Below are 144,179 nucleotides of genomic sequence, written 5' to 3'. Positions count from 1 at the left end.
GGCTGGAAAAGGACCTGGGGTTGCTGGTTGACAGTGGCTGAACATGAGCCCAGGTGTGCCCAGAGGGACAAGAAGGTCTTCAGTGAGGGTGATCTTACTCTCTGCATATGCAGTTTTATTCCAATCGCTGCAGGTCCTCGTTGTGCCTTTCTCTTTTTCCTTTAAAATGGGAGATTTCATTTTTCAAAGAAATCCTGTGCAAAGGATTGGACTAGATGATCATTGTAGGTCTCTTCCAACTGAAAGTATTTTATTCTACAGAAAGGGGGGTGTTTTCTCTGATGCATTGACCAGCAGCAGTCAGAGCACTGCATTTTGGCAGAGTACTGCCAAGTGAAAAAAGGGATTTAGTTTCTGAAAGAGGAGACAAAAGACCAAGAACACCTGCACATCATCTGAAAAAATGCATATAAATGCTGTAAGTTGAATGCCCAGCAGTGGCAAACTCCAGCCACATTGGCAAGTTCATTAGATGTAGTGTTTCACTGATACAACACACTTACCTGTCAGATCTGGGTAACTGGTGGCTTGGCCCCTGACCTGACAGAAGCCACTGGTCTGCCTCACATTTGCCTTATTTCTTTTTTTGGCAATGATAATTTTTAATACCTTTGAATAATTCTTAGCTGCAACTGCACAGTCATTGTGGGGGGGAAATGATCATCAAAACGTCTCTGATTCGAACGCCCTGTGCTTTTTCCCTTTTCCAGAAATACTCGTGCAGACTGACACCTGCTATTGTGCTGATGCTCTTTTTGCTTCTTCAAACTTCTCTGGTGATATTTAATCTACTCTTTTTTTCTTTTTGTGGTTGCAGTTACAAAAGGCACTGACTCAAGTCTTTCACAGTTGTCACTTCAAAAATGGATTCAGAATAACAACAAAAAAATGTAGGGTTTTTTTTTTTTGGGGGGGGGGGAAGGCAAGAGAACACGAAAAGTACCAAATAGAATAAAGTTAAGCAAAGTTAAGCATAACTTCTTAGCAGGTGCTGGAAGAGCAGATCAGCACATTTATCACCCCTTTGGAATCCACATTACAGGATGTTTTATGCAAGGGTGAGACACAGGCAGTGTTTGGGAAGAGCTGGTGTCGACAGTGTGCTGCGCTCCGGCCAAAACTGCGCTTTGGAATGGTCCCATCAATAATGGAATGGCAGTGAGGACGGAGAGCTGGGATGAGCAGGAGAGGTCCCAGAGGAGAAGCAGTGGGTCCTTGCTGGGTGCTGGCTCTGGAGGGTGCACAGAGCCGAGCGTGGCCGTGGCAGGACATGCCGTGGCACCCTGCCCATCCCAGCGTCTGCCAGCTTATCTCCCGGTGAAATGTAATGTGCTGTTTGCCATCTGCACAGCATTAAGTGACCTACCCCCTTTTAAATCAGAGACTGGCTTGACAACTGCTGTCTGCAGCAAGGCTTTGGCTGGCTCCCCTCCAGGGGAGGCTGGAGCAGAGCAAAGTGCCTTCGTGAGGGAGATCCACTGGTAAAAATGGGTGAGGGTTTTTTAAATTATGTCCAGAACTATTAACATCATTTATGTGCTAAAAATCCAAGCTGCAGTTTTTTGTTTTGTTTTCTACGTTTTATTAAAAGCTTTGGAAAACACTTAGTGAAAGTGACTGTGAAGTATTTTGAACCCCAGGGGATGGGAAGTGTTTGAAGACACGAGGACTGAAGGTCGGCTGCTGGGACAAGGTAAGGTCCCTACGTCACTTGGCTCGTGTCTCATCAAAGATATGTGCACATTTGTTTTCAGAATGTGACCTGACAGTCTCTGATTTCATAACTGGAAGGACAAGTGAGCTACTGAGTCCTTGGGCAACTTCACTCAATCTCTTTTTGGAGCTCCTTATTTTTAATAGACTGACCCAAACCATCCCATTGCAGATGGAGTAGATGATGGTTGTATCCTGACATCAGGGGTTTGGCTTTACTGGGCTGCCAAATAAGCACAGCACTTCTATTAAGACAGGCTGAGCTCATTGGGGTAGTTCATCCTGGAGAAGAGAAGGTTCCAGGGAGACCTTAGAGCCCCTTCCAGTGCCTAAAGGGGATCCAAGAGAGCTGGAGAGGGACCTAGGACAAGGAATGGAGGGACAGGACAAGGGGCAATGGCTTCCCACTGTCAGAGGGCAGGGTTAGATGGGACATTGGGAGGAATTCTTCCTGGTGAGAGTGGTGAGGCCCTGGCACAGGTTGGCCAGAGAAGCTGTGGCTGCCCCATCCCTGGAAGTGTCCAAGGCCAGGCTGGACGGGGCTTGGAGCAACCTGGGCTAGTGGAAGGTGTCCTTGTCCATGGCAGGGGGTAGAACAAGGTGGTCTTGAAGGTCCCTTCCAAACCAAACTGACTCTATGAAATGCAGTGCCCAGGCATCTTGTACAGGTCCATACCAGCCCCTGTGGCTTCCAGGGAGCTCCAGCCACATACCTGGGGAAAAAAGAAGGACTGACTGTGAAGTCCAGAGCCTTTGCTGATGTGCCATGTGCAGCAGGACTAGGGCCAAGGAAACAGTTAAAGCAAAGGGGAGAGAGAGCTTCAAACAGGTGAAAGACTCATTGTTGCTACTGGCAACATCTCTGGATTGCAGAGTGTTTGATAAGATGTGGGAAGTCAGGGAGGAGGTTGCTTCATCCATCTAAGGGTACCGTAGGATGGGAGTGCGTCTACCACCCATTTTAAGCTGAGCTCATTATAGAATCTAAACTGGCTATTGATCACAAATTTCCTATTTAAACCATTTTGAAAGAAAAGCCTTTTCAGTCCACAGTGAATCTTTCCTGCTATATTTTCAGGTTAATCCACAGTTTTCATCCTTTATGAAAAATCATGAAGCACGTTTTCTCTCTCTTAACGCAGTTCTCTCTCACTTGGAAACCTTCTCCATCCCTTCTATTTTCCAAAGCAAAATAATTAAAATCAGAGGTTGTTTTGCATCCCAATGTAGCTATTTTTTAATGTTAACTGAAAAAACCAGCACAGATGATTTTACCATGAGAATATTTTAACACACATGCTATTTCTCCCCAAGCAGGGTAGACATTACAGTAAAAGCTTTCCTTTCTTCTAATGGGTTTTCTGAGCTTCCTGTGCTCTGGGGTGGTACCATCCCTCTGGATTTTCCCTGGGAGCCAAGCACTGAGCTCAGTACTGCCCCAGCCCCTTGCTCTGCCCAGCACATCATTTCTCCCATCCTGCTTTCCCCTCTTTCACTGCAGCACCAGCAGCTCATCCCATCTCCCTGCTGAGTGTTCCCCAGCCCCAGCAAGGGGATAATAATGCTGTGCCATGCATAAGGATTAATATTTTAAAGTGGGTTGAGGTTAAAGGGTGTTACATGGATCTGATCTGTGCTGTTGGAGGTCAGCAGAAGCTTTAGGATAAGGATGGCGTCATAGCACTTTAAAAAATAATTATGGTTTATTCTTTTCAAATCCAATTATTTTCCAGAAGAACAGCGAGTAGTTTTAGTGTAATGGCCATGGAAGTCGATCACAAGGCATGCAAGCCCTGGTGCCTCACAACACGTGGATTAGCTCTAATGCCTTCTCTCCTCAGCACTGAAATGTCTGCTTGCAGAGTAGTTTATAGTAAGCTCCGCGCTGCATAAATATTAAAACGTATAATCAGATGATTTCCCCACACATTATATTTTCCTTTCCAGGGATGATTTTTACTGGCAGCAGCGGCACAGCATGCCATGCAGCCAAACCCAGCCCACGCAGCCCCGGATTTGTCCCGTGTAACTCATGTCATGTGCTCCTGTGGCTTGGACATCACCTCCTGCGTGGGCACCCCATTTTTGTTTGCAGATGAATTCCCAGGCACAGACCAAAGCAGCTGCCTCTTTGCTGCTCCTTAAGCCACACAGAGAGACTGCCCATCTGTAGGGTGTGCCCTAAGGTTGGGTGGCAGTAATTTAGTGCTCTTTCTCCTGCTCAGTGCTGTCCAGCAGGGATCTGCACCATTGCCTGTGTGAGGATTGACATCCAGGTCACGCCACACAGCTGCAGGTGGGCACCAGATGCTGCCTGCCTGGAGTTCCAGGTGCTGCACATGTGCAGCCCAGAGCACCCTGGTGTGCAAGTCCAACTCAGGTTAAGTGGATCCATTCCTGCTTTTATCCTCTAAATGAACAGGCAGCCCCAGCCCTGCTGGTGTTCGGTGTCATTTTGTTGGAACATGTTGCCTATCACCTTATGGAATGTGCTGCATTATTCATCAGGGAGGTTAAAAACTGGAGGAGCCATTGTTGGTCCTGTTTAAACTCTCTGTTCCTGTGACATTGAAAGGAGTGGTCATTACCTGTCTCCTCTTTCAGGGTAGATCCAGCTTGCTGGGATGCACATTTCCCAGGAAGCTCCGCAGGACTCCTCAGGGCCAGGATGATTTATTTATAGGAATGACCTCACTGCCACTTTGAAGACCGTCTGCTGACATCTGTGCACTGTAGAGTATTTGTGGCAAGAAATTCCCTGTATTTCTAGTTCCCTTTCCAATTTGAAAAAGTTTTTGCAGTGTGCTGTGCTGTTTGTTCAACTCCAGAGTAAACCACTGGCCGGTCACAGCTGAGATCTGTTCCTGGCTCACTCGGACCACTTGCTTGTTTTCCATGCCCGTATTTTCCTGTTCCTTCTCCAGATCCAAAGCCCAGCACTGCTGACCTGCTGCATGGAGCAGCACTGCTGTGTTTTCCTGCAGGCTGCTGTGGGATGCAGCTCCACAGAATCCCACAAACCCCCCCAAAGACACACCCCTTGTGCTGCTGCCCGGCTGCATTCCAAGTATTTTCACCAATTAGGCTGGAAATGTCCCCAGGGTCACCCAGCATTGCTCAAACCTGCTCTGATTGAGGCACATCACTAAAGTGGAGGCGCCTGATCCACGATCCATGGGCTTGGCCACGCAAACCTCCGGGCACGTTCTTGATGAGCAGGAATCCCTGCGCTTTCCCGGGGCAATGTGACTGTCCCTTTTGTGTCCTGTTTGTAAACAGCCAGGCTGGGCTCGCCCAGAAGGGTTTTGTTTGTACCCGCGGTGCGCCGGGCTGTGAAGGGCTTTAAATAGCTACTGACAATTATTTTAGGATTTTGAACAGGGAAAGAGCGAGTAGATGTCTTTGGAAAAGGTCTGATTGATGCAGAGGGAGAGGAAGGAGGCGTGGATGCAGCGGGATGCACGGCTGCCCGTGAACGGTGGATGTGCAGCGAAATGACTTTTCTGACCACTAGTGTGTGTTTGGGAAAGACAAAACGCTGAAGCCGTTGAGCTATTTCTCCAGTTTGGGATCTTTGTTAGTTGTCACATTATGTGGGTAAGAGCAGAGAGAAAAATAAATTACCCTAAAACCCATCACTGAGTTTTTACCCCGGCAGGGATTACAATTTGGCAGCCGATGCTCACCTTCCTTCTCGGGAACCTCAGCGGTACCAGAAGTCCCCAGGCATCTGACAGACACGGCACATCTCCCTGAGACCCTGCACTGACCCCTTCTGTCCAGGCTGAGTCTCCCAAATTCCACAGGCAGCCCCTGAACAGTCCTTGCACTAAGCCTGCCCCACACTGGGCAGAGCAGAAATCCAGCCCAGCGCTGCTTTAGCACGGCACCACAACAAAATATTAAAATCCCCCACGGAAGGATGGGAGATCCAAGCAGATGCCACGTTTCAAGCTTCAGCTTGATGTGGCTGCAGAGAAACACCGAGCACGAGGCAGGGGATGGTGGATCCCGTCGGTTGCATATGGGAATAAATACACTCCTGCCTGGCACAGCCAACCTCTTAACAAGCTTCTGGCTTCATGCAGGGAAAATGGTGATCTCAGCAAAGCAAAAGCCTTAAAAATGTTCCAGGAAACAACTGTTTGTTATTCATAGGGGGAGAAAATGGGACAGCTGAGGGAGAGCAAAGCAGGAGGATGTCGGGTGGCAGGAAGGCTTTGGGGATGTGATGGCAGGTGGCACGGACACCACATGGAGCTGCAGGGAGGGCTGGAGTCTGACCTGGAAATCATGTGGCCTGTGCTGATGCTGGCAGTCACTCGGGCTGCCAGCCAGGGGAACATGGAGCTCCAGCCTTCACTGGTTTATGGGGTGTTTATTTACAGCCCTCCTCTGAGCCAGGTTGTTTTCCAGCCTGATTTCCCAAGGAAATCCCGCTGCCTGCGGGTCACTGGGCTCACTGCTCTGGCTGTGGGGTGTGTTGCCCACCTCACGTGGCTGGTGGACAGGGAGATGCTCAAACCACGTGCAGTTCCCAGAGGTTTTGTGAACACCAGTGGTGGGTGAAGTGACTGTCACTGCTCTCCCAGGGATGGATCCATCCCAAGCAGCAGGCTCTCCCAGCTCCAGAGCAGAGCATGTGGAAGAGCAACCAATGGCATTTGTGTGACCACCACCAGCACTGCCTGTAAGCCAAGCCCCAGCTGTTGCCCCTTTGTGTGAGCACCACTGATCCCTCTTGAGCACAGACCCCAAAAATCCAGGAGGAACATGCAGTCACTCATCACTGCAGCTGCCTGGTTAGGGGTTAGCAGGTCTGGATCATGCTTACTTGGAAACTGGCTGCTGTCTGAGGGACAAAATATCTTGCAGCCAGACCCAAATTTTGTGAAGTGACAAGGACTTGTCCCGGTTTTGTCCCCCATCTCCCCACTCTCTTCCTTCAGGACTGTGTTGGTCACCTGAGCCATTTAATGCTGTTTAATCTGCTTTGGAACACGGGCTCTGATGAATACTTCATCCCATCCACAGGTTTCCAAATGATAAAGGATCTGTCTCAGAGAGGTCCCTTTGATTTATTTCCAGGTACTACGTATTCTGCAGCAGACGCTGAGATGGTCCATGACCTCTAAGACATTTGAGTAAGAAATGACAGCAATGTTCCATTTAGATGAGGCAGATATTGGCAGCTGGGCTGGAAACTTTCTGAGAATGAGGTGAACTAAACAGTTAATAACTTTTAAAGTGTCATAATGATGAAAGGACTATTAAATCCTGAAGAGATGGGACCGGGTCTTTGACCTTATCTTGGGTTAATTGTCTTCTCTGGAGATAGTCCAGGACCTGATGTTTTTCACAGGGCTGTTCAAATGGTTTGTACTTGAGCAAAGAGAGAAAAACTACTGAGCTGCAGTTTGGACCAGGGGTAGGAGTTATCTGACAACCTATAATTTGGAATCTCTGAAGCCTAGGAGAGAGCAGTCCTTTTAAAGTATCAAACTGGTGGCAATTCCAAGCTGGGACATCATGTGCAGTTAGGGAATGGAAATTCAGTCATGCAAAACAGCTAAACATATCAACTGCTAAAAGAGAGCCTGTTTTGTGGAAGAAAATAGGGAGGCCGAGCCTACAAATGTGTCCTCTCATGTTCTGCATGAAGTTTTTGGAAATTCCCATTTACACAAAGCAAAGGTTAACCCCTGGTTGGAAGAATCCCTAAAATGCTACCCTGTTCCAGTTCTTCCCAATGTGTCTGTGTGGTTAAGGGTTAAACCCTGAAACCCTTTGTCAAGTGTCTCCTTTGAATCAGGTAAGTTGGACTTGGAACCTGCCTTTAAGCTCTTCATCCAGCCTGTTTCTGACAATTTGTGCTAAAATATGTGACTTAGGAAAATTTTTATTATAAAAAATCCGAAAGCAGATTTTTTCCCCTCAGTTTGATTTACAGAAAATATCAAAGTGTTAAGTGTGGCCTTGACCACACATGTTAACTGATGGGGTAAACAAGGGAAGATAATCTGACTTACCAGGGGTTGTCATGACCTACCACAAGGTTTGTTTGAGCATTTTGCTTTTCACACTTCGTAATTTTTGGTTTTTCCTTGCAAAGCCATATCTGTACTTAAGAAAACAGAAGCACAAAGGCGCCCAAACACAAATGTGAGTGTACCACAGAACCCCCCTCACCAAACCACAGTTCCCAGCTTCACACAGCTTTATAAGCTCTGCTCATTTCAAGCCCTACGTGGGGTTTCCATAGGGTTTCCCCATCTATAAACAGAAGAGAGGAGAATTTTCATCCTTGTGACAAATATTCATTATTTTAGCTTCTGGTCCTCACAAGCACTTATCTAACATTTTTTAATAAATCCTGATTTTTATTTTTTTTTTTTTTGTGCCAGGCCTCATGTTTCTTCCCCTGTGCTGATTTTTCATGCCTATGCATGATTCATTTAATCTTTCCCTAAAGAGCCTAGGGAATTAGATGAACGAGGCAAATTAATAAACTACTGTAGCCATGAGACCTCTTACACTTTACTTACCAAGTACAGTACATCATCCTTAACTCAGATTTTTGCCATTCTTGTGGCTGGGTGGCAACTGCCCACCAGGATGCTGCCAGCTGGAGCAGGGATGGCTGTGAAATGCCACAGGGATTTGGTGAATTTGGAGGCTGTGCCCAGGGTGCTGAGGCAGTGGATGGCCACGGGGGTGCTCTGCTATGGCTCAGGCATCGAGGTGTGTCAGCTGCTCTGAATCCCTGCCAGGGAAATGCACTGTAGAGCTGGAGATTTTATCACAGACCATTGTAACTCGACAACAATGAAGCAATTAGAGCTTGGACCTGAGCCTGCAGCTCTTGGAAGTGTGACTATGACAGGCCTCACCTTTATGGGGACTAACAGCAAGGTTTGGTTCCTTCTGCTGTGGCTTTATCCATCAGTCTCAAAGTGACTTACCTCCCCACAGACTTGGTATAAGGTTACTTTGGGGCTGTGCACCCTTCTCTGAGGTTCTGAGGTCTTTCCCATCACCAGGCAGATGGAGATCAGAAGATTACCCCACCCATTTCCACGTCTAGGTCAGTAAAAAGCACGCCCAGACTTTGCAGAGGGTCAGTTTAGGAGCAGTATTTATGTGTTCCCTCAGCACTTCCAGCCCTTTGGCTGGGGTGAGGTGGAGAATGACCAGCTCAGGACTGTGGGATCTGCCTCCAGGAGATGAGACCATGCACTTGTGACCGTGCCTGGGCTGTGGTGGGATGGATTCTGTGTGCTCTGGACAAGCTCACACTCCAAGGCAGGGCTGCAGACCACGATTCTGGTATCGATCTTTGTTTAATATAATATATTAAAGCAATTTGAACAGTGAGCACCTGGCAGTGCTCTTTGGCAGGCAGCCCACACTCTGGGGAGCATCATTTGCTGACTTCTGCTGTGCCCAGCCCCTGCCTGCCCCCCCCAGCAGCTTTGGGAGAGGGACAGAAAGTGGGAGGGACTGGCAGGGCAGGCAGCAGGGACCCTCTGGCTGAGCCCACCCCCAGACAAGTCTTCTCTGAGCAGTACTATTTTATCAGTACTATTGCCTTTTCTAGTGAGCTTTTTCCTCTGTGGTGGCCCACAGATGGGGTGCAGAGGGAACACCAGGGAAGGCTGTGTTCTGGCAGGCAGCTGCTTTTGCAGCTGCAAGGAAAGGAAAGCTAAGAGACAAGGGAATGCACAAATCCAGATGAGATTTGTCTTTTACTGGTGGCCTCCTTTGTAAGTGCACCTGTGTCTGCCTGGAACAGTTTTAAGAGACACAGTTCTGGGAGCACAGGGAGGTGGGACAGAGCAGGGGCTCCCCTCTGCCCCTTTCAGGGTGATCTCAGAGAACCTGAAGGCTCCTGACCATGGCAGTGATGATGTCCTGACTCCCTCAGTTCTCTGCTGGCACAGGATGTGGAGGTGGACCCCTTGGAAACCTGGAGATGGCAATGCCATGGAGCATCTGCTGGGAATTGGTGACCTTGACTGTGGTTTAGTCAGACCCTAAAGCTTCACCCATCCAGGTTGGAGACAGAAGCATTTGTCTCACCAGGGAGGGTAATTTCTGTGCATCCTTTAATCTGGGAACCCCACCTTTGTTAGGGAGAACAGATCCAAGCACCTATGAGCATCCTGAAAAGGGAGCAGACTGGATCACTGTCTGGAGCTCTGGCAGGTTTGGGAGTGAACGCCTTCCCGAATTCCTTTATAAGCAGAATTTTCTAGTTGTTTGTGTCAGTTTTGCCATGTGTAATCTGTTTGGCTTGCCTGGAGGAGCAGCAGGACACTAGTTAATTAATGATCACAGGAATGACTCACTTTCCTTGTGCCCTCCTGTGGCACCTTCTTTGTCACAGTAGGAAGCAGGAGCATAGATCCTGTTCCAGGCTGCTCTGGCCTGTCTCCTAGGGAAGCAGGTCAGCAAAATAGGAATTTACAAAGGCCATGCAGCGTCTGTCACTTGCCCAGTGTCACCACAGAAGAAGCAGCGTGGTGTGAGTATGCTGAACACTCAGTGTTCCTGAGGAAAGCTGGGAATGTTGAGGTTTTCATAGCATGGGGACTAATGCTGCCTGTTTAAATGAAGAAGGCAATGGCTCTGTAATTAGTGTGATGTGACTTCCCAAAAAAAAAGGAAGCTGTTTGCCCTGGTCCCAGGGCAGGCTGGGCAGTAGGGCTCCTACACCAAGGAGGATCCTACATCACCACTGCTTCCCCCAAAAGTCCTGTAGAAGCTCCATTGCTTGTACAACTCTGCATGCAGGAATCCCTAAGGGTGAGAAATCCTACCAGGGTTAAAATTCTCCCCCCACCCACAAGCTGTGGTGTAGTGAGAACACAGAACTTACATATCATTTAGGACAAAATAAAATCAATCCAGATTTGGCCACCTGGTCTGGAACAGGAGAGAGAAGGGATGCTGGAGAGGGGGGAGAAGCTGCAACATCACCATGCAGGGGGCAGTTTTATTTGCAGATGGGCAACAAGCTATTTGTCGTGGGCAGATCCCTTCCCTCTGAGATTATCCCAAGCTGCCTGTCATCAGATGGGGCTGAATTCCCCATTCCCAGACAAGGCTTGGTCATATCCTCTTATGACAGCTTAGAGTCTGTCATTACTGTTCATTACCACACTGACAGAGGATGGCAGGGCCCGTCCCTGCTGCCCTGCCTGCAGCTGACACAATGGATGATGGATTGTCAGGAAACCCTGCTGCCATTAGAAATCTTTAGAAATCCTATAGGAAAAAAGCCTCTGAACCTCAAATCCACCACCATCACCAATGTCACTGTGCCAAAATAAAACACACATATATATATGTATATAAATATATTTTTTTAACTGAAGGGGCAGATTTCCACATAATTTAGCATTCTATTACAAATCTTGCAGAAAAAACCCCTCTGAACCCCAAACTCAATGTCATTGTGCCAAAATAAAGCATATACATAGATATTATTTTTTCAAATGTTTTTAATTCTGTGTTTGGATTTTTTTTTAACTGAAGGGAGTGATTTCCATGTTTTAAAGAGAGTGTTATAGGAAAAAAGTCTCTGCACCCCAAACCCACAACCCATAATGTCACTGTGCCAAAATAAAACATATATACATACATACATACATATATACATATATATACACATATACACACATATTTTTGACTGAAGGGGAAGATTTTCATGTTACAGCATTGAAAACAGACCAAGGAGGGGCTGACTGAGCCCCTTAATGCTCCCCTGTATATTTTTTGTTCATGCTACACTACGTGAATGTAAGATAAAACATCACACAGCTTCCTTTGGCCTCTGGCCAGGCAAAGGTTGGAAAATAATCCCCTTTTTAATGGATGCCTTTATCCATCTAGCATATACAAGTTTAGCCAAGAAGGATGTGAGCACTTCAGGGAAATTGATGTCCAGTAAAAGAAAAGCCCCCCTACATCCTCTCTTATTTTCCTAAGGATATTATGGAGAAACTTCAGCTGAACTGGAAGCAGGTAATGCAACACGGATCTCAGCAACACATCGAGGTGAAAGCTAAACTGGATGTTTACTTTCCTCCCACTTCCACCTGTGATCCATAGCTAGGAACAGAGAGTCAGTTCCCTATTTATTTAATGGGAGATGATAGAATATCTCAGGATACAGCAGCCTATGTTCTGCCAATTCGCAGAATAAACAGACAAAATATTTCCTGGGGTTGATTTGTAAGGAACAGCTGCTCTTTAGGACGTGGTAGGTATCTTTCCCTCAAACTAATTCGATCAGGACTTGAAAAGCCCTCCACAATGTAAATACTCAACAGGTCAAGCAGACACTGCAGCTGCTCTCTGAGGAAGGCTTGAGTTATGGAAAGAGGGAAATTGCTGCTCCACAGGAAGATGGAGTTGAATGTTTCCTCTGGCTTGGGAAGTGTTGTCACGAGGATGGAGAAAAACAGAGCACCCAAGGAAATGGGGACCACAAGGAAGGGCAATTAGTGACTGGCTCTAAGTGCTTGGTATAGAGGCTTAAGGACAATTACACAGGAGCAGGACTCACCTTTTAAAAATATTCTGTATAAGGAGACAATGTGCCTAAACAACACAACACCTTCCTTCAATATTGCTTTCCCATTTTTTCCCTTCGTCTCTTCTTAGTCATCATTTTTGTGGCCGAATGTTTTAATTTGTCACCAAATGCAGGTTTCCATCCATAACAGGTAACTTCTGTTGTCTTTTCAGTCTTAAAACTATGCAGTGTTTTTGAGACCACTTATTTAAAAAAAGCATTTAAAATGAAGGTGGTTCACTGCATGTAACCCCTGAGAGAGCTGTCAGGAGTGCAGCATAAATTACAGTCTCTTCTACTGACCATTTGCTGCAAGGAAGATGGAAAAAACCAGCATGCAGATGATGATGAAAGCCAAGAGCATTTTTCAAAACTCAAGGTCTTCACGCTAATAATAAAAAATTTCTTGTCTCTGCTGGGGGTGACCTTGCAAAAACCAGCTTGCCTGTGTATCTCAAAACATCAGGACTAAATTAGGCCTTCATAATGTGAGTGTAGTCTGAAGTAGACTGTTTGTATTCCCTGGAGGGGTCAGTGTGCCTGGGATGTAGCTTGTTTAGCCTAGTTTAGATGCAGTGAAACGTGCTCAGATGTGTTCAAGTGTGGTGAGCTGCACATGTTGCTTTCTCCTTGCGTTTAGAAGAGAGGACAGCTCAGAGCAGCTCGTAGGCAAAGTGGCTGAGGGAGAGATGGCTGCTGGGTGATGGGTGAAACACTTCCTTTTAGATGGGAACTGCTGCTCTCAGGACAGTTTCCAAAAATGCAGATGTTGTGGTAAACGACAGCTGATTTGCACAAGCTCATGAGTTTCAGCATATTTTTGAGCTACACTGAAAGTGCTTCCAGGTTTTCCAGGATGATGAGGAGATGACCTGGACCTGATGGAATGTAAGCCCTGTATTATGACGAGGCGTCCTCATCTCTTCAGGGTCCATCTCTGAGCCAGCCATGCTGGGCTCCCTGGCTTGGACCCTGGCGACCTTAGGAGATCCCACAGAAATTTAGAGAGCAAATTCCAGAGCTTCTGGATGAATTAGAAAAGCCCCAAATTCTGTGATAATTTTAATTTTTGTCTTAAATAATAGTTTTCTTTTTCTGGCAAGTCTTCAATACTTCTTCTTTCATAGAATTAAGTATTCTGAACTTTGGCAATTGAAGCAGAAAAGAAATAGTGGCCCTTAATCAGCTCTAGTTATAAACTTGGATAAGAAATATCAATTAGATTTTTGTCATGGCCCTTCCAGTTTTAGGCTGGAAGAAAAGGAAGCCAAAACTGTTCTAGGTTAATAGCTTGTGTTTCTAATCCATAATCTCTTTTATTTCACAAAGGCTCACCAGACTTGGGACTTCATGATCTCTACTCTGTTATCTCTCAAGGAAAAACAATTAAATGAAACTTTATTTGGGTTTACAACACTGAAAAGAGGCAGAGTGTACATGTTTTGAACACAACTAGTGCAAAATCGGACTACTTATTAGAAAAAGAATAATCAGTGTCAGTCAGACCCTGATCTCCATCCTTGGAGGGACTCAGGATCAACACTACAAGGCCCTGAGCAATATGATCTGAGCAGGCCTTGTCTAGACCGTGCTTTGGCCAAGAAAGGCTGGACCAGGTGATCCTTGAGGTCGCTTCCAACCCGGTATTCTGTGATTCTGTGACATTATCTGGTACACATCTAACACCAAAACTGTGTAAATCTGTAGAAAACACCCACAAGTACATAAAAATATTGTAGCCAGAGCTATGGCACACTCACCTCTGGGATGGGCTACTGCAGCCACTCATGCAGCTGCAATGCCTGATGGCATGGAAAGAAAAGGAATATTTAGGTATTCTGCTATAGGAGAAAATTAGCTAAACAGAACATAACTACCCAACATGTAACCCAGAACACAGATGCCAATATTCCTTATTTTTCCTGGCCTGTTTTAGGAAGACTGTGATTACTACTAGAGGTAAGGATGGTCTGAGTGAGCTTAGTGAGAGCAAATCTACTCATTCCCCTGTACTAAGCTGGGATATTGATCCAGCACTGGCCCAGAAAGAAGTGCCTTCTGCATTGTGGAACTGGCAGTCAAAAACATCAGGACAAAAACGTAACCAGTTTGTTTATTTTTAAATAAGAACTTATAGAAAACTATATTTGTGGTTAATTTTTTGTCTTCACTTCTAGTTTCTGAACCTTCAGCTTGCACTGAGGTTATATTTAGTCCATATTTTATGCTTTTCTGTGGTGTCTTGAGGATCAGAAATCTATTTTGAAAATAAGACCTCAGAGTCTAACTTAATCACTTGACTCTGGAGGCAGAAGGTCTAGGACTGGAAGCAAATATTCCAAGACAAACATAAAAATAGTGACAGCTGACAGAACTGTGATGTAACAGTGTTTAACTGAGAAAGTCTAACAGGACCATATGCCGAGGCAGCCAACAGCTCTAAGGGGAAGTTAAAGTCCAAGGACTTTTCTCAAGGGGTTCTCAAACTTAAAGAAGATGAAGCTATTTTGACTTTGAGCAACACACCAGCGAGGCCTTATTTGCAATGTTCTCTGAGGTGAGAGGAAGACAGCCAAGAAATGAACATGGTTCAGCTTCAGCGCCGTGTGCTCCGAGGGAAGCCCAGCTCCACTTGACCCCTTCCCTGAGTGCCCAAGGACAAAGTGAAACCTCTTGAACACTAAACAATCCAGGCAAGACATGCACTTGGAATAAGAGAGTGAAAATTCAAAGCCAGCATGACAAGATAAGAGAAACAGCAGCAAAATGAAAGGGCAGAACTTCTGTTTCTTCGGCAGAGTGGTTGGAAAGCGCTAATCCAAACATGTATCTTGCTCCATTTTAAAAACAGTCTTCCTAACATGATGCAAGTGATCAGCCTCATTCATCTGAACAGCCGCCTTCTGCTTCTGACATGTGTGGCCTGGACTCTTAAATACTTCATATCTACTCATCATACTCTGCTTCAGGCCAGCTCTAATCTACATCATCCAGGCCAGTTTGGACAGAGCTTGGAGCAACCTGGTCTAGTGGAAGGTGTCCCTGCCCATGGAAGATGTTGGAAGGAGATGATTTTTAAGGTCCCTTCCAACCCAAACCTCTCTGTGACTACATCATCAGTTGTGTAATAACTATCACTAATATAGTCAGTGTAATGTGATTTTTCTATACTGATCAAATCTGGCGTGTGGTCAAAGGTCCAAATCTGGACTTTCTCCCTTTAAGGGGCCTTGGGTGTCTGCCCAGGCCCCTTGACTGTAGCAGTTGACTTGGCAAAGGCACGTACTGTGGGAAATCTTGGGGAACTGGGCTATGTGGAAGCCATATCCAGGAAGAAAAGCACATGAATCCTCCTGTGTCAAGGATTTCAAAGGTTCCAACCCCAGCAGGGGAACGTGACCTTTGTGAGACCGAGCAGCTTCACCAACTTCCAATTATTCCAGCAGGAGCTCAACATTTTGCATAATTTTGTAAAATTGGTTTTATTGATTAAGCTGAATTGCATTGGGCAAACATAAGTCAGCGGCTCACCCTGTCTGCTGCTGTTGTGCTTGGCCAGTAATGAGATGTACAGACAAATGATTACACATGGATCTGGCTGGCTTATGACATCAATCGTTTACTCCTCAGTTAAATACACTTCTGAATTCTCTAATGCTCAGTCCTTACTCTGACCTCTGCAGAAGATCTAATTCCCCGTAACATTTAAGCAATTTCAGCTGTATAAAACCCAAACATACAGTCTAAACTGTCCTTTTATGTTAAAGCCCTGTAAATTCAAAGCTGTCCCTGGACACGGGCAGCTCCAGAGCTGCCTCCCCTATAGAAGTGGAGGCTTTTGAAGCTCAAACTTTTTTTGGAGATGTTAGGCAAGATGCAGTTGAGACGTGGTTGGAAAAATGAAGCAACACGTTTCTGTATTTCTCAGGGTGGCAAGGATTATTTGGGAGACAACAAATGTATTTTTCATATAAAAGCAGAAATATGAGTTACAAAAAGCCTGTTTATAAGGCTGTTTACCTACCAGATAGCCACGTCAGAGCTGTCAACGGAGAGAGGAAAGACAACAAATTAATGACCTCCTGCTGCTCAGTGAATGTCTCAGCTTTGCTTCAGCATCTTTTTGTGCAGTGGGAGGGACACAGTGATCCCAGACAATGTTCTAGTGCAATTATTTTATTCTGCTTCTACCCATCACTTTAACATAACACACAAGAAAGGAGGCACAGCAGCTTTTGTGAGGCCTGACACAAGTAAACAATAGTTGCTCAAGGTGCAGTTACTAAATTATTTTCTTTTAATGTTGGAATAAAAGCAATCAAAGAACTGTCCTTACAGAAAAGTAATCTAGTTTGAAAATGATTTATTTTTTCTATTCCCCTCATTGTATCTGTAAACAAGGCAAAGCACTGTGAGGTATTCTGCTAGATGGATTTTTGCAAGATTAAAAGTAGATATATGATTGAAAGCCACTTTTTATGCAGTAGTTGAAGCTGCCTACTTGTGATGAGGAATGCTGGGAGAAGGTATAGACTTTTTACAGAACACACCTCTAAAATATATTAAATTATATTAACAATAAATTATTAAATTATATTAAATTATATTAAAGTAAAAAGAATTAATGGCCCAGGCTAGGCCTGAATTGGAATAAAAATCTATTATCTTCCAAAATTCATGACTTCCGAGAAAAACATCCTTTCCACATTTTAATTCCAGACTTGTGTATCCCTTATCTTCCTGAGTTACCATCCGAGGTGTGCACTAATGGCTTTAAACTGTCCCTAATATTCTTTCACCATCCTGCTGAACCAGGACTGTGGCAATTGGCACCACTCCACGGAGTCTCACTCTCACCTGGTTTGTTTTCTGGTTTTTATTTGAGCCGTCTGTGTTTAATCCCAGATCTGCTCATAAAAGGGATAAGTCTCGATGAATAGGTAGAGGGAAAGGCTTCCGAGACACAGAATGAAAATATCCAGAATCCTTAAGCAGTCTGTCGGTGGATTACGTCAACTCGAAGATAGATTTTGCTCCCTCTGGCTCATCAAATAATCAGATTAGCTGGTACTGATTATGCTCTGCACGATGGGCTGTGTTCTGTAAACCAAACACAGAATGTCCCTTCTCTGTTGCCTCGTGTGCTCCTGGGGAGCCTTATTTATAACAAATCCCATTTTCACTTTCGCCGACCACTAGTGGCTTTGGCTCAGAGTTGGGGCATATTAATGCCACCTGATAGTGCTGTCCTGCTGCCCCTGAAGCAGAAAAATGCCTGAGTTTTTGCCTCTCAGCTCCACAGCCACTGTGTTCAGCATCTGTGACTTTTATACGATGTTTCGGGAGGGGCGATGCCATCGAGGGGCTCACAAAAGCCGGTAGCCAGAGGAGGAGGCTACCCAACCCAGCATCAAAACCAGTGGCTGTTCAATGAATGGGGTATTTTCATCTCTTCCAGCCTCAGCTGGCAGTGTTGTAGCAGTCAGTGTTACGCTGACCCCACACTTCATTTCCTGCTGGCAGAAGCACTTCAGGGAGGTCCTGGGGCTTGGTAGCAGTTAAATCTGTCAGCGTTGAGGACAAGAGAGATGTTGGTCATTGCATGGAGGAATCCAGCCTCTGTAGGCCTGACATTTCCATAGAGAAAATAGTTAATGGATTTTACTGCATTTTTGTAATGGATTTTTGTCTCAAGTCCTCAAAAATGTCTCATATGTCCCTGAAGGGACTCAGGCTTCTGCATCCTTTTATAGTTGTGTTGTGACTTGTCACTGTCGTCCCTCATGACTTTCTTTAGGAGCGTATTCAAAGACCTCTCTGCATTTTCCCGTTTTATTTTTCTTTTCCCTTTGTTTTTCCCTGTCTCAAATTTTCCTTAGTTCCCTCTCTCCTTTTCTCCTTTCTGTCCTCCCCCCTGCATTCTTTTGCTGTGACAAACCTGCTGATGCATGTTTAGAGCGGCGGCAGCAGCCATGCTGTGCTCACCATCTGGGACAGGCAGATCCTGCAGCCTTGTGGAGCCTCCAGATCCATACTGAATGCACATGATGGATTACAGCCACCTCATCTTCTCCCAGTTTCCCGTTTTTCTCCATGTGTGTTGCCTTTCTGTTGGCCACAGACTCCTTCCCCTGCTCAGTGTCTGCTCAGCTGAGGCAAGTTTCTAAGATTCCCTGATCATATGGCTCAAACTCTTCAGCTGGAAAGGCCTATCCTGATGGATTTACTCTGTCATCCCCCTCCTCTGATCCATGTGGAACCAGAGAGAAAGCAAGAAAAGTATGGAGCATGTGGAAGCTTTCAATCCAAGTGCTCCCCACTTAGAACTTTTTTCTTTTTTGCTGTTGATGTACATTTCAAGGTGAGGAGATAACAACTCAGAAGAGGCTTCTGGCATGTTTCCAGGTAGTTTTCCTGAGCTGTATTTATTTATTCTCTATCTCTCCTAGCTATTTTGTCCCTAAACAATCACACACACAGTATCACTGTTTGGAGAGCTGTGAGAGGACTCTTGCTGGACCCATGCACAGACAGCACTTTTGCTGTAGAACAACAGAATTGTTTAGGCTGGAAAAGCCCTCCGAAATCATGGAGTTCAACTGTTCCCCCAGCACTGCCAAGGCCACCACTAACCCATGTCACCAATGCCACATCCACATGGCTTTTAAATCCCTTAAGGAATGTGACTCCACCACTGCCCTGGGCAGCTGTGCCAGGGCTTGACAACCCTTTCCATGCAGAAATTTTTCCTCATATCCAACCTAAACCTCCCCTGGAGCAACTTGAGGCCATTTCCTCTTGTCCTGTCACTTGTTATATGGAAAAAGACTGCCGCCTGTCTGGCTCCAACCTCTTTTCAGGGAGTTGCAGAGAATGAGAAGGTCCCCCCAAGCCTCCTTTTCTCCATGCTGAGCCCCCACAGCTGCCCATTGCAGGGGTTGGGAATAGATGGTCTTTCAGATCCTTTCCAACCCAAACCATTCAGTGGTTCCACGATTATGCCTTCTCTGACCTCATCCTTGCCTGGAGAGAGGGGATAGTGATCTAGCTATAGCTGGATATTTTTTACATTTCAAACTAACATGGGAAAAGGAGCCACAAGTATGAGATTTACTGGGTGTGAAGGCTGAGGCTGACTCAGAGAGAGGATGGGGAAATCAGTCAGCCATTTAAAATATCCTGTTCTCAATATCTCCAAAACATGTGCTTCCTTTGGATTTTTGTGCATGTCTATTCTTCACCCTTCATCTAAGTGTCTCACTTCAGCTGCAAACCTTTCTTGCTCATAAAGAGCCTGAAAACACAGAATAAAGCAGGGTTTGAGGAGGGAGTTCTGCATATTCAAAGTTCAGCTAGTGAGAAATAACCATCTGGTGAGCACGTACATCCCTGCTCCTGGATAAGCTGAGGATGAATCTCCTAATGGGAGCCGGCGCTCTGTCTGAGAGCGAGGAGTTACCAGGGTAAAGAGAATTACATAAGAGCGAGATCTGCACTTAGACATCACTAACTAGATGTAATCTTTGCACTCAGGCTGAGGTAATTCTGCTGCAGCACAAAAACCACTCCATGCCAGCAGAAAATAATTCGCTGTTTGGCTTTTTGCTTACCTGAAGCACAATTTTGTCTCACAGAGTCCCCCCAGCTATTGCTCACAAAACGCTCCCGTGAAACGTTTCGACGCCTGCTTTCTAATTATAGCTTTGGGTATCATTTGCTTGGATATAACCAGGGTGAATCAGAACAGAAACATCAGGGAGGGTTGAGGGGAAAAGCCTTTTACCAACAGTGAGCAGCAGGACAGAAGAAAACAGGGTGTCTCGTGAGGCAGCGCAGTGCAAAGGGCTCGTGTTTAGCAGGAGACGGCGGCAATTTGCGACCGGATTATTCCGAAAAAATCCTAAACTCATAAATTCTCTGCAGAAAAGGAAGGGAATTTTCCAGCCATCTGCCAGCGAGGCTCACACCTTGGAGGCACAAAGGGTTCCAGCGCTGGTGGGGCAGCTCCAGGCTGACAAGGAGCGGGAACAAGGGGAGTTTCTTAGCTGGGGTCCATGGATATTCCTGCAAAATCACATCCTGTCTGCACGTTGCTTGGTTTTCATCAAACCTGTGAGGTCTGACAGGGAAACTTACTATCAGTTCTTTCTTGTTCTAGAGGAACCAGGAGAAAGGAGATCAGACTCAGGGTGGCTGAGGAAGGTGGGCAGTTAGAGGAACAGGGATTTATGATGTTTGAGAAGTGGGGAAAAAAGAAAGCTGGAACACATGCATGTGCAAATGATATTTTTAGATGTGAGTGAAGGCTCATAGTTCCGCTGTGGGTTTATTCTGAGGTGCACAGGGCAGTTGCACAACTCTGTGTGAAGGCACACGATCTTCAAGGCCTGAGCGAATCCAGCTCTGCAAAGGAAAAGTTCCCAAAATAACACATTTAGCTGTCAAATGAGTATGACTGTTCCAAATCCCTCACCAGGGAGTTAAAATTTCTCCTGAAACTGGTGGAATGAAAGGAAAATTTGGGGTGGAATATAGGAAATTAGTACTTGCCTACAACTTTCGCTGCCTCTAATAAAAATAGAATTATCTTTCTGACATTTAAAAACCAAAAAGATGATCAAGCACCTAGTCTATGGAGAACTTAGTTATCAAGTCATGTAGATTTTGATTTGTCTCCAAATTAGAAGTCTGAAAGCTCTTATTGGATAAAATACATGTGTAAATATCAATGTTCTAAACTGCTGAAAGGTCATTCCTATTGTATTTTATTGTTTAAGTCTAGAACAAATGGCAAACTCCTGCAAGTTAAACCTGGAGGGAGATGCCAGCAGCAGACATAAAATCTTTGGCTTAAAGGAATAAAGTCACCAACATCAAAAAGGCCTGGTAATTTGGAGATGCAGCCAGGATTCACTTTTAAAAGTGACAATGGTAAATATTTTCAAATTCAATTTCACCACATGTTCACCTTTGAATACTATCCAGGGACCTGTTTCACTACTCTGCTTCTGTTCTTCAGGACAATGATGCAGAAATTAAAATCACTTGCAATCATAGAATTCTCTGAAAATATTTTTTCAGTTGGTGATGTTTTTGTCTTACCTATACAACAAAAATCTCTGAAATAATATGAGCCAAGCTTCATTAAAGCTCTTTTCTGTGTTGTGAAGGTACATCACACAGCTCCTAATGTGCTGCAGTGCACTGTGTGTTGTCTAAAATATGTTTCCATGATCACCAAATGGTTTTCTAGCAGTTCCAGGAAATATTCTGGAAGAATTTGAAGGGATATTTTCCTTCAAATTACATACTCCCGCCCATAGCAAGGGGGTTGAACTAGATGATCTTTAAGATCCCTTCCAACCCAACCCACTCTGTGAATCTGTGATATTCCTTGTATTTTCATATCTTGTTATGCAGTCTAATCTATAACAATTATTTCTGGAAATTTCTCACTGTTGTACAGTTGTGGCAGCATTTAGGATTTATCCCAACAGCTCTTCCATCACCTTGCCTGGTTGTCAAGAGCAAGGGATACATTTTCTGAAAGATTTCTAAGCATAGAGATGGCACAATTCCTTCAGATAAAGAATAATTAATATTTATGACTTATCCAAGAAAAAAAAAATAAAGTTGTCTCCCTGTTTTCCATAGCTGCATTTTGAGAAATGCACCAACTTTTTTCAGTGGAGTTGGAAAGAGAACTTAGTAAATAACTAGTCTGAGAGAGACAAATCACATTACCCTCCTCCTGCAATGATTCTTGATGTTCATAGGGAACTAATTTAATTGCAAATGAAGACAAATTTCTATTTCAGTCTCCATAAGTAATTACATTTTACTTGTCCTGACTCCAGTTCTAGTTGTTTGTCTGCTGGACAAAGGGATTTTTTCTAGCACTGCTCTTCTGGAACATCTCAGGTGCTTTTCTTTTATGCTGATTGAGCAAGAAGGCATGGATCCAGCTGGTCCAGGATGAGTTTCCCCCGTGCAACACCAAGCCTGAGGCATTAGCTAACAGAGTCCCCTGTCACCATGTCTGGGAACGGGGAATGAAAGCATGGAAATAAAAAAGTGGTAAAACATCTCAGAAAGCCTGAAATAAAAAGTGGGAACTGCAGTGGGGAAAAAAAAATTCAGGTACCACAAGGGAAAAGCAAGGATGTGGGCAAATACACTTTTCCTGTCAGTGAGCCTGCAAGAGCAGCTTGAGGAAGATGCAGACTTGCAGTTTTTGAGTAGAAAGCAAAAAAAAAAAACAAACAAACAAAAAAACCCCAACAAAATTGCATAGCCCTCACGAGGACTGAACCCAAAGGCTGGAGGAGCAGTTCCAGGAGAAGAATGGGCTTGTACTGTGTGACTGCTGCTTGGATGAGTCCACCAGGCCAGGGTGGATGGACATCCTGAATTTCAGACCCCACACACTCAACACTCAACATGCCGAGTCAGGAATTGACACGTAGAGGAAATATTGACAGTTTATTTCAAAGAATCACAGAATCAATTCAGTTGGAAAAGACCTCTGAGGTCATTGAATACGACACCATCTTATCAACAAGACAGTGGCAGTGAGTGCCACATCCAGTCTTTCCTTAAACATCTCCAGGGGTGGTGACTCTACCAGGGCAGCCCCTTCCAATGTCTAATTACCCTCTCTGTACCCTCTAATTACCCTCTCCTAATGCCCAACCTAAACCAACCCTGGCACAGCTAAAGATTATGTCCTCTATTTCTTATCAGTGCTCAGGGAAATATTTTGCTATGGAAGAACTGAAGGAATTAATGGGAATCCAGCAAGGGTTGGGTGTGAAACCTTCTGTCATGATTTTCACTTTATTTCTCTTTATTCTCTGTATTTATTGTACGTGGGAAAAGTTTCCCATCAGGACACTGGATCCCAGGCTACTAGCAACAGGACAGGGGGGACATTGTCTTAAGCTATGCCAGGGGAGGTTTAGGTTGGACATGAGGAGGAATTTCTTCACAGAAAGGGTAATGAGGCTTTGGAAGGGGCTGTCCATGGAAGTGTTGGAGTCACCGTCCCTGGCAGTGCTTGAGGATTGAAGACTGGACGTGGCATTTGGTGCCATGGAGGTGCTGGGTCATAGGATGGACTCGATGATCCCAGAGGTCTTTCACAACCGAACTGATTCTGTTCTGTGACGAGCTGCCACAAAGCAGTGTTCTCCACGGCTGCCGCCCGGCCGCGTGCCATCACAAGGGGCTTTTTGAGGGATTATTCCCACGGGAAGCGTTTATGTCAATACACCACCCACTGTGATGGACGGGGGAGCCAAGCGGGGGGATGCCCTCGTTTCCTCTACTAACACGTTCTGCGCGTTACCGCGCGTGGCCTGGGCACATGTTTGGCTCGGGGAGGGCCGTGTGGTGCCGGGTGGCGCCGAGGGAAGCGGCGGGATGTGCAGGAAGGGATCGGGAATGTCCGGGAACAGCCGGACAGGGGCACCCCTGGATCGCCCCCTGAGGGTCCCCGGGGGACCCGCCCTGACGGGGCCGGGTTCGGGCAACCGCCCACCTGGCGCCGGCACCGTGCCCGGCGCCCCGCGGCTAGCGGATGACACACCGCTGCTGGCAAAGAGCCGCCCGCCGTTTTTTGCGGAAGGGCGGCGCGGCCCGGTCCAATGTTGCTGTTGCGTCAGGGCGGCAAGGCGGGCCGCTGACGTGCGGCCTCGGCTCGTGCTGGGGGTTTATTTTTGCTTTGGGCGCTCCGGCCGCGCCATTAGAGCAAGCAGGGCACGGCCCTCCCCCCCTCCCCGCCCGCGCCGAGTGGGAGCGCCCGCCTGGCCCCTGCGGCAGCGCGCGTCTCGGAGAGAACCATGTCGTGAGCGGGTGGGGGAAGCCGAGGGCGTGGGGGGGGGGGGCGCCGCCGGGCGCAGGCGCTGCCCAAGTGGCTGGCGAGCGGTTCTGAGGGACTGAGGGAACGGATCCAGCCGGAGAGGTAAAGCCCTGTGCACGCTCCCGCCTTCTCGGGCAGCGCTGCGGGAGAGGGCGCTGGGGGGGGATGGGGGCGAGCGGAGCCGGCCCGGCGGGGACACCCCCCAGGGGAGGCTGGTGGGGAGGCGGCCGCCGCATCCCGCTGGGAGCCGTGTCCCGCCTGGTACAAAGGCAGGAAACTCGATTTTTCTCCCCGTGGCCGGTGCTCCAGACCCCGGGCAGCGGAGCCTCGGGGTGCCCGGTGAGATCAAGCCTGTGCCGCCGCTCTCCCGCTGCCTCCCGCCCCCCTCCTGACTGGCTTTTATTCCTTTCGGGATGTGCCCGTGTGGATCTGCACGCGCCGTGGCGGAGTAGGTGATGGGAGCGATGGGTTGTGGACTTTGGGCAGCAGAACTTCCATGGTATTGCTTGTCCCTGGAAGTGTCCAAGGCCAGGTTGGAGCAACCTGGTCTAGTGGAAGGTGTCCCTGCCCGTGGCAGGGGTGGGACTGGATGGGCTTTAAGGTCTCTTTGAACCCAGACCAATCCGTGATTCATTCTGTGGTTCTGTGATCGCGTATTGTCGAGGCTTTTATCAGGAGTAAAGAACGGTGCGGGAAGTATTTCAAAATTGAGCTTGTCTTTGTGAACCGAAGTTAAAACAAAAATCGGAAAAGTTGGATTAAGGAGCGAGGCAAAGCTCGGTAATCCGTGCCCCCAGCGCCTTTCCGTCTGCCCTCACAGCCCCAGCCTGCAGCAGCTTCCCGGCAGGAGGAGATAAACTTGTCTGCGGAGGTCAGGGAAGTGTCTGTGAGCCCTCTGGATGTGTCTGTGAATCCTTCCTCGGCAGTGACAGGGGTCATTCCTCCCAGCCCTCAGTCACCCGTCCCCACAGCGGACACCACTCCCTCGGGAGCGGCGGGGGGTGGGAGAAGGGATGGGATACGATCCATCCCGGTGTCCTGCATGGCCGGCTCAGCCCGGCTGCTGAGAACTTTCTGCTGCCACGGGACTTTCAGTCACGGCAATAATGACAACTTTTTCTGGAATTCTTGGAGGTTGGTGTAGTAAACAAACGTTGTTTTTTAGCCGGGCTTTGTGCTGTGCCTGAACAGTCTTCTGCTCACCAGCTGCTGCTGTGTCACAAGTGGTGGGGCTGCCATGTGAGTCCAGGCATTGATACCTTTGCTGATGCAAAAATTGAAAGGTGAGATGTCTTCTGTGTGGTAACTCCCTCCTTTCTCTTCTTAAAGCTCATTCTGGTATGAGCAGAACCTTTTAGCAGTAGTTCAGGAGAGATCTGTTGTACTTAGCTTTGTTTTTCCTTCTGCTTGTCTGGTCTTTGGTGGCTGCAGAAGAGCTTTGTGAAGCTCATTTCTCTCCCCTCCATCCCTTTTTTCAGTGGTTACTCAGAGAGGGGGAAACAGGTGAGAGCAGCAGGAGGTGTTCTGGAACTCTTTTATTGGCCTCCTTCCGAAGGCCAGGCTGAGTTGGTGTCTCAGCATGTGGAGTCTGGCATGGCCCATATAAAAGATCACCTCTGGTTTAAGTCTGTCACAGCATTAAAAGGCAATAGAGCTTTTAGATGCGTTGTGTTTCATGGGATTTGTGAAACTCTAATTATGTGGTGCAATTCTCTTGAAGGAAAAAGAAATGACTACCTTTACTTTTCCTTACGCTCCTTAAGCAAGGACAGGCAGGTGGGGGTGACCGGTGAGGCCATAATCTGATCTTGTGGAGTTGTGTCCATTTGCATTTTCTCAGAAGTATAATTGCAAATATTAATTTAATTGGAATGCTGAGTGGCATAAAAGCATCAGCGGGATTCATCACAGAAGCATGACTTATATTGGAGACTAGTTAGAGTGCAGAATTGGTCAAGGGAATGTTTTCAGTCTTATTTAGCCTTGTGTAAGACCACTAATTTGTGTTGTTGGACATGTGAATTCCTCAGGGACGGGAATTCCCACCCATCTTTGGTGCCCTTTGGAAGAAGGACCTGTAAATAAGTAGGAAATACTTTACTGATTGAATGGTTGGTTATTTTTAATACAGTCAATCAAATAATCAAATGTTCTCTGAGGCATTTTAAAGTGAGATTTACTGGCTCCTTCATGTGGTATTAACTGGGTGTCAACGTTTCTCTTTCCAGCTTCTCTTTGCCTTATCAGTTCTGCAGTCAGACTATGCACAACTCCAGATCAATACATTCTTTCTCATGATGTGCTCTCTACTAATCACAGCAAAGCATTTAAACTGCCTCTGCCAGTTCTCTCAGTAATCTCATTCCCCTTCCTCCCCCCAAAATTTGAAGACTGGATTATTTTGGGCTGTTCAAAATTGATGTCAACAAGTAATCCTCATTTTAACTGCATGAGTTATGATCCACAGTCTCCTGGTACTAAAATGGAACTAAACTTTAGTTTGGCAGCTGAAAATGGCTGGCTTAGCTGTAACAGAGTTCTTAATTTTTTGTGTTGTTTTTTTTTTTTTTTTCAAGTAGTACTGCAAATGAAGGGGGAAACAATGCAAAATTGGAAAGAGAATTTTCTTTCAACACACCTGACGAAGAGTTCACCACTTGTCAAATGGCAGAGCTTGGCAAAATCAGTGAAATAACAGAGCTAATTATAACTTTGTAATGTCAATTGAATGGAAGTTGTTATACCTTAAAAAGGAAATGTCTGTCTTCAAATTAAGATCTCAAACACTCAGAATTCAGACACTTTTCTGGTACCTTCTCATAGCATTTCTGTCATAGCTGCCATTTTTCATCTTGCACAGAGTTGTGACTGTGCTCATTTTTGCACCATCAGTGACTGGGATGCAGCTTCTCACACCTCTGTCGTTATTTCTGTTGGGATTTTCTTGACATGCAAGATTAATAATTATCTCTGTAGGGTTTACCAGTTAATGTACTTTAAAAGAAGAACTGTAGCACTTCAGTACTACATTAATCTATAACAATATGGATGATTTTGTATTTCCTTCTTTCCTGGAATGGGCAAGTGTTCAGAAGCTCTGTGGTCCAACTGGGGTCGTATCCACCTGGTGTTTTTAATAACAACTTTTTTTTCCTGTGCCTCTGTACTATTTATGCAGAAACTCATTTTGCTGAAGAGTAGAGAAAGGAGAAAGTGTGGAGGGAGTGGAGCAGGGAATGAGCAAAGTGATGTTTGAAGAGGGAACTGTCTTCAAGAGGGGGCTGACATGGAGACTTTGATTCAATAAAGAAGGAAAATTAGATTTTTAAAAGGAACATGGGAGGGAAATGTATTGGAAAGAGTGGTAGTGGCTGGTATGTGCGGAACATCTTGCCTATGAAGCAGCCAAATTTGCAGCCCTTTTGCATTTTCTACTATACAGGAGATATAATTAAGTTGGCATTTTTCCCTTTGGTTATTTGAATTTGTCCTGATATAATCTGTTCTGCTTGTTCTTGAAACAAGGATACTACTGCATGGTTTTGTTTTTTTTTTGTTATTTCTAGTAAGTGATGTTTTATTTGGGTTATATTTGCCTTTACTTCTGTAATCAAATGTTAAGGTTTAAAAATCCTCCCTGTAATTCTTTTGACTTTGATTTGACTCAGCATCTAGTTCTGAGTAGCTGTTTTTGATAAAACAGTAAAAGTTGTGGGTTACTGAGGAGTTTACAGGCACTAAGAAACTTCTGTAAGTTATGATAATTTGAGGAGTTGATGTTCCTGAACTGAAGAAAACTCAGAACCATGATTTATGTGACCCTGGAAAGAAAAATAAACTTGAGTGGTCTGGTTTGGTTTTTTTTTTTTTTTTAGTGGATTAGAACTATTTTGATCAAATAATCTTTTAGTGGGTTTAAAGTTGCACGCACTCCTTTGAAAACCATGTGGCTCTTGGTGCAGAGGCAGGTGAATATCTGGGAGGAAAAACAACTGTCATAAACCTCTCAAATGTGTATCATTTCAGCAAGAAAGTAGGGAATTTGCTTTGTGATGGTGATTGTTGGTTTATGAGAGAATCCTGATTCTTGTGGCAGTGAGGACTGTGAGTGCATTGTGTGAGCCCTGACTTGCACTTCTCTCAGGCTAATGGGCTTGAAAGTATTCCTTGTGTCCCCATTCATCTTCCCAGTGTCTAAGCAGGGATTGAGTAGAGACAGCTGGCATATTTATTCCTTGCTTTATCTGAATAGTCCCCTGGAACAGCTTCACTCTGCAGGTCTTAGCTTCAAGAAGTGTTGAGTATATACTCATGTTTTTTAATAGTTCAACTGCCCTTGTAAGTCAGGAGTACTTTGAATTGTCATTTACACCTTCTGACAGATGGGCCTGTGGTTTAGCTTTTACCTGCAAAGGCTTCCCCTTACTGGGTGCCTGCTGAGAGGCTCATTTTTATCTTACTGAAGGGCTGGGATGGTCCACTGGACTATTTGCTTTTATTTTTTGACCTCTTCATTACTGTTTAGCTTGGCAGGGACAAAAATAATTGTCACCTCCTGGCTTTTAAAGGGTTTATTTAAAGAAGGTTGTTCAGTGTTGCCTCTAGTAGAAAGTTACTCCCACCCCCAGAAACTATTTTTACTGTTTTACTCTGAAACTTTCTAGCAGTGCAGAGTATCTTGCAGTGCTTAACGTAGGGTTGTTGAATATGTATTATGAACAAAATAGAAATTACTAATCATAAGGTTTAAAAAAAAGTGATTTAAAAAAAAAAAGAACTGATATCTCTCTGTCTCTAGAAGGAGTTTGAATTTGTTTTTCTTGTGGTATTTGGCAATAGTTCTTTGCACTGTTAAGCAGCAACGTACACAGTAGGGGATTTTCTGTGCTGTAATAATAGCGTTGTTGCTCCTCTTTTTAACTTTTCCCCTCTTTTTGGTATCTTATCTAGTGGCCAGTATCTTAGGAAGAGCTGGATAAAATGAGTGTGGCTTGTTCTGCTCACTGGAACTGGAATTAGTCTTTTAAGTGTATGCCAAATGCATGTACCAAAGACAGTCCTTAACTGTACCTGAACATGGCTTGCCATTAATTAGGAGTAAACTCCCCAGCAGTGGATGCTGAGTGTGTGTTTCCATATTTCCTTTGGAGGCAGGTGGTTTCCCTCCACCAAATGGTGACTCCGTGTGTGTTGTAGCCACGCTCTAATTTATGGTCAGCCAGCACTGAGGAGGTCCAGGGGATAATTACTGGAAAATGGACAAGTCTCAGTGTAATGTTCCTGTTGTTGGACAGGTTTAAGTGTTTTAAAGTTTTGATGTCTGACTCCACAGTGTGGTTCCAGTCAGAGCGTGACATCTGGTTTTCCTCCCCTCGTGTGTGAGGACGGCTGAGAGCTAAACAAAAACGGGTCTCCTGTTTTAGGCACAGTCTAAACACAGATAAACTGTTTTTGTGTTTGACCTCACTTTTTATAAAGAAACATCTTGTTCAACTTCTGTACTTTGTCCAAGGCTAATGTCTTTCTAAAAATGAAGTTTCACCAGTTCTGTTGTGTTTTATTATATGTTTGTTACTGTAGATCTTGAGTCAGTGTTCATCTGTTGCTGACTGTTCATGGTCAGAGTCATTAAATGCTGCTGGCTGTAGTTATGCAAATGTTCTATCATAGCTCATTATTTTAAGTCACTTTGCTTGGTTTTTGATTAGTATTGTGTGGGAGATGTTGTGTATTATGTAACTGTTGATCTGCTTACCCGTGTTTGCCCAAATGGTATTGGTTTCTAAGCAGTCAGTCGTATTTAGTCAGTCCTAATGTGTAGTAATGTATTATCTGGATAGTTATTCACTTCTAATTGAGTTAAAAACAAAAAAAAAACAACCCTGAAAAGGAAAGAAGACTGAACTGCGAGTTGCTGCTACTGGGTTTTTATAGACTGTTTTCAGCAGTTAAGATTTTTGTAGGTTTTAGTCACAAATTTAATAGAGCTGTATGGGGTTTGACCCATTTGAGATGAGTAACAGATAAAATGGAAACATGTACTGTGCAGTTTACACAGCAGGGTTAACTCTAGTGGGTAAGAGCACAAAAATGCTTCAAGGGGTAAACATTAAAATAAAAGAAGACAGCAGAAAGAGCGAATGTTTACTGCTCTCAGATATCTCTTAATTCTGTGTTGCGTTTTCAGCTTTTACTAAAGAGTCTGTTTACATTAAATTTCAGACTGAATTGTAAAAATTCATTGTCAGTCTTGTATTTCAGATGTCTCCAAAGATCTGTAGCCTCCTGACTGTTTGGCTTCTTTCTGCATAGAACATTTGCAAAATTGGGCATCCTCTGGCATTAAAACTGCATATAAATTCTCTTGCTTATGAAAAGTCAGCAGTTGAATTGGAAGTGTGAGGAGAATATGGAAAAGAAAACTGATGCCAAATCAGCGTAATTTTTCTGAATACCATAAATACCTAATAAAGTAGACTTTAAGATGAGATATGACTCCATAAATCAAAATGAAAACAATCTGTTATTAATTGTATGTAAATGAAGCCCGTCAGAATTCACCCAATGAACAGACTTCTGAATGTTTTCAAAAGTTAATACTTACTGTGTTGTGATTTACATGGCAACGGTTTGGTCTTTAAGAGAATTGAGAACAGGATGATGCTTCTCTCAAGACAGCAGCATTCTCCCTGTTATCCCTGTTAGCAGGAGTGGAGGAGCAACTCTAGTGCTCAGAGGAGCAGAGGTGATCCCTGTGTGTTTGGAGCAGTGCAGTTGGTGGGATGAGGATGGGCAGGATAATGCAGTTTGACAGAAGCCTCCATCTCCCATCATAGCTCTTGTGTCTGTGTTTGGTAGCAAAGGGGTTTCTGCATTTTGTGACTGCTGCAGTCTGAGAGCAGTTCCTCTGCCTGCTCTGCAAACAGCCAGCTGGTGTTCTGTGGAGAAAAGCAAAATTTCCCAAGCAAAAACCCCACCTCGTAGAGCAGCTTGCAGAAAATTACTTAAGTGCTCTTTTCCTGAGATAACAGAGTACTTTCTCCTTTTTGCTGATCTGTTTGGGGCAGAATCCTTTCATTTTTGAAGAACTGTCCTAATAAGCAAAGCTAACTATGCTTGCTTGTTAAATTCCTTGTTGCAGTGTATTCAGGCTAATACAGAAAATGCTTCTACATTTGTTACTTTGCAGTAATCTTTCCAATCTTTGCTGTAATATATAGATATTGCCCCTACTGCAAAGCTTCCAGATTCAGTACTGATCTGCTTTGGTTGTCTCGTTGACAAGGTCAGTGTTCTTAATTTTATTAAAATTAATTTGCAGAGACGACAATGGAGCTTATTGTTAGTTCCCTTCAAATTATAGAAGCCCAGGCTTTTCTGTTTTTAATATAGTGATCTGTTGAGGCTTATACTGAATTCTGGAGAAAGCCATCATCCAAGAAGAGTGAGTGGTTGAAGGTAGAGTAACTAAGTTTAGTAAGTTAAGGGAACAAAAGGTAAAATTCCACCTTGGAAAATTAGGCAGGGATGTGAGAAAGGTGTTACACTCATGCTTATGAACTGATGAATTAATTGATTCTGCATTTGGTTATAGAGATCTCTCTCTTTCAGAGCAAGATGCTTCTGCTTATTTTGTTCCTCTGAAAAGTTGCTTCAGTGTTTTTAAAATAAATAAACCAGCCAGGCTTTCTTTTTGGAGCAGCCTAAGAGAGGCAGCTGCATGTGGGGAAGTAGGATGGATCTTCTTGCCTTTCAAGTGTTGCTGAAGGGTGAAGTTGGCACCTGAGCTTCCTTTTCCCTGTAAATACAGAAGCGTTTGCTTTGGTCCAGAATTTGTACACGGGAACAAAAGGAGTTTAAGGTGGGAACACTGATTTGATGGGTGTAATTACATAAGGTTTCAGCCAGCACAGATGCCAGCACCATCCCAGCAAAAAATCCGTAGTGTAGACCAGTCTAAATCAGCATCTGGCTTGTTTACAGGGAAGGGTTTGACCATTTAATGAAGTGGAGCTCCATATTGTTCCTTGTTGGAGCCAAAGGAAAACATTTTCTGGACACAGTGAATAATTAAATTGAGGGGAGTGCAAAATATCCTGTTGTAAAAGTGATATTTGAGAACTTCATTATTTCTTTCCAATTTCTGTGAGCCCTTTTGCATTTTCCCATGCACCTACAAAGAAGAATAGTCTTAAAAGTTGAAACAAAGCAAAAGACAAATTTCTAATCGTTCTGGGTGACCTTTTCCCACTTAGTTTATTTAGTAAAAGGGTGGCCTGATAAGGTTTTGATTTTTTTTTTTGTTTGTTCTTCATTTATCAGCACTTAACATATTTGTCTCTTCAGTGTAGTGAGTTATCATACTGGTCTGTCCAGAAGGTATTTAGTGCACTGTCTAAACTGATCAATTGGAACTTGTTTGAAGTTCTGTGGGTTTTAATTTCTTGTCAGCTCATGCTTTTTGGACTTTAAAACATGCACCTGCACTTCACAGTCACTGTGTTGCTATTTCTTTGTCAGAGAGGTTACTCCATGATTCAGCTTCTCCTCTGTGAAGAATCTAAAATAACAAGTTAACTTGAAAACAGAGTCAAAGAAGTAATTGGGAAAAAATGTAATAAGCTTCAAACTGCTCAGTGGCTGGATGGTGGTGCTGTATCAGCAGGAAATCACAAGATGGTAAAATCACAGAATGGTTTGGGTTGGAATGGACCTTAAAGCTCATCTTGTTCCACACCCTGCCACGGGCAGGGACAACTTTCACCAGCCCAGGTTGCTCCAAGCCCCGTCCAACCAGGGATGGGGCAGCCACAGCTTCTCTGGGCAACCTGTGCCAGGGCCTCACCACCTTCACAGGGAAAAATTGCTTCCTAACATCTAATCTAAACCTACTCTCTATAAGTGTGAAGCCATTTTGCCGTGTCCTGTCACTACAGTTCCTGATGAAAACAAATTTGGATGGGTCTGTGGGATGCAGTTGGGGATCAGACCGAGACCTAATAGTAAAAAAAACAAAACAAAAAAACCCAATACATGAAAGTGCTGAATTTCCTTGCCATAGTGGGTGTTGGCAGAGCTGTCAAGGAAGAGAAATTGCATTGCTCCATTGAGCCTTTTTATATTCTTTACTTCATAATAACCCGAGGCCTCCTGTTAGGAGGTGGTGAGCTCATATCTCAGAGGCTTTCAAAGCTGCAGAGACTCAGCCTCTCTAAGAATTATATCTGAAAGCATCTGCTCTTTAATGGGCACAGAGGATAATTGCAGCTAAAAACCTAATCTTCTGATATATATGAAAGCTTTTCGGTAGCGCGGGATGTCCTGAGCTATTTAGTTTCCTAAGTGGTATCTCAGTACTTGTCTAGATGGTTTTTGTAGCCAGCTGCTTTCCAACTTGAGCTACAGTCTCCTTTCTCAGTCTTAATATCACTTAAACAGATGATGCCTCGTTTTCTTACCCCATCCCAAGTGTGTGTTGGGATTTGTCTGAAGTGGGAACTAATTTAAGACTTCACAAACTAGGGCAGGTAAGAGACTACATTTACAGTTACAGGTACCTGTCACACATTGCATACGGGTCTCTTTGGAAGCATCACCTGCTCAAACCATACCAGCTTCAGTAGGAATTATTCTCAAGCATTGGAATTTTGGGACAACCACTTTCTGGTGGTCCTCAGTGGCATAATTTTCGGTGGCAGTGGGCAGGTGCACGGGCAGTGTGTTGTACCTTGTCTTTAATGGAAAGCACGTTCAACTCCCTTATGTTTCTAACTTTAATTCCTCAGAAAACTCTACTCTTTCTAGAGAGAATAAGCTTATTAAGAAAGTAATTAAAAACCCTATTTTGGGAGTTGGGGGAAAAAGCCTTCACCAAATTGAATAGATAAACCTAGTGTCTACTATGCTCATATAGGAGGTGTTTGGTAAAGCTTTAATTTATCTGTGGAGTAGAGAACCCTTTTTTCCTTGAAGTTCCTGAAGAGCCTTCTTTATGAAGTCACCTTTAGTAAAATCAAGTTGACTTTGTATTCTCCTGTATATATGTATGTATTTTCCCCCTTACTTTTATTACAGATACAGGGATCCTTGTATGATCCTGCTCCTTTTTCTCATGCTGCATGGGAGTGGCCACCTCTGAGGCACGGTGGAGGGGAAGCAGTAGGAACTGTAATTGCCTTCTCAGCACATTCCTCAGCCTGGCACACTTCTATAACGTATAGGTGGGAGTGAAGTGCTCTGCAGGCTGTTCAAACAAGTGATGTTGGAACCCGAGCTTTATGGGAAAGCTTTCTGTGTTCCTGATTGCTCATCTTCGTGGAGCATAAATATGGATCACTCAGAAAGGGATAGTCCAGCCCTGCCCCCTGGTCCGGCCATGCGATAGCCCCTCATTCATGCAGCCACCTGATCTGGTGAATAGATCAGCAGAGCTGCTGGAAAAATCCCGTGTGTTCCTGGAGTCCTCAGCAGGAGACAGTAGGAATAAGGGTGACAAATTGAAGTGGACGTTTAGCTATGCCTTGTAGGGCAAGGTGTGTGTGAAGGTGTTGCAGTGACGAATGTACTAACTCGTAAAACATTTAATGATCGGGGAATAACTAATTTTTAGTTTGATGTGTCCAGTTTTGAACTGAATCCTGTTGTGTAACTTCTGAGTTTTTGTTTACTGGGCTCTTGGTGTTTTGTAGACAACAGAGAGAGTTGGAATATGATGAATAAGAAATGACAGTCTGATGTAACAAATTAGTATTTTAATCAGTTTTGCATGCTTAAAACAGCACATTGTTGAGCCTTATATGTTGGGTAACTATTCTGTGGTAAGGGAGGAAATACTGTATGCATTTGTCCTTTATCTACCTGCCTCACCCTTTCCCTCTATTCTACTCTCTACACAAAGCTTTTTTTTGCCTTCCCCATCCTAAGTTGCAGATTGCAGTAGGAGTGTTTGTGGATATTTGGTTGTGAACTTGATGTTGCTTGGATGTACTTCTTTTACTTCAGCAGACTGGTCACTTGTGTGGCGACTGGTTCTTTATAAATACTGGTTTATTTTAACCAATCTCTCTTAGTCTCAACAGGTCATGACTGGGTTTAACCAACTAAATTGGGATCAGAATAGGTGTGGCATTTAATAATTAACTTTCTGGTTACTCAGGTCCAGTAGGAAACCTATAATGAGTCTGTTTTTATTTTGTTTACAGGAATACTTATCTGCTTAGTCTCATCCTTCACATTTGGCAATCTGAGGAAAAGGTCTGAGCCAGCATGAAGACAGAATCCCCTCTTCATTAGAGAAAAAGTGAGTTGGAATTGGGTTGAAATCTGAATTTGTAGAATAAAAATACCACATTAGCCTGCCAACACACACAGTTTGTGCTTGCTTTCGAGTGGTATTTTCACTTCCTCACACCACTGTTATAGGTGATGTCCAGGCCTAGTCTTGCTTAAGTATGTGTTTTCAATTTTCAAATACAGGCATTTTATGTAAATTCCTACACCTTCCTTTTCCGAAAGAACTGATATGCCCATCTGATACTCTCCTTCCTTCCAGATCTAGTGAGGTCTATTGCAAGACCTTACAGAATCTCTGAACTTTGTGTTCCTTTTCTTGTACTGCTATATTCGTACTGAGTTTGATTTTAATAATTTAATATTTAGGGCTTGTTTGTGTAGCTGTACTGGTCTCTTCTCTGGTGTTCTCAGTGCTTAATGCATATCTGTTTCCTGACTTTGTTTGGAAGCCTCTGTGCAAATTTGAGGAATCCCACAAATGCAAGACTGAGGTTTTTTTCTCATTTCTGCACTGGGAAATCCTGAATTCTGCTTGCAAAATGCCGTTAAGTCAAGTCTTACCCTTTTCATAGCGGTTGTAATAGTATCAATAACAAAGATTGCCTGTTTGCCCAGCCTGATTTTTGCATCAGCTGGGTTAAATCTCATTTATTTTTGGTTTGAAGCAGCTCCTGTGCAGGCAGTGTGTACTAACGGTGTGTTGTGACTCCTCAGCTTTCTGCCCGACGCCGCTCAGTTCAAGAAGTGCACGATGACAGAGCGTGGAATTAAATGGGCTTGTGAGTATTGTACATATGAAAACTGGCCCTCTGCAATCAAATGCACCATGTGTCGTGCTCAGAGGCCCAGTGGAACAATTATCACAGAAGATCCGTTCAAAAGTGGTTCCAGTGACATCGGCAGAGACTGGGATCCCACGAGCACCGAGGGAGGGAGCAGTCCTTTGATATGTCCGGATTCTAGTGCAAGACCGAGGGTTAAATCATCCTACAGCATGGAAAGCGCAAATAAATGGTCGTGCCACATGTGCACGTACTTGAACTGGCCCAGGGCCATCAGGTGCACTCAGTGCTTGTCTCAGCGTAGGACCAGGAGTCCCACGGAGTCCCCTCAGTCCTCGGGGTCTGGGTCCCGGCCGGTCCCCTTTGCCGTTGATCCGTGCGAGGAGTACAATGACAGAAATAAACTGAACACAAGGGCTCAGCACTGGACTTGTTCTGTTTGTACGTACGAAAACTGGGCGAAGGCCAGGAAATGTGTTGTGTGTGACCACCCCAGGCCCAACAACATCGAAGCAATAGAACTGGCAGACACAGAAGAGGCTTCTTCCATCATAAACGAGCAGGACAGGGCTCGGTGGAGGGGGAGCTGTAGTAGTGGAAATAGCCAAAGAAGATCTCCACCCACAACCAAACGTGAATCCGATGTGAAAATGGACTTCCAAAGAATTGAATTGGCTGGAGCTGTTGGCAGCAAGGAGGAACTTGAAGTTGACTTCAAAAAACTAAAGCAAATAAAAAATAGAATGAAAAAGACAGACTGGCTGTTCCTAAATGCGTGTGTCGGTAAGTTGTTTTCCTGCTGCCTTCTACTGTTATGCCTGTGGTTAAGTATTTTTGGGAGAATGAAGTATTAAAACAGAAGCTTGGCATTTGATTTCAAACCAGTTTTTTTTTTATCTCTGCATTTCCATTTTAAAAAGTAAGCCAAATGTAGAAGTTCCTGAAATAGCACCTGCTGAGAGAGGCTGTGGAGTTCATCCATAATCTGAACGGGGTTACACGTGTTTCCCAAGTGTGCTTGGACTTTTTTGACCTTTCATAGAAATGGATATCCTTGTAACCAAATCTTGGTTTTCCGTGTAATCATTAAAAGGGGGAAAAATTACAAAGACCAGTCTACAGACCACTGATGTATATATAGTACTGTAAAAAATGCCATTACTGGGTAATTAAAATAACTCTTTTTTTTTTTCTATGGCAAGCTATGCTTGTAGAGTCAGCAGCTGCAGCTTGGGAGTATTTGTAAACAGTGTAGAGCTTGCAACAGTACAAGATGCTCTGTCAGATGTTAAAAATAACACCAAAATATGTAGCTCCAAGAAACTGCATGTGTAATACTGACCTTGAAAGTAATAATGTTGTATTAATACAGCTACTGTGTTGTAAATGTTTACAGGCTTTCTGAAAGTATTTCAGCAGTCAACTGCTTCAAAAACATTCAAATACCGGTTTTGTTCTGTATTTTAGTGCTTTCCTAAGGAAATTCTGGGTGATTCACCCAGTGCTGTTAAAGAACAGAGACCTTGTGAGTTAACTTTTGTGCTGTAGCTTCCCAGAAGCAGATATCCTGTGCCCCAGCACACGAGCAGGTTCAACACTTGAAATACTCAACTATTTTTAGAGTAAAACACTTCATATGAAACTATGGCTCTACTAGTATGTCTCATGCTGTTCCTTAATGTTTCACAAAGTCACTGCATGGTGGTTGTAATTGAAAAGCTAATTCGTGGAGCTGCTTTACTTAATATCTTAGATCAGGTCTAAATGTTTTTATGGGTATCCTGTGTTTGGTTTCTCTGAGATTATAAACCAGTTTATTTTTGTGTTGTGTGAATAGTTAGACAAGAACATTTCCTTTTGAAAGTAGATGTCTCATATCTTTAGATCCTTATATGCTTTTTTTTTTTATTTCTGAAATTCTCTGTGGTATTTTTGAAGTTATAAAATACCAAGGATGAGTTGTTGTAGGTCATCCCTGTGCCTGACAATAGTCTGTATCTTGCATTCTGATACCAATTGTAACAAATATTAGGGGATTTTTTTCCTCTGATTTTTGAGAAGTGATTTCTTTTTTCACTATTGCAGTGTTACTTAAAATGTTTCACGCTTCCATGTTTAATCTGTGGGAAGGGTTGTGTTTATGTTTAAGAACATGGTTTTGTGAGTATTTAACGTTGCTTGTGACTGTGTAGTCACACGTGAAACTCAGAACTGTGTTCATCAAGTTTTGTAAGGCAGTAATGGTTTGGCTCTTGGAAAAGAGTTTAAAGGAATCTTGGTGAGAAAACCAGAATGCAGGTGGAGTTGTGTGCTGATTGTTGCTGTTCTGCTGAAAGATTTCATGGATTCCTTTCTCTAACTTAAACAGTTACTATACTTTTTAACTGAGGGGGTAAAAAACCAGCAGCTAAAGCTGTTAATTCTGAAATGAAAGGTGGGTAATTTCATTTGGTATATCCCAGATGTCACGTTTTTCCAAATACCCCTTGTAATAGGAATAACCTTAGGAAGATTGATGGAAGCAGATTCTTTTGTGGTTTTATCTGGTTGTTTTGCAGAGTATATTGGAAAGGTCCACCAATTTAAACAGTAACTTTTAAAGAAATAAACCAAATTTATGTTTGTGACCTTACTGTGACATACTTCAAACAGTTTAACTGTCAGTTGGACAATTTTGCCCAAAGTATCTGTTCTTACATTGAAATCAGCTGCATTATTGTGACTCATTGAGTTCTGTTCTGTTTGTTTGCCAGCTGGAGCTCTTGGGAACTTTTAGCTTGAACACTTGTCAGTCCTTAGCCAAGCAAAACTATAAAATAGGACAAGTTTGTGTTAAATGTCAAGTCAGTTTGTGAACATTGATGGCCAAGAGTTTGTGTGTTACCCTACTCCAGCTGACAGATTGTGCCTCCTTAGGATTTGGGAACTTCAGACCACACACTTCCAAGTTTGAGCTGAGTCAGTTGTGGAGGGTCTGTTTGCTTTGAGTCTATCTCATGTAGGAGAGATGTTAACTTTTTAACTTTTAAGGTTAACCCTGAAGTTAAAAATAAAGATTGGAGGAGCAGGAGTAGGAGGAATTCTTGGCAGAGTGGTTATTTTCTTTTCTCTTAGAAGATATTATCTGTCAGAAGATACCAAGGAAAATGTCTGATATTTTAGGACAGCTGTTGGGTTGAACTCCCTCTTCACATCTTGACTGTAGTACAAATTCTTTTTACTAGATTTTATATTTAATGTCAAGTTTCATTAGAAACATGTATCAGACTGCTCTTTTCCACATCTGTTCCTTTCAGCTGAAACATGGGGATAGATGTGTATCATTTGTAGATTTAAGAAGGTGCCTATGTGTGTGTTTGTATTTTATTTTGTGTTCTGTTTGAAGACACCCATTATTGCTTTACCCACCTCAGTAAATAAACATGTCATCAAGGCTTCTATTCGTTGCAAATCCAGGCTGTACAAAATATGATGAGTGCAACTCAGCATGAATAGTTTCCTTGATGGTCAGTTTTCTTTCCAAATCAGAAGGGTTAGTGGCATTCCCCCGTTCAAACTCTGCCAGTAAATGTACTTGAACTTGTTCTCCTTTTAATTGACTTGTCTTTGAAGCAGTGGATGTATCTGTCAAGTGATTCTTTATCAAAAGAATGAGATTTTGAACTGATTCATTTGGTTAAAATTTATTAAAATCCAAGCAGAAGGGGTAGGATCTGCTGGATAACAGGGCCTCCTGCAAATGCCAGTTTGAATTACAGTGAGGAATTACAAGTGGTTTCTACAGGAACACCAATGTTTTCTACCATAGTGACCTAGAACAAGGTTAGCATGAAGTCCAAGGTGACTGATTTCTTGGGGAAAGAGATAACTAATGTATATTTAAAATTAAGCTCTGTTGTCTTTTGAGTGTTGGAGAGTCCTGGTGGCCTGTGGGGCTTAAGGGAATGTGATGTGCAAGAACCAAGTGTTGCTGTGGGCCTGGTGAAGCTGGTTCCAGCTGGCTGTGGATTTAAGGAGTACAAGTGGATGAGAATGATTGTCACTATGAAACCTGTCTAGAAGAGTTAGTTCACTTGGGGCTTACACTTCAGAACTTGCTGGAGCTTCCACTCTCCTGGCACTCAGGGCTGGGTTTTACAGTGGTGCTGGCAGAGTGTGTTTGCTGCAGGGCACTGCTGGGGATTCTTGGGTTGTGAGTTCAACTGCTGTGCTTGAACTGTAGCCCAGAGATGAAAAGTAAACAGCATTTCTTCTCCTTTTCCTTTTTCCTCCACCTGTTTATTGCCTGATACAAGAAGAGTGTGCTCTTCTCCTTCAGGTCAGTAAGGTGGGTTCTGCTGTCACAGGCCAGACTTCCCTGCAGGGATGGTGCCTCCCAAATCGAGTAGGCACACATTCTTCTTAGCTCTGTGAAAGAAACAACTGAGAGTGTGTTTCTTAAACAAATCCAAAGTATTTAGAGCAATCTGTAATGAATCTTGTTCCACGGTACATCCTTAAAAGGGCTGTTGGTTCATTCCTAGTATTCCTACATCTGTCTGCTTAGTTTTTCCTTTGTCGACTGCTTTGTCTCTCTCACAGGGTTTCTTTTTTCCCCATCAGTTCTCTGAAATTGTGCCAGATGTGTTACCCACGCCTTCAGAAACCCTGCCCTGTCCAGACTTTGGTATGGAGTTGGCTGGGAAATGTCTGGGAGAGGTGGAGACACCTCCTGCTCTCTTCACTGCTTGTAACTCCTCACTGAGTATTATTGATAAAGGCAGCCTGAAGGCAGTGACATAATCAAGGTGCTTTCAGCAGGCACTGCCACCTGAAGTTGTCCTAGGTGCCCATTTCTGTCCTACTGAGATGTTGGAAAGTGAAGCTTGATTAGGGGATGTTTTTGTGGGGGCCGGGGGGGTTTCATTTGTTGATTTTGCTGGCTTAGTCAGCCCAGACTGGCTTCCTCATCACATCCATGGTGGAGCTAAACCTTGATGGGGCTGTTTATGCTGTGATAACGGAGTGGGAAGTGTTAGGGGTGGGAACAAGGTGCTGGAGGAGGGGAAGGGTCATGCACCTTTCCTTGCTGGTGTCAGTCTAGGCTTGAAGTGTTTGGGGAAGTACAGCATGAATTACTCACTGAGAGGTGATGAACTGCCAGGCTGGCCTTGGCTGGATATGGCAGACAGGGCCTGTTGGGATGGTTTGGAGGGGAAGGGTCCCTGCTGTGAGCTGTACAGCCTGGTCTCCTTCCCCTGTTCCTTTCACCTGGGTGAGAAATCTTGTTGTATATGTCATCTGTGCCTTATAAATCTGTTCTGTCACAAATGCTCAACATTTGTGTATGTATCTTTCAGAGCAGGTAAAACTCTGCATGCCTTACTCCTTGGCAGAAAATCTTAATTCCTGAACCACACTTTATTTTGGTCTCTTGACTACTTTTTTTAAACACTCCGTGGTATTTTATGCTAAACATAATTGATTAAATGATAAAGTTAGAACCGGTTGTTTAAATCTGTCTTAGAAGCACTGATGGTTAACTTCAATAATGAAATGATTTTCTCCTGTCCAGCCTCCCTTCAGGGTGTAACCCTGCAAGCAGCAAGGGTTGTGGGTATCTCTGACAGATTGGAGAGGGGATAAGGACATCTTTAAGCAGCTGTTTTTACATATGTGCTGCTTTGTCTTGTAATGTTACATTCAAAACATACTGCATGGACTGTATGTAGGGTAAGAGCTGTTTGCATGGAAAAAAGAATAGGCAGTAGTCATCCTCTGCATTGGATGGCTTCAAGTTTAAGGTGCATGTCTCCTTGTAAGTATTTGCTTCTTTTTTTAAGAGGATGCAAGTTGCTGAGCACGAAGAATTATATAAATCTAGTATAGAGAAGGTTCTGTCTCACAGTGTCATTACCTGAAGAGTGATCTGCAGTTGATTGTGTGCTGGTACTAACAAGGGAGGCCCTGGAAATGAAGAAAGAGAAGGAACAGAAGGATGTGGTTGGAGGCCCATAAAGGTTTTTCTGACAACCTCTCTCTTTTGACTTGATGTGTCATATTTTCTTGCAAAGCAGTTCCTCCTCTGGGAGGAGAAATTCTTTTCAGGCTGAAATTGTGGGGCACTTCTTATCAGTAAAACTTTCTTTATGGCCACCTGATGTGCCCCTGGTGAAGAGCTGGAAGAGACTGAGGGCTGACAGCTCCAAAGAATGCCACAGCTGGTGTGCTCAAACCACTGCTCTTCTGTATTCTGCATTTAAAGGAGCACTAAGATTCTCAGCAGGTGTCAGAATTGTGTTTTAGTGGGTCAGTTGATCAACCTCTCACTTTCTGGTGCTTAAACCAATCTCAGGATCAGTCTGTAGAGGAGTAAATCAGAGCGTATATAGGATACAGATCACTTGCAATTGTATCTGTAGCAGAAGAGAAGCAGCACAGGCCTCTGTTTCTGCACTGGTGTATGTGACAGAGGCATCTATCTGGATTTCTGACTTCTAAAATGTATCATTTGGTTGTTTGAGAGATTTGCCTTCCATTACCAAGCAGCTCAAGGAATTGTCCCACATAGAGGCACAATGACCTCCTTAAGATGAAGTGTTTCCTTTTGCAGTCTACTCAGATGTGAGAACACATTTTTTACTGTGGCAGTGCTGCCTCCTCAAATCAGAGAAATCCCTGATCCAGGAGGTTGTTCTCCAGATAGGCAGAACTGCATCAGTCTGCTCGAAAGAATTTCCCTGCTTCATTTTGCAGGTTGTGCCAGCCAGTGCCCCAGAACTATCAGAAAGATAGTGAAGTAAATAAAGGCTGCTGCTGTAGTATTTTCCTTGGAAACTTTTATATCTGGCTGTTCTGAAGTCACTGGGGCTGTGTGATTAGGACAAATGGGAATTGGTTTTCTAGATATGTTTGTAAGCTGCATGTTTTCCAAGTTTGTTTAACTGCATTAAACCCTCTAAATATTTACATGTTCTAAAGAATAAACTTAATAGCACCTTAAGCTGAATTCTGGGCTTATTTAATATGAGCAAAGGTAATATTGGTAAGTAAAGAAGGTAGTTTAACAGATTTAGTAGGATCAAGATGGCACAAGTAGTTGTTCTTGGGTGATTCATATCTTTAAAATTTAACCTTTTTTAATTGCCTTCTTAATCTCTATCATCATGTAATGTATGCTGAGATTGCAAGTTCCTGGTCTGTGCTATTTGTAAGTGGCAGGGCTTTACTAGAAGAAGAAAAAACCTCAGCTGCTGGTGCTGTGGAAGTCTTCCAATAAGAAGAAATGCCTGGATTGCAAAATGGAAACACAGTTGAACCTGTAGAAGCAGAATTCTGACTTACAGTTGTATTTTCTCATGACTTGGGTGCAGCACTTGGCGTTCTGTCCTCTCATCATCGGGATGTGTTTGCATTTGTGTAGCTCTTGTAGCTGCCCAGAGCTGTGCCCTCACAAGGCTTGAGCTGCTGGAAGCTCCTGGGTGCTCTGGGAACAATCTTAAGGCAAATGCCACTCTTCCTTTTGACATTTTAACAGTCTGGGGAATGCAGTGGGTGTTGGGGGGAATAATCCAGCTGGCACGGCACTGGATCAGAGGCTGCTTGTGAAAGTAATCAGGCACTTCTGCGTTGGGAAATGTAGTGAATTATAACATCAGTAAATGTTTCTGTGATATTTCTTGTAAATAGTGTTTTGTTAAGCCCTGTTTAAATAGACTTAATGAATTGGAGGCTCTCACTCATCCCACAGAAATCAAAGCCTTTGTAGGAATGTGCCTCCTGCTGTCAATAAATGCATATTCAGGTCTCATTTTGGAGTGATGGTACTGAAGTTAGGAATTACAGGCAGTTCTTAGGAGTATTTCATGTGTGCAAGTTTACTCCATAGTTTTGGGGCAAGATTTGTGTTTTCTAGTTCAGATTTCTGACAATCTACCTGTTATGAGTATATTTTGTGTTCAGTGCAGCCTTGGATTGTAGGGACTGCACTCTAAGCAGGGTGGCACCTGATCAGCTGTGGGGAATTTTCCCTGTTCTTTTGAAGTGGCTACAAATGAAGTAGATATTTGATACAACAAATAAAGAGAAATGTTGAATTTTTTTGCTGCGGCTCAGAGGGGCCAGAGAGGTTTGTAATGCCCATAGAATATCAGCCCTGCAGCAGTGATGCTCTGGGTGCTTTGGGTCAGTGTTTCAGTGCAGGGAAGTACCAGACATCAGCACCATACATTTATTATCTCCTTTTTTTTAAATAAGGCCTAGAAAACATACACAGTTTGCCTCTTTTGATGTAATAATTGTTTTTTAGCTTAAAATTCATCGGCAGAGTTTAGAAATGTACTTTTAAGCTGGCAGCTTGTATAACAATTTTAGTAATTAATTCTAGGACATGGGGTTTTTAGGAATGTCAAGTATTGCAAGACGTGGGAATAAACGTCGAGAACTGGCAGTGCTGCACTGAGCACACGGCTCTGATTTGGATCCTTGTTGCAGCTTGTAGTAGTTAGTACTTGACAGAGCCAAACCTCACATGACCACCTCTGCATCAGCCTTAGACCTCAGTTGTTGCTGAGATTTGATGAAGAGTGGGATGATAATAAGCAGCTGAGGGTGGGGGACTGGAAGAATAATTACAATTATGAATTTCTCAGGCACTGACTTAAGGCTGTAGTACTTAAGCAAGTACTATAGTGTAGTGTGTACTTGCATGCTGGCTGGAACTGTTATGATTTGGGTCATTAAAAGATTATTTTGGGGATATTTGTTTGAATTTTGAAATCAGTTGGGGATATTTGGATGCTTAGAAGGGCCACCTACGAGTCTTGGGTGGTCTTTGGTGTGTTTTATTGAGTGGAGTGGTGGAAGGTGCAGATGTGGTCACAGGAATCTCTCCTGTGTCAACAGAAGTGGTTAAAATACAAAAGGGTTTGAAGTGGTTATTAGTCTTTAACAAGATGTCTTTCCTAAATTAATACGATTATAAAAGATTAAGAGTGTCATAAGATAGCAGAGAATCTGTTCTTCTGTCAAGATTCTTCTTTCCCTGTGCATTCCTGAGCTGTAGTATAACTTGTTTTAAGAGGGCAGGTCCCTTTGTTATCTGTGTACACATACATATCTGCACACACACAAAAAGCCAGTTTGCAGCATTTGGTTGGAATGAAGTATTGCAACAACCATGGAATTGCTTTATCAGTGGAAAAAATGTGATTGCATGGAAATAAACTTCTAATAAAGTTCCACTTGGCACTTCTAACTCTTGAAGAACAAGAGCTAAAATAGGACAGACATAAACTCATCTGGGGGGAATACAGGGGCAGGCACTTACAGGATGAGACAGTAGTGCTGGAGTGGGACAGGAGTGTCTTCCTTATAGGAGACAGAAACAAGCATCAGAAAACTAAGAAATTGTATTGTTTTCCTTCTGCCATAACCTATTTGGACTTTGGGGTCCTTGGTGAATGGGCAGATGTTGTATGACTGAAATTTGCAGTTGAATTGTTATTCAGGAACTTCTCTGCTTTAGACCACTGTCGAATGAATAATCTACCTTTTTATCTGTAGAGCCTTTCTGAGCACATCTGATAACTTTATAGAGAAATGTCTTGCACTGAAAATCCATTTCCCTCCCCCCACGTTTCTTCTGAAAGCTTTATAATCTCAGCATTCAAAATGATAGACTTTTTTGGCTGAGCTAAGAATGATTTTCTAAATCCTGGATTAACCAGCAATCCAGCAGTTTGTGTGCTTCTCTGGTAGTAGGTGCTTCAGTTTGTTGGTTTTGGGTTTTACTGGTTTGGGGTTTTTGTGTTCTGTTTGTTTGTTTTGTGGAGGCTTTTGTTTGTTTTTTGATCTGTCTCTTTTTTAGTCCTGAGTTGGGAGTGAGTGCCCCGATTTGAGACAGCTCCTTCCCTTCTGATCAATTTTTGAGTCTTGGTGGGCAGATAGGGTGAAGGAAGACTTGGGTCTCAATTTCCAGCCTTATGGCCTGCACTCAGCTGCTAACTCTTTGGAGTTGGGAAGGAAATTTAGCTGGAAAAAACAGGGGAGAGGGTTTTCTCCTTTGCCTACTGTGCTCTTACTATGCTGTTCTTGAGCTGCTCCAACATTCAGCATGAGTGGTCTTGATATCGAGCATGGTACGGAAGCCAGAGATTCCCAGGGACTCTAGAAGACATTAGGGTCATTCTTTGTGTGTGTGTGTCCCATCTTTATTTAGAAAGTACACACAGCGTATTTAATTTCTCTTTAATTCAGTTTTAGTAGACTACCCTGAGTGGTAACTGTAAGTTCTATTAGTAGCAGAGATGATGAACTGAAGAGAAAAGCTTGTGCTCTGTACCCTCTTCCAGCACTGTTTTAAACCATATTTGGAAAAAACCAAGACTTTTATTCCAAAAACCTGTTAACAAGTCTGTTTATTAGATCCAGTAGTTTGTTTTTAAAATAAAATGGAAGATAAAGTAATCAAACTAATCTCTTGTGCTGTGAAGGAATGACTTTCCCTCAGTACTGCTGCTCAGAGGAAATGCTAGTGAGTATATTATTGCTTATGTTTCATCATGGGTTATCAGCACCACTTCTGAGCTGGCTTTTGATATGCTTTATCTTCCAGCTAGTAAGGATAATAGAAATGGTCTAGGAGATGAAGTGAGTATAAATATTTTGTAGCTGCCTGTTTAAAATAAATAAAAATTGGCAAGTTTCTTGGTACGCAGTTGATCTTCGCCTGTAACAGAACAGGTAGAGGTAAAATGTGTTAAATGAGGTAGCATGATGCAGATTGGCTCAGTCACCAGCTAAAACGAATTGTGTTTTGTTTTGTGTGCCCTCAGGAGTTGTGGAGGGTGATTTATCTGCTGTGGAAGCCTACAAGTCCTCAGGGGGGGATATTGCCCGGCAGCTCTCGGCGGATGAGGTGCGGCTGCTGAACCGCCCGTCTGCCTTCGACGTGGGATACACGCTGGTCCACCTGGCCATCCGCTTCCAGAGGCAGGACATGCTGGCCATCCTCCTCACAGAGGTGAGTCCCCTTGGCCTCTGAACACCTGGAACAGGCACTTTGTAACTTATTCTTTGTGTGCAGCCAGTGACATGTAGCTTTTACTTGTGATACTGTTAAAATACACAAGTTCTGTGGCTTGGATTTCTCCTTAAGAAGTGAGTTTACTTGAAGGCTGTATGCTGTGCTGGTGCTGAGGATGTTCAGTGTGCTCATTAATGAGCAATCTTGGCACAGGCTCTGACCTTACTGGCAGTGGAAGTGAGCTATTGTGAGGCTTCCTGAGCTCTGGGTGGGGGAGAGGAAATGCTCGGAAAGCAAAACACTGACATCAATGACAGTGTAGTTTTTCTGAGTTTGTTAATGAGTAAGTCTACCTGGTCTCCCTTTCCTGGTTTTCATGGGAGCTTCTCTTCCAGAGAAAGGCAAATTTCTTGCTTTGCAAAATGGCTGCATTTTTTTGCATTTTTTCCCATTCTTTGCCCATTTCATAGGCAGTTTGGTTCCTCCCTGTGGTCTTGCTCTTTGTAAATTTTTGTACAATCCACCTCAAAGTGGTCTCTCCATCTTTGCCCTCTTAGTTGGCTTCTAAATAATTATCTTTTATGATCTGTTTTCTTCAACTCAGACTTTTGGTTCCTCACCTGATCATAGCCAGATTTTTATTCTGCCTCCTTTCCTGATGCTTAATGCAGTTCTGAAAGCTGATGTTCCTGAGAAAAGTAGCATGCCCACATAATGATGATGGAATGCTCAGCACTGAGTAATTAAAAAGAGCAGATGAAGCAAGACAAATGTAGCTAAAGCCTTGAGTATATATTTATATACAGCTAATATCAGTGGTTTTGTGCTGCTTACATAACTCTGTATGGATGGAGTTATATGTTTAAAGCCAAATTAATTTGCTGAAACACTGTCTTACAGATTTTTCTGTTTGGTTTTGTTTCAGTGCCTAGACATACTGACTCAAAATACCATTTGTGAGAATGCTTAGTAGACTTTGAGCCTCAGGGATACTTTCCTTTGCTAGGATGTGAACGAGTGAAAATGGGGGTCTTAGAGGTGGTTTTTTAATATGCATCTGGTGGCATCTCTGTATCACTTGCCCTGTATCATTGAATGTGTTTCTGCTGCAAGTGGTAACTAGAATCTGGAGAAATTTAAGTGTCTTAACTTGATAGTTTTGGGGGAGATTCTTTGTAGGAAACTGTCTTCTGCTGTGGTGGTGAAGTTCTTTGTTAAAGGTAGACAAGGCTCATGCATGAGATTTGAGATTTATATTATTACGAGCTCTGGAAGGTCACCCGTTAATTCACTTCTTTGATTTAAAGATGTTTTTAACCAGCCTTATGTTATCAGCTACACGACAAACCAGACATTTCATTAAGAATCACTAAACTTTTAATCCTTCAGGATGCCAGTGTTTATACTTCTCTGGCATTCCTTGCTGACCAAACGCTGCCTGCTGGTGCTCGTCACTGCAAAGCCTTCATATTTACCCGGAGATAATCCTGAGTGCAGTAACTGTGTTGCTTTACAGGTATCCCAGCATGCAGCCAAGTGCATTCCTGCCATGGTGTGTCCAGAGGTCACGGAACAAATCCGCCGTGAAATTGCTGCATCTCTTCACCAGCGAAAGGGAGACTTTGCTTGCTATTTCCTGACCGACCTCGTGACGTTTACGTTACCTGCAGGTACTTACAGAATTCCTCTTCCTGGTGGGACAGGTTACTGCTTTGTCACACTGCTTGTTCTGGATGTATATTCTGACTTTTTGGTGGTGGGTTGTGTGTGTTTTATTTACTAAGTTTTAATAGCTTAGGTCAGATTTTTAGTGGTTGAATTTGCTTATTCAGTATTTGCACACTTCAATCCATACGTTGTTCCTGTGAACTGAGCATCTGTTGTCCTATTTAGACATGAGGAAATGGAAAGAAAGTGGTGTATTCTAAGGAAAGGCTGTCTTTAAAGTGAAGATTGGAGCCCAGACATTTCTGGTCCCTAATACAACTTTTCCCATAGCTATTTTAGCTTTCAGTCCTTTCTGTCGAGGCCCAGAGCTATTCTTTGTATTTGTACTTGGTTGTAGCAGTGCTACTTTTTGAATACTTTTGAGATATTCTACACTCAAGAGAATGTTTGTGTATTAACAAAAAGCTTTTAGAAAACTTTTAATCTTCAGTAGCTGTTTCCTTTAATAGAAATGCTACCAGCAGTAAGAAAACGTGCAGGTGGAAACTGCTAATCAGCAGATTTGTTTGTCTTTTTATAAAGCATTGTAAGGATTGTATTTGGAGCCTCCTTGGCTGAGTGTTACCTCATCTCCTCTTCAGAAAGTCTGGATAGTATTTACCACTTGTGTACCACCTACCTGTTTGAGGTGCTGTATTCAACTGTACTCTGTGGGTCACCTGTGAGAGGAAGATGGTGTGTTTATTAAGTGTCTGGAGACTAAACCTTCATTACAGTTTAGGGGAGAGAAGGAAAAGGGGCAACAGAATGATTTTGTAAAACATGAGAAATATTGTTCTTACCAGAACAGGAGTTTGCTCAGTATTTTTGAGAGACCAGTCTTAAAGCTCTGTGCAGCTTTTCAACATGTGTAATAGCCATTAAATAATTAAGGAATAAGAATGTTCTAAAGCTTTTGTACATCAGGACTGTCAGTGTATTTCCACCTTCATCACACTTTGTCAACTGAAGATCTTCTGTAGTCAGCAGTTGGGCTCAAGAGAGCACTTCCAAGGGTGGAGGGATAAATCACACAAGTTTAGGAACTGGTTTCCACTCGACCTTTCAGATAAACAGATCAGATCCTCCCAAAAAGCCAGTGCATGGATGTCAAAGTGCAAAGCTTTTAAATGGATTGCTGGCCACTGTAAGGCAGTTTTAGTTTAAAAAGCCTCAATCAATCATACAAAAAAAAAAAAAAGACCACCCCAAATCACCCTACCTGCACCAAACAATAATGTGCTTCAGTAACAACTCATGTACCTAAATGTGGACTTTCAGAAGCCCTGGGGTATTGGACATCTGAGCAGGACTGGCAAATACTACACTGCAATTAAGAGAGACCTTTGTGCCCTTGACACACCACTTAGATCCCAGTCCTTATCCCCTAGAGTGCCTGAAGGGATGCTAGGTGTTCCTATTTGACTATTTTATTTACTTTCTTAACTTTCATGTATTTAAGTTTCATGATTATGCTGAAGCCAGCAAAGTTTCTTTAGTTGCTGCTCTGCCTGACAACCCTTTACTGCTTATCCTTACTCAGGCCAGGAGCAAATCTTTATGATGGAGCATGTGTTTGAGTTTTAGAGTGTGTGACAGTGTTTGTTTTAAAGGATACAGAAATCACAAGGGAGTTTTGCCTATTATACAACTTTTTACCCCTTTTTTCCCCCTGTTGTTTTTTAAGAAGTAGATCCATAGTTGCAGATTCTGTCTGTAAAGCTCTTGTAAGAGTTGTCAGTACTGGCATTTTCCATGTCATAGCTCAGTAGTTTTCCCACTTCTTGTTTTTTGGCTTGCGAACTGTGACCTGCAAACCATTGGGGTTCTCTGAACTATTTGATTGAAATCTGCATGAAATGACTAAGGAAGTGGATGTTCTGGACAAGAACAAGTCTCTTGGCAAACTGTACCTGGGATAGACTGGAGGGGGGAAACCATTCAGATGAGTATAAAGCTGTTGCTTAGGAGTGAAGCTGTGCTAAATACAGTAAGGGTTGAAGATAGAAGTAACTCTTTTTTTTTTAATTTCTCACGTCAAAGTGATTGTAGTCTTTCCCCTTCAGAGAAATCCATTCTTCCCCTACGTGTGCTGGGATGATCCTTTCTGCATCAAAGGTATGACAGGGAGGCTGAGATGAAAACCTGCCTCAGCAGCTCTGGGAAGCCTTCGGTCAGAAATGACAGATCTGAAAGGAACAGCAGCTTTTCAGAGGAGATGTCAGGGCTGATAGGGGGAAAGCTGTTGTGTGAGTTGTGTAAGTTCTCCTGAGCAGCAGCCAGTGTTGTGTCTCTTTTACAGTAACATCAAGGGACTCTTGTGTTTGCTTTCTGTTTTTCCAGATATTGAAGACTTACCACCCACAGTCCAGGAGAAGTTATTTGATGAAGTACTTGATAGAGATGTTCAGAAAGGTAAATGCACCGAGAATGGCTGGAATCTCTCCTTGCTTTTCATTAGAGAATGTTTCTGTTATCCAAAATAAAGTACATGTGTGTGTATATATGTGGCTTTATCCATCAGTGTGTTTTAAATATAGGTTAGATGCTTTCAAATTAATCTTCACCCTGGAATTCATAGAATCACAGAGTGGTTTGGGTTGAAAGGGACCTTAAAGATCATCTCATCCATGGGCAGGGAAACATTCCACTATCCCAGGTTGCTCCAAGCCCTGTCCAACCTGGCCTTGGACACTTCCAGGGATGGGACAGCCACAGCTTCTCTGGGCAGCCTGTGCCAGGGCCTCCCCACCCTCAGAGGGAAGAATTTCTTCCCAATATCCCATCTAACCCTGTCCTCTGGCAGTGGGAAGCCATTCCCCCTTTTCCTGTCACTGCATGCCCATGTGAAAGTAATTTAAATTTAACATTTCCAGTCTATTTATGAGGCAGAGGGAAAATGGAGTCTGTAGAAATCATGTTTGGAGTGTATCTTTGTAGAGCTTTAAAAAAATGTAAAATTCAGTGTTAAGTCACAAGCTTTTTAGAGAAAACTGAACAAATCTTTCCATTTCAATAACAATCCTCAAACAGATGATGTGATTTGTTTAAGCCTATGGTCTGGTTTGGGTTTTTTTTTGTGACACTATTTCACTTCATCCAGTGTAGTTCACCTGTTTACTGTAGTGTGAAGAAAACCTCAGTTTTATTCATGCAAATAGATAAATTATTGAGTATGCCACTGCTGTGCTGTTGGGGTACTCTGAGACATCCAGTTAAAGGTTTTAAGAACTGACTGCCGTGTTGCAGAGCTGGAAGAGGAGTCTCCCATCATTAACTGGTCCCTGGAGCTGGGCACGCGCTTGGACAGCCGGTTATACGCACTTTGGAATCGCACTGCCGGGGATTGCCTGCTCGACTCGGTGCTCCAGGCCACCTGGGGCATCTATGACAAGGACTCTGTGCTGCGCAAGGCTCTGCACGACAGTTTGCACGACTGCTCCCACTGGTGAGTTGGTTTGATGGCAGCTTTTTTTTCCCCCCATCTTTTTTCCCGTTTTTTAAAAAGCAGCACAACCGCCGCTCCCGGATTCCCTGCGGTTCCAGTTCCCTTTTGCACCTCGAAGATGTCAAGTCACTGGGAGTCCAGTTCTACTCCAGATCCCGTATCTTAAATAAGAGCACTGGGAACTGGGACATTCTGAACTCAGTGATGGTATGTGATACTCAGCAAGTGGCATTTAGAGCAGTAAAATAATTTTATACTGTCAGGCGTGCGCTGACCACAGTTATTACAGCTGGAATTTCTGTGTACTTGCAATGTAAATCATGCACATGCCATGCCTGGCTGCTTGGTGGGAGCTTCGCAGAAGATTGTTAGTAGAAGATAGCCTTTTATTCCTTGTAAACTTTGCAGTATTTTCATTCCATCTGCTTAGTTACAGCTTGATTTGGGATTGCTCTTTTTGTCCCTGTTCTGTCTGCTAAAAGAGTGGCAGTAAAGCACACAGTGTTGAAATTTAACTAGGGCTGTCATTTGGCCATAAAATTTAATTTATCATTCTGTAAAACAACTTTTTTGGTTTACACTGGCAACCTTCTTTAGTCTGATGTAGTTTGCCTCTCCTAGAGGGAGAATCCTTCCACTTGGGCAACTGGTGGTGTGTCATGGACTGAGGGAAGAGCTGATAGAGACTGATAACACCAGTCACAGGGAGTCATTTCTTTTATATTCTTGTAATCAAGGACAAGAGAAACTGTCAGCACGTCCTAGAGAAAGAGCTTGACCCTTCCTCTATGTGCTGTACAGGAAGTCAACAACAAAGGTTAATTTTACTGGTACCTATAAGTAGCTTTTGTGATCACTGTCCCCAGCTGCTATTTGGAGAAAACTCCCCAAATTAGCATCCAGAGCTGGATTCAGTAAAGTCGTACTTCAGCAGCAATTCTCCCAAGAACCTCCCTCTGAAAGGATCTGTCACTGCTTTAGAGTTGTTTATAGTGGACTCTGCATCTCGACCATGCAGGAATGTCCCTGGCATCACAAGTAGTTCCCTTGAGGCCAGAACAGAAATTTATGATACATCAGGTTTTGTTCTTTATGGTAACAAAACCAGGCATGGTATCCAGAAACGTGCTGCAAACTACTGAGCTTCGAACCAGATCTCTCAAAATGTTGGTGCTAACTGTGGCTGACTTACTGCTGTATCTAACATAACACTTGTTATTTAGGGGCTGCTAAATCTTGCTAAGCTTTTTAGTTAATGTTCTAGATAGAATTTGCATTTTACTCTGAATTTACTTAATCTTCATCCTTATTAGAAGCATATTTTTTATCTGATTCATGTGTTCCTTAGTAGGAACAAGTCTTTTGACTTTAAGAACAAGTCTTTAAAGAACAAGTCGTGTTCCTTTATAGGAACAGGTCTTTAGAACAAGTCTGTCAGCCAAATTCTGTTGTAAATTGATCATCCTGTACATCCTATACTTGCTGTATAGATTCTGTGTATGAAGGTACAAATAGGAAGTAAAGTCATCACTGGCTTTAATGAGAGTTGCTGAAGGAACAGGCTCTTAAATGCAATCCCTGATAAAACTTTTATCTAGTGGAATTATTTTTCAAAGCCTTCACAAAGACACTTTAAAATGGGTATTTTTATAGTCAGACACAGAACACTCATGTAACTCATTTGGCCTCATTTTGTTATGTTTGTTTAGATGCTGAACAAAGAAGAATCTATTTACCAGAGACACTCTTGTGTCTGGTACTCAGAAGAAGCTCAATAGTGAAGTTCCCAGAGGCTCTGGCCTGTGGAATCTTTTCCACTCACCTTTAAATAACTACACTTTTAGTTAACACAAAAGTGTGTTCTGATGTGTCCCTTTTTGTACTCCACCATTAGCTTTTGTTGGAGAGTGGGCACATGCCCTAACTTGGCTTTCAGGGGTTTTTTTTTTATGGATGCATTTTGTTCTCTTCTGTTAACCTGAAAAGTTTGTTGAAATGAGTTCAAGTGTTGTCTATGTCTGACTAGCTTAGGGAAGAAACTTCTCCAGGAAAACACTTTCACAGACAGTCTTTTAGGGAGTAATTTGGTTTTTTTTTCTTTTTTTCCCCCCTCTGTTTTTTTCTTTCTTCCCTTCTATTTTCTGGGGTTTCTCTCTCACTGTGGTGCTGGTGGGTTTTGTTTGGGTTTTTTGTTTGTATGTGTGTTTTGATTTTTGGGGTTTGTTTGTTGGGATTTTTGTTTTGTTTTCCCTCAGAATCTGATTTAATTTCTTTCAGGGACCCTGGCAATTAATTCATTTAGCACAAGGTGCTCTGTTAGAGATTTCTGGGGGGAAACACAAAATACCTTATCAGCTGCAGAGATGGAAGCAGTTGGTGCATTTGGATAGAAACTGGAATGTAGATCCAGAAGGTTTGGATAGAAACTGGAATGTAGATCCAGAAGGTTCCTTGTAGATATATTACTGTGAATTAGCACAGACCTATCCAAATATCTTACTGACAGGAATTTTAAGCTATGTAAAGGTTTTAGCTGGACCCAGGAAAGCCTGGCTGGTGACTGTTCTACACACCAAGGTTTTAGGATGGTCACAGCTTCACTGAAGGCATAGGGAAGGTTTGATCCACACACTGTCTGTTAATTTTCTCAGATTTTAATTAAATGAGTTCATTTCAGTGACTTTTTTAATAAGCTGAACTTCAGAATGGTTTCTTTGTCTTCACAGTAAAGGCCATTGTTTAAAAGTTGGCATAGCACTCTTCCCTAAACCTCTGTCCCTAATGTGAGGTTGTGGCTTTGCCATAGTACTGTGATGGGACTGAGTTTAAAATTTGAGAAAACCAACATCTGCTTTTTAATGTGTGGGTCATTTTTCACTGTAGATGATTAAGAAGAATAAAATATTGTGATTTAATTACCAAACAAAAAAATAGAAATACTATGACTTAAAACTTTCAGTGTAAATCATATTAATCCCACTTTCTACATTTGATTCTTATCCACGCTGCTTTATAACTCAATGTAATGTGAAGTTACCATAACCTTTGTTCCAAAAACTGGTAGAAAACAGATTCTGCATTTTAACCATGGCCTATTTGAAATCGATACAGGATTACTTTGTAGTTAATTGGCTTGTGATATGGTTAAAAATGGAGAGTACCTATATTTTTTGTGTGAGAAGAATGAGCAACTCCTCCTTTATGAAATGGAATGTCTTAATTATGTCCCCTGTACATCAGCACCAATAAGACTTTAAGAACAAACTATTCCAAGAAGTATCACACTATCCAGGAGCCTGGTAGGACCTTGGATCATGTTTGGCTGCAGGCATTGCAATGCCAAGTGATTTCCTAAATGAGGATTTCCAAATGGAATCTCCTGAAGATTAAAAACAAAACCAGTTTTCCTGACCTATGCTCTCTTTCTTCCCCCTTCTCTGACTCGGGACAAAGGATTACAAGGGTTAAATATTGCTGTCAGGATTATGGTGGTTGAGTAAATATTTTTACCTTTACCCCTCTTTCTCTCTGTCTTAACATTGTAGGTTCTACACACGCTGGAAAGAGTGGGAATCGTGGTATTCCCAAAGCTTCGGTTTACATTTCTCCTTGCGGGAGGAGCAGTGGCAGGAGGATTGGGCATTCATACTCTCCCTTGCCAGCCAGGTGAGAAAACTCCTGTGGAAGAGGGCTGACAGAAGGGATATTTTAATTTGTGAAAAGCAGTTTCATGAAACTGAGATGTTTTTCAGGAATTAAGAATATTAATGTATGAAGGAAAACATTGCTCTTAAGGCAGCGATCTCCAAGTATTACTGGGTAAACTCTTCTGCTAATGTGCAAAGATTCATTTCAAATTATAATTTTTGAGCTTGCTCTTAAGCAATACAAAAAAAAAAGTCTTGTGGTGTCAGAGTGAAGTCTGTAGAATAAACTAATACACAACTGTCTGCCTAATGTCCTCCTCCAGCTCCTGCAGCACTTTTACCTCCCAAAACACACCTACAAATCTGTCATCTTACACTTCTGAAATTTCAGCAAGCTGTTATTTTATAACTCCCCTCCAAAATGAGATTTACATTCCTATAAGCTTCCAGCTGTAGGAATATTTTTAGCTCCTCTTTTAAAGTATAAACATGATTTTGATGCTAATTTCTTGAGCTTTGTTTTGGATGTGCCCTTTTCCTATCATCAAAAGGTATTTGTCTTAACCTGCCCCCAGATGAGTGAATTATTTTTAGACTAAGTATTATTTAGAGTTTCATTTCTAACTGGGGAATGAAGTAAGTTGGATTGCATCTGGGCAATAGGACAAAGGATTATTACTGACATATTAAGTTCTTGTGCAAGCTGAAATGTTTTTACTTATTTCCAAAAGTCTACCAATCTTTGTTTTTCCTGTCCAAGCTGTATCACTCTTAAAAACACTTTCTATCTCAATTTGGAGACTGTTTTTTCAAATTTCCAAGTATGGAATGATAAGTTTTTTGTTTCAAGTGATGTCTTTTCTTTGTGTTTGGTTCAGCCTGGAGCAAGTTTGGAGCAGACACACATTTTTGTACTTGCACATATTCTTAGAAGACCAATTATAGTTTATGGAGTAAAATATTACAAGAGTTTTCGAGGAGAAACATTAGGATATACCCGCTTTCAAGGTAAGCCTTTAGTTTTTCAAATTCAGTTTTAAAAAAGGTTCAGCTGTAAACTTAAGGGAAGGGTGACATTAAGTTACTGTCTGGGAGAGAATGGAATTCTGTTGTAGGTAAATTTTCATTTGCTATTAAAAGGAAGAAAACAATCCCCTCAAAACTTGTAGTTTTTCATTTTATAGTGGGCATGGTGCCTGTGACCACAGTAAAAATATATTCTGAGCTACACTCAACATACCTGTAGTCTGCAATTTATATGAAATATTCTGATTGTGAAAATTTATCAAAGGGTGTGTGGTTTGTACTTCTGCAAGACACAAGAGGTTTAATAAATGGAATTTGAAATGTGGCTGTAAATATGCATTTTAGAAACTGCAGGATTTAGCATTTCCTGGAGGAGGCTCGTAAAGGTGGGGGCAGAGGGTGTTGGCATTGGCCAGTTTTTCACTGGAGCAACAGCAGGATCTGCTGGGTGTCCTTTGGGAAAGGAGGGCTGTGCCTTGTCACAGCAGCAGCCTGGGAGGGGGTTTCTGGAGCAGCCTTCAAGAGCAGTGACAAGTAGCCACCCCTAAAGCAAGAGGCAAGGGCATTCAGAGACAGGAAGAGAGATTAAAGTAGTGTGGAGATGATACAGTTGAGCTTTTTATTGTAATTGATTTAAAATAAAATAAGTGGCACCTTGAACGTAGAGGCCAAAAGGGAGGAATTCTGTTTATAAATGCTCTACCAGCAGTTACTGTGTGAGGTATAAGGTTAGGTAACTTAGTTACACTTACAAAATATTGGTCAACCAATAATGTAAATTTCACTTTCTGCAAAAGTGAATTCCATGATGTACTTTAAAGAAGTTTTAAAAGATTTTCTTTGTTTCAGTAATTCATACTTTACAGCAAGCGTGATGTAAATACTGACCTATTTCTCATTAGTACTACAATTTTCCATAGCTTGATCAGGTTCTTAATGACTTTTTCCTCTTCCCAATCTGACTTTTTCTCCTTGTCTTGTGGGCAAACAGCCTGACTGTCCTGAAGATAAATAAGAAGATGTTCAGCTGACTCAGTCCACCTTTGCTTAGACATACATCTGGAAATTTCTAAAGATGCGTTTTCTGTTTTGCAGCCAAATCTGTGTTAGGGCAACTTTCCTCTCTACTACATGCCTTAAAAATTTTATTATTCCAAGAATAAAACTTCAGAGAGGATTGGGAGCATCTGCCCAGGCTCAGCAGTAAACAAAACCCGTGTGGAAAGAACTATCTGTGTTACAGGGGGTTGGGGCATTTGTTTTGCCCACGGTTCATCTTACTGGGCTCAAGTGTATCTGCTTGATCATGACCCACCATTTATTTATAACTTAGTGGAGGACTTCCCAAAAGCATCTCTTTTTGTCATTAAAAAAAAAAAAAGTATGATAACTTTGGAAGGAGGCAAATGTATAGAAACCCTCAAGCTGTGGAGTTAATCTATAACTCTTTGGAGTCTTTAGAAAACCTGAGAAATTGTGTTACTTCTGTGTTTGGGGCAGTAACACAACTTTATGTAGGGAAATGAAATACTTTTTTGAAGAGTCTAAAAGTTTGGTGCTCTTTGTAGTTATCTTTTATTTGAGATGAAGGAAGGCTGGGAAAGAACAGTTTTTCATGTCACATAGATCTGACATTTTGACTCCAAGGTTTGTAAATGTTTTTATTTCCAAGATTGGGCATCGAGGCAGACAAGTGTTACGCAGCCTAAATATGCTGAAATTGTTTTCTTGCTCTGTGAACCAGAAGGTAACTGGGTGTCTGGGATAACCTTTTACTAGAGACGAGTTTCCAGGAATTTAGGCAGCCAAATATTTGTGACTTGATTTGTTTGCCACAAGCCACATCCATCCATACATGGAAACACACAGGACTGTGAACAGGTGAACTTGAGAGTCCTGTGTCAGATTACCTGGAATTACTTCTACCCCTGCCCAGCCACATTTTTGTGGTTAATGTGTGCTAATTAAAAGTCAGCACAGCTGAGACCCAACAGCCGTCAGACTCGGAGCAGCATCGGCTGCCAGGAGGAATCTCCTGGAAATGGTACAGGACTGCTCTGAGTTTGTGGGGGAGCTGTGGGGATTGCTGGGGTGTCCCTGCCTTGCTGGGTAGCTCCCTGCCTGTGTTTAACATCACATCCACCAAAAAAAAGAAAGAGGAAAGAAAGATGGTGGTGCAGAAGTGATTGATGCGCCATTCCTGGAAGGGTTCAAGTGTTGGATGGGGCTGGGAGCAACCTGGTCTAGTGGAAGGTTTCCCTGCCCATGGAATGAGATGGTCTTTAAGGTCCCTTCCAACCCAAACCATTCCATGATTGTAGGTTATGATAGAAATAGGGAATTGGATTTTTTTAATACTTGCTTAACATCATGGTTCAGTTCATAGCTCCTTGGAAGGTATTACAACCTTTTTACCATCCCCAAAATACTCTCCCTGATAGGAATTTTTTTCTCCAAGGATTCCTTGTTTCAACTTGTCACTCTTGCTGTAACTGCTGTGAATCCCATAAGTGACAACCTCCTTGTTTCCCAGGTTGCAATTGACTGTTAATGCTTCTTTAAATATTAAGGCTTTGACAGTAAAAGATTCATTTACTACTCAGCCCTAAGTGTGCTCCTGGTCTGGCTGCATGTATTTAGTGGCATGAATATACAGCTTTTAAAATTGATCAGGAAAAGAGGTGACTGAGTGAAGTGATCATCAGATCAGGTTGGAGAAACTAAATCCTGTGTGGGTGGCTCCCAGGATAGGTATTAGCCCCTACTTTTTATTTTCCATGCCTTGTGTTCATGTCAACTGTTGTTATGCAACCTTCTCACTTTATATCAGAGTGACTTTTATAACTCTTAAAAGCACTAGATATTCTCCCTAGTAATGCTTGAAATTCCTTTCTTGTGGAGCTCATCACATAATGCTGAGGAGGAATGGAAAGTGTAGCACAGCCTTCTGTCGTGGGGAAATGATTGGTGGGGAATTTTTAATAAGATAATAGTGGGAAAAAAATTCCAAAAAGTTGCTGAATTTTAGTGTAGGGGATTATGTTGAGGCAAACAGATGAATTTTGGTCCTGAAAGGTCAGGTAGCTGTGCTAGGTGTGCATGAAGAACTAATTCCCAGGAATTGAGGGACTGTTTCCCTTACTTTTGACTGTATGTTATTTTCAACGTAACTTTGAATTTTGACCACGTGTTTGGTTCCTTCCCTAAATGTAAAGTCTTGAAACTTTATGGGTAACGCTTATCCCTTGTTCTGCACCTTTAGTTGTTGCATTAGAGTGAGATTTAATAATGGGGACAGGAGGAAGAGAGTGCTAAGAAGGTATTAAAAGGATTTGTCCTTAAATCAAGGTGTAAAAACTTATGTGAATCTTAATCTGAAAGAAATGGAAAGACATTCAGGTAGCACTTGATTGCTAATTCAAAAACGGGGGGAAAGGGACAATTATTTACTGGTAGCCCCCACTAATTTTTACTGCAGCAAAAAAAGGTAAGTTCTAAACTTAACTAAAACCTCCAAACCCACCCCCTGCCTCAGATTCCTGTTTTAGCATTCCCTCTTCATGGATGTTGGAGGAGAAGTGCCTTGTTTTGCTGCAGCAGCTGTACTAGGAGGGGTTGCTATGCTACATGTGCACTTGAGTTTATGTGGGGCTATTTTTAACCTGTCACAAGGTGAACTGTGCTTTTGCTGAAGTTGTCTTGCAGCAGTGCACACCAGAAATTATTTATGTTCCTGGAAGAAAGGGGTTCCAGCTTTATTTTGAGACCTCGAGCAAATTGCTGTATTTATTGCTAAAAATGGTTGGGGAGAAAAAGTGCAGTTCCTCCCAAAATCTGTGACATCAGGAGTTTGCTGTAGCTGAGCAAAATAGTATCAACTTTTTGGTGGGTTTTTGGGGTTGTTTTCCTCTATTGAGGCTAGATATGAATAATTGATGTGGGTTAATTTAATCTACGACTGCTGTGTATGAGCAGTCCCATTCTCTCTGGGATGGGTTACATTGGTACTGAATAACATTTATTGCAGTAAGTTCTCTTAATAATAACTTTGGTGAGCAGATGGTGGAGTTTTTGATCTGGTAAAAATAGACATCTGACTGTAGATTTTATTTCTGTGATCCAGAATCTGATTTTTTTTTTCTTCTTCACGTGTTTTTTTTTATTTTAAGAAGAGTTACCAAACATAAGACTACTTTTTTTAATCTTGGTTTTGTTCATCACTGCACTACAGACTGTAGATTTTAGGGGTAGAGTAGTGTGGTATTGGTTGTGATTGTAATAGCTTTTATGTCTAAACTTGTAGACTTGCAAAGATACCTGACTTATGTTAACTAATAATAATAATTAGCTGTACTGAAAACTGTGACCTGTGTCAGCGCAGACCAAACCATATGTTTTAAATACTTGTGATGTGTTTCTGTTACTGTTTAGCCAAAGCCAAAAGGTTTGTATCAAAATCCTTCCTTGTGGAACGCTAATTCCCAGTCTTACCCTCTGTTTCAATTTCCCACAGGTGTGTATTTGCCTTTGTTATGGGAACAGAGTTTTTGTTGGAAAAGTCCTATAGCTCTGGGCTACACGAGGGGCCATTTCTCCGCCCTGGTTGCCATGGAGAACGATGGCTATGGCAATCGAGGGGCTGGTGCTAACTTGAACACTGACGATGATGTTACTGTTACTTTTCTACCCTTGGTGGACAGCGAGAGGAAACTATTGCACATTCACTTCCTTTCTGCTCAAGAGGTAAGAAGGAACCTGTGTGTGGCTGGTCCCCTTTGCCACAGCTCCTTGTTGAAGCTCTGTAGCCTTGGCACTACAGCTGTGTTTCTGCTGCTCAAAGAATTACAGGGAGTGTGCTGTTCTGTTTAATTACTGCTGCTCCCTTCCCTGTCGTTTGAGGTGATTCTGAAAGGTATTTTCCCACAAATTTCACGCTGATTTGTAGCTCTGTAACTTCATTTGTCCATTGTGAATCATAGGACATTAGAATAGAATCACAGAATATCCTGAGTTGGAAGGGACCCACAAGGATCCTTGAGTCCAACTCCTGCCTTTGCACATGACACCCCAAAATCCCACCATCTGCCTGAGAGTGTCAAATATAAGCACATGGAGAACAGGACCCAGAAATAAGGATTCTGTCACTAATGCAAGACTGAAATCTGCCTTTTTTTTTTCCCCCCAAAGAGTGCAGTACAAATATTGGCCCATAGTTACAGCACATTCTGCCTTTTATTCTAATGAAACTCAATTTTTCCTTAATAACTGTGATAAAGACACACTTAAGGGTGTTCATGGGGGAAGGGAGGGTGGGAAAACCTGAAGTAATTGCAAAAAGTGGGCATCCTGTATATACAGGAGAAAAAAATGGATGTTAAGTCTAGAGAGAGGTGTTTCTTCAGCAAGCCACAAAAGAGGAAATGTTTCATGTCAAGAACTCTTTAAGGCTCCTAAAAATGTCTTTGTAAAGCCAGAAGACTCTTTTAGGAAAGGAGGTTGTAACCAGGTGGGGGTCAGACATCAGGAAGAAGCTCTTCCCAGAGATAGTGATTGGGCATTGGAAGGGGCTGCCCAGGGAGGTGGGGGAGTCACCATCCCTGGAGGTGTTTAAGAAGAGACTGAATGTGGTATCAATGCCATGGTCTGGGTGACAAGGTGGTGTTGGGTCATGGGTTGGACTTGGTGATCGATCTCAGAGGTCTTTTCCAACCTAGTTGATTCTGTGGCTTACTCTTCTTATATATGGTGCCTACAATAACTAACTAGATGCTCACAAATAACTGAAATATAGGAAGGCTGAATTGGAAATACAGATGTGAAAAATTGGGAAGGGAAGAACAGCTGGAGGGTATTTCCAGAGCCTTCAAACTTTGGTTGTGGGCATCAGTTTGGCTTTTGGAGAGGCGGGGGTGCGGGATTTTGGAACATCACAGGGGGGCTTCCTGGAAGCGCTGATGGTGTGTGAAGGCTCATCCCGGGTGTTTTCTCTCGCCCTCCCCCCCAGATTGGCAACGAGGAGCAGCAGGAGAAGCTGCTCCGGGAGTGGCTGGACTGCTGCGTGACGGAAGGGGGGGTCCTGGTGGCCATGCAGAAGAGCTCCCGCCGGCGCAACCACCCGCTGGTCACGCAGATGGTGGAGAAGTGGCTCGACCGCTACCGGCAGATCCGGCCCTGCACGTCCCTGTCTGACGGCGAGGAAGACGAGGATGACGACGACGAATGATGGTGATGAATAAAGTGAAAATGAGCCGCGCAGAGTGTCTGACCCGCAGTTGTGCTGTGGCAGTGGGGTGCGGAACCACCCGGGTCTGGGGGATACGTGCTGGGGAAGGATTCTCCGACAGCACGGAGAGAGGATAGAAGCTCATCCTGCTGCCTGGAGAGAGCGAAATGGGCTGGACTCCAGTTTGTATAAAAACACGAAAAAGAAACAAAAAACAGCTAATTTTATTATCAAGACGGAAAAAAAACAAAACCAACCCCATTTTTCTTTCTGACTGACTGTAAATCTGTCTATAAATGTACCGCATGTGGTTGTGTAAGAGGTTGTGTAATAGGAAACGTATACCAGCATCTTAATTATTGCAGAGAAATTTTTCAACTAAGGGCACTTCTGAAAGCACATTTTAGCTGGATGTCTCCTCCCTCTGAGATTCTTTTACAGTAGGACTTGGTCTTCTCCATCACCTTTTAGATACTCTGACACATTTCCCTGAAAGGCCCTTTTCTGTGAAATCTCACTACTGCCCAGGTCAGATTGTGAGAAGGTTTTTTTTGTTGTTGTTTTTGTTTTTGTTTTTGTTTTTTTTTTTGTTTGCACAAAATACCCAGAGCAAGTCATAAACAAAAGTACCTTCATTATTTTACTAATATTTTAGTTATTGCTGTGCCCATATAATAAAGTCTAAACTCTACGGAACCAACTGGAAGAGAAGCTAAATTTTTCATTGAGTGAAATGATTTGTTTCCTGAAAAAGCTTTTTGGGTTTTTTTTCTTCTTTTTTTTTGCTTGTATTTTTTTTTTCTTCTAATAGTTAATAGATTCCTTTCAGTGTAGGTAAGAATATTTATTCAGAGAAGTGACCTAAAAGGTAGGGATTTTATTCCAGTGAGCATACACTAAACAAAAACTGTGTGAAATCTGAGAACTCAAACACAGTTGAGAATCTCCTCATCAGAACTCCCATCTTGCTGTGATACAAGTTATATATACCATTTTATCATTTATTCTTTGATCACTCAAACATTGCTGCAAATGAAAAAACACCTTTTTAAAGGGTTCCTCCTTGATCACTAAATCTAGTGAGAATCCACGTGGCAGTTCTAATTAAAAAGAAGAATCTATGCTCAAATTGTTTAAAAGTACTGTTATATATTTCTCAGTATGTAAACCTGGGAATTTCTTGCATGTTGATTGATGTGGCCATACTTAAACTTATGTAAGTTCCTAAGATTGTAAGTTCAGAGTATATTCTCCAGTAGAAATTTTATTATATTTGATAACTTTAGCCATGTAACCTGTAATGGATAAAGTTTATCTAAAAATCTCACTGAAACACTAAAGGTTAATGCCAGTTTCTACATATACAGTGCAATTCAGGTTGTCTTGAAAAGCACTTTTGATGGTGTGGTGGTTGAGTAAGAAATTTTGCAGTAGATGAAATTGTTTTAATTAGAATTTGGAAAGAAGCCCCATAGCACATATTTTTATGTATTTCAGAGCTATGGAAACCCTGAGGAACTTGCTGCTTTTTCTTCCAAATGCTGCTTAGATGGTGTTGAAACGTGCACAACTCCTGCAGAAACTTGGTGACGACACCGAAAGTATAGAAATAATGAAGTACTGTATTAACTTAGCAATTATCCCGTCCCAGATTCCACTGAGGTTTATTATGTCTTCACCTTTTTTTGGCCATTAGATCTCTGGTTGGTGCATGCCCAGATTTCCAGGTGAAGGGATGCTTCTCTGCCATGTCCCTGTGGGTGACCTGAACTCACGTGGCAGACTGACGATACTACAGAGGTTCTTCACGAGCATATGGTTCAAGTTTCCTTTCTAAATGGGGATTTTTTGGGTCCTTTTTCTTACCTTGCAGTGAAATCCTTTTATACCTTGTCTAGCTGAGGACATAAAGCCTTTGTGTCAGGGGAGCTGAATGCAGGGCAAGCTGGGATGAGGATTTCCGTGCCCTGAGCTGGTCTGCATCCTGTGGTGACATGGTTTGTGTCGTGATGTGGCCATGGATGTCCTAATTCAGGACTGAGCATGTCAGCTTTAGAAGACCAGCTCCTGTAAATTCAGATCCCAGCCTGCCCAGGACCAGCTGCCCTGTGCAGCCCACCATATAATGGACACAAGGATAAGCTCCTGACTCTGTAGGCTGCTCTGAGGATGCTGTGCTGTTTTCACCTCCCCCTCCCTGCTTTTCACAGTGCTGTTCCATTTAGGGAAGTGGAGCTTCCTTGTCACAGGGGGAGAATAAGCAATGTGAAAATCTACCTTGAGCCAAACTGGCCGAGCACTCCTGCCCTCCTCTCCTGTTGCTGTCCATGGGCTGTGGCCTGATGATCCCTGTCCCCCAGCACTTCCCCACATCCAGTGGGATTCCCTGTTCAGTCAGTTCAGCTGTTCCTCAGACGCATGCACCGATATTTATCAAGTCCTGGCCTGAGAGGACGGTCCTGGTACTTTGAAGCCCTTGGCTTCCTTGATCATTATTGTTTGTTCTGATGTGCTGTACAATGGTATGTTCAGGTTCACGTGCTTCACAGGCCGTTTGGGAACTGGTGAAGTGTCTTTTTTTTTTTTCCAGAATCAAAGTAATCCAAACCTCATGTACCTGTAGATTAAAAGAGCTGCAACCCCCTGCTTTTGCTCGCACCGCAGTCAGTGTGTCAGTGGCTCCTCCAATCACACACTTCAAAGTTTACAGACACTGAGGTTAATCTGCAAACGCTCCCCTGCAGCTTGTTGGCAAGTTCTGCTCTCTCAGCCAAGTACATACATAAAATGTTGGGTTTCTCAGTGTTACTTTCCTCATACTAAGGCTCGCAGCAGCAGCAACACACGCTTTCCTAGCACAGAACTTGGCTTCTCCTTGCTACCTCCTTTTCAGCTGGTTGGGTTTTATTTTTTTTTCTGGTTTTATTTATGAATTCCTCAGTGAAAAATCCCTGTATTTCTTTTGTTTTTAATATATTAAAATTTAGTAATTCTGGATTCTTCCAAAGTTCTGCTGCATGGCTTATGGCAAATACTCCCGGTTGTGTTTCCTCCATTAACCACGTCAGTTTGTGTGTGTTTGGAGACCCTTGTTTAATTTCTGCTTTCCCCTTCACCTCCCCTCCATACAGTAACTTCTCTTATCCCCCCCCTTTTTTTTTTTTTTTTAGGTTTTAGTGTTTGACACCTTCAAGCTGCTTGTTTTACACTGCTCTGACATCCATAGAGTTCTCCCTGGAGAAGGAGTGGATTCTCCCAGGAGAGTCTCCCTTCCCACCTTCTCTGTGAGCAGGATACCAGCAAAGCAACAGCACAAATCTTCAGCAGTAACTGTTTATCTCCCTTTTCTCTGCCCAATAATTTTCCTTTGGAGAGCTGCAGTTTCCTGGTGCTTTGGCATATCCCAATTGTGACGATACTCTTCCCTTTCCAGTTCCATGGATCTGATCTCTGTGCATTTTCCTGGTGTTCTCACTGCAGGCACTTGTAACCCTTGGGATCGCTTAATCTCTGCTCCTCTTGAGCTTGTAGCACTTAAATCCTTGGTTTTGGTTGAGAGGGAAGTCTGGGTGTTAATGAAAATTCCAGCATTTTCTGAGCTGAGCCTCTCGCTGTCCCTCTGCAGAGTCCACTCCTGGCACATGAATTCCTGTGGTGCAGGGAAGTACCAGCACCATCTGGGATGTGGCTCTTATTGAAAATTAACTACCACAGCTCGTTTATTTTTAAAACAACTCTAAACCTTAACATCAATTCAGTGTTTTCCTCTTGGTTTTGATGGTCATTTCAGTGCTTCCCAAATACCTCCCTGCACCTGACCTGTTTTATCCTGGTGTCTCAGGGAGGTCATGGATAATTCACTGCTGGGCCATGTTGAGCACTGACAGAGAGCTGTCACTCCTCTGTAACAGGTGACCTCTTTTTTGGACAGTCTGAAGATGGTAATTAGTTTTCAGTTTAATTTAAAGCAAACACAATACAGAGTTTTTTTAAACTTGGACACTTTTGATTTCAGCTTTTTTAGTCCCTTTCCAGACCAAACTCTTTGCCCCATTTAATTCCATGTGTGCAGAACTCAGGCACAAGGGGAAAGGAGGGGTGGAAACAAGAACAGGCCTTTTGCCCAGTGAGGCTCAAAGCCACCAGCACCTCTCAAGCATGTTTTTGGGTTTATTCTCTAGTGGTTTGTTAATGCTTCAGTTCTTGAATACGTACAAAAGATGTTTGAGGTGTAGCTGCCTTCGTAGCTGAGTGGAAACCACAGTGATACTTTTCTACGGAGGTTGCCCATTACCATAAAGAGTCTGAGGTGGAAAGGACCTTCCCTTCCTTCCCATTGCTTTTAAATACTCACAACGTGTGACCAGACTTACATTTCTGTACCTTTGGGCACTCTCAGTGTCTTCAAGCCCCAGGTTGCAGCGAGAGCTCTTGCCTTCCAGAAATTATAGAAATTTTATCACTTTTTTATTGAAAACTGCACTGAACGCTAAATGTCCACCTTTACAATAAACAAATACAGTAACGGTAACACACTAAAACAAAACATACTGATAGCCATTGGTTTCTTTTTTGTCTGTTTGGGACAGCTCAAGATTTCTTTTTTTTCTTTTTTCTTTTTTTTTTTTGTCACAGAAACAGGAATGTACCCATACAAAGGCTCAAAACAGGCCATCTTTAAAAACAAAAAGGCGATGATTCACAAAAGACTATGAATATAACATGTAACTAGTTGATACAAATCTAATAGGATTTGTTAAAATCAGTCACATCTAATAACACATCTTGAAGTGTTCTTGTATAAAATATCACGTGAAGAAAAGAAGACTTTTATCAATGTCTAAAAAAGTGGATTTTGTTCATAGACAGTCTGACAAGTTACCATAAAAAGTGTTTCCTGAGACATAAGGAAATGCAACATTATTCTTGAACCCTTTCCAGCTCAAGACTTTTTCCACTTGATAAAATAGCTGCAGATTTAAAACTGAGAAAATATATTTGAGTACAAATAGTGTGTGAAACTTAATACTTTCTTCTTTTTTTTTTCTTTATTTTTTCTTTTTTTTTTCTTTTATTTTTCTTGCATCATTGCAGGGCGTAGGTGGATGCACAGCTACTTTATTCAGTGTATTGGGCAGAGAAGAGACTGGCAGTTTGGTTTTTCCTTAGCCTGGGAGGGCAGTGGCTGTTGCCAGGAGCCCTTTCTGCCCTCCCCATCCCACGGATCCCGGCTGGAATGGCTAGAACTTAAACCTGGCAGGAGAACTTCTGTTACACGGCACTGGCCCTGTGAGACTGCAAAAAAAAAAGGAATAGTAGCAGTAGTATTTTTCTTTTTTTTTCTTCCACTTCTAAGCCAGGACTGCTGCCTCCTGTTAGGAGAGGTACCAGACACAAGAGTAAGGAAAGGGCTAAAGCCACATAATGGTTTCCTTTTACATTAACTCTGTAAAGATGGCTTAATTCAATGGTCTGAGCACAGTGCAGGAGCCCTGTCCTTCCCAAGGAATTGAGGGGGGGAAAAAAAAAATCTATTTTTATTCATGTGATTGATGCACAGATGAAGGAAACTCAACACACAATAACAGAAGTTGCTCATTAATGTATCACATCCTAGTTTTCAGCGCTGCAGTAAGAGGTGACTTCTCCAGGGCTTCTCCCCAGTCTTGGCTGCTGTCGCTTTGTCGGGAACACTGGAACACCAATGATGCGTCTGTCCAAAATCAACATTACAAATTTCGTATCAAATTCTTCTTTTTTTTTCTAGTTCATGTATAACTTCTTTTCCAATGTCTCTTGGTCCTAAGTTTTTTGAATGGTTTTTAAATTATCTGCTATTGCTCGTTGGGATGTTCCCTGTTGTCCCCGTGTTTTGTGGGCTGGTTGGGGGATGGAGCTTGGGACGGATGTGCCACTGTGGGAAGGTTGTGAGTGACGGGGATGCCTCCGGGGATGATGCCCTCCATAGCTGCCGGTATTCCTCCTGGTGCGACGCTGACCATCCCGGGGGGGTACCTGGGACAAGGGACAGAGAGAGGCAGGTGTGTCACGGCAGAGCTTGGCATGCGCGGATCACCCGACGCCCAGCGCGGAGACCGCGGAGACAACAAGCAACAAAGAGATCCCACCTCCCCTCTAGAGCCACCTTGGGTTTTCCTTTACGTTACAAGGGAGAGCTCAGAGTTACACCTTAAAAAGGGGTGCTGTGCCTTGGGTAAGTGTCCTCTGCTACGACAGCAGTGCTGTGGCTTGTTCTGAACCTTCCAACGGCTGCTGAACCACAGGGAGACTTTTCTCCCTCGAAAAATTGGGTAAGGAGACATCTGCAATGCTCTTTGCTGACTCAGTCATCCCTCTGTGGGAATGCCCTTGAACACCTACACCTGTTTTGTGTGGAAGGTGAGCTGCATCTTCCTCATGTAACAGAAAGCACAGCTGAAAGCTGGGGTCAGATCTAGTCCATCTTGCTTTCCAGGAGCAGGAGGAGTTAAGCGTATTCCAAGAAACAATACTGAGTTGGAGAACAGAGAACCATTTCTTGAGCTGCCCAAGATAAGATGTGATATGGGGGCAAGGAGGCCAAAACCCTCTGGAGCTTTGTGGACATGTGGGGCCTGAGAGGCCCCCACCACAGCACTTCCCTGCTACTCCCGTTGCCTTAGGCAAAGGTGGAACAGGAATGTAGGAGAGGAAGGGAGGTTTTACCTGCTGGTGAAGGTAAAGCTTACAGGGGAGCTGTGGATCCTGAGCAGCTTAGCCAGGATGAAGCTCCCTGCAGAGACTGAGGTTAAGCTGGGAAGCCGAGGCTTGTGCTCAGGTAGTGGCACTGCCCTCGTGTTTCGGAGCAGGCAGCAGCAGGACCAGGGGGATACTTCCTCCAGGTCTGGATGTTCTGGTCAGAGTGAGTGCTCATTGCTTGTGGCCTGAATGGCACAGGAGTTGCCTGGGGCCTTGGGGCTCTGCTGCGGGATTAACTCCTGCCTGACTCCGCCTGTGGCATGACCTGATGTGCCCCACGGGGTTTTTTTTGTATCTCAGAGTATTTTTGGCAATGGCTGCCCATGCTCCAGTTCAGTCCTTATGCCTAATGTCTCCTACCAGCATGCTTGGAGCCATCTGAAACAGAGCAGTAAGTAACCCTTAATCTCGGATTTAGGTGGAAATTAGGTCACCTGACTAGAGCCCTATATTTGGAGCTTTTTCCCTGGCTCATTAACCCATAAGTTGGGCCAGGCTCACAGCAGTCGGTGCATGGACAGGAGCACAGAGCACATCTGCAGATGCCTCTGCAGTTTAGAAGCCACGTCCAGCTTGTGGAGGGGTCTGGGGGGTCCTCCCACTTCCAGAGAACTGTGCAATGACTCCTGGCCTGCCAGGATGCAGGCTCTGGAACAGGGAGGCTTTATACACCCGTGGTTGCATCACGCAGCATCCCCAGCGGTGTGAGAGCTGGTCCTCCAGGAGAGGTAACAGCACCAGGTGTCACCCGGGATTCCACTGTCGCTGTACAGCTGGGATCCCAAATTTGCTGCTGCCGGCGGCGCCGGGTGCTCCTGTTCTCCCACTTACCTGTACGTGGCACCATTGAGCTCGGGATGAATCGCCTGCTGGTCTATTACTGACCACGGAGCCGTTGTGACAAAGAATTCCTTATTCACACAGTTCCTTAGGCTTTCTGGGATGCGCCCTGGAGTTGGGGATAAAGGTAAGCCTGTGTCAGGCGGGTCCCAGCCTTATCACCTTCTAATAAACTATAATTTTTATAATTTCTCTATATTTCTTAGCATAAAGGATGGGGGGGGGCGGGAAATCTCATATTGCTTGTTTCAGGAGGATATTTTGGCTGTCCTGAGGTGCAAGGTTGGATACCGGTTTCCCATCCTCAGTCTCAATTCTGTGCTTTGAGGAAAGCTGTTCCCTTGAGCTCACTGCTTTGGAAGCAGACAGGAAGCTGTGCCTTCCACCTTCACAAGGAGGCCAACTTTTAGGACAAGAGAACCACCCATTTGCTGGAATATTGTACCCACCACCTTGGAGCAAGCTCAGTTACAGCAAAAGTTGGCACAGGTGCTTGGAATTTGGTTTTGGAATGCAGTGGCTGTGGTCTGCACCACTCTGGGGGTTAGCACCAGCACTGAGCAGATTCCCTGCTTCCATGTCCCTTTCTCTCCAGTCACAGATACCAGTCCTTGTCCCATTCATTAAAAATAAACAAACCTCAAAACCCCACCAAAAACCCTCACCCAACCACGAACATCCCCAATGACAGGAAAGTAAAGTTTGCTTTCTCAGCTCTTTTGCAGGGAAGTAAATTGGGGGTCAGATCCCTTTCCCAGTCCCCTGCTGGGACACAGGCAGGGTGAAGCCCTGTCTCTTCCCCTCCCAGCTCCCATTCCAGGCACACACAGGAGCCAAGCCCAGCATCCCTCCGTGCCAGGTACCTGTGATCGCGCGTCGGATTTCGGTAGCAGCAGCTTCTCTCATCTCTAGTGACGCCTGCTCGCTGTACCAGGCCGTGTGGGGAGTACAGATGAGATTGGGAGCATCTTTCAACGGGCCTTGAGCAAAACTGGGGGCAGGGGGAAAGAGAGGAAAGATTAATCAATGTTTAAAGAGAGAATAAAAGATGTTACGAACAGCAAGAGGCTCGTGGCCTGCCCCCTGCAGATGCAACACTCCTTCCAAGGCCAGGCTGGATGGGGCTTGGAGCAACCTGGTCTGATGGGAGGTGTCCCTTGCTGTGGCAAAAGGGTTGGAACTGGATGATCTTTAAGGTCCCTTCCATCCCAAATCATTCCATGATTCCCTGGCCCTTCACCTGCAGCACCCAGGCTGGAGGAGCCTGACAGGGTTGTGCCAGCCATGTGCCAAACGGCCATGGAAGCACCAGGGAAGAAGGACAGCTCCTGTTAAGGGCTCACACTGAAAATGCATCAAAAGAGAGCCAACAGAGATCAAAAATCAACCCATGGGGAGGCTGGTCTTTATGCTCCAACAGAGTAAATGCTTGGGGGTGTCTGCAGCAGTGTGGGGACACAGGGACGGGCCGTGAGTCACCCAGCCTAGGGTGGGAGAGGGCAGACAAGGGGTTCCTCCTGTGGAGGAGCACACTTTCTGTACTTAAAATCTTTCTGTGGTGGCAGCAGCTGCACTCCCAGTTACAACCAGCCCCTGGGGCTGTGTGCAAAGGGGCTGTGGCACACGGTGGGTGCTGGGTACCCCGTCCATGCCACGGCAGTGACCCCAACCCAAGGGCAGGCGCAGTAAAGCCGGAGCTTTACCTGAAGGGTTCGGACTCGTGCACGTCGAGCGCAGCCCCTCGTATCCGTCCCTCCTTCAGGGCTTGAGTTAAGGCCTTCTCGTCCACCAGCCCCCCGCGCGCCGTGTTCACCAGGAACGCTCCCTGCCTCATCTGCCGGGAGAGACGGAGTGAGCTGGGAGCAGTGACCCCATCCTAAGCCCTGGGGTGCTGCCTCCAGCCGGGACAGCATCCTGCTTTTCGTGCCAAGCGACTGTGCTCCAGCCCCAGGGCAACCTCCATCCCAGTGCACGTGGGTTTTCTATGGGAAGTCCATCTTGTGTTGGCAAACAAACCCCACTGTTGCCATCACCTCCGCACCATGGGCATAGGGCTCACCCCCCCTAAACATAGTGTGGAGACAGAGCTGGGTGCCAACAGCTATTTTGGAGGTGCCCACAGGCACTGAGGCGCTGTCTCGCTCTGGGAGCAGAGGAATCCATGGCCAGCACTGGCGCTCAGGCCGTGCCCACCACAGAGCCCCCCGTGGCCGTGCACATGGGGTGAGTTACCTGTTTGATCGTGAAGTCGTTGATAAGGTGGTGGTTGTGTTCGTTAAGGTTACAGTGCAAGGAGACACAGTCGCTCTGGTAGAGCAGGTCCTGGAGGGTGTAGACCCGCTGGACCCCCAGGGACCGCTCGATCCCGTCCTGCAGGTACGGGTCGTAGAAGATCACGTTGAAGCCGAAGGCCTTGGCCCGGACCGCGACCGCCTGCGCAGTGCGACCTGTGGGCAGAGGAGAGACAGCGTGACTTACCTGAGTCCCAGCTTCCCTCCACCCTCCAGCAGGACTGCCATCGGGGTCCCCTGGGACCACCTGGACTCCCCAGACAGCCCCTGGATGGATGTTGGCTGGAGGGCAAAGCCATGCCCTTTGCGCAGGGAGGGCTGTGCTCGGCTCTAGCAAATGTGAGATGCTTCTGTTAAAATTTTTGGGGCCATCAGACCCCTGCCAGCTTATGGCCGTTCCAACATGGGGCACCATCCACGGACACGCAGGGCTGGTGGGGAAAACCCAATGTGCAGCTCTGGACATCAGTCCTCTGTTGGGTTGTGTCTACCAAAAAAAGCCTGAAAAGGAAAGGAAAAAAGTGCGTCCTTTTTTAGGCAACTTGTTTGTGGTAGGGCTGTCAGACCCTGGTAAAGGGCTGGTTGATTGGGCATAACTGTCATGGCTTGGAAGTGAAAGGCTGCTATGCCTGCTGTGCTGGGGAGAGATGTCTGCAGCATTGCTGGAGACTTCCCTGCCTGCTCCCACCAGGACCTCCGTGTGCCCGGTGTGCCAAGCCTCCATTATTTCTCTATCTGTTAATTTTTCCAGGTAGGAGCAGTGTGGAGCCCAGCCCATGTCTAGTCAGTGGTGCACAGCACCATCCCCCCATGTTTGCACACACCTGAATCCATCCCAGTGCTCTGGAGATCTGTGGTTGACCAGAGGACATCACCTGGGTGTCTGGATGGACATCCAGCTGGGAGCACATAGCCCTGCCAGACAGACCTGTGCTAACCTGGATCTCCTGCTCTAACCTCACCCACCCTGCCTCAGCTTCCCCAGTTAAACATGTTCATACGAGCTTTTTGCATTAATTAGCTGATGCTGAAATTCTACAGCTATGGGTGAACTTAAGAAAAAAACTGTTTTACACAGCCCTGCCACTGTGCAGGGCAGAGTGGCTCGGGAAGGGCTGGGTTGGTGCAGCTGTGGCTCAGGGATGGGGTTTTTGGGGAAGAGAACAGCAGCACTACCAGGTGTGGTCCCTCTTGGGGCACTACTGGGTTTCACCAGCGCTCCTCCAAAGATCCAACCACAGCTCACAAACAGCCCCAAAAAATCAGGGTGGGATGTTCTCCCTACTTCACGCCGATCCACTGTGGTGGTTCTGTTTTTGGAAATGCACATCTTTGAGTCCTGCCCAGGGCAGTGACCCACACCCCGCCCAGGCAGCCCCTGGCCCACGTACCGAAGCCGATGAGGCCGAGCGTCTCCCCCCGGATGCGGGCGGCGCCCGAGGCCACCTCCCGGATCTGCTCCACGCTCTGCACCCGCGTGCCCTCCCGCAGCGCCTGGTACAGCCACGTGTTCCGGCGGTACAGGTTGAGCACGTGGCACACGGTGGAGTCGGCCGTCTCCTCCACGGCCGCCGACGGGATGTTGCAGACGGCGATTCCTGGGGAAGCAACACACAAATTACAGCCATGGCCCAGCGAGGCAGGGAGAGGGCTCCAGGCTTCACCCCCACACTGCCCAACCAGCCCATCGTTCTGAGCATTTGGAGTAATGTTTTCCAAGGATGTGCATGGTTTAGGTGTAGCAGCCTGAAATCTCTGCAAAAACCACCAGTGATGCTCAGGGGTCCCCTACACCCCCGTGTATGTCTAGAGGAAGGAGTCTCAGTTACCCAGGATTAACTCCAGCAGCCAAAGGCTTGTGTTGCAACAGAAAGTCTTATTCTTGTTTACTTCCATCTACCTTCAAGGTGACTTAAATCATGCTGGCAGAATTCACTCCCTTTCCACAATAAGATTGTCCCCCCATTAAATTATTTAGAGGGCAATAGCTTGGTGCCCTGGAGCAGGATGGTGCCCAGCTTGGTGAGGTAGGACCAGCTTTCCCTTTCCCTTCCACCAACACCCACCAAACAGTGGCCTCGAAACACCCCATGGCAAGACCTGAGGTGACACCACCACCATGGCACCACTAGCCAGCCTCTGCCCGCCCCAAACACCCACCCATGCTCCTGCAGGAAGAACTGATTGCTCCTGCCATGAAATCTGGAGACTTTCCCAAAATCTGGGAAGCACAGGAAGCACAGTCACGCTGGAACAGCTCTCCCAACCCAGCGCTGCCACTGCACACATCTGCTGCCCTGGCCTCAAGGACAGACCTATTCTTCCTTTGCCACAAAAGGTTTATGTTAAGCCACCATGTCCCACTCGGAGCTAAGAGGATGAAGTTCCCTGAAAAATGCCTCCCTGGTCATTGCCCTGGCTCAGTAAGGGGTGCAAGGCTGTGCTTAATTTCACACCTATTTAGCAGAGCAGTTAAGCACATGCTTATACCTGGCCAGATTCCACATGATTTAAACACACCTTAAAGATGCATGTGTATTTAAGTGCTTTAATGGAGCCTTTGAGTAGAAACCATGAAAAAGTAGGAGATAAATGCAGAGTAAGATATTCAGAAAATCCTCTTCCACTGTGAGGAGCACTAATTCAAAATCCAAAATCTGTTTCTCATCCCCATATCCCTGCTCCCAGGAGCTGCTTTTCTGTTTCTGAACCTGCTTTCCACCCTGTGGCTGTTTGAAAGACCTGTGGAAACTGGGAGAAAAACTGACTGACTCTACAGGGTGGAAAAAACCCCAGTGATCAATCCCTGAAATCACTGTTTGCCTCCTCTGCCCTTCAGGTGACAGGACAGGATGCTCCAGACACCATGAGCTCGTAAAGCTGTCTCATTTTACATTCCCATGTCTTCCAAAAAGGGAACTTTTGATTTGTGTCAGGGATGTGAGTGTAGCCCAGAAGCCACACTGCCCACCTGCCTGAGTCCCTAATGGAGGGAGAACGAGGGTTTCCCAAGAAAATCACACATCTGAGTACCACCTGAACTGCTCCTGCCTGTCTGTAGGCAGAGGCCGTGGTTGCTCCCAGAGGGAGAGAAAAGAGAAGGTGGCTGGAGGGTGATGGGCAGCTCAGGCAGCGCTCCCTGTCAGCCACAGGTCCCTCCACCACCCTGCCAGCACTCAGAATCATAGAATCACAGAATGGTTTGGGTTGGAAGGGACCTCAAACACCATCTTATTCCACCCCTGCCATGGTCACGGACACTTTCCACTGGACCAGGTTGCTCCAATTCATGTCCAACCTGGCCTGGAACACTTCCAGGGATGGGGCAGCCACAGCTTCTCTGGGCAACCTGTGCCAGGGCCTCACCAACTCTCACAGGGAAGATTTTTTCCTACTGTCTCATCTAAATTTACTCTCTTTCAGTTTGAAGCCCTTGCCACTTGTCCTGTCACTCCATACCCTTGTAAACAGTCTCTCTCCATCTTTCCTGAAGGCTCCCTGCAGGTACTGAAAGGCCACAGTTAGGTCACCCCAAAGCCTGCACTTCTCCAGGCTGAACAATCCCAATTCTCTCAGCCCTTCCTCACAGCAGAGGTGCTCCAGCCCTCTTGGCACCTTAGTGGCCTCCTCTGGACTCGCTCCAACAGCTCCACATCCTTCCTGTGCTGGGGACCCCAGAGCTGGAGGTCAAGTCCAGCCCTGTCCCCTTGTGAGGGACCAGCACTCACAGAGCTGGAGGACATTGGGCTGCCTTTCCCACGAGCTCCTTACACTGGTATTTGCTCTTGTGCCCCATAAACACCCACAGAGGGTGGTTCAACCCCAGCATCTTGTTCTGGGGGTGTGTTTTAAGGGGTCCAGACTGGCCCCCCAGCCCCGTCAGCGCGGTGGCCGCTGCATCGTGTTTAGACACCGGTCATTTATTGACTGTGCAGCTTAAAATCCACCTTATGGAAAGCAATACCAATTAAACTTTACGCTACATTTGTGGGGAGTCATTACATTTTCTACTTGAAGCCACATCATTTGGCCACCCAATTTGCCAAGTATAAAAAGAAGGATTATGCTGCAGTATCCCATTACTTTATTCTTTATATCTTTCTTTTCCTGATGTTCAAAGCCTCAGAACATTGCTATAATGGATAATAACAATAAGAGTTAAAAACATGAAGAAACCATTACACTGGGAAGACACTGTTCTCCTCTTGAAAAAAAGAAAACAATTCACTATATTGAGAATTGCTTTTTTAGGAATGACTATTTGAGACTCTCTTATCGCAATTATCTCTGGAAAACGGCTCAGGTGAAATAGCTGTTATTCTTCACTTCCCCAGAGATAACCTTTAATACAACATATCCCAAACACGATTGCAGGGCTGCTCGACAGACTGAATCTGGGAATCAGATGATCAAAACCCGTTGTAACTCAGCTGCTAAAATCAAGGATACACTTCAGCTCCGTGCAGCCAGTTTGAAAATTGGGTGGCCCTGTCTGACCACGTGACCCTCCATATTTTGGCAGTCCATGCAACACGGACCCACATAAAATGCCTTTTTCAAGTTCCTGAGGCACCTCTGATGAGATGGCAAAGGAGGCAGCAACAACCCAACACACAGTTCCTGCTCCACCATCCGACACGGCACCTTCCCAGAGGAGTGGGCATGACTCAGAGATCAGATCAAGAGGCTAATCTTGCTTAACAAAACATAATAAAACACCCTTCCTCCAATTTTTCCAAGGCTGTATCAACTCTCCTGTGCCAGAAATAGAACTGCCACACAAATATCTGTCAGTAGAAGGGGGCACCTGGAAACAGGGACAGAGTAGGAACGAGGGACTTGGATGGGGCCATTTTAAACACAGCATGAGCCTAAAAGCTGCCTTCTAAAGCTGCACCACTTTGTTTACTTCATGGTCAGTTTTCTTGTTATTCTCTAGGTGCAAAAAAATTTAAGCTGCACTTGTAATTTTAGGGGCTGAATCAACCTCTTTCGGAGGGGTTGAACAACCTCTGGGAGGCCCTGCCTTGAACTCTGCTGTGCCAGCACAGTCCCACAGGAGCAGCAGGTGCTTGTGCTGATTTTGAAGACCTGGAAGGACACGGGAAGGAAGGAGGGCGCAGAGCTGAGACCTACCGAGCTCCCCTGCAGCCTTGATGTCGATGTTGTCGTAGCCGCTGCCTATTCGAACAATGACCCGTAAGGCCTTGAACTTCTCCAGGTCCTCCCGGGTCAGAGTGATGGTGTGGTACATCATCGCCCCCACAGCCTCATTTAATACCTGCAACACAACAGAGAGGTCAGGAGCCACCAGGACACGCCTGGCAGGGGCACCTGCAGCCCCTGGAATCAGGAATAAGACACAGGGAATTGTACATCTTTACTGCTGATCTACTGTCAGACTCCAGACAGCACTTCCCACTGTCACCAAAACCATCAGGGGTGTGACCCACCAACACCGAGGTCCTTCCTGCTGGGAATGGATTTGATGAATATCTGAAAATTATGACGCTACATCTGAGTAGAGCAGGCAGAGGAACACCGAGCCTGCTCTGCTGCTCATCTGGACCCTTTTCCATGTGGTTATCTGCTGGTCCCTCTGCTTCCAACCAGCAGTAATTCTGCTTTTAACAAGGAATCAGGTTTTGCAGCAATGTCTGTTGGTTGAACATGACTGTGTGTCACTCACCACACCTCAACCTCCTTTTGCATGTCAGCAGTTCAGACACCCATCACACTGCTCACATCAACCTTTTCTGTCTGTTTTCAAAAGGACCTGAAAAGCTCTGTGTGAGGCTGAACAGTCACACAGGGCTGTGCTTTGTCCCCTTCAGTGAAGATTCAGACCTTCATTGGTGCTCACCATAAGTTACCTCAGTGCTCTGGAAACCCAAGACCTACCCAAACCCTCCAAGACTGGTTCACCTATCAATGTCTCACAGAAACCTCCATCCTCCTTCTCCCACATTTAATATCTGCAAAATCAGCACTGATTCTATTTGTGTCCCTCTTTCCCAGATCATGGAAGTGACATCTGATCACTTCAAACCTCATTTGAGTTATCTAAATGTGCACAAAGAATACTTTTAAGAGAAGTATTTACAGGTAGTTGAGGTTCCAAGAAGGAACACTCATCCACACTGCACAGATCTTCCTGAATGATGTTCAAACCTCCCCCACTCCCCGCTGGGGAGGGATGAGCTGCTGGAGGTGCACCCAGCACCTGAAGAGACCCACCAGCTGCAGGTGGGATGGTGTCACCAAAGCCACAGCAACAGCACCACAGACTTCAATAAGCATGAGAAATGTTAATAATATTGATCTAAAAAACCTGATGCAAAGAGATAAGGCGACTTTTTTTTTTTCCAAAATAACATCTGGCTTCTAAAACAGCCTCAATGAATTTTAATCTGCAGTGGTTTCTGTTGGTGTTTCCTGTTGATTGACTTCAATTGCAGCTTTGTGCACTTTCTGCTCAAAAATCATAGAACCACAGAATGGTTTGGGTTGGAAGGGACCTCAAAGATCATCCAGTTCCACCCACTGCCATGGGCAAGGAAACATTCCACTAGCCCAGGTCACTCCAAGCCCCATCCAACCTGGCCTTGGACACTTCCAGGGATCCAGGGACAGCCACAGCTACTCTGGGCAACCTGTGCCAGGGCCTCACCACCTTCACAGTCAAGAATCCCTTCCCAGTATCCCATCTAACCCTGCCCTCTGTCAGTTTGAAGCCATTCCCCTTTTCCCGTCCCTCCAGGCCCTTGTCCAAAGTCCCTCTCCAGCTCTGAGACTCTTTAGGCACTGGATGGTGCTTTAAAGAAGAACTGGAAGAGGAATCCCAGATCCCACCGCTCCCTCCTCACATCTCCCGGTACCTTCTCGTGAATCTCCTGAGTTGATTGTGCGTCACAGAACGCGACTGTCGCCAGGTCCTTCAGGATGGGCATCTCCACGGTGCAGTCCCTGCCGTCCAGCAGTGCCACCAGGGGCCGGGGGTGCATGGGGCCGTTCATGATCTGCGGGCGGATACCTGCGAGCAGAAGGAACAGGGAGTTTCTGAGTTGGAAGGGACTCACAAAGGCCATTGAGTCCAGCTCTTCAATGAATGGCCCACACAGGGATCAAACCCATGGCCTTGGTGTTATTAGCACCATGCTCCTGTACAAGTTTTGGGGGATGATGGCGATGCCATGTGAAGTTTCGCACACGGCCCAGATTTCTCCCTGGGAATACAGCTGCGGTTTTGCCCCGGTTGGAGAGGACACACCGCGGGGCTCGCTCCCAGGACAGGGGTGGACAACCCTCTTTCAGCCACCTGCGACTTCCTGAGGATGTATCTCCACTGTGCCAATCGTGACACAGGCCACGTCTCAAACAAACTGCTCACGCCAGAGCTGCTGGACTATTCACCCGGGATATTCGGCACCTCAGGAGTGAAATCCAAGCCAACAGTCATTTTTTCCCTGGCTGCAGGAGGGCTGGGGTTTCATTACACAGACACATGCTGGCACTTTATCTGTTTTTTTAAGGAATGACTTTACCATTTTGACTACCTCAGAAAGACAAGTCCAAACAGAGAACTACTTAAAAAGGGATTACTGGAAAATCACAGGAAGAGCAGGACGCTGAAGACCCCTTTAGCATAGAGGTTATACTCTGATATATTATCAACTACCAAAAGTTCCATGGTGGGAACAGCAAAGGAGCTCAGCTTACTTTGTATACCCATCATTCTCCAGGTTGAGGTGAGGAAAGAATTGATCACCACCAAGGGCTGCAGAGGGTCCATTTTCATATCCTGTTTATTGCTCTGCTGAGAATTAACTGGTTCATTTTTGGACACATCACTTAGAAATTCTTAGGCATCCTTTTACCACTCAGTAAGGGTGTTTACTACTTTAGGACTCATCAAAGTATCTCAGATATCTCTTTTGGTTGCCCAGGCAGTTTCTGTGAAGAGTACAGGTGAGAGGAGCAGGTGTTCTGGGTACAATGTGGTGTTTTATTTCTGCTGCTGCACCATGAGATGGCTGGGGCTGGAGGATCTGGGTTTGAGTTTTCAAAAAGCCCCTGTCCTTACAAAACCCTCCTTCTGCACAAGAACCTGCCAGGGCTCCCAGCCAACATCTCTCTGGCCTTTAAGTGCAGTGGTTGTGCTGATGCTGGTGAGCTGGACACGCACAGGGCTTGGCTGAGGGAACTCCATGGGGCTGTTTGGGTGTATTTTGAAAAGAGCAACAGACTGATTTCATTTTTTAAGGCAAAACTAAATGTGCCTTTTTGTCCAGATTGCTGTTGGGTAAAGCATTAAGCAGGATCTCCCCCAGCTGATGCAGATGTGACAGACACAGGAGCTATGGGACACAGCGATGAATCCCAGCCCTGCTGGCACCAGGAGCATCATCCAGAGGAGGGACCCTGCACTGCTTTGTATGAAATGTGGGACAGCACGTAGCTACACTGATTTTACATGGAAAAAATAACTCCATGGAAACAGGCAAGTTAATGGAGTGGGTTCAGTGGCTTTCTGTTCCTTTTCCATTCAATATGCTTAAAGAAATGAAGAACAAACCAACCTAGCAGACCTGACCAAAGGTTTTCAGCAGTACACACGAGTACCTTTGGAATAGGTCCTTCACTCCTTCTTTCCTACTCCATTACTGGAAGTAATACATTATGTTTGCATGCATTTCATCCAGATGGGAGTGCAACTGTGTCAGTAGGCAGGGTAGAGAGCCGAGACGATTTGGATAACTGAAAGAAGCTTGCGATAAGCAGATAAGCAAGAATAAAAACATGCACAAATCTCCGAGTGCTTACACAATCCCCCTGGGCAGCACTATACCCCAGCTAGATTATTTTCTCAGGTTAACAAGCGAGTGAATTATAACACTGACTTAAATGCTTACTAATGTGTATGATCTCCAAGGCTTAGAGCATCACCTACCAGCCTCACACCACAACTGTAAATACTGATGCAGGGGCAAGGTGGCCGTGGTGGTCCCAGCCCCGCTGGGTCCAATTCAATTGCCAACCTCAGTGCCCACCAGAACCATCCTCAGGCAGAGAGCAGCAGGCACAAAGAGGCTGGGGATGGTTTCCTGTGAGTGTGGCACGTGGAAGACGAAACCACGGGTTATCTGAAACTCTGACATTTAATCCGAGCCCCGAAATAAGGGTTTTATTATGCTGCCATTACATAAGCTTCTCTGAAAGTCAAACGAAACACAGCTTTTTTTTTTTGTCTTTTTTTTTTTTTTTGAAACAGCATCTGTGTATTTCCTTGGGATTAGGTATGTAATTGTCCATGGTGACACAGGCTTCTTAGGCATGTTACCCTCGCCTGCACCCACAAGTGCAGGATGTGGCTGGAACCTGCAAGGTACTCACAGGAACGGTTCTCGTTTCTCCTACTTCAGTGAGGGAATTTACTTCAGTTTGACAAGCAAAGTTTTGAAGCAATTCAATACGAGATGGAGTGCATAATGTATGGAAATTACGTTTTAATAGAAACCATTGGCAGGTTTGCAGCTTCAACCACGGTCTGTTTTCCTCGCCTGCCTCTCCCGTTGCCTCTCTACCACACTGCATCCATTCCTCACCGTCCTGGTTCCCACCTCCTGCACCAACACACTCAAATAAGACACTTGGGCTGACAAAGCCAAGCTACACTCAGCCTGCTCTCTCTTTTACCTTGGCTCATACAGCACGTTTGTTCTGCATGCAACTGCTTCGTTAAGAACGAGGTATGCCATGGATCAGAAAGTAATTAAACAGCCGGCCACGCCCCCCAAAATTCTGATCAAACATCGCAGCCATTAACCCTTTCGCTCTGCCACACATTGGGTCCACTCCACCGAGGGTACAACGCTGTGTAAACCACGAGCATCACCACCTCTGTGCAGGCAGGGAACCAGCTCTCCTTGGGGCTGGGGTGGGATCATCTCTCCCTCCCAAGAGCCTCCCAAATGCGGTGGCTCCCATGCCATCTGAAGCTGATTTTTGCTGAGAAACCCCCCAAGCTGTTCTTGCAAAGTTGGGGCAAGTATTGTTCAACACATATTTTCTTTAGGCGTTTTCAGCCACCCGCGGACCCTGGTCAGCAGTGTGGGGAGAGCTTGCTAAGAAAGAGGGAGAGAAGGAAGGGTTTATGGAAAAAAACCCCCAAAACAACAAAAAAAGCAAGGTTTTTGCAGTCACAGAGAACTCCAACTCCACCCCGGCTCACAGGCAGCGCCGCTTGTTGCGCGCAGCCCCGCGTATAAAGTGCTTTTGTTTCATTTTTAATACACAAAGCCTGCTTGTCCTTTCCTGCCGCTCCTCCCCTTTGCCACCCACTTGTATCCGATCCCAATGGCACCCCTGCCAAGAGAATTAGGGAGTGCTCCCTGCTAAATGGCAGCCTTTGTGTGACCACAAGACGGCTGGTACTATCTCACCGAAACAAAAGCAGAAGCCATTTGCCTAATTCTTATTAATCTCAGTTGCCTACGCCACGCAGCATTAAAATAAAAAAAAAAAAAAGGAAAAAAAAAAGGAGAAAAGAGGCTTTAAACATGTTCCCTTGCAGTATATAAAAGTGCATCAAGAAGCGATCCTGACACTCGCCTGAATTACCCGCTCGCAACCAAGTAGCTACAGTTTTACAGTCAACTACACACTTTATTAAACAAACAGAAAAGAAACAGGAAATTTCCCCTTGCCTGGAAAATGTTGCCTCCACATTCTTCTTCTTATTAAAAACCACACATGGCAGTGGAGGAGGAGGGAGGGAGGAGGAAGGGGGGGAACCCACACACGATAAAATACTACCACTTTTCAGTGCGTTGCCTCTCCTTTCGTCTACGAGGGGATATCTTCAAACAAGCGATCCCGTGGCCCACAGCTGCAACATCTCAAGACAAATGTCTCTTTGAACACGGAGGGAAAAGAAAAGGCTTTTGTCCTGAGCCCCAGAAGAATGGTCTGAAATTGCGAGAGGAGTTACAGTCACCTCTGCGCGGCTCCCAACTCTTCAGAGCACTCCCTCCAGACTTTGCCGAAGCTTTTAACTAATCGTAGTTCTTTCCCAGCCCTTGAATAAAATCATGTGAGTGCCAGCCAAAAAATCTTATGCTATGCACACTAAAGGGTTTGTATATGTCACAGTTGCTTTTCCCCCTTCCACTCCCCTCCTCCTATTGACTTGCACATACGGCGGGGTTTTTTTTCAAGTTGTCTCAAATGGATTTAATCTGTGCCACGCTGTGTTTTATGTTTGTTTGGGTTTTTTTGTGTGCGGGTTTTTTTTTTTTTTTACTTAAAAATGAAACATGCCTTTCCACGCAGAGCATGTTGAAGGAGGCTCCTGAAACAGGCTGATAGCCTTGAGCAGCAGCACCACAAAAACAAACACAAAGCAGTGGGGTAAGCAGGGTACATGGAGGGGTTTCCCTCCTGAAGTCACAGATAACACAAGGGGGTGGTGGGGGGGGTCGAGCTGCATCACCTGCAAGCAGAAAGGCGAGTGGCAAAGGTGCCAATGAAGGTTTCTGTGAGGACAGAGATGTTTTGGAAAGGCACAGAGATGTTTTGGAAAGGCATCCCAGAGGACCATCCTCCTCAACCACACTGTGCTCACTAGTGATGCTCTTCCTTTCACTTAACTTTTCCAGTTAATAAATGCTTCTCATAATAAATGCATAAATGAAATAAGACACAAACTTATCTCACACTGGGGGAAAGAAAACCCAACAAACAGATATTTACTGTTTTTTCTAATTGCAAATAATCTAGAGGCACTTGGTACTGTGCAGACAGGAGCCACACAAATACATGGCAAGTTTAGAAAGTGACAATTTTTTTTTTTTATAAGTAATCACATCCTTCTTTTTTTTTGTTTTGTTTTGTTTTTTTTTAAGCAAAGCATCTTGGAGACTGCCAGGACCCTACCAGGGGAAGACTGCAAAATCTTCTGCTTCAGAGGAGACCTGGATGTTTGAACTGACGCAAAGCAAAGCCCTGACCTCTCCAGCACATTTCCTCCCATCAGCACACAGGAGCTGGACTTTGGCCAGTTCCCTTTTCAGTAACTTTTCAGGGCTTCCTTCAAGAAAGTATTTTTAAAAATTCATGGGAAATTCCCGTATAAAACAATATCCTCATTAGCTGATAGCACCGTGGGTACAGTTCCCAGCTGAACTACAGACACAGCAGCAACAAAGAAATGCTCAGTTAAGATATATATATATATATACACAAGGTACTTTTTCACTCTTATTTGAATTCCTGTAGACACACACACCAGAAACACCACCTTTTGTGTACCCTGTTAAAGCACTTGGATAAGTGTTACCCACTGCTGATGCCACAGGGATGCAATTCTGGGGCACGAAAGCCAAGCACAAGCTTTCCAAAACTCTGCAGCACTTTTCTATGGAGTAAACTCTGGGATGAACTAAATCTCGTCCAGATACAGCTGCAAGGATATAAACTGGTATTAATGGAATAAAAGAGTAATGGAATAATAACACATGGCCCGTGCTACATATCAAATTGTGGGTGTTTTGGTTATTCCCAGATCGTCAGGTCGGTAAATCCGTGTCTACAAACACCAACTTCCCCAGGTCACAGGTGAGTTAAGGAGTGACTTCAAGAGGAGCTAAACAAGGTCTAAGGTGGAACTCCTCATGGCCATACAAGGTGATGGGACGCAGGGGTGCCTGAGGGATGCATTGGGGCCCAGGGCCTCCAGGGACACTGAGGAGCAGGAGTGCAGAGGAGGGAATGGATGGATGGATGGGATGGCAAAAGCGGGGAGGCAGTGGGAGCTGCCAGGGCACGGGAGAGAGACAGCAGAGCAGATGGAGAGGCCATATGGGGTGGTGAGGGATGCTACCAAGAAAGCTAAAAGAAGCACCTGGGAGAGAAACTGCTTGTTCAGAAGAGCTTGGTTTCTTGTGTTCTTTTTTTTGTAAGAGAAGGATGGGGAAAAAAGGGGAAAAATCCAGTTAGGGTCTGTGTGGCAGATTCAGACACCATGCAGACACTCAGACTGTCCCACTGCCCAGGGCTGAGCTCTGCAGCTCCTATTAAAAAAATATGGAGAAGGTAGCAAAAATCCCAACAAATTCTCCTTGAGTGTGCTCCATTACCAAGCCCAGTGTTGGAAACAAATTCCTGGTGCACAGTGGACAGCCTTCCTGATATTATCCAGCACTCTCTCCCATGCTGCCACTTGAGCTGCAGTATATCTCCTTTATTTTTCATGGGTGTGATGTTCACCTCTGAGCCACACATTCCAGCCATGTGGCATCATGCAGGAGGGACGACATCCCGCGCCAGCTCTCCTAAGGGTCCCTCCCTATCCTCTTTATCCAGTTATCTTTTCCCTTCTATCCAAATGGAAACAAAGTACAGCAGTAAAAAAAACAATTGAGCTGCTCCAGGAAATGGACAGCTTTCATTGTTTTGGATTTTGGTTGGGGTTTTTTTGGTTTTTTGTTTTTTGTTTTTTTTTAAGATAAAATAAATAAACCCAAGGAGAAGGATTCTGCTGCCAGGGGAGAGCTGCTGAGATTGGCCATCTGGGCAGGAGGCTGCTCGGACTTCAAACTGCCCTGAGGGATTCAGAGCCTGTAAAGATGTTTTGGAATATGACATAGAGAAATCAAGGCTACAGACGAGCCTGTCAACCAGCAGTGACAGTGCTGGCATGGAGACAGCCTGGAATTCTGCTGCCTGAGACCCCCACCAGACCAGAAGCAGGGCTGTCCACAACGTACCAGCACTGTGGGGTGCAAACTTGGCTTTATCACACAGACAGACCAGCGACAGCCCCATGGTTTAGACTGGGAATTTCCCTCGAATTGAAAAAAGAAAAGGTAAACTATCAAAATAAGCACTTGGATACAGTTTTGGGAAGTGAGAAGGATTCAATCACACCAGCTGTCCATGTGCCACCAGCACCTTTGGAACTTGTGTTTGCACATTGATAATGAGAGAATCTGAGTGGAAAACAAAGAAAATGCCATGTTGGGAGATACTTGTAGGAATAAAATTATGCTTTTAACCACTGACATTAGTCCTACTCATTAAGCTGGACAGAAAGTGCTCTTAATCTTTTAAGCAACATGTACACAGGGCTTCCTATGTGCTACTCTGCTTTGCTCCTGGAATTCCTGAGATCTGCTGGAGGTTTAGACCTCACGGGGGGGTCGAGACAATGTCGGAGGAGATTTTTTCTCTGGAGAGACAGGACCTAGTTGCTGGGGTGGGAGCCTGGGCAGCCTTTTGGAAGATAAATCCTCATTTCCATGTCCACCTGTAGCTGTTGTCATCTAAAATCACTCTTTTACAGCCAGAAGGGACAACAACCCACCGAGGATCCATCCCAGGCTTTACCTCATGCTCTTTCCATGAGGGCATGTGGGAGCTTTCAGTGAGAGCCCAGCTTGACTGTAGGAGCCTCCCCAAACCAACCTTTGGCCAAGCACAGAGTGCCAAGAAGGGCTGGCAGCTGCCTCAGCTCCTCCTGCACACAGTGCAGATGGGCCAGGGAGCAGCCGAAGCCCTGGCCTGGGGCAAGGGATGGCTCCAATCCTTCAAATCCACCCGGACATCCCCAGCGCCTTCATTCAAACTGATAAAAGGCACAGGAGCTTCCAGCCAGGGGCAGTGAGTGATGTGCTCTGGCAGACAGAGCAGCACATGGGCTGTCCCTGGGTTGTCCCTGAGCCCTGTGAGCCACACCATGTGTGTTCCCGGGGGCTCTTCCACAGCTTGCATGATGCTCGCTCGCTACAAGAGGAAAAACGGTGAGCTCACTCCAAACCCACAGGTCTTGCCAAGGCCTCGTCCCTTCTAAGACCTATTAAAATAGCTCCTGGGCCCTTGCCAAGCTCACAGGCCCAGCTGGAACCGTCTGTTCAGTGACCCCACTGCAAGGTCATCCCTTCTGGAGACCGGAACAGCCACCGCTCAGCCTACGAACGGGAACATTTCTGCTGAGGGCACGGGACCTTTGATAACTTTCTCCTCTCTCACATCCCCACCCCAATTCCACAGCGAAGATTAAATGAAGGAAATCTCAGCACAGAGAGGAAGATCAAGAACTGCCATGGTTTCCAGCTTTTCTCCAGCCCAAAAAAGGCTCCTGCTTTTGTTGTCCTAGTTTCTCACCACTTTTTCCCCATTTCTTTCCCCTTCCCAGTCTGTACCTGGTGCTCCTCTGTGCTCTCTCCTATCACCCTTGGAGGAATTTGAGACCAATTCCTCTTAGTGCAGAAAGGATGGCAAAATGGAAGTACACGAGTGAGGGAATAACCCTGGAAAGTCCTGGGAGGTGATGAATGCCTGCAAATCCCACTCATTTCCCTAAGATAAACACCCTCACTTCCCTGTAGCACTGGATTATAACTAAGTGAGAAAAAACCCCAAATACTAACATTTGAAAGCACTTAACTACAACCTACTTGCTATTAAAGTTGATTTGCTTTTACAACTAATGCTTTACAAGTCTATCGTAGGATTTTATCATGGTTACACTTTAAAAAACCAAACAGGGCACACATTATATCCCTGTTGACACTTAAAGCAGCGCAGAACCATAAAAACAGGGCAAACAAAACTCCAGGCTTGGCAGTGACCACCAAACCTCACCTGCTCTCCCAGGGTTAGCAAACAAAATCTGTGCTCCACCACCTCTGCATCTCGAGCGTGGCCTCAGCCTGGGTGGGAGGTCCCTGGAGGCAGAATGCCCATCCCAGAGCTCCCCAGGTCCTGGCCCTTCTCCTCTCAGCCAGGGAAGTCACTGAGGTCACCAGGAAACCCACCATGGAGGAGGACATGCTAAAGCACGTGCTCCAGCTCATCCCATGTTTCAGCTTGCACTGTCCGTAACAGCAACAGCTCCCTGGATGGGGCTGATATTCCCTCCAGGAACATTATCCAGGATGTGCCAGACAGGAAGGTGCACTGTCGTGGGAGATAAAGGAGATAACTGCACCATGCAGCACTGGAAAGATGTACAGAAGAATTGATTTTATCCTTTGAGGAACAGTTTACAGAGGGAGGCTTTTCACCCTTTGGGGCTCTGAGCAACCTGGTCTGGCTGAAGATGTCCCTGCTCATGCAGGGGGCTGGACTCGATGACCTTAAAAGGTCACTTCCAACCCAAACCATTCAATCATTCTATGAATCCCAGTAGTTTCTGGGTTTTTTTGAAAAAGACTGGTTGTACCTCAGGCAGTATTTCCCAGTCATGACCACATTAAGAAGACAGAGCTCTATGCGTAACATCCTAGGAAAAACATCGAAGAGAAACTCAATCCTGCTTCAACCCGTGTTCCCTAACCAATATATTTGATTATTTTCAACATTGCTGTAAAGCTGTCTCCCCAGATACATCAGTAAAATGAAGAAGGATCCCACACTGTGTTTGCAGCCACCTTCCCAGAGGAGCTGGAATGCTCAAGGAATGGGGTGATGTGGGGTCCAGTAGCATCTCCTGCCCTGACATCTTTCTGAGCCACCTGCAAGGCTGTTCACTCAGCTAGGAAAAAAAAAATCACCACAACCCATAACCCCCCCCCCCAAGAAACCTCAATCTCTTTATCCAACTTCTCTGAAAAAAGATTTTAGAGATGCCACACAATACAGCCCTTTTTAGCTATTTGTGCCCTCGAGCAATGCATTAATACAGCTGAGACTAAGCTGGATTGAGGGAATTTTAAATTGGTGTACTGGATGATGTAGAAGGCTATCAAAAAAAAAAAAGCACTCAGAAAAGAAAAAAGGAAACACTCAACAAAAAACTGGATTGCAGGCTGAAGATTTCATGAGGTCAGGGTGAACACACAAAACCTCTCACTGGAAATGTTATTAATAATAACATCTTATCCCCCGGAACAGAGAAATTATCTTGATTAATAACAATACACTTATTATTTACAAACTTCCACATCTTAGAATATGATCATTTAATCACTTTTTTTTTTTACACCGAGGGCAAAAATAGTGGTGGTCAGAGCAAAGAACTCTGTGTATTAAACTCAACCTTCTTAACATTTCTGACTTTGCAGCTCTGTAGAGTCTCACTGGCTGCTCACCAATAACTCCTGGTTCTTGAGAGCATCTTGAGGTTGCAAAATGGCCTTGTAGGTATTTCAGTAAGAAATAAGAGCACGACCATAGAGCTATAAAGATTTTCAGGTGCACAAAAGAACACACTTTTGAGGCTGAATGTAGAAATTTTGACTTCTTAGAATCATAGAGTCCTTTAAGTTGAAAAACCCTCAAAGATCATCAAATCCAACCATTCCCCCAGCACTGCCAAGACCACCACTAACCCATGTCCTCAAGTGCCACATCTATACAGCTTTTAAATCCCTCCTGGGATGGGGACTCCACCTCTGCCCTGGGCAGCTGTGCCAGGGCTGGACCACCCTTTGGTACACAGATGTCAGGTTTCTATGAGTAAACTTCAAGCCAGAAAAAAAGTCTTTTGTAATTCAGGGATATTAAATCTTTCTTAAAATGTCCAAATCAAATTTAACCAAATGAGATATTTTTTTGCAACTTGCTTTTGAATTCAATTCTTTCAAATATCCTCTGAACCTTTTGAAAATTAAATGAATTTTATTTTTAATGCGTTGTGCACTTGTGGAGATCTGAAGAAAAGCACATGGTCCCAGAAGCACGTGTGGTTTTTTCTAACCATACAAAGCTGGTCTAATAAAAGATATTATCTCTCCCTGCAAACCTTGTCTGGCTTCAGTTTTCCAGGCTGAATAAAGATAACCAAAAGTTTAATGATTAACTTTCCCGTTCTTTATCAGGCTTTTCCTGGCCTCTAGCATTCCTGCCTGGCTGCAAAATACAGGCTGCAGGTCTGGACAACAGCCTCTGAACCTGAACATGGCCAGAACAGCCCAAAACTCTTCCAAAAAGATCTCATATAACGTCACAGATGTGATTTCTTTTGGTACAATGGAAGAAAGCTCCAAGTAAGGACCAGGGAGGAAGCTGTGGTGCCTCCAGCTCACTTCACCTTCCCCGTCCTCTCTAAGCTTTGGAGGCTGAAGCAAACCCCTCCAGATCTTTCCATCCAGGCTGTTCTTGGGCCCTGGATGAAGAACGTGCACTAGGAATGGCTGAGAACATACCAAACATTTTTTCTCATCCCAGACCCTAAAAACATTCTGTGGATTAGTGATAATCCCCAGCCACAGATTTCACATCTTAAATTAAGACAGGGGCCAGGCAATGCCAACCGAACACCGCCACCAAATTTTTGATACCAAAAGCACCCACTCACCCTGGGACCCTCCACCTGTCAGCACAAGTGATGATCATCACCCCAGCAAAGGTTTCCACACGGGCTTTTCCTGTACACCCAGGGTGGGCTCAAGTCAAAGTAACGTTAAACCCCCATCATTTTGCAAATACTACCCCTGCAGCTGCTCCATCTCCACCTCTCTCACACCAGCTGAAGGGCACTAAGCCCTGTCAGCCCCCTGGTTTATGGAAACCATGTTCAATGTCCAAATATTACACAGTTCCTTGGGTAATAGAGCTTGTAACCTCCCTAATTTATCATCAGTGTTTAAAACAGTATCGCTAACAAGTAATGACAGATGAAACATCTTAAACCAGAGCTATTTAAGATACAATAACCTAGAAAAATCTTTGCTAATCTGCTCCATCTCTGAGCAAAAAAAAATACACGCTCCCTGGGTTTTATACTAAAACAAAAATGAACATTGGTAGAGCAAGTGAAATCATCTACAAACACAAATCAACCTTTTCTCCTTGTGAGCCAGAGTAGCCCAAGGGATAACGGCACGATCACGCTTCTGATGTATTTATACAGCACATTTCATCTTCATTAATCCAGATAACACACTGGCAGATCCTCATTTTTCAATTCCAAGAACCATGAGTTATTCCCTGTACTATAGCAGTTCGACACCCACCTCCCCCCTGACCATGTGGGGCCCCACAGAGGTCTGACCACCACCCTGGGGCACCATGGATGACTGGCTGATTCCTACCCTCCCACTCCCTTGGGAAGCAGCTTGTCCCAGCTCCAGGCTGTGCTCTAGGAGCCCTCAAAATCCACCACACCCCTTTGGCCACAGAGTGAGGCATGAAGGACCTCACTGAAGCACAGGGCAGCCCTGTTCTTGCCCCCCATGGGGGGGCAACCTCAGCAATGCAACAAGAGCTGAAGGGAGGAGATCAGGATGCTGGAACAAAGAATTCCTGCCCAGATTCATATTTTCTCTCTGTTTTTCCTGAGCTGGTGTTTTGGTCAGTAAGGTGTCTTATTTTCTTGTGCATGCAAAGCATTTGCTACAGTGCAACTCCCATGGCTGCTGGGAGGCATTTCCTACAGGCATCCTCAGCACATTAAGAGACAAATAAAATCCAGACTGTAGAGAAACTGACTGCTCTTGAAACCACGTTAACTCTAATGGGCTGAAAATATCTTCATTTTTATGTCTCTTCACTATCACAGAGAAAAAATTGGTGCTGATGTAGGTAAGCTCAGGATATAGGTTTATCTAATAATGTATACTCAAGATAGTGAAAAATATTTCACATTTGCCTACAGTTATAAAACTGTAAATCACACTGAACTATATCACTGCAGTAAGCTATTTTCCTCTAACTGTTTTCACTATTTTATTGGTTCAGTAAAACCCATCGCCTATCAACCCAAGAGCTGTAGTTATACACATGTGGTTATTCTCAATTAATCGTTTGGTGGTGTTTGGTTTTTTTTTTTAAAGTTTTAAAATTGTGCCCTAAACCCTCCCCAAAGTGAGGTATGGCAAAATGAACCAATCAGGTTTCATTTCTTGGCTGGGAACAAGGTGGGGGAAGAGAGGGAGAGTTTCAGAAAGTTGACAAAGTTTCCTGCCTTGCGGTAGGAAGTAGTTGGCAAAGAAGGGTGCTGATGCATCACACCCCTGTCTACATGTTCATACACTTGATTTGATCATACAGATTACAAAACATACCAAATGAACTGGGTGAGCTGAGAAAGTTCCCTGTGGTCTTGAAAAAGAAGTTCCTGCAGCAACAATGATCCTACATGGTGCCTGGGTCCTGGGGATCCCAAATCCCCTCACACAAGAGCTGCCACTGACACGAAACCACCCCGCTGGCTGTGACCAAGAGGCACAGGCTACTGGCAAAGAGGTGAAGACAGACACGGTACTCATCAGGACAACCAGCTACAGGAGCATTCATTGCACAGTGTCACACACAAATATGCCCCTGTTTTCAGCATTCATTCCAGCATTCATTCATTCTCCACACCTCAGAGATAAGTGTTCAGTACTCAGTGTAATCTATTCCTCTAATTAAAATCTTTGATAATAAAATTTGAAAAATCCAATATAGTGCCAAAAAATCCGTAGCGCTTGGCCAGCTGACTAAGAAGACAGAGATAGCTTAGTAATTACCACCAATTCCCCTTCCATGCAGTGGCATTACTTTTTTTTTCCCAAATCTCTTCCTGGCTCTCAGCCCAACAAATGGGTCACTTTCCTTGACCTGTTGTCCTCTCTCTGCAAGCAGACACTTTCTGTGTCCATTTGTATCCCTGAAGGCCTCTTCCTTCAGGATAAAGGAAGGTGATTCTTCTGTAGAAACTTGGTAGAAGTTGCTCTCAACATTAAAAATTATAGAATTCTAGAATGGTTTGGGTTGGAAGAGACCTCAAAGACCATCCAGTTCCATCCCCTGTCAAGGTTGCTAAACCAGATTGCTTCAAACCTCGTTCAACCCGGCCCTGAACACTTCCAGGGATGGGGCAGCCACAGCTTCTCTGGGCAACCTGTGCCAGGGTCTTGTCGCCCTCACAGGGAAGAGTTTCTTCCTGATATCTAATCTAAATCAATTCTCCTTCAGCTTAAAAGCCAACAGAGAGATCCCTAGAAGAAGAGATGCAGATTTGTCACAGGGTCTGGAAACGATTCCCTGAGTTTACCAAAACAAGCTATTTTGTTGCTTCTCAGAAAAAGCAGAAATTGAGAGGTGCCAATCCCTCTCAGTGCCAGATTCGAGGTCTTGCCAACTGACATGGATGGGTTTCGTGACTTTTTGTGTTGCTTTGTATGTAATGCAAGGGTCACAGCTCTCGTGAAGGACTCGTCTTCCAGCTCTCAGTGAATGAACATGATGGACCTGTACCAAATGCAGTCATGCTGGTGTGCTCTCTGGGGGCCCTGCAGGAGGTGTTGGTGAGGATATAGCACAGACACCCATGACAACAAAACATCTCACCCTTTTTTGACTCCTGCCTTTGGACTGGGCTGGTGAACCATGTTTGCTGTGTGAGGTACAGAGCGTACACGGGAACTCCTCCTGGCATGTGCCTGGATTCAAGCAACCAACTTGAGAGTGCTCCACTGTTTCTGCCCCTGCTGGGCACACAAACAAAAAACCAGTCGCTACTTCCTTGTGAATCACATGAGGAGTGCCTGGAGTCAATGGGTTCAGTGTGGGGATCATTCAAACCAGCTGCGGCCACTAAAAGAATCCATTCTTCATTCCTGTGACCAGGCTTGCTAGAAAGTAGGGAGCAAATGTTCCACCCTAAATAGTTTTGGTCTGAGCACAAGAGAAGCTATTGGCAACAACAATGTTGAGAGAAAGAATGTCTTAGCATCAGGCTCAGATGCCTTGCAAATGTATTTTGTATTCTCTACCCCAAACTGTATTTCTTTCTGCCTGTAACAGACTACATGCTTTAACTGGCTCTGGCAGATTGCTGAGTGTCTTTATTTTGGCTAGTAGAGAGCTCCCTTCCATATGGGATCTATCTAGGATGGAAAGCAGATCAACTGGGATGGAGAGCCCAACCCTAGCTGAGCACCAGGCCCCTGTGGCTCTCCACACTGAAGCCAAGTTGTGCAGGAGTAATGGAATCATCGAATCACAGAATGGTTTGGGTTGGAAGAGATCTCAAAGATCATCCAGTTCCAACCCCCTACCATGGGCAGGGACACCTTCCACTAGCCCAGGTTGCTCCAAGACCCATCCAAACTGGTCTTGGACACTTCCAGGGATGGGGCAGCCACAGCTTTTCTGGGTAACCTGTGCCAGGGCCTCACCACCCTCACAGTAATTAGGGTCTTCCTTATATCTAATCTAACCCCACTGCCTTTCAGTTTAAGAGTTCCCACTGGGTGACTGACCAGGCCTGATCTGAGCATTTTCTCTGGACTGACTTGCAAGAGCATCCCTGACGTGGTGCATATGTTCTGAATTTTATGTACTTCAGAAACAAAACGAGAAAAAATGTTATTGTGCTTCGCTGTGAAATACCAAAAGCACTGAACTGTGCTGCATTAACATGGCTTTTTCCCCAGGACTCTTGTCCAGCTCCAGGCTGACAGGAGGAGCTGGTACACCCTAAGAAGGGCCCATACTCTTTCCTCACACACCCAGGTACTTCTGCATGGCACAATAACAAACGTGTCTCCTTCCTCCCTATCCAGTTATAAGCGCAGCCTGAACTAAGGACAGTGCTCATTAACAAAAGATACAAGAGAGGATAATGACTAAAAGATAAAGATTTGTGTTTATTAATGCCATAATATAAAGGAAATGATAAACCCCTGCAAGCTGAGTTTCTAATTTGGTCTTAATCTCAGTGGGCGTAGCTGCACAAGCTCTGGCTGCCTCTCTGTCTCCTTTCCATCGGTCAGGACAAGCCTTTTCCCAAATCCCAACAGCTGGCTGGAGCAACCCCCCATCTCCTCTTTCTCACTACGACTTTCCCTCAGAGCATGATGACTTTTAAATCCTTTTAGGCTCAAAGCCCAGTAAGCAGTAAAGCCCAGCACAAAGTGATATTTATTTCTCATTTTATATAAGAATCCAATAGAAAAATAACCTCAGCAGTATTTGTCATAGCCAGAGGTGGATTTGAAGCTCTTATGAAGTGAATGTGCTGCCCAGTGCCTGCTTCTTAACAGAGTTAGAGAAAGAGCCTGCCCTGAGCCCAAGCTCCTGTCCTCCTCCAGCTGGAGTAAGGACTGACTTCAAATCTTTTGGGGAGCTGGAAACTTAAGGACAAAGAACTTAAATGAACAGCAACAATGGCTGCAGAGTGGTTTCCTTAATTAGAAAATTGGCTGTGTTCCTAAGGAGGAGGAAAACAATGCTAGAGACTGCCAAGGCAAAGAGCAAGTAAAAACTGTAGCACATGTAGCTCTGGAGGAAACACAAACCAGCTCTATCAGCCCCCCAGATCCTCCAAAACCACTTGTAATTATCAGGCTGAAAACCAAGCATGGTCCTGCTGCTGAATCAGAGCAGCACAAGCTTGTGAATATGACTTGGCCTTAATTAATTCATTTTGACAAGGCTCAAAACACTCTCCAGGCGATTTAAGACACCGTAAAAAATAAGGAACTGACAGTTTTTGACCCCAAGATGTCAAATAGAGAACTGCTGTCTAGTTTTGATGAGCTGTCACTCTATCCCCTGGACATCCCTACTGCAGCTAAGCATTTCACGTTGTGGGCTGCAACCACACATGGTCCATGAGACAACTGGCATGTTCTCAGAGCATCAGTCAACCCAGCTGCAATAGCATTCCAGAATCCCTGTTGGCACAGCAGCAGTGGTGGGTGGGTGGTCTTCAGAGATGGAAAATACTAACCAGGAAAGCTGTGTTGCTTTTTTAAACAGCAGACAAGATCCCCAGCACAACAAATTCTCCAAGAAGAGACATCTCAGAGTGTGCACATCTCTCAAACCACCACAGGGACAGAGACGAAGAAAAGCACAGGCAGAGAAACTGCAGCTTTTCCCAGTGCTGGTCACCTGTGAATCTGTCAATCCAACCAGCATCTGACACCTGTGATCAGAAAGAAGCTAATACCTGTCATGCTGAGACAACTGAACATCCTGCTATGGAAATTCAAATGTTCAGTGCCAAAATAGCACTGCTGGGGAAGCAGCAGTGTCTGGGGAGACTGGGAAGGAAAAAGGACAAAACACTCTGGCTGCAGCAGAAAACCAACATGCTGATGCCTCTCCTAAGCACAGGACTCTGGCCAAGCAGAAACACGGGTCATGGACTGTTTCCAGGGGTGCACTTGAGACGCTCTCACTGTAATTGAAGATGAAGCTGTGGCCTCCCAGGGCTGCGCACGCTCCTCGCTGCAGGGGGAGCCTCCCTGTCTGACTGAGCACAGTTTGGGGTTTGGGTTTCCTGCTTCAAACTAGAACGAAATGAAACACAGGTGTCTGACGTGAGGGACACTGAGGAGCACGGCTGTGGGCTGCACACAGGTGACTGGAGAGCAATGGTGGCAGGAAGGTTGAGTTTTCGGAGTGTGGCTCCGGAAAGAAAATCTCAGAGGACACCCTCAAGATCCTCTTCCATGCAGGAGATGGAAAAGGACCACCATAAACTTGACAGGAGAATATGGACATCTCTCCAGGAGATCTTCAAAATTACCTTACACTGACAGCCAGGAGCTCCATGTGGCTTGATACAAAGCAGCAAAGCACAGGTTACACAGTGTTTATGAGAAAATTATAGTGAAGTCCTGGAATAGAGCTTTGTTTTTTAAAAAAAAAAAAAAAACAAAAAACAAACCACAATTTTAACTTGATATTTTGCCAAATTCTGATTGGAAACCTTTGCTCAAACCCCAAGGGCTCATGACCCACTGACCAACACTGCTGAATTTGGATGGACTCGAGTCAGAGTATTTCTAACACCATGAAGGGCAGGAGTTAGAGGCAAACAAACAAAGCATGTAACTGTGCCAACTCGAAAGGAGGAACGCACAGAAAACTTGGAACACAAACATTCTGTGACTGCTACCAGCACTGTTCTTACCAAGCATGGAATACTTTCCTAGAAACTGGCTACCTTGAGGGAACCCTCTGTCCCCTGCAATATTTTGGTTGGCTTACTGTTGCTGATTCCAGTATTTTCCCCTCTCTTCTGCTCTCCTACCTTCTTCCTTCCTCTCCCACTTCTCCAGATGTGTTTGCACTGGAAGAAAGCTGCTCCCTTTGACTCTATGGGGCAGTTTCCAGCCTTGCCTACACCCAGTGGTGTGTGCAGCCTGGCTGCTGCCTGGGCCATCCAGCATCTCTTAGTATATGTTTCTTCTTCAAAGTACTGCTTTGCTCTAAGTGCCTTATGAACAGATTAAAAAAACAAATAGGTAAGAGGCATATTAACTCATGTGCCTAATAATATCCCAGAGTGGGAGTAAAGGAAATTGGAGATTTCCCAGGAAACTGTCCAGAGTACAGACAGATTCTTCCCATTACAGGGGGCATCAGAGGGAAGCACCTGGTGCAGGGAATCCACGACCAAACCATAAAACTACCAAAAGCTGGGTGGCAACTCCATTGCAAACTCCTCTGGAGTCCAGCTGCAGCTCTGGAGCCTGAGGGCTCTGGGAGGAGCAGGAGAGGCTTTGCAGAAGGAAGTTAGAGCAGCAGCACTCTTCCTTACTGGCATCTAACACCTCTTCCTTCCTGGAGCAAAAGCAGCTTGTTGTCCCCCCTGGGAGAATGGTGGAGCATCTCCTTTGGCTCTCACCAAGTGCTCTGCAACTTCCCTTACCATAAACTGCTTGCATAGCGTGAATCTGCACAGTGCAAAACCTCTTGAGCACTGAGCCCTGTAGAAGCCAATGTGAGATCTGCTTTCTGTATGTCCCTGTGACACACTTGCCTTCTCCTCGACTGTGAAAGGCCAGTCTCCCTCTCTGCTGATCAAACCCCTCTCCCTGCCTGTGCCCTCCTGCCAGCTGCACACGAGAGCTCGTGGATGGCTACAAATGGCCAGGTTTGCTGTTCTCAGCACGAGTCCTCTTTCCAGTGCCACCACTACTAAGGACAAAACACCGTGGCTATGCACCACCCAGCCTCTGCTCAAACAGTCCCACTGCTGTACCAGAGAGGGAGACCGTGGTAGGATGGGACTTCCCAAAGCATTTCCCAGGACAAAGCTCATCCACTACCACGAAACAACTACCAAGAGAGAAAAACTCTGTTTCAGAGCTAAGCACAAATTACAAGCCATATTTACTAGATCAGTACATTTAGTAGATAGGGTGTTTGGAGACATACATGGTTTAGTGGTGGACCCGGCTGTGCCAGGTTAATGGTTGGATTGCTGATCTTCGAGGTCTTTCCCAACCTTAATGATTCTATGATTCTACTACCAACTTCCCAAACCTCCTCTTATCCATGTGTCACCTCAGAAGGACAAGGCTTTCAAATGGATCTGCTCTGGATTTCTCTCACAAACCTCTAACAGCTGCAAATCAAGTATCACAAAGTGATTTTTACTTAGCAAAGCACCCATTTTTCACCCCGAGCACTACCTCCCCTCTGACAAATATCTCTGTTTACAGTCTGGAACTCTGTCATATAGAGTCATGACTAGATTCACTATCCCCACACACTCCTGTTGTGTCAATATTACATGATTCCCATTTTTCTTTCTCCTCCTCAACTGCTGCCACGATTCTCAGTGCCATTAGCTCTCACAAGTGACCTCCTTTGCTTTATGGTAGCCCATAGTGTCACTAATCCTAAAATTATCCCAAAATACAGATAGACAGGCCAGTTCTGACATATTCAGCTATTTCTGAGATCTTCTTCAAACCCTTCTGCAAAACAGCCAGCTCTGCCCTTCCCACAGGACTCTATCTTTCCTTCTCCAGGGAAGAGCCACTGGTCCCTGCCCTCTATTCATGCTTTTGTGGTGGAACAGCCACCTTACAGCTCTCTGGACACTTTTGGATTTCCACACTAATGCTCCAGGACCTGGTGTCATTCAATCAAGTTTCAGGTCTCACCTTCTGCTCTTTCCCAGCTACCACTCAGCTGTGCCTGGTGAAGCATTTATGCTAACCCAGCCACTTAGAATGGTCAAAAAGCCACAATAATTTATCAATTAATTTTGCACCCTCTCTATAGCAGAGCACAGTGGGTCCATACCTGTGAATAATTTTAATTGTCTGAGTTATTTTTCAGACTGGATCATGAGTAGGAGCAGAAGCCAGTCCAACACACTGCAGTTTTAGGCTGAGCAAACCAAAAATACAGTAAGTTGCCTAATCAGAATGAGAACAGGAATATGATGATGTCATGTAAAAATATCAGAAATTAAGAAAAAAGAAACATTCAACTGTATGCACAACTTACTCTTTCAAATGGCAAATGTCCAAAGCAGAATGATAGTTTTTAACATACAACCACTGCTGCATCTCAAAGACCATGCAAAAATTACCCAAAACTGAACAGTCAACAGAAAACTACATAGCCAACATCCAGTGCTGATTGGTACCATAATTAAAAGCAATTTGAGCTTTAATAATTTAACACAATTTAATTTGCTGGTAGTAGGAAAGGTGGAATTTGTTTTTCTTCCAAAGGATGACGTGGATGGATATTCTACCTCTGTAAGGTACACCCCAATTTGTGGTAAGTGCTGGGCTTGAATCCAAACACACACACAAAACAGAGATAAGCCTTGGTGTTGTCCAGATCAGGCCCATAAACCACAGAAACATCCTCCCACATATTTAAAATGTAACACCTGAAAATGAGCAACATCACTGATATTTATTCTACCTGTAAACCCTCTACTAGAATTTCGTTTCAGAAATTTTCAAACTTTCAAGTGTTTGGTGGAATTTCCTTTCCTGCCTTGCTTCAGCCTGTTAATAACAATCCCAGTGCTAATGACCCAACTCGTGAGTGTACAGAGGGAAAACAGCTTCATGAAATATTGATACACACTTGGAAATTTGACAATTATCTCCAGAGTTCCTTGGTAAAACCTGAAAGCAAACAAATAGCAAACATTTCCTCTACTCATTAAAACACTGAAAAACAGAGAAAGGAACCTACTCATTACCCATTTGATAAATCTATCCTATTATTTTTAATAATGCACAGGCATTCAATGCATGAAATGTGCAGTTCCTCTTCCTTAAAGAAACTGTTGGATTTGTAGATCTAATTTTAAGAAATGCAATAAAAATCAGTGATGTAGATCTGGTTCCTTTTGCAGGAGAAGGTAAAATCCTTCTATTGAAATCAATGACAAAATCACCATTTCTCGGGTGGAAGCAAAACTTCACTCACTGCTTCCTATTTTGGAAGCTGTCTGTCCAGAAAAATATTCTACAAAAATCAGAAATATTAAGGGTTTTTTTGGCCTTTCTCATGGAAGCTTCAGAAACAGAAAACTGATGTAAGAAAGAGCTGATGAGCCTCAATATGGGGCTGCTGGTCCATGATATATATCTCTTGCTTATCCTACACCAGGGAGATAAGTCAGCTCTGGCCAGAGTACAGCTCCCTCTGGAATGGGAAGTCCAGAGAAAACCTTCCCTGCTGAATAAATATGAACCCTAAGGGGAAAAATTTCAATGCAGAGCATGACAGGTTGCTCAGCATTGCATTGGTGTCATCAGTTATTAGTAATTCTGGTTTCTGGACCTTTTAGCCCTGACTGTGGATGAAACAGAACCACAAATGCTGCAGACAAGAATGAAACGGAAATTTAAGATTCTTAAGCCAAATGTTTCAGCTGCTAAGATAACTCCTACTCTCATGCAGGTCCACTCAACATGAATTCAAAGACAGAAAAAGCTCAATAGGAAAGATCAATAGGAATTGCTGGCCAGGTGGGATAACTAAAGCTGCATTTCAGCATTCCTGATTACTTCAGGGTCCCAACAGGACAGTCTAGATACTGACAAGCTCTCTGCTGTCCACAGTGAATACTCTCTTTTATCTTTCATAACATTAATCAAGTTTCCTTTCATCAACAAAGCAAAATACATGCACTTGCATGAACCACTGTACTTTTTGAACATTCATTTAAACCTTTCTAACAAAGCATTGAAAGGAAGGCAGAGAATACAACAAATGACTGTGTGTGACATCTCCATTTCTGGTTTTTTTTTTTTTCCACTCAGTGGGTAACAGTGAGAGACTCCATTAAGAGACTGGGCCATCCTAAGAAAAGGCTGATAATCTACAGGGTCACTAAGGGAGTGTGTGGGAGGCAGCTTGAAACTGCTCAGGGATTTGCAGTGTTAGAACAAGCATCAGGAAAAGCGTTAAGGTTAAGAAGACCAGCAAGGAAGGCAGGGGGGCACCACCAGGTTCTTGCATCCCACCACCCTCTGATTCCCAGTGCTCCCAGGCACGGAGGTAACACCCCTGGAGATGCCACTGCAACATCTGGAAAGTGCATGCCAAATATTTCAACGAGACCTCAGTTCTGATCCGCTTTTTCTGACTCTTTTCACAAAAAGCATACCCTAAATTATTTCTTATCACTGTGTTTGCTGTCTAAGCAAAGTCTCGTCTGCTTATTTGCTTGCCAAGCCAGTGTGACAAGCTAGGAAATAATAAATTGCTCGATAACCAAAACAAGTCACTTCTGGCAAAAAATGAAGGCTGAAGAAGCACTGATCCAAATGGATAATGACTGAGACACTGATTATATTTTTAAGAGTTTTCTCCCCATTTTCATGTGTATACATATTTGCATAAATAAATAAAACATGAGAATGCCATTTTGGCTGTTCATACCAGCGTTTACCAAGGACCTCCACCAGCTCCAACCGTTCAGTGAGCCCTGCTGGTTTCCTTCTTATGATCACAACCTGCTTGTCTCTCAGATTACAGAGCCTAAACCACCCTCTTCCCAGGATCTGTATAATGCTTTTGGGAGCTGCAGGAACAGCACTGTACTGTCACTCTTCTCTCAGCCCCTCCTTGCCTGCCTCTGCTTTCATTTATAAGACAAGGCAAGAGGTCATTGCCCTTGGCCACCCAACATTTGCTGGCTGAAGTGCACCCCAAGGCCTGGGGTGCTCCCAGGAGAGAATGACAGAGGGAATGCCACAGGAGGGATGGGAACACAAGCCTCCACTACTGGCAGCACCAGCACTGGCTGTTCAAAGGTGGAACACGCTGCTCATGAATCTAGTGGTCATGGTGCAGACACTCTCTGCAAACAAAAAAACCAGAATTTATGCCTGGCAAATCAGGGTAGGTCAAGGGCTTCCAAACTACCCAAGACGTGGAGCCATCACGCTGGAGAATGAACTGTGCCAGCCCTGCAGCTGGAAGCTTTCCGCCCTCAAGGGGCAGAGGGTGGTCCTGCCTGGGCAGGGCCAGGGCCGTGTTCTGCTGGGCCATGGGACACTCGATTAAGCCGATTGTTGGCCCCGACACGCTCTGCACTAGGGGAGAGGGCGGGGGAAGGAGAGCCGGGCACTAATCCTCTCCATCTGCTCTGAAGCGGCTAATTGGATTGGGAGTGCAGAAGGCAAGGCCCCCGGACACTGGCCAGGCCAGGCACGGGCACTCTGAAACCTCTTGTTTCCCTAAACAAAGCTGCTTTGGCACAGAGGGTCCCGCTCTGCCAAACACCTCTGTTCAAACCCCTCCTAAGGCTGAGCTCGGCCCTGCTCAGCACCTCTCTGTTGGAGAGGTCAGACTAAATACTGAAAAAACAACACCCATGAATCCCACCCCTAGAAGTAACATTTCATCTTTAACAAAACACTACAAACAGCAGAAAAAGAGATTAAAAATTAGCTTTCTTTACCAAAAGCCAGCGGAACACTGTTAATGTCAGGTTTTATTTAGGTGCAGAAGTCAAAAACTCGACTGCCAGTTGCCATCTATAAACCTTACCAATATCAGTTCTACATCTGCAACATTTATTCTACATCAGGGGCTTAGTGATGCTGGTCTTCTGCTTTTCAAAGATTCAGCTCAGCACCTACTTTGCTTTTAAAATAACAGTCTATTCAGTTGTGCAGCATTTTCATTAAACTGGGCTGCAGTGTGATGCTATGAGAATGAAAAGAAGAAGAAATATAAAAAATGTTTAATACAATAATGATCAGAAACCTTTAAAATTTTTTTTCCCCCTCTGTGAACACGAAGTTTGTAGCTATGGAAACTACTTATGAGAAAGCTAAAAAAAAATGTCAGCAAATATAGTCAGAGAATGATCTGGATATATGAAAGTCCTAACAATGCTAGAGAACTAGAGACACAGGGTGAAAGAAAAGTGTAAATTGAAGATGACAACACTTGAGCATCTGACAACACATTCTCCTCTGACAGGCCAAATTCATTTTCATTGCCACGGCACTGAAGTCAATGAATTGCAACTGGAATGAGTTTGACACTTTATATTGCTTTTGATAAAACCATTATAAAAAGCGTATTTCAACCTTTAAAAAAGTATTTTAAAAGCGTATTCTCTGCAATCAGTGAATTTTATGTGCATATTGGCAGAGACAGTCAGTGTTATATCAAGGTAGCACATCTCTCACACATTCTGTTCTTCAGCCATTCACCCGACCAAGGTGGGCAGTTCTGGTGACTTCAATTTTATCCCAATCTGTATTTTTGTGTGGGAGTTATGATCTCAGTTAAAATGATTACTCCATGGTTTTGTCAGTGAACACAGTGCTCACTAACTCTACCTGGAGTAACACACTAGCTGGAAACGGCTCCAAGGACATGCTATGGTCTGTCAGGTCAATGTGCAAATTAAATCAGATTTATTCAGTACACGGAGCTTCCTTTGGTGCTGTTTCAGTCTGTATTGTTAATTGAGCTGCCTTACATGTACACATTGTGATTACATGCTGCAGTCTGTAATCAGAAAACACAGGGAAGAAAACCTGAAGTTGATTTCTGAACATCCGCTGTACTGTGCAAAGAATAAACCAACATCAACAAATGCTCAGGGAATTTATATTGTGTGTGAAATATCTTGCTAAACTCTGCCCAGAGAAAGCTATGGCAATTTAGCTTAAATGAATTAGCTTAAAAGAATTAATAGGTTAAAAGAATGGGCAAATGTTGCCCTTTTAGCCATCCCTGATAGGCTCTTTTAAGCACCCTTGAACAACCCTCAAGGCTCTTGCTCCTGACTACGCCCTTTCCTCTTTGGGGGTTGCCCACATGAAGAGTTTCAGCCTGCGACTGATGTGTGGTTAACGCTGCTTTTATCTGTCACAGGGTGGAAAACACCAATAAAAGGCATCACAATGAAGTGTTAAAGAGTATAAGCAGAGCTGAGCTAATCACAGTGAAAGGCATTTCTAGTTGGGCTCTAAGCTGATGAAAGAGAGGATGAATCCCCCTCACGCTGGAGAGAACCACTTGTCCAAGGAGGGCAGTTGCCCTCGGCCCGGCTTTCCCAGCTCAGGAGAAGGTTAGACTTTCAACCAAATTTTACAGCCAAGTAATTTTGCTCCTCTTTCCTGATGATACCCACACAACTTCTATGGGGCAGCCCTGCTCCTCATCCCCACAGGAAGCATCTTCCCCTTCTGTGATCGCCTGCTTTCACATCTTCATGCATAAACTAGAGCTTGAAAAACCATCCAAGACACATATTTGCAATGAATCACCACTCCCTAAGTCCAGCATCAGACACAGAAATCTGGACTGGCCCCTGTTTGGGAGAAGTCCAGGCTAGCTACAAGGAAAACACAAGACTTCTTATCTGCCAACTGCTTTAAAACTAAAACATTGGATTAAATAAATGTAAATTAAGTCATGTAATAAAAATACTAGCAAACATAATAAACTGAAGATACAGCATTTTGGAGGCGGAGCTCCAGCAATCTGATCAGTGACCGTGAGACACAGTTTGCCCTCATCAGCTTTGCTGACCTGGACTATTTATTTCCCTGCCTTCCCTCCCACCCCAGCACGAGGCTGTCACAGACAGCTCTGGCAGCAGCCACCCGCTGACACGTGTTTGTCACTCAGACCTCGCAGGGTTTTTTCATGCTTGCCACCGAGATGACTTGGTGTGTTCACTACTGGTGATGCAGGAGCAGCCAGTTCCCAGGATGTTTCTCCCTGGGGAAGCCATTCCTGACAGCTTCATGGACAAGGTCTCAATGACGCAGAGAGCGGCGGCTTTGCCAGAGCTGTGGCTGGGGAGTTCCTGGGATGGGAAGCCGGATCATCTCCTGAGACGTCACTCCAACACCACAGCAACGGGTTTAGGGTGCTCATTCACCACCTTCGGCTCATACAACTCTGCAATTCCCAGGAAGGACAATTTATCTACCTTCTTGTAATTATTTTACAAAATGCAAAGCAGTTGCAGCAATAAATCTCGTTTCTGATTTTCCCTTATCTGACCATGCCAAAGCAAGAGGCCCATAAGCATCCATTGTGTTCCTGTATTCCTGCCCAGGATCCTACCTCTACCATCAGAAACAGCAGGCAGGAGAAGACACCCTCCTGCAAGCCCTCTGCCCAAACTTCAAAGTGAACAGCAGCTCTGCAGAATGCACAGAGAGTGTCAAAGCTCAGCACAAAATGACAAATTGGACATACAGGAACAAAGATTACAACACACATTTCAACAAGACTTAAAAAACCCCCGAAAATGATCTATATTAAGGCCTTATCCATACAACAAGCTTCAAAACATGACTGGACTGTAATGGGCACTTTATAATCCTCTGCTGCCTAAGAAGACATTAACCTACACCGACAGAAAATATTTGCAGCCATTTAGAGACAGAGTTTAATACTGAACTTGCTTTCACCTTGTGACTCAAATATCCACAGCCAAAGCTACAGCTAGGAGAAGGTTTGTCACTCCTAAAAACACATCCAGTCTCTTTCTGCTGGCAAATAAGATTTTCCTGGATTTAGCCAAGTTTCTGCCATCCACTCAATGCTTTAAAACATCTTAACATATTTGTAACCTCAGCTTATCCCCTTGTGGGTAAATGTGAACACTCCTCCTCAGCACAGTTCAAACATCTACAAACTGCCACACCTTCCATTTTTAATCCGTACCCTTCCACGTGTCTTACCTTGGCTTCTACTTTTAAAATACAGTTTAACAGGAAGAAAACCTCTCAGGCTATTTGGAAAAGAAAAAGGGGAAATAAATAAAAAAAGAAGACAATTTTACAGGTCCTACTCCAGCTAAACCTTTCAGGGCCTTCAATGAGAAGATAATCTTTCTGTGATTATGGCCAAACCCTCTCGTTGCTTGGCAACACATAATTAAGGAATATGTTTTCAGATCCGCTTTGCAAGCTGGCCATTATCAGATGAAATTACTGGAGCAACAAATGTCATCCTCATGCAAATGAGCTGGTAGTGGGCAAAAAAAAAGAGAGGGTTGTGTAGCAAGAAGGAGCTCAACAGCACAGAAATGCTGCTGGCTTCGTCCTGCTGCTCATCGGTAAATCTGGTAAAGGGAAGGGACGATTTGAGATTTTTAGAGAACAGGGTTTGCATTCTATATACAAGACACAGGGAAGGAGGGATCTGTTCCTTGTGGTGGAGGAGGTTGCTCCCAAGCCCTGTGCTGTGGAGGTCCTTCACCCCAGAGCTTTCACTGCATCGGTATCGACCTCTCAATCAGACGCACCGCAAATAAATGAACATATTTGTGTTCCCCACATTATGCCAGTTTGCCTTTTTTTCTGCATTTATTTAAAAATACTGCCTGGATGTACTGCTTTCCCATCTGATCCATGTCAACACAGAACATGTTGCCTAATATTGAAGCATTTTTTAGAAATCAATACGTTACACCCGCTACATAAAGGATGCACCAGCGTGAAAGAACCGGCACCTACTTCCTAGCTGTGTAATTATGGTGCGGCAGGGAAAGGGGTGCGCCAAGTGTCTGCATTTTGACAACTTTATCATTTCCACTCACAAAATCATTCTTTATTTAGATTCCTGTGGAATGGCATCACCGGTTTGGCACCGTCTTGATGCCTATAAATGGTATCCTCTTATTAAAGATTTGTGTGTGTGTGTGCTGGTAGGGCACATTGTTCAGGGCTTCTTTGCATGGGGGTTCAGCTGTGCTGCACAGGGAGAAAATTCCCTGCTCACGGAGTCACTACCAGGAAAAACGTTTCAAGGGGTTTCTTTCCATCTTTTTTTCAAACAAGTCAAGCCACAAATAAGTGGATTTGCTGAATTTCCTTATACTTAGCAGGGTGGTTTTGGAGGTTAGTTTCTGTCAGGCTCTGAGTGTCATCATCAATGTACATCTCCAAAACGGAGGAGCAGAGCCTGCTCCGATTATACAGCTTTCCATCTGAGCAGCCAAGAGCCTGAACACTTCTACGAGGGGAAGGGAGCCACCATTCATTTTTATTGTTCCAGTGCTTAACGACAGGCTTTTAGTTTTAAGCACAGCCCTATTACTTTAACAGCTCTATCGCTTCACTTACAGGCATCTCGAGAAGGAAATCAAGGGGTTTATTTTGTATGCCTGATAAAACAGCAAATTAATAATAAGAAGAAAAGCCTTAGGTAATGGCCAAAGGTAAGTCGATTCTCAAATAACACCATTAGCTATCTGATGAATTTAGTCAAAACAATGCTAACCATTTCCTCGGAGGAACACATTTGCGCCTGATAACAGCGGCAAAAAGTCAATCTGCAGCAAACCCTGTAGTCCTAATTGCTCAGCCAGCGCACTATCTAATCTCCTGTTCTCTACAAACAACGGGAACGGCAAGATTAACCCTGGAAGCATTATCTGAGATACCGCTCAGGTTTAACTGAAGTTGGCTAAACAAATAAAATATTTGGAATTTAACCACAGAGTGAGAACCAGCATCTTTAGCTCCGCATGGCCAGCACAGCCCTGCACAGAAATCCCCTTTGCCTCCTTCTCTAAGTAGGAAAGGGTGTAATATTTAGGCATGAAACGCAAGATATCTGACTGTGGGTTTTTTGAGGGATAAATTAAGCAACAACAAGGTGGTTGTAAACTACTACATGGACTAAGACCCTTCAGTAATTACTTGGTTCAGGCGATGCCATGGTGGAGACGATGACCGGGGGCCCCGTGCGCCTGCTGAGCTTCGGGTACGGGGAGACCTGGGCAGGGAAGGTGGGTCCGGTGGGTGCCAGGCCACCATCCCCCGGTGCTCCCGGCCGGCGGAGGAGCTGGGGGCTGCTGTGAGGGCTGGGTGCCGGTGATGCCGCTGCCACCGTCCGCTCCCTCTTCATCAGCTCCATGGGCACGGTGTAGGTGGTGGGATACGCTGTTTTGGGGCTGGGGTGCGGGTTGGCCGCGGTCATGGCCATGCCGGCTGGAGCAGAGTAGGCAGAGGCCGGACGCGTGCTGCAAGGCAGGGGCGTGTTGTATCCCGAACCAGGGAGGAAGTGTGGCCCCGGAGGAGCCCCCACAGGGGCTGGGTAGGTGGTGGTCTCCAGCAGGTGCTGGGTCGGGGCGCTGGATGGCCGGCGGTGCATCTCGACCCCTCTCGGGGAGAGCGGCTGCAGGGGCGGTGGGTGCTGAGAGGCAGCGGGGCCGTCCGTGGTGGGCCCCGCCATGAGGGGCGCCCCGTAGTCCCCTGGGAGCTCGCTGCGGTGGCTGAAGCTGTTGGAGCGGGTCCTGGGGCGCAGCGTCCCGGCCCTCCGCTCCTGCCTCTGCAGCTGCATCTCTGCCTTGTAGTTGTGGGCGATGCGAGACAGCACTCGGGCCTGGCCCAAGTTCGGCGCCACCGACTTGATGTCGTTCTCCTCCATCATGGCCAACAGGTTTGGGGAGTCGAAGCCCTGCTGCAGTAGGGCAGCGAAGGTGCTCTCCGAGATGCCCTCCGCCCGCAGCAGTGCCACGAACTCGGGGTCAAAGCTCCTCTTGCCCTCCGGCCCAGGGAAGGTGGGGGGCACCGGTGGGTGGGAAGGCGTCGCCACTGCCGCCTCATAGCCATCGTAGGGACCCTTGGTGCTGGTGCTCTCTCTGCCTGGCCCATAGTTGCTGCCAGTGGTGCTGGTGGGATCCACCACCAGGCAGGTGGGGGCAGCTTGCCTGGCCCCTGGTGCCTCGGGGGGCCGCTCTGTTCCATCGGTGTAGCCCGGCCTGCTGGGAAAGGCAGGTGGCTCTGCCGCATAGCGCGGGCCGGGGGGCTCCGTGCCGTACCATGCCGGGGACACGTCCCTGCCGCGCATCCGCTGCCCATCCAGGGCCAGCTTGGGGTCCCTGTAGAGGCGGGTGGTGTCTGGTGGGGCTGGCGGGCGTGCCAGGGTCTGGTCCCAGGACAACCTGCTGCCAGGTGCCCCGTAGCTCGCCAGWGGCCTGCCCGCCACGTGGTCGCGGTAGCACCGGGGGTCCTTGGGTGACCTCGCCGACAGTGACGGGTCGCTGTAGTAATCCTGGGGCGGCAGAGAGCCCCGGCCCGCCATGGGCGCCGGCCGGTCGCAGTAGGTGAAGTCAGGCACGGAGCCTTTCCTCAGCGGCCCCGGGGCGAAGGCGGCATCCTGGTACGGGTACGCCTCCTGCTTCAGCTCCGCGCCGCCCTGCAAGATGATCTCGTTGGCCCGGGGTGGCTCGTACCATCCGCCCTCGCCGCCATAGGTCAGGGAGCTCCTCCGGCCCGGCAGCCTTTGGTACTCAAAGGCGTTCTCGCTCTCCCAGTTCCCCTCATACCAGCCAGCAGCATCCCAGCTCTGCGAGCGGCCGATGTTGGGGTGCTTGCTGGGGATGGGCATCGTCACGAGGCCGCTCGCTCCTGGTGACACGGAGAAGAGGAGGTGCCTTCCTTCCCAGTGCTTCTCCGGCACGCATCAACACCAGACTGTGCTCCGCCTGAGCCCTCCCGGGACTTCAGAAACCACCGGCGGGTGGTTTTGCCTTTCAGAGTGTTGCCTGAATTATTAATCCCTGGTAACCTTAGGAGGCAGAGCATGCGGCTGGGCCCCTTCCCGTGCGGTGCAGCCACGGAGGAGAGCGGCCGCGCTCAGCCCAGATGCTTTATCCTCTGCCGCTGGGGACGGCGTGCACATGGACAACTGGTCGAGCAGTGTGTGGGGATTAGGAGCTAAATAAAACCTCTAAAGCCCTCGCTCCATGTGACATCATTTTAGCCCGATGAAATCTCACGCACTGACCCAGCCAGCAACCTCAACGCAATTTTTCCCCAGGGAATGAATTTTTTTTTTTTTTAACTGTTGTTTTTTTTAACACGTGTTTCATGTGTTTCAGTTGTCTCCTTCCCAACGTGCTCAGGGAGTCTACACCAGCTCCCACCAGGAACTGGTGGTGGGATAACGGAACGTGCCCATTTCCACTCATGCACACACACACATGCGCATGTAAAAATAAAAAAGAAAGCTTCAGTGTCAGCTCAATCTTAATCCAGCCTGATGAAATGCTAATCCACTGCACACAGCTAAGGACAAATTAAATGGGAGCCGGCAGACAGGCCTAAAAAAAGGCCAATGCAAGATATTCAAGACTGCAAGAGCAGTTAGAAATTAGTTAGGTGTCTGTTTAGCACTTTATGAATATTGTAATTTGCGCTGGAAATTACATTTTTTGTTGTATTTTCAAATTAGCCACACTAACCAGGCTCTGAAAGGATTCTTTATATTATTACCATAATACGCAAATCCCTTCATCATCCCAGGACAGAAAATTGTGGAGGTGTAATCTGGAATGTATAATTTTAAGACCCTAGCACAGGTCATGGAAAAGGAGAGGAGGATCAAAGGATCTAAAGCCCGGTCTTACAAAGCAGAAAGGAATAGCAGACTTTTGACTATTATCTCTGGCTTCCTTTGGAAAAACTACATGTTTATGAGATGGGAAAACACTCTGAAACATCAGACAAAACTCAATTTATATTGAACAGTATTTCAACATTCATATGGATTAAGCTTTTTTTACACTTAAGAGTGGGCAAAAGGATTTAGATGGAATCACACCAGAGAAAATTGTTATTTGGAAATGTAATAAAAATTTCCATATAGAGTCATTGTTTTCAGAGGAGATATTAAGATGGCTCCCCAAAACATGCAGTCTGAATTATGACATGCTGCTCATGCTCAAATATTCCTTTTCAAAGAAGAATAGGTCAACTGTTCCTTATTTTGCTGACCACTGTTAGAGAGGCAACATTTTCCTTGTTTAATTAAAAAATTCAGATGGAAATGATTTTGCCAAAATGATTTTTACAATCACAAATGTCTTCACCTCCAACACACCCCTTCTAGGAAGAGCCCAGGAAAAGGAGAAACAGTCACCTTCCCTGGTCTGTTTGCAAGACAGCTTGAGCATTTTTCCTGGCTAATCCACAATAAATGTTTAGTGCACAAGCCATCACAGGATGGACTATTGTGCTATTATGATAGCTAAATCACTAATACAGTCTAATGCTTCTACTTGCCTATCATACTAATACCTCTGGGCTATATTTCTGACCCAAATACTGACAGGATCTTTGAGTAATCCCTAAATTTCTTTATTGCAGTGAATATTACAAATCCTCTTCAAACATTCTCTCCTCCAATTCCATCCTCAAGAACCACAGTTGTGAAAACTGTGTTGGATATTACACAGACATGCAAAACACGGGCCCCAAAAGATTATTTATGCAATTCTCAGAGAATATCTGATTGGCATTATATTGAATTAACTAACAAACTTCAGGCACATCGGAAAATTTCTTCTTTTGTGAGAGTCAAGATGAGAAGACACATTTGTGGCTTACAAATAAAGCAGAGAACACTTTAACCAACAAAACCCATTTTATTACAACAACATTTTGCTAAAGAATAAAATGTATTCCCAACAGGATACAGTGAGATCCGTGCCATTTGTTTGTTCTGAAGCAGCAGTATAAAGCTACCAAAAATGTATATGACAAAATAATAAAATCCTGGTCTATAGATCAAGGGCCTCTTCCACCATTGAAATCACTAATGAACACAGTCACCATGTTAAGCCCTGGTCGACAATGGAAAAAAACCCATGCCATTGAGAAATGACATTTCAAAAATGCTGATCTTGAACAACTGCAAGGGAAGGGAGCTTGGAGAATTCACTACTTCTGAGAAAACCAAAAGCTTTGATAAGGGTCGCATGGCAGGCACACAACAGAAACCTCACCCAAACCAGCAGATCTGTAACTGCTGGCCATGCCCTGCCCAGTGCACACATGGGGGACAGCAGGACCTGGAGACCCACCTCCAAACCCCATCCCAAGCACAGGAGCACATCTGGGCTCCGAAATCCGCTTTGTACCAACCCATCCTTGCACCAGCCCACCCTTGCACGGGGCAACCTTGCAGCCCTTGGGCAGATGATGTGCTCTTCTCCCAGCTGCTTCTCAGAAGTCAGGAAACTCCAACTCCAGGCCTGCTGCTACAACAGCCATGCACACGGATGGTTTATCCCATATGTGCTGACCTCAGTGGAACAAACCAACTATTCCTGTGCTCCTAGACCAGCAGGGGCAAACACCTGCAGCACCGGGGGCTGCAGGATTTGTGTGTTTCCCTGCAGCCATGGAGCAGATGTCCTTCTTGGAGGGCTCTGCTGGCCCCAATTCTTGCTGCCCAAGAGCTGCCACCAACCCCACAGCCAGTGGGGAAGACCTGCCCAGGAGCCGTGGAGCTGGGCAGCCTCCCGAGCCACCATGGCAGCAAAGGAAATGCTATACCCCACTGAGTCAATAAATGTAAAAGAAATTATCAGAATGAAATATTTATGATGGGCAGGAATGGTCTTCTGTCTTTTTTTTGGGCAATCTTAAAAGCAGCATCCAGACAAACTAAAGCAGTGCGAGCAGCAGGTTGAGGGAGGTGATTCTGCCCCTTTGCTCTGCTCAGGTGAGACCCCTCCTGCAGTGCTGCATCCAGCTCTGGGGACATAAACATAAGAAGGACGTGGACCTGCTGGAACAAGTCCAGAGGAGGCCATGAAGATGATTAGAGAGATGGAGCACCTCTCCCATAAGGAAAGGCTGAAAGAATTGGGATTGTACACCCTGGGAAGAGAAGCTCCAAGGTGATCTTATCACAGCCGTTTAGCACCTGAAGGGATTCCACAAGGGGGCTGGAGAGGGACTTTGGACAAGGAGGAATGGTTTCACACTGACAGAGAGCAGGGTTAGATGGAATACTGGGAAGAAATCCTTCCCTGTGAGGGTGATGAGGCCCTGGCTGTGGCCACCCCTGGATTCCTGGAAGTGTTCAAGGCCAGGTTGGATAGGACTTGGAGCAACCTGGTCTAGTGGAAGGTGTCCCTGACCAAGGCAGAGGGTGGGATGAGATGGTCTTTAAGGTTCCTTCCAACCAAACCATTCTATGATTCTATGAATCTCCTGTAGCTCAGTACCTATTTCTGGGTCTGGATTCAGCAATGGCCAAGAGAGGATGCAGAGGCACCTGGGCACAATTTGACATAACTGATCAGTGCTTCCTGGGAGTGGAGGAGGCACTGGCACCCACATCCTAGACATGAGGGGGAGACAAGGACTGTGGAACAGGCAGAAAATTTATTCTCCCTTTGTCTTTTAATTCTAGAGTTATTTGGAAAAAAAAAGCCAGAAAAAAACACCCAAAAGAAAAAAAAAGCTGATCAAGAGATTAAATGCTCTGGTATTTCAGATCACGTGAAAATACAGAGTTTTGACTTAATATTCTGCTTTTCAGTTTAGCACTGATCTAACACATGGTAAATTTGGCTATGATACAGTGACCACAGAAGTCTGCTCTGAAAAAAAGGTGACAACAGAGTAAAGAAAGGTGGGCCCATCGTTTAGACACTGCACTCAAAGCCAATGGCATGAAATCTGACCCTGGAATCCACTCACAGTGGATGTGAAACAAGCAGTGCTGGGAGGTGCCATTCTCTTCCCACAGGGAGAGTCTGTTTACACACGAGAACCATAGTAAGAAATCAGGATGGTAAATCTGCAACACAACTGCATAAACAACATTTTTTGGTGTCTGTAGCACTGAGTCAAGAGAGGTTGGATGCAAAATTTCATTCACGCTGATGTAAAACATTTCATTACCTATTCAGAAAGCAAGTTGCTGGAAAAATTACTCTGTGCAACAAAATAGAACAGACAAATACTCTTCAATTATAAATTTAAATCTTGTTTCTATTGGAAGAAAATATTTTTAATGTAGTAAAATGTTGATGTTTTCTCCCAAGCTATTTTTTTCTGGGAGAGAGTAGAATGGAAAGAATGTGCCAAATGTAATTTCTGGCAAAAACTGTAAGGTGCATCAGCATGGGAAAGGCTATTTCTCTTTCAAAGGCAAAGGATCCTGCCCCTGGTAGTGAAAAATCCTCTAGAGAACAAATACATCTCATGTTAATGGGCAGAGCAGGTATCAGGACACCCAGCCTTTATACCTCGCTATGCCACTGTCACAGAGTAAATTGCTTAATTCCTTACTCTCCGATTCCCCTTCCATCAAGAGGGATATAATAATATACACCTATCACAGTCGGGTGGTGTTCAGATTAATCAGTGTTTGTCATGTGTTTTCAGGTGACAAGGCACAAAGCTACCAGGAGGATAAATGCTCCTGCCCTCACTGCCTGGGCTTTCAAGGACCGGGTGTGATTGTGCCTAATGACCCCCAAAGCTTGGGAAGCCTTTCCTAAACATCCTCCTCCCACGTTCAGCTTGCAGGATGCCAGGGAAATAGAAAAGAGCTGCTGGTGCTAAACTATACTGTGGTATTCCACGGATACTATAGAGAAGAAAAAGAATAGGATGCACTGTGAGAATGCCCACACATGTGCATGTATACAAATATATTAAAAAAAAAAAATAAAAATTGAAGAATTGAGAGAGGAAAAGAAGGAAGAAAATGTTCCAAATTCTTGAAAACTACCGCGTTTGCTAAAATTTGGCTCTGCAAAAATCTCCCTCACAGTGGCAATACGCATTTGGTCTAGATGGACTTTTTAACAGTCTCCTGAAATTAGGGGAGCACAAAGAGAAAATTAGCAGGATTGTGCTGGAATCATTTTCAATAATCAAAGGAGCAGCACAGCATCTGAAAGCACTCAGCACTTGAAGCCATGCCACATGCTTTTACCAATTTCCAAACCAAAGGCAAAGATGCTTTGTAACTTCAACAAAACGCTCCCAAATACCAACTTGGTGCGTTACAATAAAACACTCTTAAGATCAGCCAGTTATTAACCAATCATTGCCTCACAGAACTCTGCATTTCGATGACTTTAAAGCAAAAAAAACAAAAGCTTATGGCTGTTTGTAACCCAAGACCCCAGTGCTGGGATAGAAATGTGCCACGACCATCAGCGTGACAGGCTCCAGGAATGCACGAGCTGCCCCGAAATGTTCCACACAAACTGGGATCAGTAACTGGGTTCAGTTGCCATTCCTACTGGCTACATACAAATGGACCCATGGAAAATAAAAGGTCAATATGGCACCTAAACAGATGTGGAGGTATGGCAAAGCAAGCACACATTTCCCCTCCAAACTGGTGACACAGTATTGCAGTGTCCTTCTGAGTCATTTCCCAAGAATCCCCTGAAATCCCACAAGCCAACGTGAGGAGAGAGGATGTGAAGCTGTGGAGCTGATCACTTGCCTCTCCACTGCATTTCTGTGCCTCTCCCTGCTTGGAAGGGGCTCGAGGCAGGAGACATGCTCCTTCCCACCCTCGTGGGAGCCCACGTCTCTCATCACTTCCACACTCCAACAATTCTCTGTCTGGAGCCATTTCATCCACCTTTCATTGAAGGGAGCCCTACCCCGATTTCCCCCGTGACCCGAGGAGTGAGGAGAGGGTTAGGCTGGATGTCAGGAACAGGTTCATCCCCGAGAGGGTGCTCGGGCACTGAACAGGCTCCCCAGGGCAGTGGTCACAGCACCAAGGCTGCCAGAGTCAGAGTGTTTGGACAACAATCTCAGGGACGGGGTGGGATTCTTAGGGTGTCCTGTGCAGGGCCAGGAGTTGGACTCAATGATTCTTGTGGGGTCGTCCCAACTCAGGATATTCTACACTTCTGTGAATTACCTGCTACTTGTTTCAGAATAACGTATGTGCAAGAAGCACCTCAATGAGCATGTGGTAACTTATCACCTCATGTTATCCTGCTCCTCTGGCAAGGTCCTGGAGGTTGCCCAGAGAAGCTGTGGCTGCCTCATCCCTGGAAATGTTCAAGGCCAGGTTGGACAGGGCTTGGAGCAACCTGGTCCAGTGGAAGGTGTCCCTGCCCAAGGCAGAGAGGTGGAACTGGATGAGCTTTAAGGTCCCTTCCAACCCAAACCATTTGTCATCCAGGATGAAATCAAACTGCAGGTAACAAATGCAGGAAGGCAGCAATCATCTAAAACACACTTGCAGCTAAAAACGAGAAGCCCAGCTGTAAAACACACTTGGAGCCATTGGAATGAGCCCTACAAGCTCTTGAAACTTCAATCAGAAACAATTTTGCCTTTAAGTATGGGGAGGCTCCAATAAAAGTTGGCAGAAACAGCACTGTCACATTCCTGCATCAACGAGGGGATAATAAAAATATCAGATGTACCCTTACACCACACAGCTAACACACTTCAAGGACTACAAAATACCAATCAATCTGGATGCTGCACGGCAGGCGAAAAGCAGCAGACAAGGTTCGTTGGGCACATCCCTCAACCATTCGCAGAGATCTAATCTACGAATGCTCTTAAAAATAATCCTCTAGAAATCACATCAAGCACCTTGTCTCCAAAACTGGGTATTAGACTTTGAGGTCAAATCTCATCATTTTTAATAAGAATTCAGGATCAAGATTTAAACAGCATGTGTAATGAAAAAGCATGGGAATTATATCTGTCCCAGAAAGCAGTCGAGAAATCCACTGTTAAATGAATATATATTGTAATTCTGAACTCTGCCATGCATGCCTGGGCTTTGCATAAAAAATAATTAATTACCAGACTGTAACACGGGCCTGAGGAGATAAACAGGGGTTCAGGGTATCTCTCTGCCTTACTTCCCCTAGTGATGTCAGAGTTTGAAATATGTATTTGCAGACCCGACGCAGATAAAAAACAAAACCAAACAGGAGGAAGTATTATTTTAGCTAAAAAAAAACATTTATACCTTTCTTTTTTAAAAGACTGGTCTTTTGTATTATTGTATTGCGATGATCAAATCTTCAAATGTGAGATGTCCTACTGTGTTCCCTCGCCATCTGTGGGGATGGTTAAGGGGGATGGCTGCTCCCAGTGAGGATGACCCCGATTCAATCAAATACCTGTTACCATCAGCAGGCAGCAATACTCTTTTCTCTCAAAAAACCATGTAAATCTACAACTAGAGGCTTTTTTATGAACTGAAGCTGTTTATTACCAAGTTTTGAGGTGCTAGATGGCAGCAGAGAGTGTTATGTTTTAAATAAAAATTAAAACGGCAATCTAAAAAAAAAAAAGGACAAAACAAATTAATAGTGTGAAGCTAACGGGCTATATAAAAGTGTCACTAAGAAATGATCAATGTTCTTTAACTTTAAGAAATGCAAAACCAACTCAAAACTTGCTCTTTGAAGAAAGCTCTCAGATAGAAAAGCCATAATGAAAACCTTCACTGTTTTGGCACTTGGATCCATTACATCTGTTTGTGGAGAGCAAAAAATAAAAAAGAAAAGTTGTGTAATGTATTTCCCTGCAGCTTTATTATAGTATAGCCAGATGTCCTCCTCCTGTCAAAATATTTACTAGTAAATATTCAGTAGAATCAGAATAAAATCTAAAGACTGGTCGAGATCCCAACACCACCACTCCCTGCAAGAGTGTAACTTAGGAGTTAAATACAAGGGGTTTTTTTCTGGTATTTTGAAGGAAAATCCATCCTGTTCTCATCTGTCCCCAAGGACTGATCATTTCTCATTACATATTTGGAAGCAGCCAACTTCTACCCCCTGGATGTTGGAGGCAGCTTCTGCAGTGCTCCCACACTCCAGAGCAGGGCTGCCCTGAGGCCACTGCTCCAACAACCCCTTCACGAGGCTCCTCGTTGCATATTCTGGGAATATTATCACTTTTCTGAGTAATCTTTAAATGCAGGGGAGGATTTAAAGTAAGGAGGAAAAAAAAAAAGCACCAGATCCGATGACAACATGTTAATCCCTAAACCAGTTAATTTAAATGGGAAATGTGGTAAGGATGGAAATTAAGTTGATGGTATTGAAGTCATCAGCTGTAATTGTTTCTTAATAAATGACACCAAGTTATAAAGCATGTTACATGGAACCTTGTCTGGGGGCTGGGGGAAATGGAAAAATACATAGCAGAATTAAGAGACACATATTAAGTCACCATAAATGTGGGTTTAAACACAAGGAGAACACAACAGAAGTATTTGTTCCTATTTTGGTGCATACAGCACTCAAGGCCAGGGAAAGGGGAGTTCTCCTTCTTGCAATAGCTTGAGCCTCTCTATTACAAAAAGTTGCAAACCAAATTAATGGAATTTTTGCCTGTAACCTTATCTAAATGTGTCTTACTCTTTCCCAGATGCCTGGGGGACTTTGTCAGGCTGGCTTCGTATCTGGCTCAAGTCCTACATCTTGTCATGTACATTTCCCCATGGAATGTCACAGGAGAAAGGCTGCATAGGAGTGAATGTACAGGAAAAAGATCTACCCAGGACTGAAAGACTGCTGGAGCAGCCTGTGTATCCACCTTGTGAGCACAACAGCACATCTGGAGGTAAGAGCCACAAAGTACCTGAGTCAAAAAGCAGAAAAAATCCACTTAGAAATACAGAGAGTTCCTGATTCAGCACAGCAAAACAGTTAAAAAGAGTGGAATAAGGTCAGTAAGTTTGAATAATGTCTGTAAACCCACTAGGGTTGCCTAAACTTTCTCCACCCATAGGATTATGTCCAATTTTTTTTAAATATCTTAAAATTTTAACAAAACCTATTAATGACAAGTAATCCCCAAAACTGCCATGCCTCTATCAGTGAAAGGGTAATTAAGAGCATTACTCTTCATTGGTAAAAAAAGGTGTAACCCAGCTTTTCTATGAATTTGAAGTGATTTTTGGAAACTACCACAAAAGCAAAAGAACTTCGTTTGGACTCTCGGGAAAGTAAAAACATCGGAGCAGCCAGAGAGATCTTCAGTTTGCATAAAGCAGTACAGAGGCAACAGCAGAGGATCTGACAAGCCAACACTGCCTTTTCTCTAGGCAAAATGTGTTAAGCAACCCTTCCTTAAAAGCCTGATAGTTTCTGTGCTTTGAGGTAGAAACTTAAAAAAAAATAAAAAGGATAAAAAGCTTTATTGTGGGGGGGGGAAATCCTTCTACTTTGTTTTATATTCATGGAACAAAGAAACCCAAATCCACTAGATAAAAAAAAGGTCTATATTTATTCTAAATAAGTCACTTTTACTCAGGACATGCAGTTTCTTCCATGCTTGATATCATCTTTAACTCATTGTTTCTCATCAAATGCATAGTGGTGATAAGGATTTCCTGAGATAATAAGATTCTATTTCTAAGCAGTAAAAATAAGTGTTATCAGATGCTACTTGGTGTGCAAATTTGCAAGAATGGAAGAAAATTCCTCCACCCAAATATCAAATGTACTCATTTTGGCTACTGTTATGTTATACAAAGGAGGAAGAATTGCAGGCAGACGCTTTCCAGAGTTGTAGTTTTAAAGTACATTTTCCCATCTGCTTCCAGAAGCAAGTTCCTCTATTTTTTAGCAGGAATGGACTGTGATTTTTGAATGAAAATCTATTCCATAGTCTGCTGTTAGTGGTGTGTGAGCCCAGACCTCAAGGACACACTGTTCAAATACTGCTGAAAAGCTAAAACCATTACAAATCTTCAGGGGCACTTTTATTGAGGGTTGGTTTGGGTTTTTTTTAAGGATATGAAAGTGCACCACAAGCAATAATTGACAGTGTGATTATTAAGTCTACCTCTATGGCCAAGAGACTGAAATAAACACCAGGTAAAAAGCACCCCTGGTTTGTATTTACCACAGTATCTACCATTACACAGTATATTTATTTAAATATTACTGGATATGGTTTTCAGTGACTTCCATCACAGGTGGAAACGTGGAATACAGAATTTCTGTCCACCCTTGAAATGACTCAACCAGCCTCTTGCAGCCATGGCAGAGATAATTTTGTTGATGTTGAAACCATCTATTCCTACCCCAAACTCCCTCCTCCATTTCACAGAATCATGGAATCATTCAGGTTGGAAAAGACCTGTGAGATCACTGAGTCCAATCTTTGACCAATCACCACCTTGTGAACCAGACCAGAGCACTGAGTGTGTTTCTTGGACACCTCCAGGGATGGGGGCTCCATATCTCCCTGGGCAGCCCCTTCCAATGCCTGACCACCCTTTCCAGGAAGAAATTCTTCCTGATGACCAACCTGAACCTCCCCTGGTGCAGCTTGAGCTTTATCCTCTCCTTTCATAGACCCCTTCCCACCAAGGTTTGCAAGACAGACTCATCCAAGAGGCTTCAGTAACCAGGACAGGATCTCACACCCACTGAGCAACAAGGGTGTGTGGAGAGTCAAGGCCACACTCAGATACTTCAGTGACTGGAAGGTAAACACATGAGGAATTCCTACAGGAAGTATGAATTACTGGTAGCACCAGAGAAGCCTCATCCTAAGAGGACACAGGGGTGCCACTGAGAATGTGAGTCTGTAAGTCGAAAAGCAGAGAGACACATGCATGAGGCACTGAAAAGTATTATGTGGCTGTGCTGGCATTTATTGGCCATCAAACATATCAAAGGACATGAAAGAAAACAAAGCATATGAATGGTTTGTTTGCCCCTGCAAACAGTTCTGTTTTGCAAAGTACAGACAACTTTGGTGGCATAAATTGATGTGTTAAGAACATGATTTCCCACTGGATAATGACAAATCCTGGAGCAAAAACTGTCAGAAAATGTCTGGGCTCGCTTGGCCTTGCAATTATTTTTTCACTTTGCTTTTTGCTCATCTCAAGGCTGCCAGTTTTGGGGCATGTGTTGAAAGCTTAACTGACTCATAAATGTTAGTTCAAACTATAACCTATAAACCCAGACATTAAAATTCCATGGCACTGGTGTTGAAGACAGCAGTGGTACGGACCAGAGGCAGCACTTGGGATCATCAGAGAGAAATTCAGTCTGTTGGGAAAACCCGTGTTTTACTCACAGACAACACACTGTATCCTGGATGTACCACCACTGCTGCCTTGTCCCTGTTAAGTTTCTACATTTCATGAGGAAATGACACACTACCACAGCACCTTCTCCCCTGACCATTCCCGAAGACACAGCCAGCAACTGCAGAAGGGCTGCTCCTCACTCCCTCTCTAGCTCCTGATACTATTTAATATTTGTTTCACTATATTGACAGAAGCATAGGATAAAGATCAGCTGAGCAAGCAGCAGGCTGGGCAGCAGAAGTGATACTTCCAGTTATTTCCCTGTATGGGAATGCCTTATGTGAGCACGGAATCTCATGGGAGTGATGGATGCACCAGGAGTGCCATCATAGTCTTCTGAGTTTGGGGTTTCTTGGGGGCATTGTCAGACGCCTTGTTCTGTCAAAGGTAGCACAGAAAACATTACATCTAATCTCTCTGTTGTTGTTTCCTAAATCAAAGGCAGGTGAGCTTCAACCCTGAGGGGTGTTGCTGCCATTTTTTTCAAAGGCTGTGAAATTGCACCGAATTCAGGAATGCTCCTGACACACAGCAACTTGGGGCTGTAAAATTCAGTCCCTTTTTATCCCAACTAGAGCAGGCGGGTCTGGCAGCTCCACATTGAGCAGGACTGTGGCTCAGCTTTGTTTCAAACACAGCAAAGTCAACATCTCTCCCTCTCCATCTCTCACTCTGACACAGCTCCACAATTTTTGCTGGAACTCTTTTTTGTTTTCATTCACCCCGAGGTAAAAAACTCATCATGGAATGGAAAATTTCGGCTCATACAAATTTAAAATGTGGCAAAATCACAAACTAATGGGAACAGGATCCAAACGAGGGGCTGCTGGACACGTCTGACTCCACACAGCACCAGCGGCTCCACCTCTAAAGCATATTTTGACCCACTATGGAATAAGACACAATTCCACAAACAGGGATTATGTAAACCACTCTGCATATATTATTTGCAAAAGCCCCAGCTATTCACTGGGTCCATCTTTCCACTCACATGGAACCAATTACAGACCAGGCACCCAAAGTCTCTGGGACAACCAGAAGAGAGAGAAACGGGCAAGCCAAGACCACTGTGAGCACACTCCAACTTCTCTTCATTCAGAGGGCACCACCAACCCGCCTAATTGTTAACATGCTACTCCAAATGTCTCTGCTGCAGGCCGTTGCCCTAAAATTCCTTTATCCCCTCAAGTCTGGACCTTTATCCCATCCATATCTGTCTGTAGGTCAAAATTGTTATCTGGTGCAAAAAGCTCACCTCTTGAAAACAGCCTGCTCAGAGCAAAAAGTAATGCTGTCATACAAAGATGACATAATTATGCATCAAAAAAACCCAGAGGAGCTGGTCAAGCTGAGTAATGCAATGAGACTGCACAGCTCCTCTCTCTGGAAGACTCATAAACCTGCCTGTAAAGGCTGTGAACTGGCTTTTTAAACAATACCACCTCCTTGTATGGCTTGGATTATATTTCCACGTTTAACAGAGTAATACAAACGCTGCAACTTCTTAATATACTCTTTTAATACCACGATGGTTTGTAAGGCATTTCCCTCAACACGTTATGGTTTTAGTGAGTCCCTAGGAAGGAGAATCCCTCTGGCAGTTTGGGTAGTGATTACAACATGTAGCCCGAGGGTATTCCACCTCCAGACCTGCCACCATCCTGCTTCATGGAGTAAAGCCCATTCCTAGTAAACTCTGCACGGTTTGTGTTGGGAATAGTAAAAGGGATTGTATATGAACCTTCAGGAAAAGAACAGGAATCCACCTGTGTACTACCATACATCTAGCCTTTCATCAGGTAAATGCAGCTTTGTATCCCATTCACTTTTTAAAGGGAAAAGCTCCTTAAGTGCTTCCACAGAACAGGAAATCATTAAAAGCAACTTTTTTGGACCACATTGCCATCAGCTTGATGGAACAGCAGAGATTCCTCTCACTGAACACAATTCTGTTAGCAAAGACTCCTCTCCTGAGTCTGCTGAAGTAGTTCCAAAATTTCTCATTATCTTTCACTATTATTCCATATCCTTTCAAGACAAACACAAGAGAAATGGTCATTTTTTTTTTCAAAGTGTGCAGCTGGAATTGCCCCCTTTCAGCGCTTTTCTATGCTATAAACCAAGATTAGAAGCCTATCATAAAAAATAGCCATCAGAGAGGCCAGTATTCAGCTGTCCTCCAAGTCTAGTTATTTTGGCAAATCCTAAGCTTTTAGCATTTTTCAAGGTAATTTTTACAATGCTGCTCACAATCAGTCCTTATCTGTTGCTTCCAAATACAACACAACAGCGTCTTGCAACGGTGACTCCCAACATTTCCAGCAAATTACAAACCCAGTAGCAAACGACAAAGTATACTTTAAAAAGTTATGTCTTCTGCACATTTACAGATTAGAAAAGAATATCTTTCGACTGGGAAAGAAGAAAAAAGCTCATATATCAGAGAAAAATAATCTAAACTTCAATCACATCTAAAGCTCCGTTAGCAGGTCTGTCGTACGATCCTTTTGAATTTCTTGTACACTCAGCAACTAGATCTGATGGTAAACATCAAACCGGGAAGGCAGCTTTTGAAAATCCAGGCTCAGCTGATAGAACTCTTTTAAGTCAAGTTCAAAGTAAGTTTTGAAGATGAGACAGTGTGCTACACCTGAGTGTTTATGACATTCAGTAGGAGAAACAGGCAGCTCCACATGGCAGCATACCCTGGATACTCCCTTCTAACTCATCTCCTCTGCTTTGTCTCCCCCTCTCCAGAATTAACAGAGAAAAATTAACAGAGATAAGTAACTTACAACAAGTTAAAGCAGTAGCAATGGAGACTAAACAATATATAACAGAAAAATCAAGGCAAACCCCATCTTGTCCTGCTGATCAGGGTTTCACACTGACTGGAAACTCCGCAAAGCCCCACATGTTTTGCTCAAACAGACACAGCACAACTCCCCTGTGAGCTCTCTGCTTTCATCCACCAGCAAATCCCATTTCACCTCGTTGGCATTCAAGTAACACTGCACACTGTTACCCTGCAGGCCACTAGCCATCTCCTTAAGAGCAGATGAACACTGGAACTCCTAAAGAGACATAAGATATTCTTCCTAAAATAACACTCTGCTCTGCTTTTATTGCTGATGGCAAAACTTGCACAAGCGTTGGAGAGTTATCAGAGTGTGCACCAAAAAGTCAGAGCTTGTTTGCCATCACTTCATTTCTGTCATAAGTAACTTACACTATGTGAGCTGCAATAGAAAATGTTTCCTAAACACTTCTGCTGGAAAATTGAAACAGAAAGTAAAAGCCACCTGTCCTGTGACACACCATCAATAAAGAATTCCAGCAAAGCTGCCTGATCACCACACACCAGCGAAAGAGAAGCTGTTCCAACAATGTGCCCCAAATCATTAAAACAACATCTCTTAAATTTTCCATTTATTTCTTATAGGTTGATAGTCAATATTACAGGAGACGGTCTACTTTCATACCCCTTGAGTGACACTTGTCTTGGACACTGCAACTGGCACCGCTCGGATTAGGAAGGGAAGGAAGAGTTATGGCACCAGTCTGTGAGTCCCAGATTTTTCTCCAGCCAGAGGAGACCTCCAGAAAGCCTATTTAATAGACCACAACACTTTTCTAAATACAGTAGAAATTTAAGCTATGTTTCAAATTGGGACTGACCAGATAATTTCCATAGAAAATAGGATAAAAGGAGAAGACCTGGAAATTAAACAAAAATCCTGTTCACAGGACTACACATGACTTCCAAGTGAGTAACCAGACAGTATGAATGTATTTTGAGAAGACAGGGGGATCTAGTCCTCTTGGATCTCTTTATGTTTAAGTGCTTTAAAAAAACCCAAGGAAAAAAATAGATATTCTACCCTAATCATCTCTCAACTTCCACAGGAAAATGAGAGTACACTCTTACCTTCACAAATTCTGTCCAGGCGCTGTCGCTTGACTTTGTGTTTATCCACAAGTGCCATTCTTGACGGTATTTTGCAACTTTCTGATTCAAAAAGCAAAGCAGTCCCCCAGGAACTTAGGAAAACTCACAGGAGTCGGCGTGCATACCGCCACTGTGGGTCCTGCAGGGAAAGGAAAGGAGTCATTAGGAGTTGTGGGCTCCCCATCCCTGGAAGTGTCCAAGGCCAGGTTGGACGGGGCTTGGAGCAACCTGGTCTAGTGGAAGGTGTCCCTGCCCATGGCAGAGGGTTGGAGCGAGATGAGCTTTAAGGTCCCTTCCAACCCAAACCACTCTGTGATTTCCAGCACACCAGTGAGATCTGCCTGTGCCCAACAGCAGAGCAGGTTCTGAAAGGTCACCTGTGAGTTCAATGCTTCCAGCCCTAGCATCCCTCTGGTCACACTTCTCACGCCACAAATCAAACTTATGGCCTCTTTATCTTCCCTGCGATCAGAAAAACCAGCCTTGTACATGAGAACTGCCAAAGCACTGCATGGGCTTCCCAGTTTTATTTCTGTCTGAAAAATCTATTCCTAGCAGATACAAACCATTAAGTTGTTTTGTAGGCTCACAGATGCTGAAAGATTCTTCAAGAGCATATAAAAAAGGGGAAGTAGCTTTTGCTCTGCCAGTACTTTCACACACAAACTACTTTCATGTCTTATTTAAGCCTCGCCCTGTAAAAGTCATCAATGGACCTTGTATTTGCAACAAGACCCTGATATATATTCCAGCTGTCACCATAGCCTGTCCTTGCCCTCATGTTTGAAGGGCCAACATTAAACTTTGGGTGCCAGAGAGGCCATTTCTAGCAAACACAATTTTAAATGCCAGTGAAACAAAGTAATCCATAAAAGCCACATGTGTGGCTGATTTACAGGAAATGTTCTCCAACGGGACAACACTGAAGGTTTTCTGCATTTTGGTGGCACAGAGGAAGACCCCAAATGGATCCTTCTCAGGTCTGATGCTTTTTCCTCCTACAGAGAGCCAGAGCTTTGTTTAATCCCTGAACGCTTCAACCCGAGCTCAGGTTGCAGCCCCTGAACATGCTGCTGTGGCACTTCTACCCAATGGCCTTTTTGTAAAACTCAGGTTTGAGCTTTTGATGTAAAACCCAGGTATGAGTTTTTCAAAGCAAGTTCCACAACAGCATTTGTGAATCAAGCCACAGAGGAAAAGACCTCATGCTGACAACTGAATTGAAACAATTCAACACTACACGCACTAATATTTTATGCTACCACTGATTCAATATCCTCTTTTACACTTTAAGGTGAAGGCAGATGACCCTGATAAAAGCTACTAACCTTTCCAGGGAAGGGACCCTGCTCAAAAAGAGGCCTCTGCCCCTCACCATCCATCCACCACCCACTGAAAGGCACCAAAAGAGCAGAATTAGCATAAATCCGTGATTTCTAGAAGCAAAGGAAAACACCAGAACGTTTTCAGAGGCCTTGCAAGGAGGGAAGGAGAAGAGGAAGGCAGGCATGAGCACAAGCATAGCTAGAAATCATCTCCTGAGTGGCCATCTGTATTGCCTGAAAAGTCTCAACCTCTCTGCCTGCACAGTACTGAAAGGGTTAAAAAAATGAAATAAATTCTGAAAAGCCAGCAGTAACCACAAACTTCAAACTGAACCACTCGTTCAAAATGACCCACAAATAGCTTCTCCCTGGTAGGTGAATGCACTGTTTGCAAACCAAATTCTCAAGAAAACTAAAAAACGCCGGGTTCATGAAATACAGGACACAAGAGAAGACACTGCACCAGGAGAATCCAGGTTGAAGTCCAAAAGTTGACCTTGGGCAATATCTGCAACCTCGATTTTTGCTTCCCCTTCTCTCCAACGTTTCGGGTCCTGCAGGTCCAGTCAGGCATTTCTACTTTGCATTTTATTCCTCTGCGCCAGCACACGGCTCTCCCAAAAGCACACCATTAACTTCCCAGAAAAACACAGTTAAACCAACGCAACAGGCTGAGCCCGTGAGGGGGTAAACGCTCTAACAAAGCCGCCGCGCACCGAGATGACAACTTCGTGGAGATTATTGTTATTATTATAAATGGTTATCAATTATGCATCACGTTGATAGTCAATTTATAAAAGGAAAGGCCTTGTGTTGGTACAGCTGAATTCCGACTAAGGGAAGATCGGCGATTTCCTGGTAGTTAATGGCCAATTTCCCAGCAGCGCCACTGCAGTTTAATCGCTGAGATTTATGGTAATAATTAATTGATTTTTTTTTTTTTAAACATAGGGATGCTAAAGAGCACGATTCCCACTCATATTAAAAATTAATGCAACATTCTAAAAGAAGCAGAAAACTTCCATTCCAGAGGCAGAAGCTTGGTACAGTCAAAATATTTCATACAACAAAAATTAAGCTGTTAGTGCAGCTAAAGCCTGAGTAGCTAATGGCATTTCCACCATCAACATTTACAAGTACAGCCATGAATTTTTACCTCTATTACATCCCACTCCACTTCCAGAAAGAAATACCAGGTTATAAAAAAGTCATGCCAGTAGAGAAAAAGTTATCATCGTGTTCTGAAAACACTCAATTGGTCCATTATGTTGGGGCTGCAACTGTTTTACCCTTTATTTCTCCAAATGAAATCAATATGCAAAGTGTATATAATTTTGACAGAGTGCATTTTCTGATGGACGAATGCATCCATTAAAGTTTTTTTTTTTCCCCTGCCATCTCAATTCCCTGCATTACTCCCTGGAGGAAAACTTCCCACAAAAGAAACTAATAACAATCAGAGAAATTACTGGCCATATTAGAGCCCCACACAGCTTAATGTAATGGCCATGAATGAACTGCTTCCTAATGATGTTAACTGCTCCATCTTTGTCTGACAGGTGTCCATGACATCAACCAGCAATAAAAGCCCAACTCGGAAGACTTATTAAAAATGTGGCAGGAGCTGCTGAGCAGGATTTGGCAGGGATGGATAAAATGGAGAAAACCAGATGTGAGGGGCACAGAAACAAGCAGATATTCTCCTGCCTCCTCGTGAGGCTGTAATTAAGAAAGTAGTTCTTCCACTTGTGGGACGGGGGACGCAATTAGTTGCGTCCCCAACTTCAATCTGTCCTCAATGATTTCTACAGCCAACCTAATCTCCAAACAATCAGAGGGCTAAATATCCCCCACAATAAAATAAATACAATCAGGGCTAGGCAGAAGAAAAATCATGGTCAGCAATTAAAAGACAAGAAAAGCTCATCGTCTAAGGAAATTTGAGAGGGAGAGGCACACGCACAAAAATTGTACTTCATCTTCAGCAAGATTAGGAAAAAAGTGATTTACATACAGTAATTGCATGACCGTGTTAGCCTCCAACAGTGTCTTTCAAAATGTAAATTTTCTTGAAAACCCTCAGACACGATGATAGCCCAGCAGTTATTTATTTATTTAAAGAAGGAATGTACTTAAATACAGTGTTTTAGGAGGAAACCAATCCTGATGTAACACAATTAAACAGCTTGTGAATACTGCCCGTTAAATACCATAGTCCATGAGCCAGAAAATGAGAGCTGTGTTAGGGCTGATTTTCCCCCTTTTCATGGAAAATGGAAAGAAATAAAGTTGATTTTCCAAAATAAGACACACTGTTAGACAAAATTTGAACACAAGTTGAGCACAGGTTGCCCAGAGAAGCTGTGGCTGCCCCATCCCTGGAAGTGTCCAAGGCCAGGTTGGACAGAGCTTGGAGCAACCTGGGCTAGTGGGAGGTGTCCCTGCCCATGGCAGGAGGTTGGAACAGGATGAGCTTTAAGGTCCCTTCCAACCCAAACCATTCTATGATTTTATGAATTAAAACAAGAATTCACAGACTCCCAGACCCTTAGTGGAGCCAGAAATCTGTTTCTCGCAATTTCTGTCTACATTTTCTATCCTCTATGAAATATGGCCTCAAGAAAATGGAGATTCAGTACTACAGAAAACTTCCAGCTCCATGAACTGCAAAAGCTCCCGTTCCCAAACAGCAACAGAAAATTACCATCCTTCCTCACATCACATGTACAACTCCTTACTTCAACAAATCCAGTCCAAATGTTCTGATGGTACTGTCGGACATTTCCTAGGCTCTTGGGAAAGGAGAGGTTTCTGGAGAAGGTTTCATACACATGATTACTGTTGGATATCAGTCCTCTCAGCTGGAAGCAGAGCAGGATGCCCGAGTGGAACTGTGGAAGTCGGTATCTGCTGATGCCATGGGCAGCTCTCCCTGCATCCTCCTCTGTGTTAAGGTCCAGTTTTCCAAAGCTCAGTCACACCTGAACTGAGATTTCAACGCAAGAACAGCCCTGAGAGCTGTGAACTGTTCCAGCCCTGCATTAGCATCCCTGGGTGTTAACTACCCTGAGCTAGCGGGCCACTGCTGATCGTTTCAGACACCGTGGGGAGGGCAGGAGGGGCTGGGAAGCAGACTTAGGCATAAGAAAGGAAAGGCAGAGAAAAAAGCAAGCAGGAGACACACAGAGATAATGACAGGGGAGGGAAGCGGACAAAGGAGACGGCACAATGCAGGAGGAACACTCTGGGAACACTCTGTCATCCTTCCTCCCTGCGCCGCCGGCACATCCTTAAGTGTGATGCTCTCTAAAGCCCTGGCACGACCGTAGGGGAGGAGGGGAGCACATGGAAGGGAAGAGACAGACAACACAAACCTTTTGGAGATGTTTTTTTGGATGTCTTCTTTTAAAGAACAATCAAACAACATGGGAAGCTCACAGTATCAAGACACGATTAAGCCAAACAGTCCAGCACAAACCAAAAATGGATTAGAGATTTACACAGATAAATGTTTAATAATTTAATAATTAATAAAACAAACACAGATTTTATTACCTCAGAATAAAATTGTGTTCGTTTGTTTTTAGTGTTTTGGTTTGTTTGTTTTTGTTTGGTTGTTTTTGTTTGGTTTTGTTTGTTTGTTTTTTTGGTTGTTTTTTTTTAATAATGCCTGAAGGATGTAAACCTCCAGACTTGGGAAGAGGAATCACACAGTTCCTGTGTGGCCAGGGTTTAGACTTCTCCCGCTCCATTAAACATGCTCAGCCATTCCACGGGAAATAGGATGCTAGGGGGGAAAAAAAAAGGTTTTTTCCCAATTTCTGGGAGAACTACCTTGCCTGTAAATCACATCTTGGTGCCAGGCACCGTGCTGGGTGTGGCTCAATAGAGTTAATTTTCTTCAGGGTAGCTGGTGTGGGGCAGTGGTTTGGGCTTGTGCTGGAAACAGGGTTGATAATCCAGGGATGTTTTTGTTATTGCTGAGCACACAGAGTCAAGTATTTCTCTGCTTCTCATACTGCCCCACCAGCAAGGAAACACAAGGAGCTGGAAAGGGACACAGCCAGGACAGATGACCCCAGCTGACCCCAGGGATATCCCAGAGCATATGGTGTCATGCTGAGCATGTGGAGCTGGAGGAAGAGAAAGGATATTTGGAGTGATGGTGCCTGTCTTCCAAAGTCACTGCTATGCATGACACAGCCCTGCTTTCCTGGGGATGGCTGAACTCCTGCCTGCCCACGGCAAGTCAGGAATGAATTCCTTATTTTGCTTTACTTGCATGCAGACTTTTTGCTTTACCTACTGAATTGTCTTTACCTCAACCCACGAGTTTTCTCACTCTCACCCTTCCGATTCTCTCTCCCATCCCACAGGAGGGAGGGAGGGAGTGACTGCATGGGACTGATGTGCCAGCTGGCATTAAACCACAGCAGTCTCCCAGCAGCCTTTATCCCTCCTCCAGGACCCTCAGCACCCTCAAAACGGTGAGGGTAGGACTCTAGCTGCAAAACCATTATTAACTAGCTTTAATGCTTTTACAAGTTATTTTGCTGCCGCGGAGCGTGCAGTGATGTTTGCATTAAGGTTTCTCCATGGGAATGCCTGGATGATGCTGTGGGCAGCAATAAGTGTTACTGGTCTGGGTGACACACTTCTTTTTCTGCCCAGAAACCTAAGAACCAAAGCCTTGCCCCTCCACTGCCTGCCTGGTGCCTTCCCCTGAAAACTGCTGGGGCAGGTGCCCTCCCTGGGTGCAGAGAGAGCAGTGAGGCAGCAGGTTAAATGTGTTCATGGAGAGCCAGCACTCCCATGTGAGCACCTGCTAGTGGCACATAAAGAGCTCTTCTGCTCCTCACTGTACAGAAAAAGAGAATAACACCCTGAACAAGTCTTGTGCTGAAAAACTGGTAGCAATTTTGAGGAACTTGCTATTATATGAGTGAACAAAATGTACCATAACGGCATATGAGCCTGCACATCTGCTGCTAAATTAAACACGGCACATAATGATGCAGACCACATCTTAAAACATTATGCAACGAGATACAGACTGTGCTAAAATAATGAGGTTTCAAAGAAGACACAGAGAGCCTGATCCTGCATTCCTTACAGCCCTTGAAAGTCACGGCGCGGATCCCTCATCAGTTCTACTCCATCAAAGCTACTTGTTGAGTCAGGAGAAGAAGAATCACAATTAAGTATAGGTGCCCTTTGAAGGGAAAGAAGACATATGGGTGTGCAGCATTTTCCTTCCTCTCTACCTTAATGATGCATAAAGCATGAGACAGGTTTTTGTTTGGAAGTGAATTTTTAAAAAAAGTTCCATTAAGAATTATATTTCAGGTTACAAATTGCTCTCTAGATTAGGTTCTCAGCAGCCAGACAGATGTTATGAAGACACACTGAAATGAAAATATTTAAGTAGCCACAATAGCTATGGCACAAAAAAAAGGAGGGAGTGTGATACCTCTTTTCTTTTCAGCTTTTTTTAGCCATTTTAATTTCCAACATTAGTGATTTTCACTTGACTTTGAGAAAAGAAGATCCAGACATGCTCCCTTGTCAGGTAGTATCAGCCCTCCACAGATCCTCTGTGAGTTTTCAAGTAGAACTAGGAAATACCAGAACTGGCACTCCTTTCATTCCTAAAGCTAAAATACAAACAAACAACCCAAACAGGCAGCAAGAAAATTGCTTTAAAGAAAATAACTGTCATCTCTCTTTCTGGCATCAGAAATGAAGCAGGTCGATGCTCTGCTCACCCTGCACCAACAGCCTTCAGGGGCTGGTGGTGGGCAGAACAATAACCAGGAGCTGAACCCAAATTGTCCACTTAGCTTTGAGAGTGCCTAATCCATTTACTAATTAATCACGGGCCTCCTTCAGCCTCTCTTATCTTGTTTTTTTTAAGTATCCAACGCTGATAACACGCACACTGATATTGCCATACACATAACTGGCTGAAAAACTACCCTTAACTTTTCAAATGAAACAACAGGAAATGATACATAAATAAGCTTGCAGTCCCTGCCATACTGGAAAATAAAATCCCGCTCCACTTTTTACCAGAATTCCTTAAATTACTCATTTTTCATGTGCACTAATCGCAAAGGTTAACGCAGAGTGAGGTGAACCTGCATCATCTGCATGTCTGGATAACCAAAAGCTGTTCTCTACTCAAGCCATTAGTTGCTCCTCTACCAAAATCAGCACAGCAGATTAGAAATCCTGAAAAAAAATGAGTATTTGCCGGTTTGTTGGGTGAGTTATGCAGTTACTTGTCCATTAGAGGGCATTTCATACTGCGGAGTGAAGCACCCGGCACAGAGCTTGGGAACAGCATCACTAACCCCATCTGGAGCTGCTGCAGAGTAGTTTCTGTCGACTCTCATTTAGTAATTGCCACTTTGCAACCTTTCCATATGCTGTATATAGATGAGCAAGCAAGAGCAAGGACAAGAGGAAAATAAGATGAAATAGCTATGAAAAAAGTCCTGGTTAAATAAACCCTTTGGTGCACAGCTATTGTTGCTTCCAAGGTTTGGTTTTGTTCAGTTCACTTTTCACCCCCCAACTCTAACACAGCAGACTTCACCCTTTTTACTCTCATAAATAGTACCTTATGTTTTAAGTTCTGAAAATGATTAAATGAGAAAAACTGCAAATTGTGCCATGGCACCATTACCTATCTCTGGAGCTAGAGGGGAGAGTTCAGCCATCTCCGGAGCTGAACAAAGGCAAATCCAGCTTCCTCAGTGCCAAGAGGTAGGACATGGCCACTTACCTTCAGACATCTCCTTCTAGTTCCTACTAATACTGCTAAATGTGAACTTTAAACTGTTTTCAGCTTCTGCTGGCCAGGAAACCACACAAAGCCACCCACTCCCCTGCTTCAGTGGTTTTCCTTTCTCCATCTAAATGCAAATCAAATTAGGAAAGAGATGGTATCTTGCTATACATCTCCAAATATATGTATGTTTGTAATCAGGGTGGCCAAACTTCCTGAGTACGAGCCACATACCAAAATCTTCATGTGGCCAGGAGCCACATCCTCCCAACCTCCACACCCCCTCCCCTCCACGCATCCCCCCTGTGTCCCTGTGAAGCCTTGTGTTTCTCCCATTCCCATGACTCTGTGCCACTGATCCCCCAATCCCACTTAGCTCACTGGTTTCAGGGCTGGTAGCACCCAGCACTCCTGCCTTGCAGGATTTATTAAACAACTGTATGTAGTATACTCTTCCACAGTGCTCACAAGTTACTCCTGAATTCCTCCTCAACGTAAAGTTCAAAACAGCAAGCGCAGCAATACAAAGACCACCCAAACCACCCCGGGTATCAAGGCTTTCCTTCGGGTGCCCAAGCTGAAGGACCAACACTACAACCAAGACCACTTGTCTTTGAGACTCTCTTGAGTCCTTGGTTCTGTACTGCTCCTAATTAAAAGAAATAATAAAAGAAGCAACTAGATGAGTGCATCCTTACAAGCCAAGTCGTGGAATTCTCAGGGAATACAGTGTTCTGAGTTGTAACCAGGTGCTGCCACATCAGCTTGATGGGACAAGAACTTGAAGGCACCCATATTCTGGCCAGGACAGCCCACCTACAGACTTACATGACATACATGTAGTGTCTCCAAGCCTGGAATTCTACTCATCATTCCTAAATTCTTCCATAATCAGGATCAGAGAATCAAATCTTACATGAACACTCAAGCGGCTCCTGGGATGAGCAGTGACAAAGGATGTTCTCCCTGGGCCCTGTCCCACAGTGACCAAACTACTGCAGGGCAATGGCTGTGTATCATGGGAGGTACCTGGGTGGCCTTAGCCCAATTCCTCATCCCAGGAAAGATCACACCAGCCCCAGCTGAGGGCCTGAGGAGGAATTTAAGCCCGGCAGGAGACTCCATCATTCAGGTGCTCACCTGAAGAGCAGAGGGGAAGCCCCTCATGCCCCAGCTGCACCACGGTCCAGCAAACCAGGAGACTCAGCCCACCTCCAGCACACTGAACCCCCCCATACAGTACAAACTCCTCGTGTTTCTCATCATGTCACAGACATCTCAAGCCTTTTTTCCCAGTCAAATCTCACAGAGCCTGTTCTGGGACCGCTGCCTTGACAGGGAATAGTGAAGAGGCAGTGATACTCTTCTGTCTCCAGGAAATCTCTGGAGTGACAGTTTGCCCTTATCTTAGTGCTTATATTTACAAGCCACTCTTACATAAAAAGTCCTCATCTGCATTGACTTATTCAGCAACATGAAATAAAATAGCCTGAAGCTATTCATGTTGCTTAACATACTTTTTTTTTTTAATGTAGATGATGCTCTGTGTAAAGGAATATCCAAAGCGGAAAACTCTGTTTTGTTTGTAACACTTATTACTATCACTGAAGAAAATATGTTCTAACAAGTCTCTGAAGGGGGAAACACGTGTAATACCTTTAACAGCTCAGCTAATTCATCTTTTGCTGTCCAACTGCTGGCAAAATCTCAAATGGAAACTCTCAGAATAGAAACGTGGAAAACCCCGTTTCTCTTGGTCCGAGACCTGTTCCCACTACACAATCTCTTTCCATCGGAGTGAGTCCTGTTTGTTTTCAGCACACAGCAGCTTTACTCGACAAAAAAAAAAAAAAAAGAGAGTTCAAGAGTTCAAGGCTACGTCTCCATTCAGGCGTACACCCACAATGCGAACCGGGCTCTCCGGCCTGTGCTGGAGGCATTCCTCTCCCCTCCACCTACCCACAAAAGGGCCTTGTCTGAGGGGAATGAGAAATGAAGGAAGGGGCAGGATGCTAAGAATGGCAGAGAGGAGAAGAGCCCAGCCAGGTGTTGGGGCATCAAGGACCACGGAGGGCTCGGATCAAGAAACGGGTCGGTGACGAGGATGGAGGGTGGCTTTTGGAGTAATCAAGAGTCTGGGGAGCCCTGGGGGATCTGCCTGCAAAACCCATGCTACAGACAATACTGAGCTCCACGGGGTCAGGCACAGTCAGGATGGAAATGTGTGAGTGTTTCCATGAAGTCCCGTGGGAAAGAGTTCTTCGGGATGCAGGGTGGCTCTGGGACACCTCTGCCATGAAACGCTGCCTCCTCCCTGCTCCTCCCATCCCTCCATCCCTGGCTCTCCCTCACTGCTCTTGCAGCATCGCTCACACGGAGTGAAGGGAGAGGGAAGGATGGAGCCAAGTGAGCGGAGAGAGGTTTAGATAACAGTAATAAATAAGATGAAATAATTCTCCCGCCACTAACCTTTAGTCAGAGTATCCTGTGCAAGCACCAGGTTTGCATAATCTACACATCTTTCTTCCTTGCCAGCTCGCTGTAGCAGGGCAATTTTGGGGTTTAGCAACACTCAGGTTATTGACCTAAATTTATACAGGCTCATCTGGAGCCATAACGGCCCATTGTGTGCCCAGGCCTGCTCGGGACGCCTTAATACACAGATTATTGATGCAATGAACTGTGACGGCTCCTATAGAGCCGCGATGGTTTATTGTAGCAACACCTACTCGGGGTCCCTTTAATGCGCAGATCGGTGACACAATAGAAAGAAACGGCCACTGCTTCGGGATGCATTATCCCACGGATCACTGACGTGACAGACCGCAGAGGCTTCAGCCTCCTGCCTTCATGCAACCAGCAGCAAACACTTCCCAAATCCTGGGGAAGAGGGGGGTGGATGGCTGCGAGGTGCAATGTGGGGATGCTGCCCCCCTCACCCACCCAAACGTATCACAAGGTGACATTCGGAGGAAGCAATTTGCTACTGAAAATAAGGATTTATAATGAAAGCACTGGTGGGACCAAACTTTTAGCAGGAACAGCCACAGGCCTGCATTATAGATCAAGGCTAAAATCCTGTATGAGAAATACATGGAAATTAGCCAGAAAAAAAAAAAAAATCGGAGTCCAATTTTCAGCATTAAAAAAAAAAAAAAAGGAAAACATGTTACGTTCCAAGAGATTGCGAAGAAGCGAGCGCAATAGGAAAGTGCGCAAATATCTCTACTGCTCCCTTCTTTTCCTCTTAAAAACAAAATAATCTTAGGAGGCTATGAGCTAAGCACGGTTTAAAGGAAGTCACTTGTGCAGGGAGACCTCAGGCTGAGAAGAGGAAAATTAAGACATTAACACTAACCAAGTGTTCACAGCCTCCTCACAAACATCAGCGAGCAGTTCAAAAAGCTGCAGCTGGCTTTCCACTATCGCCTGCATCTTCCCCACCGTTTACCAGGAGCTTTTTTTAACATCGGTGACACTTCACATTCAAAACTGCGGTTAAAAATAGACCGTTGGTCCTCCCCTTTCAACCCCGCAAATTCCCTCCCCTCCTTTCCGCCTCCCTGCACACCCACTGGTCTCTCCTGCTCCTCCTGCCCTGTCAGCAGCCACGGGGTGATGGAGGGGTGAGGGGGGGCCTGCCCAGCTGCAAGTCATAGAATCATGGAATCACAGAACAGTTTGGGTTGAAAGGGACCTTAAACATCATCTTGTTCCACCCCCTGCCATGCGCAGGGACACCTTCCACTAGACCAGGTTGCTCCAAGCCCCGTCCAATCTGGCCGTGAGCACTTCCAGGGTTCCCCCACTGCTCCCCCAGGATGTCAACCAACCCTGGGAGAACTCTCTCTCATTTTATCCCAAAGTTGGCAGCTTTATTTGCAGGAATGAAGACAATGGTTCTACTCTGTATCTTGATTTCCCTTCCCACCTGCTTTTGTAGACAATGTGAATGTAAGGCTTTTTTTTTTTTAAAAAAAAAAAAAGCACCCAACACTAATGTTTTCTCTCTGGCCTTAAACCCTGCAATCAACAACTCAACCGTGAGTGTAGAGAAAGAAATTCCTTTGTTATCCCGTAGCTACTTAAATGCTGAACCTTCAAAACCTCCTCGGGAAACAGGCCTGGTGCACGGCTGCCACTACTACAAGGAGCCCTGCACAAGAGAGACTCGAAAATCAATATCCTTCACCCAACTTATCAAATTTACCGAGGACATTTATACAGTATAATTAAATAGAAAAGAGATACAAATACAAAAGAGTATTTGCACGGCACTGAATAGCAATTGCATTAACTCTGGGACAGAGAACACTTTGACAAAAAGGAGGGAAAACACCATATATCAACCAAAGAAGCTGCAAGAAGCACGGGGAATGTCTCTGTTCTCATAGCTCATAGGGAATGTTTAGCACTTCAGTAAAGACATCCACAAAATAAACATCAGCACACACACCTAAGGCATTTCTGCAGGTCCTGGTCAGTCAGCCAAAACAACGCCGTGGGAATTACACTGGTGATGGAAATGGTCCAAACCACTCAGTCACCTCTCAGACTCATGTAGGGTCTCCAACACATGTTGGGGCACTTCCCCCTCACCGGTGTGGAAGCAAAGCAGACACTATTATGTTCCTTTTCAGCATATGAATGTACCAAGTAAAATTGATTTTGCCCAGTAATCCACTTGCTAAGTCAGGGATGCTTTCCACAACCAGCAGCCGCCTCTGCAGACTGGCAAGATAAAATCTTCTCTGCAAGGTTAAACCTGGGAAAGGCTGACTGCCAGTGCAGGACAGACTGAAACACCGTGGAAAAGGCAAACTAGATTATGTGGCTATTTGTTAAACAATTCTTCTCACAAGGGTTGTGTTACAAGCTTTTTGTGAGCGCTCCTTGCTTTCAGGTAGAGCCAGAGAAGCTGGCTTCTCGCTCCAAGTCCCTGCAGGCAGCAGGGAATACACATCCACTGCTGTGGATGTTACATCTCTCTTGTAACAGGGACCTTCAAATTACCCAGAGTGGTGTTGGACACACGCTTGGGTCTGAGTGCTGGTGAGTAAAAGGCAGGTGTGTTTGCAAAGACACTCAAAATGCAGGTTTGCCTTCACTTCAGGCTCAAAGGTTTAATCTCCAGGGCTGCCTGCAGCAATTAGGCAGCGTCTAATTACACTGACCAATAAAAACCAATATACAAGATGGGCGAGATCACCGCACGCTGCTCCCCCACTGCCAGGCCCCCCGAGGGGAATCTCAACCATCCACTTTGCAATATACTCATGGGGAAGAGTGGGGATCAGGTTAAAGGCTTCTTTGTTGCCTCTCTTGTGTCTTCATTCGTTAATGTGAATCACACTCCACTCTATTTTGAGCAATCCTTTATTAAAAATGCCTGTGAGTCATTTTCTCTAAGCTTGAAACTATAAAAATGGTAATGTTTGGGTAATAGGAATTTTTAAGATTTTGCATTCTTCTCTTTTTGATGGAACAGGGAAAGGAGGGTAACCTGACTCACAGGAAGAGTTTTTTTTTCCCCTTGTCCTACACAGACATGCTGCTCTTGGATAGAAATCACAACTCGTGGAGTAAAACTTCTGAATATCCTTCACTAAATTAGATGGAGAGTACTAAAAGAACAAACACAAATTATCTCTTTAGGAAAAGGCAAAAAAACCAACAAATGACAACCTGGGAATCTCTATCAATTTATGTTCAGCGTGGTATTAAGAAAGAGCCTATAAAGGTAAATCCATGAACTTTAAATTAACATAAATCCCTTTCCAGATGGCATAATGCAATAACTGAAAATCATACTGGTGATTATTCATATCTCCAATGTCCCCCACCTGAAAGGTAAAGCAGACCAAAAGGATTAGGAAGAAATCCTTCCCTGTGAGGGTGGGGAGGCCCTGGCACAGGTTGCCCAGAGAAGTTGTAGCTGCCCCATCCCTGGAAGTGTCCAAGGCCAAGTTAGACAGGGCTTGGAGTAACCTGGGCTAGTGGAAAGTGTCCCTGTCCAAGGCAGGAGGTTTGGACTAGATGGTCTTTAAGGTCTCTTGCAACCCAAACCCTTCTGGGATTCTAGGATTTGCCCTATGAACTGGATGCCACTAACCCAGGAACACAAGCACAGCAGAGCAAATAAACTGACCCACAAGCACCACAGTGGGGCTTTTTTCATCCCAGACATGGAGACACCTCGCCCTGCCTGATGACATCAGATGAGACACTACTGCCATGTCAACTTTGCAAAAAGACCTTTCACTGACAGTGAAAGGTCTCCAGTAAATTGATGGCACGCAGACACCAGTCAGCTCCATCCCCACACTGCAGAGCTTGTTCCCATGGTCTCCAGGCAGGACTGCCAGAAGAACACAGGCTCTGCCCAGGAGATCCAGCACAGAAACCACCTTTAGCTGTCTCCTGGATGCACTTGGCATCTCTGATATGCTTGGACACACAAGTCATGGTCAGACTTGCAGGTCTCTTGGCCCAAAGCAAATTAGAAGCACCACAAACAGGGGCAAGGGTGATGGACTTACTGCTCCAGCTGCGGGGTTGCAGGTCCAACCTGTGTGAGGATTGCCAGGGAAAATATTATAAAGGGAAACTCACTTCCCCCGGCTGCCTGATAGAGCCCATCAGAGGAAACATCTGCCATCCTCCACAGAGGACAAAAATGAGGAGGAAGTGGTTGGTCCATCCAGAGAAAAGAAAGTAAGAAACATTAAAGGCATAGGGCCTGACCAAGGCAGGAGTCTCACTTCTGCAGGCAGGTCTCAGCAAAACCAGTTAAAAAAGCAGTTTTATAGAGTGCCGAGTATGAAAACGGCAGCAGCCCACTTGATGAGGTCAGGGACTGAGCTGGCCTATGGTACTTGTAAGAGAAAACATCTGTTGGTGTTAAAAGGTCAGCAGGAAATGAACGCTATTTACTTTGTCCTTACTGGTTGGGCCACCGCTCCTCGAAAGAGAACCACACAAGGCTCAGGTCAGCAGCGTCCCCGTGGCAGCCGCCCCACCGACTGCCCACCTTCATGTCCCCTTGGTGCACCCAGGAACCTTCCAAGTAATCCCTGGGAGGAGGATCAGGATGGTTCTCCCCTCGGCAGACCCCGGGGGGCCTCCCTCCCCTCCCTCCCTCCTCGTGGGCCACCACCCCGCACGCTTCAGGGAGGGAAAAGTCCTTCGCGCCGGCTCGGGAACAAGCCGTTAAAATAAATCCGTCAACATAAAAGCGAAAAAACAAGAAGTTTCTTCTGAAAAACAGGAAGTGTTAGGTACAGAGCGGCTCAAAATAGCGCCGGCTCCGTTTGTTGACAAAACACGGGTCCCAAGGGGTCGTGCCTTTCTGTAATTTTTTGTTTTTCCTGCGGACAGCCAGGCTCACCTCCACGGCTGCCCGGGGGCTCTCCTGCCCTCTGCCACAGGCTGGCACCGCTTCCCACTGTCCGCCGGAATGGGCCATGGAGGGCGATGGCCACGGGCCTGGCCACGCTTCCTGTGCTCCACATGGGGCTCCCACAGGAAACCCTGATGGAAAACAGCCCCTGGCGTGAATCAGGGCTCGCTCCAACACACAGAGGGAATATTTAAGGCTGGCACCCCCTCGTTAAAACTCAGACTGAAGTTTTAAGCGTGTAGGAAACCGGTTTCAAACTTTCCCTCACTGGCTCTTCACGTGTAGGAAAGCGCAGCGCTGGCCAGGCAGGAGGAGCCACTGACACCTAAGGACAAGACTGAAATGACAAGGCTCTGATCCCAAGCCCTAGGCCAACAAAAAATTCACAACGAAGAAATTACAGGATGACATCTTCTGCAGAACAGAGGAGGAAGGAAATTTTACACTCTAGCTTTCCATCAAGGCTGTGTGACATTTTCCCATTGCTCAGTAACTTGCCAGTTCAGGCTCTGCCTCTTCTTCCCCACAATCACAGAATCACAGAGTGGTTTGAGCTGGAAGGGACCTTAAAGATCATCTCGTTCCACCCCCCTGCCATGGGCAGGGACACCTTCCACTAGGCCAGGTTGCTCCAAGCCCTGTCCAACCTGGCCTTGGACACTTCCAGGGATGAGGCAGCCACAGCTTCTCTGGGCAACCTGTGCCAGGGCCTCACCACCCTCACAGGGAAGAATTTCTTCCTAACATCAATATAATCCTGCCCTCTGTTAGTTTGAAGCTATTGCCCCTCACCTCACCACAATCTGCCTTGTCCTCCTGATTTAGTCTGCAGAGGTAGAAAGCAGCACTATATTTTTGGTCTTAATCTAAAAAAATCCAACAGAATAACACTCTCAGATGATCTAACATAGACTAAAATGACTGTACTGAAAAGCAGGATGAGATACTATCCCTTTTCACACCCCCTGGTCTACAGACCAAGGCTGCCCCCGAGCCCTGCCTGCCTTCTCCTCACACACCGCACCAGACACGAAGGGGCCCCTATCATGAATAGCTAATTATTGGACCACATTAAATTATTACTCAAATTAAGATTTGTGGGTTTTCCCCTCGCCTAACAATACGCCTTTGAGAGCAGCACTGCAAATATACTGGAGCAGGAGCAGCAGTCTAGCTCCATGTGCAATTAGGCCAGCATGTGGATCTTATTGCTCCTAAGGACTCTTATTTGATTTCCCGCACCACCAACTGGTGAGAAGTTTTCAAGTCTATATAGAGAAGAATTAGATCACTCTTTGGGGTGGTCGCATCTGGGCTTGGAAAACCAGATGGAGAGCGTTTTTCCGAGTGCTTTGTAATTGAAGCAGCCACCAAGTTGCTAAGGAGCAGGCAAAATACAATCACTGCTCTGGGGCACCCGCAGCAGCGCCGGGGCCGTGTCTGCCAACACTCGTACACACCATCTCCGGTGCCAGCAGGGAAGAATGGTCACACAGGATGGGGTTTATGGAATGTCGTCGTGAGCGGGGACCTACTGCCAGCCTGCAGGAGCTCTGTGACTTCTGAACATAAACATCTGCATGGTACCACCTAAGGAACCCGGGAGGCGGATTTCTTCAGTTCCCTAAAAATGCAAAGCTCACAAGAGTAGGCTGTGAAAATGGGGAATGAAGGGGAGGGAGAGGAACAGCGGGTGGGAGCAATAAGAAAACTTCAGCATTTCAAAGCACAGAGAACCAACCAAATGGAGAGATGGCCACCATGTGTGACACTGTGTCTTGCAGGCTGATGGACCCTGTGATGGGATAAGCCATCTCCGTAATGGCCAGGCAGGGCTTTGAGAGTGATTTGTGCTGGCAACTCGGTCCTGGCTCTGCACCAGCATCAGACATACCCATGGATCATTCCCTCCCTGAGTAGGGACTGAGCCATGAATGCTGCCCTTCCTGGGGATCAGGAAGGTGCATCTCAGAGAGCACAGGATGGTCATAAGTCTTTCCTAATCAAAACATGGTTTGTATTCTGAAGTGAGAGAGGGATGAAGTGGTTTTAATCAAAGCTTGGCCAGCAGCATTTCATATGCACACAGAGATCTGCAGCCTAATCACAGAATGGTTTGAGTCGGAAGGGACCTTAAAGATCATCTCATTCCAACTCCCTGCCATGGGCAGGGACACCTTCCACTAGCCCAGGTTGCTCCAAGCCCCATTCAACCTGGCCTTGGACACTTCCAGGGATGGGGTAGCCACAGTTTCTCTGGGCAAACCTATGCCAGGGCCCCCGCAGCCTCACAGGGAAGGATTTCTTCCTAATATCTAATTTTATCCTGCCCTCTCAATCTGAACTCATTCCCCACTGTCCTGTCACTCCATGCCCTTCTCCAATGTTCCTTTCCAGCTCTCTTGCAGACCCTTAAGCTACTGGAAGGGGCTCCACAGTCTCCTCAGATCTTTCTCCCCACCAGGCTGAACAACCCCAGCTCTCCCAGCTTGTCTCCATAGCAGAGGTGCTCCCGTGGCACAGACTTTGCCAGGGAATTGCTGCTTTAGAGACAGAAAAG

The 144,179-nt window shown here is 44.8% G+C and overlaps 2 protein-coding genes across 5 annotated transcripts; one reads left to right on the top strand and one right to left on the bottom strand.

Annotated features, from left to right (window-relative positions):
- The first annotated feature begins 24,210 nt into the window (after nucleotides 1-24,210).
- Nucleotides 24,211-65,940, top strand: ZRANB1 (zinc finger RANBP2-type containing 1). Of its 2 annotated transcripts, none has more exons than XM_018078442.2 (11): nucleotides 24,211-24,254; nucleotides 35,354-35,451; nucleotides 36,159-37,009; nucleotides 47,041-47,228; nucleotides 48,748-48,901; nucleotides 51,282-51,353; nucleotides 52,188-52,386; nucleotides 55,932-56,052; nucleotides 56,912-57,041; nucleotides 61,573-61,802; nucleotides 63,064-65,940. In XM_018078442.2, exons 3-11 carry the CDS (start codon nucleotides 36,196-36,198, stop codon nucleotides 63,280-63,282), a joined length of 2,127 nt encoding a protein of 708 aa, XP_017933931.1. In that variant the 5' UTR covers nucleotides 24,211-24,254; nucleotides 35,354-35,451; nucleotides 36,159-36,195; the 3' UTR covers nucleotides 63,283-65,940. The 2 variants fall into 2 exon arrangements, with proteins under 2 accessions (XP_017933931.1, XP_017933932.1); XM_018078443.2 differs by lacking the exon at nucleotides 24,211-24,254 and adding an exon at nucleotides 34,633-34,684.
- Nucleotides 65,941-67,721: 1,781 nt separating this feature from the next.
- CTBP2 (C-terminal binding protein 2) lies at nucleotides 67,722-137,845 on the bottom strand. 3 transcript variants are annotated; one of them, XM_008928503.3, is made up of 10 exons: nucleotides 137,796-137,845; nucleotides 126,085-126,244; nucleotides 80,030-80,184; nucleotides 78,288-78,432; nucleotides 74,543-74,749; nucleotides 73,093-73,307; nucleotides 72,564-72,694; nucleotides 71,724-71,851; nucleotides 70,852-70,969; nucleotides 67,722-69,297 (listed from the first exon to the last, which is right to left on the bottom strand). In XM_008928503.3, the coding sequence occupies exons 2-10, from the start codon at nucleotides 126,140-126,142 to the stop codon at nucleotides 69,117-69,119; spliced, it is 1,338 nt and encodes a 445-aa protein (XP_008926751.2). In that variant the 5' UTR covers nucleotides 126,143-126,244; nucleotides 137,796-137,845; the 3' UTR covers nucleotides 67,722-69,116. The 3 variants fall into 3 exon arrangements, with proteins under 3 accessions (XP_008926751.2, XP_017933933.1, XP_017933934.2); XM_018078444.2 differs by having other exon boundaries at nucleotides 137,792-137,805; XM_018078445.2 differs by lacking the exons at nucleotides 126,085-126,244; nucleotides 137,796-137,845 and adding an exon at nucleotides 108,992-110,684.
- Between the last annotated feature and the right edge of the window lie 6,334 nt (nucleotides 137,846-144,179).

The sequence above is a fragment of the Manacus vitellinus genome, unplaced genomic scaffold (assembly GCF_001715985.3).
Source record: "Manacus vitellinus isolate BGI_N305 unplaced genomic scaffold, ASM171598v3 scaffold_40_pilon, whole genome shotgun sequence".
NCBI lineage: Eukaryota > Metazoa > Chordata > Aves > Passeriformes > Pipridae > Manacus > Manacus vitellinus.
This window is presented reverse-complemented; position numbering and strand designations above follow the sequence as displayed.

What these genes read in the sequence shown, in the direction of transcription:
- ZRANB1 (XM_018078442.2), top strand. Translation starts at nt 36,196, where the DNA reads ATGACAGAGCGTGGAATTAAATGGGCTTGTGAGTATTGTACATATGAA. An exon ending in GTTCCTAAATGCGTGTGTCG is followed by an intron (nt 37,010 to 47,040) that starts GTAAGTTGTTTT and finishes GTGTGCCCTCAG; the next exon opens with GAGTTGTGGAGGGTGATTTA. An exon ending in TACTCTCCCTTGCCAGCCAG is followed by an intron (nt 56,053 to 56,911) that starts GTGAGAAAACTC and finishes TGTTTGGTTCAG; the next exon opens with CCTGGAGCAAGTTTGGAGCA.